The following is a 135,707-nucleotide window of genomic DNA, read 5'->3' as shown; positions in this document are numbered from 1 at the left end:
TTTTTTTTTTTTTTTTGGAAGAAACAGCTAGCTCCTCATAGACGCTTTACATTTTGCCAGAAGTAGCGCATGAATGCTGAGGGACTTAATGTTATTTCGTTCCTATTCATTGTCAGCTTTGCTATCTTACGATTCTTAAGTGTATTAAGAATCTTATTTATAGCTAGTTGAAGCAACACTAGACCAACTGGAATTAAAGAACACCAGATTAATTTTACAGTTGAGACAAAGGACCCCTGCAATCCTGGGCATTTCAGCCAGCCTTACTGATGCAGGGCGGGGCGAATCCCTCAGCTGGGGGCACTCCAGCCCTGGCCGAGAGAGAGCTCTTTGCTGAGCACAAGAAAGAATTCAAACTGCCCACCAAAGTTAGAGTCAAGAGGAAAGTTTATTAGAGAAGGGGAAAAGCAAAGACAAGAGAAAGCAAAGACGAAAAGCCAAGGCAAGACAAAAAGCCCAAAGTGTTGGGGAATCCAGCTGATATATCATTCTTAGTTCCTTTGATATGGGCAAACAGTGAGAAAGGATGAGAGTATGTAGCATGAAAAGGTAAGAATATGTAGTGTGAAAGGCCTGCTGGCAGTTCCCACCTTGATCTATAGCTTCCCCACGGTTTTAGCCATAGAGAATGAATGATTTTATTTTGTGTAATGTGCTCTGTTTTTCCTGTTTTCCCTTCAGGGTGTAGGGAAATGGTTCGTTAGCAATCCCAGCAGAAATCTTCCTTTGTTCTGCAGGTGTCCTTGTGATCTGGCTGCAGGGTTGATCGGCATATTGCAATCTCTGAATGTAGCTTGATTTAACTTTTTAATTCTCTTGCCTCCTCCCTACATTACTACTGAGAGCACGTAAGGGATGCACTTGTGCACAGGCCCGACTGTCCTTGCCCTCAGGAGGTATTTCATCCAGCCAACAACTCACTCGACCCCACCCATTTATACCAGATAGGGCAGAATTTTCATCAACCACACAACCTTGAGGAAATAAACTGCTACTTACACAGGTAAACAAAGGAAAATATTTTCAAAATTTCTCTCTTAGGATCCCATTTCCACTGTAAAAACTTCAGGAAAGTCTGCTCAATTAGTCTGTGGTGACTTCAACTGAAGAACCTGGAAGCTGGAAGGAAGCAAGATAATAGGTGGGATTTTCTTCCTCATTTGGGAATTCTAGTTCCAGCCCCAAACCTTAGTGAGTCAGACTCGGAGAAGCTGGCACTGTTAAAAATACTCAGAAGTCAGAAGAGACTGGCCTGCAGTGGGAATTTCTAATTTTGGAAACGCCCATAGGGCGCTGACTCAGGCATAGCCCATGGCTTTATTGATGTCAACTGGTACAAGTTGCTGTTTGCTGTTATCATCCATTTTATACCATGTGAGTTTGGGCTATTTCTTTAATCATGAAGAACTGATTTACTACAAGCCCAAATACTTCCTGAGTGCCTATTGTGTTCTAGGTATAATGCTAAATTCTAGGGGATTTAAAGATGAACAAGACAGATATGATCTCTGCTCTCACAAAACTTATGTCCTGTGGGGGAAATGGTCAATTAAACAGCATGCTCTCATTAAGAGCCCACAATATCAGGAGGGAGTCACAGAAGGCTCTCAGACCTGAAAATGAGAGGGACGAAGAAGAGAGAAAAATGTTCTGGATAGAACAATACGTGTAGAGGTTTGGGAGGAAAAAGGTTGGCAAGTTCTAAAAACGAAAAGTTCCCTATTTTTGGAATAATACAGAGATAGCAGGAGAGATGTCAGTGTAAGAAAGAGCCATGTCACGAAGGACCTCACAACCCAAGGTGAGGCACGGGACTTGGTCCTGAGAGCAGTGCAGAAGGGGTCGCGGAAGGGTGTTAAACGTGGGATTGAAAGGACCACATCTGGGTTTTAGAAATATTACTCCATGAAAAATGGACTGGATTCAGACTGCATTAGAAGAAGAAACACCAGTTGGGATCCTGTTGCACTGATCCAAGGAGGACACACTAGAAGCCTACACAATGGTGGAGACAGACCGGAGAGAGAGTGTAGAGATATTTAAGATACAGAAGAAACAAGACAAATAATTTAAAGCAGTATGGAGAGAGAGATGTTCATGGCTCCAGCATGGCAACTTGGCTACATTTGAAGGTTCGTTCCGTTTATTTAATGGATTTTATATTTATTTTTCACTTTAAATCTTTAATGTAGCTGGGGTATATGTACATATAAGAAAATGAGGGGAGGACCATTGTATAGATCCTTTCCTATATAAGGAGGGGTCTATATAATGGCTAGCCAGTTGCTTGCAGAATCTATTTTTTCTTTTACCCAAATACATACACGTGTTTAGTAGAAAGGCCACCTTCATCATATGCTATTTATCATATACTTGGGCTGATTTTTTATACTGTTTGGTTCTGTTGGCCTTTTGTTTACAGTGCCTATACGTTTTAATTTTCTGCAGCTTTTAAAAACACTTTAAAATCTGGCTCACATATTTTTATAGTATTCTCACAAATGAGCCATAAAATCATTTCATTGGAATTCTGATTGAGATTGCAGTGAATTTAAAGACACCTGACACCTCTACAATATCGAATCATCCTACTTAAGAATAAGATGTGTCTCTTCATTCAGAAATTCCTTCATGTCCTTCAGTAGAGGGCGTCTTCACAGAAATCTTGCACATTTCATGTTAAGGTTATTCCTAAATATTTTATCGAGTTTTGTTGTTGTTGCTGTGGATACTATTCTACTTCCCACATATTGTTTGCATGTACAAAAGCTGCTTTTTAAAAGTTTTGGCTTTATCGTCTTTTAATTTCCCCTTAATATGTACTGATTTTTTAAAAATTGGTTTTTATATTTTAGTATTTTTATTTTATTATTTTCTTCTCTCATCCTTGGTTTTTATTTTTAATCAAAGATGTTCATGTCAGAGTTCGACAGTGAAATCACTGTTCAAAATCGGTTATGAAAAACATCAGTGGTTCCTCTCCCCCACCCTTCCAATATGCTAATTTCCCATTCCTACGGGCAAACACTTGCAGTTTTAATAAGCATGGCTATCTACGTCTAAGTAATGCCAGTGCACTACTGCTCATCTCCCAGCTTTTATTTTTAAAAAATTTCAAAGCTTCAGGGAAGTTACGTGAAGAGTATGATGCACACCTGCATACCCTTATTTAGATTCACATTTGTTGCATGCGTTCTATTTAAGAGTTGCAGACATCATGCCATTTATCCACAATACAACGATCACGTCCGAGAAATCTGACCTTGGTAATGCTACTATTCATAAGTAGATATATTGTGTTACATTGCTTCTCATTGACTTTTTTGTTTTAGCCATTATTTACTGAGTCCTTAATTTAGAAGATTCAGCTGTCTTTCATCTTTCCCCCACCTCTCTTGCACACATCCTGTTTTTTCATGCTCCCAATATAATCACATTGGCATATAATTATGTAAGTAGCACTTAGAACTCTATGTCGTATGTCGTATGTACTGACGTATGACGTATGTACTGACGCATGTCGTATGTACTGACGATTTTGCTGTCTGACTCTTAAACCCTTCCCTCGGGTACATCAGTGTCCTTCCTGTCAGCAAATTTGAACAGATAGGTTGACTATCAATTTCATCTTCTTGAAGAATTTGCACCCACAGCCTCTGATCTGCTTCATTCTGGTTTGGTTGTGCTCTAAGTCAGCGGCAAACTGTCGTCTTAATGTAGGATCTCTTTTCGCCACTATTTGGAGAATCCCACCTTTCTTGCTTGCTTACCCTGCTTTAGTGGAGAACATTCTTCAGGAATTTCTTACAAAACATTCATGGGACATAAATCAGACCTTGTGTGTTTGAAAACGTCAATTTCGTCTCCTCACTCAATTGGTAGTTTGGCTGGATCTAGAATCCGGGGCTGGGAAACCATTTTTCCTTAGACTTTTGAAGGCATTACCCCCTTGTGTTCTACTTTTCAGTGCTGGGAAGTCCAGTGCTACTCTGATTCTTGTTCCTTCCTAAGAAATGTTCCCCCCTTCTCCTCCACAGCCTGGAAGCTTGTAGGAACTTCTTGTTTCCGTGTTGTAAAATTTCAGTGTTGTGCATTTGTAAGGATTTATTTTCATCCACTGGGCTGGGCATTTCAGTGGCATACTCTTCCTTTTTGGGAAGGTTTTTGAAATTTTCACTTTGTCCTCCACTTATTTAGTCAGCTTGGGCTGCTATAACAAAATTCCCTAAACTGGGTGGCTTAAACAACAGACATTAATTTTTCAAAGTTCTGGAAGCTGAAGTTGAAGATTGAGGCACCAGCAGATTCAGTCTCTGTCTAGGGCCCTGTTTCAGGTTTTTAAGTGCTGCTTTCTCACTGGACTCACACGTGGCAGAAGGAGCTTAAGAGAGCTCTCTGGGTCTCTGGGGCCACGTTTATATGAGCACTAGTCCCATTCATGAGGGCTCCACCCTCATGACTTAATCACCTCCAAAGGCCCCACTTCCTAATACTATCATCTGGGGGGGTTAGGATGTCAACATATGAATTGGGGGCGGGGGAGCACTCAAACACAAACATTCAGTCTGTGACGTCTTTTCAAAACTAGTATATTCCTGGATCTAGGCTTTCTGGATAACGGGCCTCCCGGACTGGGCCTCTCATTGACCTTTTATCTCTTGTTTTTCCATCTCTATCTTTTTACGCTGCTTCAGGAAATTTTTCTTTCATCTTTATCTCTCAATGTCTTCCATTGTTCTTCATTTTTTAAAAAAATTTATGACTTAGTTTTCATTCTCCGAAAAGATGTTTTTTAGAGTGCACCCTGTTGTTTTGTGGATGCAGTGTTTATCTCTGAGGGCGTCAGTGACAGCTTTCTTTTCCAATGTTTTCTTCTTCCTTCATCGTCTGTTTTCTCCAAATCGTCCCCTCCCTTCTTTCTATTTTGGCTTTTTTCAAGCCTCCCACTCTCCTGCCTGGGGATATACACTAGTTAGTTTTCAAGCTAACGTCTGACTTTAAGCTAAGCTGTTTCAGGAAAGTCTTGGTCACATGAAGGGTGTGGTATTTCATCCAGCTCTGGAGCAACTGATCACGTTTTCTGCTCTCAAGAGGCGCATGTACTCTTGCCAGCTCATATCTAAAGCCAGGAAATTTGCTCCATTTCCTCTCTTGGAATGCTAGGAAACCAGATAGATGTATACAAAGGGCTGTTTTGAACAGTCCTATAAATTATTAAACTGTGAGAATGGGGTTTGAGCTTAAGTTCTAGTTGAAGCAACTTGACTGAATTTATGTACAACTAAATATTTGTAGAATTACTTCCATATGGCCTTTCTTTTGAAGACAAATGACTCACTCCTTCTTTAATTCAAACCACATCTGCATAAACTTTTCCCTAAAATAAAGAGGTTGAGGGCATGGGCTTCCTCATTTCCTGTTCACAGACACTACTTGGCAGGGCCCAGGAAATGAGGCAAATGTTCCTTACAGACATTAGATTTTATGTACACTGTCATTAGAGAATAACTGAAAATTCTTTACACACAGTAACCACAGAACCTTGTGATATAAACCATATACCTTTTCAATGTTAAAAAATGTAACCATAAACATTAATTCGTGTTTATATATATAACTGAGACTTTCATGAACAGTTCTGGGGCTTTTCTCTTCTCTTACAAATTTATTTGCCTCAACTGGGGCTTTATAAAAATGATGAAAATGTACACATCTTTTTTTTAGTAAGCATGATGAAAAAACAAGCTTTTAAAACTGGCCACCCTACTTTCTGTATTCACCCTGCAGCCGACAGTAACCCAGCCCTGAATTCAGAAGTTAGTGGCTGGTCAATAATCCTGACGGGAAGTTCTTGGCTCTAAATGCTAAGTAACATATTAAACAACATATGTAGTAAAAACTGGCAATAGGAAAGCTTTGATGAATAGGTTCAGTTCCTGGATGTCTCTACTACAACGGAGGAGACGGTTTGTTTCACAACAAGCCCAATTATTTGTGGGAAACAATATCTTAATTCTTAGAAATGATCTAGCTCTGGGGTTTTAACTGGGGTTAGAGTGGGACTGAGTTCTCTAATATTTTTAACATATGAGCTTTTGTACCTTTTTATAGAGCGCTTACATTATCTCACCAGATTCTTAACAGTGAAATAGTTCCTGACCACCCTAACCCAGGCATTTTATGGAGGAAATCAATGCCAAGGTCAGAAATCTAAGTAGGGCAGATTCTGCCTGCCAAGACAGTGTGTCTTCCCGACTCCACCTCACTGTTTAGGAGGCTGGCACTGTATTAGGTGTTTACACCCATTATCTCTGATCTACAGACCACCATCATGAAAGAGGCATTAAACGTATTTAACGATAAGAGGTCACACATAGAGAGCCAGAACTGCAGCCTGGATGGCCCCAACTCCAGGGCCCACGCTGACTTTAAGACCAGCAGCTCCCTCTCTCTTGCTCCTGTTTAAACAAGACTGGGTGACACAAGACCATGAGTGAGACACAGAATTCGACTCAAAATCCACATAACCACTTGGGGTCGATATGAATGAGGATGGACTATTTAGCATCCATACCTAGGTCCTTGGACATTCAAGAACAGTTTGAGTATAACCTGGATACTCAAAATTTTACACATACTTTAGAAAGACCACCAAAATAAGGAACATACAGGAGCCGGAAGCCGGCCAGTTACTTATTTCTAACCCAGTGCCCATTCCAAGTTTTGGCACGTGCTATAGACCAGGCTTGGAGGTTTGCCTCCCTAGCTTCAGGACATACTACCAGTTGTTCCTGAAGGAGCTTGACCTGAATTTATACCAAACCCAATCAATAGTCAAATGGCTCTGGTTCCCATCAGCCCTTGTCCTGCTAATCTAAGAGCAAACTCTCCTCTCCCTTCTGCTACTGGTCCTCCAGGCAGCTCTAGCATATTAGTCGGCTCAGGCTGCCATTAACAAAATACCATAGACCAGGTGGCTTAAAACAATGGAAACTTATTTCTCACAGTTCTAGAAGCTGGGATGTCGGAGATCAAGGTTCTGGCAAGAGAGGTTTCATTCTGAGGCCGCTCTTCTTGGCTTGTAGGCAGCTGCCATCTTGTATGCACACAGAAGAGAGAGCCAGCTTTACCATCTCTTCTTATGAAGGCACTGATCCCATCATGAAGGCCCCACCCTGATGACCTCATCTAGCCCGAAGGCCAAAGGCCCCATCTCTAAGTACATTGGGTGTTAGGGCTTCGATATATGAACTAAAGGGAGGGGTGGAGAGAAGCACAAATATTCAGTCCATAATGACAAGCTTTTCTGAAGTCCTGCCCTCCTCCCTTTCCTCATAAAAGCAGCATGAGTGCACCTGATGGTGAAATTATCCATACTACAAAAGTTGTCATTTAAACTTACAACTGATTCAACAGTTAATTCATTAGATAGAAAACATATTCATTTAATTCCTTGTAAGCACTAATTTCTATTTTATTTCGAGAAGACTAAACTTCAGATTTTTTTTCTCCCTGAGGCAGCAAATCTAATCCACAGGTACTTTTTGTATGGACCTCTTGGTTTAAAAAATTTTGAATGGCTTGCCTGTATTTAAAATCTGACTTCACAGACAAATCCAGATTTCCTATTCTCTTGAACATGGGAGCATTTGGTATCCCTTAGGAGGCCCCAGTGGAGCCAAGTAGGACCTGGCCCTAACAGGCACGGGTGACCTCTGTCTCCATGCATCTACCTGCCAGACATCTGCAGGCCAAGGTTTTAGCCGTGGTCTCTTCATTTGTGAATGGAAGCTGATTGCTGTTGTCCTCAGCCCTGGTAGAAACTGGCTTCGCAAGGAATTCTGTATTCTCTAGCTTTTTCTAATCAACTAACTTCAAACTTTGAAATTCTACAAAACGTGAAATTTTACAAGACTGGTTTGACTGTGTCAACAGTCTGTTTTAGTTTTGGGTCATAACTGTTCATTCAACTGTTGTCAGGCATCCTTCTCAATTTGGAAGCTGATCTGAGTCATCCTCTGGGTTTTGCCTCTTCCAATTCATCTGCTGGTCAACAGGTGGCAGCTCAAGGGAAAAGATGTTTTATTGTGTAGAAAACAGATGGTCTTGCTGCCTAAAGGTTATGACATCTGATTTTGGAGCCAAGATACTTACTTTTTAGTTAGGCATTATACCACATGATTATTTTCAAAAGTCATTAAAAAATTACAAACCACTTTATGTAGGCCTATTCTGATCCCAAGAATAAAGATGAGAAAAATTGCTGTTGGTCATTGCTGATTGTGGCAGTTTACCATTATTATCACTATGGTTATCCTCAGAGTGCCCAAAGTCCTTTCACGGCCATATTTAATTCTCACAGTAGCCCTATGAAACACGAGTTAAAAATTATCAACCTTATTTTATAGATAAGGCAATAAGCCCCCAAGAATCTTGGCATTCCTTGCTCATATCCCCTCTGACCACCAAAAGAAAAGTGCTTATCTCCTACGGGAGGCCGAGCATTCCTAAAAACTCAGGCAGGTGATTAAATCCTAGTCAACATACTGCCAGACCGAATTTTATCTGAAATATTTTTTCAAACTGCTCTTCCCAAAATCCTAAGAAAAGCTTATATAGAGAATTTTCATCACATAATGGACAATTTAAGCATTGAGAGAAAAATCACAGAATTTCTGAACTAAAAGGGATTCTTGTACTATTTAGTGACAATCCGCAGGCTTACAGATGACCCAGCAGTGGTCTCTTGGCCGTTTCCAGTGTTTGTCCTCTGTGCTGCTCCTTAAATGAGCTGTGTGTTAACACTGTCTTTGATTTTTGCCACTTCTGATCACTCTCCTTCACAGCATACCAAACTGATCACACACAGATCTCATTTCAGAATCACAATTAGGCCTGGATACTGATGTCTCCACTGGCACTCAGGACATTGCTAAACTGGCCCCTCACTGGGTCTCAGGCTGTGTTGTCTCTCCCTGGACTCTTACGCACCAATTATACCAGACAATCCCACCCCTCTAGGGGTCCTGTATTTACTTTCCCGTCACCATTCTCGGGTTGTCTCTCAGTTCTATATGAGGCAAATCGCCCCATACATAAATCTCAGATAAAGTCTCCCCGCCTCCACCCCCTACAAAGTAACTCATCTTTCAAATATCTCTTTGAGACCCTGCTTTCGATCCTTTTAGGTATATATCCAGAAGTGTATCATATGCTAATTCTATTTTTCATTTTCATGAAGAACCACCGTCCTGTTTTCCACAGCAGCTATACCATTTTATATTGCCACCAATAGTTCACAAAGGTTCTAATTTCTCCACAACGTCATCAACATTAATTTTGTTTTGTTTTGTTTTGTTTTTGATAGTAGCCATCCTAATGGGTGTCAGGTGGAATCTCAATGTAGTTTTGATTTGCATTTCCCTAATAATTAGTGGTTGAGCATCTTTTCATGTGCTTATTGATAATCTGTTTACCTTCTTTGGAGAAATGTCTATTCAAGTCCTTGGCCCATTTTTAAATCACGTTGTTCATAGCAGCATTATTTATAGTAGTTAAAATGTGGAAACCACCTAAAGGTCTACTGATGGATAAATGGATAAAGAAAATGTGGTATATTTATACAATAGAATATTATTTAGCCTTAAAAAGGCAGGAAATTCTGATATATGCTATATGAATGAAACTTGAAAACATGCTAAGTGAAAATAAGCCAGTCACATGATGATAATAAATACTGCATGTTTCTACTTATATGAGATACTAGGAGTGGTCAAAATCATAGAGCCAGAAAGTAGAACGGTGGCTGCCAGGAGCTGAGGAAAGGAAGATAAGGGGGTTATTGTTTAATGGGTATAGAGTTTCAGTTTTTACAAGATGAAAACAGTTCTGGAGATGGATGTTGGTAACGGTCGCACAACATTATGAATGTACTTAATCACCAAACTGTACACTTAAAATGGTTTAGATGGTAAATTTTATGTTATGTATATTTTACCAACGTTAAACAATTTTTTTTTTTAAAGAAACAAATAAGATTCAGGAACTAGATTGAAGAAGCTTCCATTGGCCAAATATAGAACATTTTTAACTTCAATAAAGATACTGTTGACCCTTGAACAACACAGGGGTTAGGGGAACTAACTCCTCACACAGTAAATTATCTGAGTACACTGTTTGACTCTCCAAAAACTTTACTAATAGCCTACTGTTGAACAGAAGCCTTACCGATAACATAGTTAACACGTTATACTGTATTTGTGCAATAAAGCTAGAGAAAAGAAAATGTTAGGAAAATTATAATTAAAAAATACAGTTACAGTATGGTGCTGTATCAATACCATAAGTTTACAGTCTATTTACAAAATGAATCATTGCTTTATGGTAGCATAGCCTATACATGAAGCATAAAATTTTTATGACACAGTATTACAGTCATATCCATAACAGTATTGGGAACATTGTTACATTTTTTTTTAAAAAAACACCTGTGATGATAGGCTGATATGCAGTTTCTCCCATTAGAGAGAGGCATACTATATGGTAATATATAATTCTTTGAAAGCAAAGTTATAAAACAATAAGAAAACACATTATTAATTTTATATGAAGTATCACTCACCTTATGCCTGTGTAAGGATAGGCTGTCCACTTCCATACAGGTCTTGCACACATTACTTAGGCAATGATAAGGATGACACGAAAACGTCTCATACATTTCTTGCCATAGTTATTAGATATTCACATGAAGACACTCACATACATAAAGTTTAAACAGTAACTTTATTAACTGTATGGCATTATGATTATTTACTATTCATTAAGTGGAAGTGGATTATCATCAAGGTCTTCATCCTCATAGTCTTCATGTTCAGTAGGTTGAGGAGGAGGAGGAGGGGAGGTTGGTCTTGCTGTCTCATGGGTGGCGGAGGTGGAAGAGAAAGTGGTAGAGACAGAGTCTTGGTATAACATTACGGAAATACATGATCATTTCTAACATTTTTGCATTTTCATGTCTCTAAAAATGTTTCTATACTGTATCAATCCTTCTTCCACCGTTTGCTTTAGTTTTCAGTGCCTGTATCATAGAAGGGTTCATTTGGTAAAAGAAGTCAAAAGCAGTCTTGAATAATCGGAACCCTACTGCCGGACTGTCAAATGTCAATTTTTCTTCTGGCACTGCTTCTTCAATGTCTTCTTCCTCATTGCCAGGCACTGGTTCAGAAGCACTCATCGCCATCAAGTTGTCTTCTGGTAATTCCTCTACTGTGGTGTGTATTAGCTCTTGAATTTCTCTAAGATCCACATCTTGAAACCTTTCCCCCACCTCGCTTTTTGCCATATCCAGTCTCTTTCATGATTTCCTTGACTGGCTCTGTTGTAAATCCCATGAAGTCATGCACAATATCTGGACAGTTTCCTCCAGCAAGAATTTATTGTTTTGGGCTTGATGGCTTTCAATGGTGGTGTTACAGATGGCTTTTTCTGTAACAATGATGGCATCTTCAATGCTGTGATCCTTCTAGACTTTCATGATATCCTCCCTATTGGGCTTCTCTTCCACAACATGACAGACCTTTTCATAGAGTACCCTGTTTAATGAGCCTTAAATGTCCTTATAACTCCCTGTCCAGGGGGTGAATTAGAAACAGTGTGTTTGGTGGTTCACAGACCACTCCAGCATCTTCGGTGTTTAATTCATGGGGTTCTGGGCGGCCAGCGGCATTGTCCAATATCAAGAATCCTCAGTGATTTTCCTAATAGTAGCTGGGACCTTGTCTGCTGCCTCTTGGTTGACAGAGCTGCTTCTGCGGTTGACATTTTTTAAGCATAAACGCTTTCTAAAATTATCAAACCATCCTTTGCTGACATTAAATTCTCCAGCTTTAGATCTTTCACCTTCTTTTTAAGTTGTCATATAATGACTTGAATTTTTCTCTAATCATATTAGGGTCTATAGGTAATCCTTTCTGATAGCAAAACTGCACTTACATAAAAGCTGCATTTTCAATACAAGATAAAAAGGTATTTTACAGATAGATTTTGTGCCTGCTGGAATAGTTGCAGTGGACAGCTTTACAAATTTCTTTTTTTTTTTTTTATAATGGTCCTTACACTGGATTCATTTACTTTGAAATGAGGCAACCAAAGCTGCACACCTCAATCTATTGCTTGAGCACGTATCAAGCAATTCAACTTTTCTTGTAATGGCATGACCTTTTTCTGCTTCTTTAGGAGAATTCCAGCATCACAAATGGCACTTCGTATGTGTGCCACGGTGTTACTCAAAATTTAGGGTATTGCACTGAATGTGATGAAAAATACGCAAGAATCGCAAGAGATCAGTTTTTACTGTGCTGTAGAATTTACTGGAGACACAACTGCCCACGCGGAGAAGATCAGCGTCACATGGCATTTTAAGTGGATACTTGCCACATGAATTCACCGCAGTAATAGGTGGCTAAGAAATTATAGTAGTACAGTATGTACTACAGTTAACTTTATGGAGTTATGATTTAATACTGCATCTTTACATGTTTACATTTCTCTAGACTGCAAGTGGCACCATGTATGTTTATGTAAGTTTTGATAAATTTTAGCTTTTTATAATAGATTTGTGTCTATTTTATGGTAGTAAATAATAAATAGCTTCATATATTTTATGTATTCATGACATACCTTTCTTAATTTTTTCAATATTTATAGGCCATGTGGTTTGTCTCCAAATTTTTTCAAATTGTCAATATTCAAAAAATTCTCCAATTTATTTTTTTAAAAAAATCATATATTGGTGGACCTACACAGTTCAAATTCATATTGTTCAAGGATCAACTGTAATTGCTAACGACTGAAACACATCAAATATGTTTAAATTTATGATACTAAAAAAACTACAGTAATGGTGCTAATAAAACAATAAAGCAAACTGGTCACCTTCAGAGGATGACAAAAAGCAAATTCACAATCTTGTAAACTCGTAAGAGAATGAATTAAGCCTTTATATTGTCTTTCCCATATGAAAAATGCCACTAGGAAACAAAGGGAATCATTTATCTATTTGTTACCCTGTGGCACATTTAGAAGTATTCCAGTTAATAAGGGAAAGGGCATAAGAACAGCAGCATTTTGTGACTTCCAATGTATGAATGGAGCTAGACACACTGAGCCTCTACTGTTATTAATATCACAGGACAACAGATGTGATGCATCTCCCAAAAGAAAACAGAAGAACCTAGCATCCCTCTAGTCTTGCCAAAAGGTTGGAATCTGAGTCTGACCAAGCCTCTGGACCGAGAGGACAGAAAAACAAGCTGCACTGTGATCAGCAACTTTCAGATTATGGGAACACCACCAAGTCGAATGGCTTTGGGATCTTCAAAAGACAAGTTGTAAGGGGAAAAAAAGGAATGGAGGAGAAGCTAAAAGATTAAAGGGCTCAAAGACATATTTAAAAAAGAAGAAAAGCAAGACCAAACTCTAGTGTCTAGGGATGTACATTAGGGTGATAAATTCTGAAGGAACACAAGGAAGTGCCAGACAAGTGGTCCCTTTTGGAGGGAGAGGATGTGATTTTGATGGGGGTACACGGAGAGGCTTCTGGAGAGGGTGGCAAAGTTCTTGACCTAGGTAGTAGTTTTAAGAGTGATTCGCCGTACACTCACTCATTAAACTAACTCATTCAATGACATTTTCTGTATCTGTTTTTGCTTACAGTAAAAAATATTTAAAAACAAAAAACTCAGTTTTCCCAATTACATATTCCTGCTTGAGATCACTGTTATCTTAGGATAGTGGCTCAGAACACAGAGTTTGGTGTCAAGTAAAAGTAGTTTTGATTTCTTACTGTTACTAATTATATGACTTTTAGTAAGTTGCTGTGCCTCTGTGAGCCTAGTGTCGTTTATCTGGAAGCTAGAATTATATTATTAGCAAGTCCATAGGTTTGCTCTGAGGATTAAATGAGGTTATGCATGTATGACACTTTATATGATGCTTGGCACACAGTAAATGTCCAATAAAGATTAGCTATTGGTATTCATACATTAATGATTGTAGATTAATTTAAATGGGCCTTTAAATATGACAAATATTCACAATACTTATGTTCTCTTAGTATTTAAAGAAAATATATTGTGACATTAATTTATGCTTTCTCAAACGCCAACTCCCAAGTTAGCTGTTATAATCTCTTCTAGTGAACATATTTTTATGACAAAGTATTGTCTAAAAACTAAAATCTTAGTTATGTATTAAAATACTTACATGGGTATATTACTCCATCATCTTGATAAATCTGATGGAAAATTCTGAATTAGCAATTTATGATAGGAATAAGTCTCCATTCTAGCTCTTCCTACACATCAACTTGGTTCTTGCTTTCAAAAGCAACTTGGGATGTTTGGGTATTTCTTCATTCTTTAAGTTTTAATATGGTTCTTATATGTTTTCTTGTAGTTTGTGATCACACTAGAAGACCTATGTGCTGAGATTTTTGTCATTTGAAATATCCTCTTTTTAAATCTCTCTCCCCTTAAAAATACTGTAATAAATGTCACATACATTATTAACAGCCTGACCCATTCCTGAATGTGGTATGGAAAATAAATGAGATGCTATCTGTTTCTGGAAATTTAGAAGTGGCCAAAATATTCACGAAGGGAGTTAGGAACAACTAGATAAGTCAGTGTGGCTGACTGTATGAAGAGCTGTGAACATGAGGTAAAACCTATGTTTACTACCACTAATAAATCTGTCTTAGAAATAAGATATGAGTCTTCAAAGAGAAAAAAATTAAACTAAAACAAATGTATCTCATTAACAAAGCAGTCAATTCCCTTTATTTTTAAAATTTTATGTACACGTATGAATGATCTGTATAATGTACATTCAATATAGAAAGCTTTATATATTTGATAATGTATAGAACATTTCACAATTACACTAATCTCTTAACATAACATCTTGACATCCATTTTTAAATTTTTTTGCACAAGCTCCTTTCCCATTCAATTTGGTAAAGCCAGTTACACATACTGATTTGTACTGTGAGCTCTCAGAAGGTTAATGATTGAGGAGAAGGATACCAGTGAACAAATGCAGGAAAAGACAAAACCTAATGGTGTTGGATGGTGGGAAGAAGACAGCCAGGGGCCCGATGCGGTAGAGGGAAATACCCTTTTCCAGGGACAAATGACTTAGCCCAGTTTCTGTAGACTGTAGTTCAACCTCACAGTCACGCTAATTCGAAAAAACATTATAAAAACTAGGAAGGAAGTTTTATCTTTTTGATTCACAGTCTTGTAAACAGATATAAAGGAACAAAATGTGCTTACATACATCAAGAAAAAAAATTCTTGTGTACCCACTTAGGTTGATCCACAGAGTGCTTTCTTGTAACGTGATATAATTAGAGTCGGTGACTTTTTTCCTAAACAAAAATATATTTATAGAAAAAGGAATAACACTGTCATGAAATCAGGAGAAAGGCAGTAAGAGTTTGCTTCAACGTATCAGCTGGAGGAATGTGGACTGGGCACTGACTGGCCTTTCAGCATTTATTGTCTCTCACAAATGTTTCAAGTCTGATAGCCAACGTCGCCTGCCTCATGGTCTACAGGAGGCGGCAGATTAGACATGACAGACGAGGATGTCCCTGTGGTAAGGTAGCCAGCAACTCCAGGTCCTGCAAGAGAGAAAGGAAAACATGCACCTTCTAGAAAGCAGAGTCATGTGAAAACACTGACCTTTATAAAAATGTCAGAGCCTTATTAAGTACCCCGTCATAAGAAACTGACAATCTATTAAATTATCTAAATTGTACAAGCAAATCTTAACAAACACCTACAGAGCACCATTTTCATGGTTTGCCTTTACCATATGACAAAGTTAAAAATGATTTCAATATTTATGCTGGACAGTAACACTACTGTGGATATATGGAAAAAATTTCCCTTCTCACATCTGGAAGTTCAATCTTTCAAAAAATCCTGGGCATGAAAGGATAGTTATGTCAAATTAAAAAAAAAAAAAAATGGGAACAGAAGAAAGACACTCTATACTCGGTCAGCCCATCCAAAAGTCATACCTGCTGAAATTCCCAACGAAAACACTTCTATCCATCAAATTAACCTATTTTCATTTGGTGCAAAAAAAAAAATGCTATTTTAACAAGTAATACCAAATGAACAAGAGTTGCTACACCAAGGTCTCAGAAAAAAAGTAAGGCTCTGGACATGTCATAGGTCAAAACAAGAATGCTACAGGACAGGTCTCTATATTTTAGTTTTATATGTCTTTTTCGATTCTGAAAGTCTCTATTGCATGAAAATGCTTATATGCCAGCATTTGTCAAGATGTGTCCTATGAGCATATAATGGCTTTAGCCACTCTAGTTTATCTTAAATATTACAGAGACATTTAATTACATCTCAGAATCACTGCACAAACTATACAGAGTACTTGCAGGAGACACTACATCATAATACTGCATAGTGATCAATACTTTTAACTGAAGTCGTAGGAAACAAGGCAAACAGCTAAGGAACATTGAAGGGTTAGGACTAAAAAGGCAGTGGAAGCAGCATGCATTTAGCAAAATGGTTCTCTACCTGCTTCAGAGAGCTACACAGAAGTTAGCAAGCTGCCTGGCAGAGCGGATCTAAAGCCCGCTCCTGAGGTGAAGGGGGCTGCTGCCAGTTAGAAGGGAAGGAGAGACACCTGAGGGGAAAAAAGAAATATAAGCAGCAAGGGAAGTTGTGAGGAAGTGCAATCAGCAGAGCAGGAACTAATGTAGGACAAATGGGGCACAATTCAGATCATCTTGTTTTTCACCTTACAAAGCATTTGTATCGAGGATATGAAATGGCTTATATTGCTGAGCACTGTGCATCTAGCGTGTAGTTATATGGCAGGAGATAGACAACTCAGCCTGCATGAGCTGTAACACGCCACACAAGAGTGCACCCAGGCACTCTGAAACATTGAACTCATATAACTTAGAAAAAGATTTTCCCTTTTTAAAGCCTGCACCTATCAACCCCTGCCTTCCACCAATCAGGACACAGGCCTTCCATAGACTGCTCAGGGAAAAAGACCATGGGTCAACATAGCCCCTCTGACAAGGTGGTTCAGAGCTATAGCACCACACTCTTACATCATCTCCCAACAACCTGTCACTCTTTGAACCTTAGGCAGCAGCAAGATTACTAGAAAACTATCAAGCAGAAAATCTCATCAGATGTAACCCTTAGGAATGAACTCCCACACACTCCAGATCGGTATAGTTCCTGAGCACTTCTGATTGTGGGCTCAACCTGGTTCACATCAAACATGTAGGCTATGAGACCAAATCATGAATGCCACAAACAGAAAATCTACTAAGGCTGCAATTCTCAAACTATGTGCGGAGGCAGCTCACAGGCACACTGTGGTTATTTTTAATTTGAGAAACACAGAGACATCTGCTGGACACCATACAAACAACTTTCAAGTTGTTTGGACATAACTACTTAAAAAACTTAACTAGTAGGTATTTTTTTTTTTGTCTAGAGGTACACGAAAAAAAATGACTAAGCTATTAAGGGCACTATGACATGAAAATGTTTGAGAACTTCTAGGCTAAAATCTAGACTGTGAAATAATGGGCCTCAAAGGATTATCTAGAATATCCTAGCTCTTTAGGAAAGAAAAGTCAATTCCTTGATATTTCTGTGAATGAAGTCTGAGGTGTTCTCTCCCACATACCTCTGGTCTCTCCTTGAGGGCATGTCTGGTTTCTAGAGGCCAAAAGGTACAGTCTGGTCATCAGGATGGGAGGGAATAGCTGTGTTCTCCAGAGAAAGGTGGGAAGAAAGAGTAGGGGTCACCAGAAATGAGGCATGTGGCAGCAATGGGCAAGGCAGGCTTAGAAGGAATGAGAAAAGATGGAAAATTAACAAAGAATACAAAATGAAATTGGCTGCCATGATGGAGTAGTGAAAGGAACATGGGCTTTGGTGAAAATGAGCAAGAAATTCTCAGCGGTAGGGGAAGCGGGGGTGGTGAAAAAAACGGGAAGCTCTGCCTTGGGAGCCAATGTCCTATAATAAACTGACACTGACCTCAGGGAACCTCTCCTAACATCATTCACATTGACTGGTCTTATAAATAGGAGTAAAAAGAAAAGCAAAAGGTAATAAAACCCAACTTTGCAAAGGACTAACGGACTGGTTTGAGGAGAGGCTCAAGAACTGAACCCTCTGTCCCTGTAATGCTTAGGAAACCAGGTTAGCTATTCCATATGCCTCTAATTAAATATCTATAACGTTTTTCATCTCGAACTCTAGCTCCTGAAAGCATCTTCACTTTAGCCTGTTCTCTTCCTTTTCCTGTTTCTTCTTTCTTTGATTTTCTAGGTGACATCATTTGAGAATTTTCATTGATGAAATTATTTTACATGTTCAAAGTTATCTGAACTTGTCAGCGCCAAGCACTTCTAGAACCTAACAGATGGCTAACCCAGGACCCCAGACAAACAACCACAGATTATCTGCATCACAGGTAAAATCACAATGAGGCACTCTTAGATGAGCACTCATCATAAAACTAAATAATATGCCAGGCTAGAAAGCCAGCCTCATCTGAGGCGGTCTCATCTCAATTTATCAACACTGAGTAATCCTATCTAGGACATTTTTCATTTTTACACCAAATTCTGAACATGACTGAGTGACGTTTGCTCAGCAGCCAGTGAGAAAATCATAAGTGTAGGTTTGGTCCTTCTCATCTTGTTTTGAAATAATTAACTTTCGTTATTATTCTCCATTTCCTAAACAAAATCCACTTAACTGTCAAACTCACCGAAAGGTATGAGTTAGAAGAAAGGCCTGGTGATGTGTGTTCTCACAGTACCTTATTTCATTTGCAAACTGATTACAGAGGGGCTGGGTACAATATGAATCTTCTCAAGATTGAAGGTAGGGAGGGGTAAATTTAAAATTCCAATTCTGCACAATATTGTTTACATTCCATGGAGTTCCACACAATGTGATTTTACCATTATTAGAAGTACTCGCCCCTTTTATCAAACACATGACACACAATAATATATGAAAGAAGCTCAAACACATATAACAAAAAAACATCTGGCAACCCAAGCAATTACACATCAATTCAACTGGCAGTACTCTTCAGTTATTTAGTCCTTTCAAACAGGATAGGCCAGAGCTGACGGGGAAATCTTCTCAAACAACTAACATCTCAACAAAAGAACATCTTAGATTGATGATGTGCAAGAACTGGACAAATTTGGGTTGGCACATCTCAGAGATGGTCCAGATCGTCCCATGCTGACATGCCCACTGGCTTCAGCCATGGCTTTCACAGAGGCCACAGTAACATCAGGCTCTTTCCAGGCTTAGATTTATACCATCTTACACTTGACTGGCTTTATATGAGACTTGCTGCCCTTTGGGCCAGACCAAAGACTTGGAATAATTTGTAAACACCAGCCTTATTTCTCTCCAACCCTCTTCCACCCCCTACAACTCATCACAGTTGCTTCTCACACCTCATCTCAAAACCCACCCCAGGGATCCAGTAAAAAGAAAGGCACAGACAGGAACCTTTATTCTCTGTACTTTTTCCATAGTTTTTAAGGAATACAGATGGAGGTGAGGACTAAAATGATTTGTAAAGGAAGTCTAGGTCTCTGAAGATAAATCCCTCTCTCTTTTGTATTCTACCCACAGACCTTTTGGCCCAGAACCCGTTAGTAAGTCAAGGACCACCTGCAATCTTTTATTCCATCAAGTCAAGTCAATGAATGCTAAATACAATGAAAAACAAAAAAAAATTTAGAAGAAGCCTTCCTGTAGGGAAACTTATAGTCTACGTCTTACTATTCTTCAGGACCAGATTTTAAATAAGTTTACTCTACACTAGAAAAAATAAGGCAGATTTTCCAATCATAACATCCTTGCATACAAAGTAATAAATGTAATGCCACGAAAATGTGGTATTACATAAACTTGTGGAAAAATAGTCTAAAGAGGCAAAGTTTTTAATGTGCCTGTAAGAACATAATCCTACTTAGAAGCTACAGCTTTACCCCAATTTGAAATTGAGATATAGAAGAGATTAAGACCATATTCTAGGTATTTCTCTCCATAGTAATCACATGGGACAGAAAACTTAGAGGGGAAGTCTGTGGTACTCTGCTCTTAATGTACACATGTGACCGACCAGCAGCCAAAGTACCACGTTTTTAAATTTTAGGACTCTGATTAGAAATTTTAGTGAATTAATATTACAGTGATCATAGTGAAGGAAAAGACAATAGTGTCACAACTGAGTTTAAAATGAAAACCAAGCAAAGTCCTCATTTTTAATATTTATGATTTTGTCTTCTAGATTTATAAACTTCTATACTAGCACTCAGGATTAATAAGACAATTACACTGGTATGAGAAACACTGGGTGATAATTTTTTTCTCTCAATTTACCTACATCACCTCTGGTCAGAGGAGGATGTGGGGCTGACATTTTTTAATATACAGTCGGCACCTGAAACAACGGCGGGGGAAAGGGGGAAGGCACTGACCTCTCACATAGTTGAAATTCTGCACACAACTAGTTGGCCCTCCTCATATGCAGATTCTCAACCTTAGAGTTGACCCTTGAACAACATGGGTTAGAACTGCGTGGGTCAACTGAAAAAATTCACATATAAGTGGCTCCACCCCGTACAGTTCAAGTCAGTGTTGTTCAAAGGTCAGGCAGACAGCAAGAACCACCTCATATTCCTAAGTTTCATTTCAACAGAAAACTTTTCTACCAGAGACTATTTCATTTTTAGCAAATAACAACAGAATGCTGAGTCAAATAAGCCAACATGAAAACAAGTTTTCTAAAACTGTTATGCAATTAGTGTGTCAAACAGACAAATGTCCTGAGCTTCAAAATTGTATTATTTTTTGATCCCTAAGCACATATTTCCTCCCCTGAGAGGACAATCCCTAAATATTTAGCAAAATTCCAGATTAATCACTGGGAACTTAGAAGAAAAATATTTCACATAGGAGAATACATATTTGGAACTTCAACCTATTATTCTGATGGAAATGGAATGATATTATCATGTTTCTGATGCTATTATTTCTGAGTAGGTAGTTCTCCACAATTTTTACATGTTCAAGATAAACATTTTAACACAGTCATGCTCCAAATACAATCTATGACACTGTTAATTAACTGGATCAATACTGAGCAGAGCCCACGTTTCATTCAGCACACATTCAACACAACAGCAGTTCACATGCTGTCCAGGGCTAAAACCAGGTCTACTCCACGTCCATGGCACCTCCAGCATGAGGTAGGTAGAAGCCGAGGAAAACCTAAATGCTTTTTTCAGTCTAGTCAGGACAAAAAGAGGTCCAAGTGGCTTCTGCCACATGTCTTAGAGTAACCAATTAGATGTGGTTTACCTGTGAGGTATCCTGCTGTTTGTGAGTCAGAAATAAACAAATCATGTTTCTGATCTTTGAAGGCACTCCAGACTGAAGAACGAGACAGGATTTCATTCACCTAGGGAAGTAAAGCAAACTCTTGAGCATAAATAAATTAAGGACTAGATGCTGGAAGATGGAACTAAAGCAAACTTCCAAGACAAAAGGAAGAAGGCCAGCTGAGGAAAGATCCAAAGATGGAGTAAGACCTAGCATTCATCACACACCCTATACCAGGTACACTTTATCAAACCAGACACACAAGAGTCCCTAAATTAGTCTTCCCGCTAAACTTGGACTCTGTCATTTGAACCTACAATTGACTGACTTGTATGTAATTCGGGCAGGAAGATCTTCTTGTGATAGTAACAACTGCCTAAGAGTGTGGGGTGGGCTTGTGAAGTATTCCCAAAGGAGGGGTATGGTGAGAAGATCCTGCAAATTCACGTTAAAACTTATAGCAATCTTTCAACTTGTGGGTTGTGACCTGTTAGAAGTTTATGTAATCAATTAAGAGGGTTGTGATCAACACGCCTGAGAAAATAAAACAGGTTAATATAGAAAGCTTTAGAGTATCATATGTAAAATGGATACTGTTCTGACATACACACACACACACACACACACACACACACACACACACACACACATACATACAAATGAGTATAAGATGTGTGTGTAAATATGTACTGGACTAAGATGAAAGACATATTTCTGTGTGACACAGACTTTAAAGTTTAGGAAATTCCAATTTAGAGAATATCTTGCATATCAATAGTCACATCAAATATTTGTTGAGCACCTCCAATGTGGCACACTAGGTGGACACAAAGATGAGAAAGACTGTCTTTCTCTCAGGTGCTTACAGTGTAGTAGGGGAGACAGCGTCAGAAAATTTAGTGGTAAGTATTTATGTAGGGATCTACCTGGGGTCATGTGAGTCCAAGAGACTCCTTGTTCAATCTTGGAAAGACGTGACAGTGTAAGTGATTGGTTGTGAAGGTAGTAGAGGAGTTCCTATTTTGCGAACTATCATACTTCTATCTTCCCCTTGGGTTACTTTGCTAATTTCACCAACAGGAATCCTGAGGCAAGTCAAATGGGAAGACAACTGTCTGTATGTGGTGCACAGGAGTGAGTGGCTTTACTTGGCATTCAGAACGCCTATAGGCAAAAAACTCCAAAATACTTTACATAAACCTATAGTTAATGACTGCACTACATATGCTGTTTCTTCTTTAAAATCACTTTAAATGATGACACTGATGCAACAGACAAACATAACGAAACATAAAAAATGTTTCTTGGAACACAAAAACGCAGTGAGTAGATTCACTAAAGGAAAGCTTTAAGTCAATTTAAACCTATAAAAAAACATTAGTAAGTAAAAGCAACCCAATATCCATTAACAGATGAATGGATAAATTGTGGCATACACATACAATGGAATATTATTCAGCCTTAGAAAAGAATGAAGCACTGATACATGCTACAACATGAATGAACCTTGAAAACATGCTAAGTGACAGGAGCCAAACACAAAGTCACATATTGCATGATTCTGGTTATATGGAATATCCGAAATGGAATTCACAACAAGCAGAGCGGCAGCTGCCGGAAGCTGGGGGAGGGAACTGGGCAGTAGCTGCTTAATGGGTATACAGTTTCCTTTGAGAACTAGATGAAGGTGATGGTTACACAACACTGTTATTGCACCACACACTAATTATTTGTTTACTTTAAAATGACTAATTTTGTTATGTAAATTTCATCTCAATTAAAAAAGAAAGTATTAGTAGATAGGGCTATCTAGCAACCTGAATGTGGAACTTCCCAGAAGCAACACAATTAATGAAACCAAAGAGGAAAATTAAATTATTAAACTGGCTTGAAATCAGTATATCATACAGCTGAAACACATTAACATGTAAGTCACACAGAAAAGGAAACCAGCACTTTATAAGTGTCACTAAAGAAAGGAGTTGAAACTAAAATGACGTTCTGTATCTTTTAAAATGGCAGTATGAGTGGGCTGGTTAATGAATGTGGTTACTGCTACCCAACAACTCCTAGAACTGAAAGTTAATTTTAACCAGCCCCGAATGCTCAATATTCTTCAATGCTGAAGAATTTTGGCATTTTTCTTCCTGAAATGTACAACACGTTATCACTATCCAGAAAAAGAATCTTTCTCGGTGACTATCTGAATATATGCTTTGTGTTTTTTCACTGGTTACGAGGCAGCTATGCTAGTCCATCCTTGATCTTGTGATCTGCTCCAGTTACAGCCAACAGAACCATACCTGTAAGTGGAAGCTAAGCAGAGGTGCATAGATTGCCCATGCCTAAGACCCTTTGCTTTGAGAATATCTTGTTGTAATCCACAGATCAAAGTCAGCTCTGTACAGACTCACCTGTTCTCCATGCTGCAGGCTTCGAGTCATTGCCTTGAGAGCTTTAACAATCTGGGCCTTAGTGGCGGCTGGGCTGTCCAAATTTTCAAGGCCAATGCCTTCAAGTAATTTTAAGAGGTACGGGACCAAATCTGCTTTCAGGGCCTAGAAGACAATATTAACTATATATATACACATGTTGAAAAAAGCATAAACCATCCACTGAAGAAATAATTTCACCCACAAGACCATGCCTGGAAGAGGACAGTGCTTTCTTTTAATGTCAGATGCAGATATTCTTTTCGTATCTAATGATAATGACATTCTCATTTAATAAGATTTTATTCCATGCCATCAATTGTTCTAAATGCTATACACTATTTTATTTGATCTTCTCAACACCTAATGATGTAGGCACAATTAGTATTACTGATGGAAAAATCAGTGCTTGGAGGATGAAACGTTGACAGTTACAGAGCTAGACAGTAACTTAATATAGTAAATGAGTCTAGATCTAGATCTACAAAGTGGAAAATCTGAGCTTTTAGCCACTATACTGGGCAACAGTCTAATGACGCTATACTAAAGGGCACCAACATTTGAAGTATCTCTATTTTTTCTTCACATTTTCTTAAAACATTTGCATTCACCATAACATTTCCTATCAGCCTAACAAAAGTTAAATACTACTCTGGTATCACACAATTTTCAGTGCCTACTCTGAAACTCAAAGAGAAGGGTAAGCAGTTAACATTCAGTGAGTGTACCTTTTTACAGATATGAGTCTCATAATCTGTGAGGTAGTTACAATTTTATTTTATGGATGAGTAATCTGAGCGCCGTATGGTTATCATGCCTGAGACAACGGAAGCCTTCAAGTGGTAGAACTAGCTCATGTTCTTTCCAATATAACAAACCCTCAACACCAATAGTAGCTTTGAAGGTCAGAGCATCCAATTATTTCCTTGAGATGTATCCAGTACATTTAACTTGCCTAAATGAGGGATGGGGTTGGGTAGAGAGAGGAGATTTGAGAGGAAAAGGGACTAGGAGAATAAGAGAGATAGATAATAAAGATGCAGGACCTTGGTTCAGGTAATGAGAAACCACTGAAGGATTTTTAAGACAAAGAGTGGCCCAATTATATTTAGTAGTTGTATTTCAGAAAGATCACTGTCATAATGGGTTTTAAATTTATTGTATGTTTCTTGTTCTTTCAGTGTTTGTCTATTCTATATTGGTACCCACAATTTTGTTTACCTAGTAAGCAAAATTAAAACTTAAATATCACAAAAGCACTTTGACATTGCTAAGATTTTTGGCAGCTACCCCACCTTTCTCTCTCTGTATATCTACACCTATGCCTATATGTGTGTTACCAAATATAAAATAACATATGCACAAACTCACAAGTTATCTCTCTGCCAAACCTAAGTCAGGAAAACCAAGTTGTGCTAAGTAAGTGGAAATCCATTTGTTGGTATATTTGCTTTCCTAAAATAGTGCTGACTCTAGAAAGTCACTTACTTGTGCTACTAATTCACTCTGCTCCTTCTGAAACATTCGATTAATTGCCTCGCAGGCTAGACCAACAGTATCTGGTCGCTTTTTCATTCCATTCATCAGTGGACCAATGGTCTCTAAAGACGCCATAGCTCGAACACACAGCTAGGTATCCCAAAAAGAAAGTTACATGTAGAGTAGCAATATTTTATATAGCATAGTAAATACCATAATAAAATATATAAAAACTTAAATTCGATTCAAATTTAATAATGACTGAATCAAATTCAGTCTTCTATTAATTATATCATTTAAACTGGTTTAAAATTGTTACAGTACCATGTGGTTCATATGCAGAAAGGCACACAGTAGGAAAGGGATTTATGCTGCAATGTACATTAGTCAAGAAGAGGGAGCACATATACAGAGCTATAATCAATTAAATGGATTCATCGATACCTCGTTTTCGGACAGGGCATGGATAACCCGAATGGCACTCTTAGGGATGGCATTATTCCTGTGATTCATCGCCTGGATAACTTTGGGAAGATGGCCCAAAGGTGGCACCTGATCAGCCAGCTGAGGCTGTGCACTGAAGAGACATACTGTGGCCATCGTCAAAGTTTCCAGAGTTTCTCCCTGGAAGGTGTAAAACAAACAAACTATAAATATGAACAAAGTCTTAAACGTCCTAGGCAATTATTTGGTGTTCAAAACTAGGTATTCACAAATATAAGTTGTGACACATAGAAACTGATTCACAAATCCTGCAAGAGCAAACTTCCCCATCTTGATAAAAGACATGCATTCAAAGGACTTTAAGAATGTGGTATCTTAATCTAAGCAGCCTTTCACTGGGCAAGGTCATATGTCATTTCTGTTTAGGTTTAAGAGACCATGTCTCAAAAGATATTACTAGAAATGTTTAGATAATGTTACAGAAATATCAGAATCAGAGAATATCAATGATTCAGGAGAATGCAGAACTACTGAAATGTTTTCCCAAGGTCTTTTAAAAATCCTACTATTTAACATTTCTGGCCACCATAAAGCACTTACCATTGGGCATAATAGATTGCAAAGACCTATAACTTACACCATTATATGCAGACATATATATTCATAACATAATGTACCTTAAATGAACAGAGAAATTGGGATGTGCCCCAAAAAAGTGATATAGAAGGGAAATGTAATGTTTTTCCCTTTCCAGGTTTCTACTTTGAAGATCTCATTATTTAAACAAACTATATGTAGTGAAAATCCTAGTGAAGAGAAAATGTGACTATGGAAAGAGAAATAAGTAAATATTTCCACACTAATATTTTTCAAAGTTTTGCTAAATAATAGTAATAAATAATTTCTAAGTACTTGACATGTGCCATATCAAAACTCAGGGGCAGGTTCTGTGATCATTGAAAAATGAGGCAACTGAGGCAGAGTCATGAGGTATTGCCAAGGTCACAGAACTAGTCAGTAGTGGAGCTGGTACTGGGATTCAGGACCATCTAACAAGACAGCTCGGGCTCTTAATAACCTCTCTATAGACAGCTTGTTTAATTCAACGATCATATATCTCAATTATTTTCAATCTAAAAGTTCAAATAACAAAACCTCATATACTATCAGGTTTCTAACTCACCAAACCAAGATGAAGGCTACTTTCTCACTCCAGCTTTCTTGGTGTGGTTACTACTCTCCCGTCAATTTCTATAACTAGGATCATCCCTGCCATATATGTAGAGCTGAGTGAAGAACAGGCCCTAGCAGAACATACTTCTATCTAGATTTCGACACTGAAAATTTAGGTTTCTCCTTAAAATTAAAATCATTGAAATGAAATGGCAGAAACCTTCTTTTTGAGCTTCTATAATTGTTAGAAATAGTATCTTCTCAACTGTGATTCAGAAATAACCATTTTACTAACGAGTTTGACTTCTGAACATGTCAAAAAAAAGATGAGTGGGCATATTTGAATTTAAATATGGGTGCTATATTGGAAGAGGTAGCCAATTCTAAATGTGTAGTCAATGAGGATGGCGTTTTAACAGAAATACTATCAGTGTATTTAGGAAACTATTTTCAAATAGTTTTCAAATTGTTTTGCTGAAACTCACATGAGGATTGTTCTTCTCCAGGAGCTCAGTTAATTTTTCTAGTAGTGCAATAAGAAATTCTCTAGGTTTTCTTAGAACCCAAGTTGGCTGTGCAATAAAGATTCGTAAGAAAACTCCTCCAACAGCAAGTTCACCCTCTGCTTCTCCAAACACCACAGTAAAATCTTCAGGCAACTTAAAAGAGACAGAACCATAATAGTCAAGTCACTTAAATCATCACTAGCTGTAAATTAAGCAAGAAATGCAAAGACATGTTTATGAAATTAACTAGTACTTAGTTATTAATATAATCAAACTGTAATTATTACAAGTTTTATTGTCTCAATAAAATTCAGAAAAGTTGCTTCGATTAGTTACTTTAAAAGTGAGTATTCCTACTTTTATGTTTAAAACCTATTTTCCACGGGAAGATCTTTAGCGTCTCAATGACAAAGTATCTATCATGTTGACATTAAAATGACTCAGCAGGAATTTTAAAAAATAACAACAAAAAAACTGAAATGTTAAAGTCTTTTCTCTGAATAAAAGTATATTTACCTTCCAGTTTACATCAGGGTTGTCACGCTGATTTTTAAAGTGCCTTGGGGGAAAAAGAGGGGATCACATCAAAGTTCAGTCACAAAATACACTTTCATTAACCTTTAAATAAGTCTTAGAGAGGTGAGACAAAGTAGGAAACATTTGCCCTTCCAGGTGATCTTACCTGAAGGCCACAAGTTATTACAGGTGTCTTTACTTACTCTAGCATCATTTCTCTAACTGTTATGGACACTTTATCTCTGGAACTATCATTCCAAATTAACTCAGGATTTTCATGAGTTCCTTCAAAAATATGTACAGCAGCTTCAGGGTTGTCTCTCATGGCATCCATGAAAACACTTGGCAGAAATTTCATTAATGTAAGTCGAACCTATATGAAGGGTTTGAAAAAGCAAAAAAATACCTATTGGAAACATCTCAATATTTGATTTGCCTTACATTTCAGTAATATAAAAAATTGCTATAATCTGTGTTATGGCTGATATGCACCATAACTATTACCCAAAAGTTCTGGAGTGGAAGAATAGATAAACCTTGGTTTATGCAATAAAAATGTTAATAAGGATCACTAAGACTACCTCCTACTTACTTATTCAGTTTCATTCCCATTTTCTCTGCCTCGAGTTTAAGAAACTTTAAGAAATTCAGTGGTGTGTAAACTTCCCAGAACACTCTGCTAGGTCATGCTTTGCACATGCTATTGTCTTTCCAGAGTGCCCTAGGCTGGCCTGTCCCTCTCAACTCTCCCCCAGACCCCTCACCCTTGCAAACAAATTTTTCTCATGCTACCTTTGTATCCTACAAGTATTTTTTAGTGCATTTATTTTGCTGGACTATGTTTTATATTATACTGTGCCTTTTTCCAAAAAGCATTTAAAAGGCAGCTTAAAAAAATACATCCAAAACTCAAATACACACAAACTAAAAATTAGTGTGACGCATAAGTACAAAGTGAAAATAAAGGTTGGGAAGATAGGGTTTTTTTCCTTTGTGTCTTCACAGCGTTCTTGCTCCTTCATGTTATTCAAGTCTGTGCTTAAATCTTGTCTTATAGAAACCTTCCCTGGCCCAGATGTCTTGTTCATTGCTTGTATTCTCAGCCCCTGGCATATAACAGAGCCCCCAAAATTTACTTGAATAAATGAGACTAATGTGAAGTCAGCACACAAAGCTCTGTATAATTACTAGTGATATACTACAAATTTAGCTGTGAACTTCCTAGCAGCCAATGAACTAAAGGAAGCAATGTCAGTTACATGATAGAAAGCATCTATAAAATAGGAAGTATGTCTCTTTTCTTGGTCATGACAGAATTCAAATAGTAAGTGATCACTTACTTTAATAAACATTAAGAAAAAATTTTTTTTACATAATGCAAATCCTTTGACCATAAGCCTTCAGAGTTATGTTCTGTTTACTCAGCTATACTAGAATAGGGGTTAGAAAACTAGGGGCCAAATCTGGCCTGCTGCCTACTTTTGTTTATAAAGTTTTATTAGAACACAGCCACATCCATTCATACAGTTATTATCTATAGCTGCCTTCCAGAGCTGAATACTTGTGACAGTGATCATAGGACCCACAGAAGACAAAATATTTACTATATGGCCCTTTATAGAAAAAGTTTACCAGTCTCACCCCTACCTCACACCATGTGAAAAAAATAATTCAAATGGATCTAAGACATAAATACAAGAGCTAAAATTCTTAGGAGAAAACATAGGTATAGATCTTTATAACCTTCGACTAGGCAATGTTTCTTAGATATGACATGAAAAGCACAAGCTACAAGAACAACAATAAAAAAAGACAGATTGTTACTTTGTCAAAATTTAAAACTCGTATGCTTCAAGAGACACCATCAAAAAAGTGGAAAGACATCCATAGAATGAGAGAAAATATTTGCAAATCACGTATCTGATAAGGGACTGGTTATCTAGACTATATAAACAACAATTACAACTCAATAGTAAAATGACAAATAATCCAATTAAAAAGTGGACAAAAAACTGTAGACATTTTTCTAAAACAGATGTACAAATAGCCAATAGCACATAAAACATACTCATCATTAGCCGCCAGGGAAATGTAAATCAAAATGATGATATACCACTTTCACACCCTAGGATGGCTGTAATCAAAAAAGATATATAACAAAAAGTGGAGAAATTAGAACACTCACACACTGCTGGTGGGAATGTAAAATGGTACAGCCACTTTGGAAAATAGTCTGACAATTCCTCGAAAGGTTTAAAACAGTATCACTATATGATTCAGAAATTCTACTCTCAGAAATATAAAAATACATATCCACACAAAAACTTGTACATGAATGTTCATAGAAACACAATGTAAAATAGCCAAATTTGAATAAATCCACATGTCTATCAACTTGATAAGTGGAAAAACAAAATGTAGTATATCTATATAATGGAATATTATTTGGCAACAAAAAGGAACGAAGTACAGATACTTGCTACAAAATGGTTAATCTTAAAAATATTATGTTAAGTGACAGAAAACAGTCACAAAAGACCACACACTGTATGATTCCCATTATATGAAATGCCCAGGATAGCCAGATGGAGACGGAAAGTAGGTTAGTGGTTACCAGGTGCTGGGGGAGGAGGAGTGGGGAGTGACTGCTAAAAGGAATGAATTTTTTTCCTGGGTTGATGAAAACATTCTTAAACTGACTGTGGGGACCATTTGAGATTTGCTCCCCATCAGTGTGGCTCAAATAAACTTTTATAAAAAATTAAAAAAACAAAACAAAACAAAAAACTGATTGTGGCTGTCCAATCTAAAAATATAATAAAATCACTGAAGTATACACATCACATGTGTGAACTGTGTGGTACATCAATTATATCTCAATAAAGTTAAAACAAAAACAAGTTTACCAAAAACAAAAAAAAGTTTACTGACCCCAAGTCTAGAATCATTCAATTAAGGAGTTAATACTTGTATTTGTCCTATACAGAAAATTTGGGTGTAAATATATTAACCTTCATAAAATTTGTCTCTCATGTACTTCAAAGGTCAAAAAATTACTGAAGAGCTCAGTCATTTCTAGTATATATTTATTTTAAACACCTAAAACATTATTTAAAACATGTATTAGATAGTATAATTATGTGCTACCCAACTCTAGCTTTAAGAAAACAATATTAAATATCAATATTCATACTTTTATGGGCCCTTTCTATAGGCATCCAAAGGTAATCTCCATCATCTCATCAACCCTGCTGACCAGAGACTGTTAATCTTATTCCCAAAGCACAACTTCAGGTCTTGTGATAGATTCTTAATACCTTGATCAAGAGATCAAGCAAAATAATAAATAAATAAAAAGCTGAATCCAGTTTATTTTACTGATATAAAATTGGACTCTCAAAGTAGGGGCTCAGAAGCCTTTATGTCATGGTACCCCAACATGTCTCTGCTGCTTGGTGGGTTGGCAGAGACATGCCTCAGTGAACACTCTTCCTTGTGAAACTGTGTTAAAAACAGAAGAGGACTTTGATTACAGCTGTGTCTGGATGGAATTTTATTTGGCAGTATTGATTCCACAGGTTCCTGCTCTACAATCTGGACCATAGTTCTAGAGATTACTTGGTCATCTCTAGATTCTGAATGAAAACTCTCCCTGCAGAGTAGGGAGGCAGAGGTGCCATTATACTCAAGTGCCTGTATGGTCTTACTTCCCAAGGGTGGTGTATCCTTACCAGTACAGATGTGGAGTTATAAGGACATAGACTGCCATCTCCTTCACTAGCTACTTCCACAGGCCAATCCTCACAGTGTGAAAAATCTAACCTAACCTATCCTCGGTCATAACCTAATATACTTTTGATTTTTCTTCAAGAGAGATGAACAATTTATCACCATTGTCCAAATATTCTCTTAAAACTTCTCAATTCTAGTGCAGGCTTCCCTGACGATAATTTTTTTCAAACTAGTAACAGATAGGAATAATTTCGGGTATGTCAATCTTCCAACTTTCACTTCACATCATTTCCTTATCCTTACCTTCTCGGACTTTGGTAAACTGCATGAAATCAAATCAAAGTAACAGCTTTAATAATTAATTTCTTTCTAAAAAACTATTTTGTGCTCACCTTTGGACCTATTAGTTTGTCTGCTGTCATTTTAGCAAAAAGTTCCGCTGTTTGGGCTCGAACTTGTGGATGTGTTGAATTGCAGAACATATCTAGTAAATAAATCAAAGCTCCTATGAAAGAAAAAAGAATTAGTGTTTACACTATACATAAAGAATATAACTTTTCTAATCAATGGACTTCATTTTCAACCTTATTTCAACTCAATGCAATTAATTTTTTTAAAACTGGAAGCCTTCCAAAGAATTTTTCTAGTTTACAGATTATACGAAGCAGCTCAAATAAACCTTATCATTATTGAGCATGACTAGATGAGAAAGTACTCCATACATTACCTTTTGCCATTGCTTCTTTGATTATTTTTGTACTTGATGTCAAAGCATAAAGAGTTTCCAGAACAAGCTGACGACCTGCAGAGGAAAAGACATTTCAAGGAGTGCACCATCGGTAAGCTTACATTTACTGGGCATCAACTCTGTGCCAGGCAATTAGGTATGCTAAACAGGGTATGATACTTAAATCTTCACAATAACCTGTGAGACAGACATTATTATTGCCTTGTTATAAATGAGGAAGTTGAGGCTCAGTTTAACCAGTCCATGGTTTCACATCCAATAAGTGATATAGCTGAGTTTTACATAGAGGTCCGTTTGACTCCAAAGTCCATATGCTATGCTGTCTTCCTACAACTTTGTTCACTGGATAAGCAAAATCTTCTCACCTCCCAACACCTGAGGACACCCTGATAAGGTATCTAAGATTTTTATCTGGTGCTATTATCTTAGAGAAATGAGCAGGAAGTAATAATTGCAAGACACAGTTCCAATCTAAGACATAACGGCATCCTTCTGGACACAGTCTGTGCCCCTCCCATTCCTTGTCATCGAGTATACTAGGCTATTGGACTTTATTCTTCTAGACTCAAATGGCAATGACAGACAGGTGACCAAAGAGGTAAAGAGTCAGCAAAGAGGGTAGAGGCTACCAAGTATTAGGCTGAGACTAAAACAATAACAAAGGCTTGTTAGCTGTAGTGGGCTAAATTAACATGCAGGAGAATAAACCTTCGAAAGACAATTCCTAAGGAGCAACAATACTCTTAGTGCAGGCTGTACTCAAGAAATCAGGTTGGTATTTTTTTTTTTAAACTGACCTCATCTTGGTGGCAATAGTCTCTATCAGCATCAAATCAGTAAAGGACAAATAATGCAGAATTGAACTACAAGCTGAATACAGGGAAATTTTCATCTTAAGCATTGTTTCCTATCGTCTAATTTTTTTTTTTTTTTTTTTTTACAAATCATAGAATATTAGTGAATCCTTGGTTCTTTTCCTTTGCTTTTGGACCTCTCTCACCTCCAACTTTCAACTTTTGATATGGAACATGAAAAATAATTTTAGTAATTTATGTAAAACATAATGAGGAAGACGAATCTAATAAAAAGAATACCACTTAAAATATTCCACAACTAAACATGGATAACATTATATCAGAGGTTTTGTTTCATCTATAACTGCTCCCCTCTATGAACTGGCTGTGCTGTGGTTTCCAAAATTCCATTTGTGAATATACATACTTGATGGCAATGAATGCAGAAGAGCCAATAAGTTGGACAAAACCAATGATTCAGCAATATTGTTGACACAGTCTTGGTTAGATGTCACTATATTCACAACCTGAAAGTTAATTAATAGGATATTAAAAGTTTTGGAAATAATTTCAAACCTAAATTAAATTGAGTCAAATTAGTCAGACCTAAATAAATTAGAGGCTTCACTAAAGTGAGAAAAATGCTTTGAAAACAGAATATTTAATTTTTAGAGAAGAGTTTCATTTTAAAAGGTTGGCTTTATTATTTGATCTTTTGAGAATAAAAAATGTTAACGGTTATATATATATTATGTACATTAGTTTCCTATTATTTAGAGCTAAGAATTAAATATAATGATCTAACAAATATTTTAGCACGAATTCACAATATTGAGTCTTATAAGAAACCTTCAATCCTACATGCTCCAGAACTATGGTATAGACAGTAGTGTTTTCCAGCTATAGATTTGGGGAGGGGGATAGTTAGGAAGATAATGATCCTCACTACTGGGACTTTTTGTTTTTAGAGGGAGAAAGCAAATGTCTTCAAGGCCCAGCGCAACAGACTGAGTCTATCTCTGCATTATAAAGAAATAGGCATTCTTTTTTTCAAAGAGGATGGCCTCTTAAGTCTAACTTTTATAGTATACATCTAAACATCGATGTCACTTTACTTGAACCACATTGTCAGAATCTCAATCTATTCTAGATTTAATAATATTTAAAAAGTTACAAGGTACTCAAAAGAATTAGAGAAGCATGCTTTTTGATTAAAAGAACACGCTTAAGTATTTTGACCAATTTAACTTTTATTATTAAAAACCTCTTTGAAACCAAAATGTAATCTAAGGATATGTTAGACAAATCATTCATAAACCATTCATTAACCTGCTACTGTAGGGTTGAATTTGGTGTTCTTTAAATTGTGTTACACTGAACAAGATCATCTAAAATTGGTCCTGGGAGCTCGCTCTGGGTTGCCTGGACAAGGATCCCCGTGACCAGGAACTTTCTGCTTCTCCCAGAGAAAAAGGCTCTACCGAAACAGCTTCCCATGAAACCTTCACTCTCCTGAAGGAGGGGCCTCCAATTTCTCTAGAATCTCTAAGGCCTAGAGGTTCTGGGAAGCTGGCTTCCCTAGATAGCTCCTGTAAACAGAATAATATTCCAGTTTTCTATCTGTAATCCTCACTGAAAAGGTTGCTTTTGTACTAGACAAAATGAAAAAAATCACATAAGAAGGGAGAGCAACAGAGGCAGAAGGGGTAAGGTCCTTCCTCTGGAACGCAAACTCTGTGTAGCCAGCAGAGTGCCCTGGTCTCAAAGGTCTCTCTGTAGGGACACTGAGATCGGGGAAACCGTAACTCTCTTTCTTACTGATCTGTGGTTTCCAAGCTTCCGTAGTAAAGCCCTTTGTTTACTTGTTTTTTTGTTTTCTTTTTATTCTTAGCCCATTTCTTAATCCATACCACACATTGACGATATACAATGCATCCCAAGTTCTAATGCATGACAGACAAAGATCACAGAGGAAATGATCTTGAACAACACTGTGTAACATTAGCTCTTGAAAATGAGCATAATTCATTCGAATTTAAAAAAACATATTCACCTGGGTTAATAGACAAAATGAAAAAAACCACATGTAAACTTCCAATCGGCTTCAGATGGTGATTAATCAAAGCTCAAACCATATATAGTAATAGTAGGAAAGGCTTTAATACATGCTTTAGTACAACGTTCTTTTACCTCCAAAGCCAATTGCTGCACCTGACCAGCTCCATGGACTCGCAGAAGAGAAAATATTAATTTAAAGTGCCCAATACATTCACTTTCAGAGCCTAGGAAATAAAAATAAATATATTTTATGTCCAAAAGATGTTTAAATTACAAACCTTCGGAAAACCAATACACACTGTTTACTGTCCATTGTTAAGTCTCTGATAACGTTTTCTCAACATTTGTGACATGAGGTGAGTGGCAGTAAATCTTAAAAGGCAAAAATAAGCCATTTCAGTTTCTTGCATTTATTTTGTTTTCATTTTCATCCCCTAGCCTCAGATTAAAAACAAGAAATTTATCAAATACACAATCCAAATACAATTCAAAAATAAAAGGGGTAAGGTGGTAATTTTACTCTTTATTTCTAGACCTTAGAGCTACCCCTCTCAGCCTAATTATATTTTGGGAGTATGTGACATCATTTGGCTTTTAATTAAGACTAACTTAGAACCCTGCCACTTGAGGACTACATTACGAACAAAGAACTGATATGCACATTAAAGGGTTTCTTGTCACAATATCTAAAATTAAATGGTATTTCATTCCTACCCACCTCATACCCCAGTCTTATATATTTACTACCATTTCATTTAATAAAACAAAAACATTTAACATTAAGGTTTTGTTCAGTATATTTTTCCTTTTGTTATATGGTAGTAAAACAGTGTAATTTATAAGCTTTGGGGGCCCAATAATTCACTATGATCTCTCATTTTAAAAAATCTGAAATTATTCTATAAATAGGTTGCTGTTAAGTTCATTTTCAAACCACTTCTTAACAGTTAAGAATTATTACAAATTTATCAATGACACATAAACCATCCTTCTAAATTACAAGTGAGTATGGGATTCTGACACATGAACTTTATAGATGCTACCAAAATAAAATTTCTATGCAAGCCCTTTCTCAGTTTTTATAAGTTCCAAATCAACAGCCTGCTTTGCTGCAATTTCTTTGTACCTAATACATGACCAATAATGTTCTACTTTGCTGACTCCAAACAATAAAAAGTGAAATTTTCTTCATATTTTATAATATGGCATTTAATAATGTATCAGTGTATACCTTGGGAATGACTATTTTTTCCTAACATTTAATTACTGTTGTTTTATTTGAATAATTTGTTGGCAATAAGCAAAAGGACAGAATTTTAATCGTACCAAAGTATATATGGAAAAAAGCAAAAAAGTACCTGAAACACGGTATTAAAAATAACAAATTGAATTGATATCGTTTTAGGTTTTATATTCTATATTTGTTATCAAAGCTAGAATTAAAAGTATTCAGATTTTCACTCATCTATCTCCCTAGTCAGGCAAGAGTGATGATGTTTTTGAAAATATCCTCTTAAAGATGTTTAAGAATGAAAATTCTCACCTTTTTATTATTTCAAATTTTATACACCAAAAACTTCAGGCAGTTTTTCAAAATTATGAGTGCCCATATGCACATGGCATTGTGTTAGGGACCAGAGGCAAAAATTAGATCACCTAATAAATAAATCTAATTTAAGCACTTATACTGAGTACATCAACTTATGTCATCAATTTAAAATTTTACACTATGAAGTTATTCTGCCTTTTCAACTCACTGAGACTCTTATAAACATGGTGCCTTGACCTCTCTTTCCAGCCTACTATTTATAGGTAAAAAATATTGTGGGGTCATTTCTTCTTAATGTTCTACCAAGTATAGCATTATAACCAAGTAGTTTTCCCTGGGTTTCTCTGATAAAACAGAACTGGAATTTTTAGGGCCCTTCCATTGTGAGTGTCTTATTGATCAAGGGTATAGTCACACACCTGGATTATATTTTATGACATTTCTCAGAGCCTCCAAAGCCATTTCCACTCTTGGCAAGCGGTCTCCGTGTTGCTCTGACTCTACTTTTGCAGCATGTGTAATAGCCATGAATGTGTGGAGGTACTGGGCCTGGGAGCCTATGTAATCCAAGAGACTTGCAGCAAACGCTTTTGGAACCTAAATTGAGTGGGAAAATATTTTAATACAAATAATCTGTAACAAAGACTCCACGGCAAAATAACAAAACAAAAAACTTCAAGCTATGAAAGTGATTAAATTATACACGCGCATGAATATATCTATGGATCAAAGGGCAGGGGACAAAACCCAGTTGCATTATAAAGAGTTTCTCAACATTTTTGGTCCCAATACATAAGTGATCTGAATACTCCCATCAGTACTTTAGTTTAACAGCTGAGATTAGAGTATCTCTTTCCTTTACCAATAAAAGTAATTGATAGTATGACATATAATGTCTATAATTTGGTTATATTTTTATATTTAAAGATTATATATATATTTAGAATATAAATTCAAAGGACAGTTTTCAAAGAAACTTCACAAATCACTGAACTAATTCTGCTAACAGCTATTTATATATATTATTCTGTGATAAATAATATACATTAAAGTTTAATAAATCCCTTGCTTTCCAAGAGCAAACTCTAAAACAAAGCTCCACTTCTTCTTTCCTTATAAATCAATCATGCCCTCCAAAAAAACCTACAACAAAAAAATTTGTACATGAGCCCCAAGCACTAAGAAGAAAAAGAAGCTCCTCATTTGCTCCTGGAAGTGACTAGAGATCACCACAAGAGATGAGCTGGTATGATCACAATCATCTAAAAATCTTTGTATCTCTACTGCATTTTCTTATTTTCATCTAATAATTGGCCAGAGAAGAACTTCTGACTGGTGATCTGATATTTGGCATGAGGGAGCTGAGCATATAAATGGCCTTTTACTTCCATTAGAGACTAGTAAATTGAAGGCACACATAAATGACACAGTGAAGCAGCATTATTCATAACATGAGGAAAAGCTGGGCAAGAAATAAATTCTTATTCATGAATCCAGAAAATTTAACTCTTCAACATTCAAAATAAAGAGGCTTATAAGTTATCAATGGTCACTCCATCAAAAACCCAGGCTAGTATAAAGCATTTGGTAAAGAAAGAACAGGTATTACTTTGATGTACACAGTGTGAATAAACCAATAGCTTTCAGTGACAAATGAGCAAAAGCACCAGACGAAACTAAAAGTAGAGCACTTACCTCTAGCTGGAAAGTAGGGACTTCGTTATACACTCTCACAAAAATCTCACCTACAATAAGTTCCTTGGCGTGATCACTATAGACAAATTCTGATCCATAAGTTTTATCGCAATCACCCTTTTTAAAAAAAAATAGACTGTTAGATATGAATCAGATTCATCAGGGTCTGGTTTATAAATCTATCCACATTCAGCCTAACAAAAGATAAATAATTTAAAAGAACCATTCATTTTCCAGAGAGGAAAAATGTGGTGGGATACACATAAAGCACTTGCTGCAACTGTTATGTTTACAGCTAGTAATATGGATTCTAGAATAGGCACAGAGTTGTTACTTTCTAGTCCGAAGATTAGTATTATAACTCATTTTAAAATTTCAAAAGCTCACAGAGGTCAGTCAATTAAGTGTCTTAGAGCTTGTGTTCATAAAGCAAGTGTGTGACATTTGGCTCTTTGCACTCCACTTAGCAGACATTTGGCCTAGTCAGATATAAAGTGATAGAGTTAAGAAATGAATACATTTGCACTGGTTTTAAAAAGTAATACATTAAATGAAAGGGCTGGAAAACAGGGTTTCTGAATTAAAAAAAAAAAAAAAAAAAAGACGTAATAATATTATATAGGTTGACAAATCAAGAAGAGTTTCCACTTAAGGAAAAGGAAAAAGAAAAGAAGAATGGGAGAAAAATAGTCCCAATGAAGATTTAGGTTGAAATCACACACAATTTAGGTTGGACTGAAATAATAAAAGTATATAATAAATTGAAAAGTGCTAAAGAAAGATGTTATGTCTCTTCTGATAAAATAAAAGATGTACAGAAATGCAAAACTTGTTCTCCCTAGTACTGTAATTCTCAAACCTTCTATCTAAAGAGTTCTGGATGACATTATATATAAAATGAGTCCAAAACCAATTTTGAATGATTCAGGACATAACAGTGATGATTATACTTTAATAACTTCCAAATCAAACTCATAAGCATAATTATCTTCTAAATCTCCAAGACCCAACCATTCCAGTGTATGTATTATCCGGGCCTTCTCCTTATCTCCCATAGTCTTTTTTTTCTTTTCTGTGGCTTACTAGCTTCTCCGTTGGAAGATGGCAAGATAGGAGAAATTATTCAATTTTGATACCAAAAGGCAATTTTATTTTACTGGGAACAGAGGCTGAAGAGAACATTTAAAACAGGGCTTCTGGGTTCAAAACTGGTTATAACAGAAAACAGCTATATGTAAAGTGGTAACAAAAACAACAAAAAATTCTAATGTATTATTAAATACAGTAACACTGTTCTTAAATGGGCCAAATATTAGGTAGTAAAAAGCTATTATACAGGCTTCTGTTTTGTCACTACTAAGTTACATTTCCAGAGATTCCATTAAAGTAAGTAACCCAAGAAATTTGTGAAACAATAACATACTTTTTTAATCATGTTTTCTTGTTGGGATTCAAGAAATTCAAGTAGTTCTGCCCTTGTACAATTGTTCCATATCAAATAGGGGTTCTCTGTGTTGCTGTTAAGCATCTTCAAAATCTAGGAGACAGAATATGATTTGTAACATTTAGGAAAAAAATAATATTGAAGTTATAATTTATTAAAATGGTCTATTACATTTTGTAATGAGTACCTTGAGTACAATGTAGCTCAATCATAAGGATCTGAAGAATTCTAAAAAGCTTATTAATAGTATCCATTATGCAGACGAGAAAAATCAAGGCTGAGAGAGAGAATTATTTGCCCCAAGTCTCACAACCCTTTAGTGAAACTGGGATTCAAAATCGAGTCCATCTGACCTCACATTCTTAACATTGGCTCTGTTTTGATGAAATTATACATTGTTTTGTGTTACAGCATTTAATAAACACTCGGTGAATGTAAGCTTAAAAAGTATTTCATACTGCCTTTATACACATAGATTTGAAAACAAAATCTAAGTCTTTATGAAGCATACTCTTAGGAAAGGAAATAAAATTTATGGGCAAAGTCAGTTTAGATTTTCTTGGCCAAGCCCTGACTCAAAGCTGCAGTAAACAGTTCTGCAGACACAGCTTCTGACTGCTGAGCTGCCCAGTGTGCTTTCCTTTTGTTTAGCTCTCCTCCATAAATGAACATAGACATTTGATTCTCTTTTATCTGTTTTAGTAAAATTTTCTTACCTTTTACATGTATAGAGCACTATGCCAGGAGGAAAGCAACATGGTTTTACCTCCATGCAAAGACATCCAATCTTTGTTTTCAAAACATTAACTACTAATAATTAAGTAAAATGACTAAAAAATTATATCTTTAGGAAAACTGTAAAACTTTGAGAACTGGCAGTTTAAAATAAGCATTTTATTAAATCCAGAAGGAGTACAAGATAAAATTTTGAAATGCTTTTTTCTTTGCAGTAATCAACAACTTCCTATTATTTCTGGAAAGAATGTTTTCAGTCAGAAAAACCCATCACATTTGTAAACACAAAGTCCAGAAAAAGAACAAAGAGTATGAGTGACATCTAAAGCTCTTTCCACTTACTCAGGGGCACTAAAAAGCAGTTTCTGCACTAAAACTCAGACCTAATCAGACTGGATTAAAAAACAAATAAGCTATCTATAAATTCTAAAAGTATTTTACGTTTAGAACTCTGAGGATTTTTTTCCACACAAAAGTATTAGATAATCATTAGAGAACACAAAATAATATAAAAATAGTCTATAATTCTGCAATTCATGGATAACTACAGTTAACATACTGGTACAGATCTATCTACCCTTTCATTTTTTTTAATACCAAAAATGGGAGTTAGCCTTTTCATTTGAAACATGTCTTTAAATGTACCTCTAGAATTTAAGGCTTCATAATATTCTATTTAATGGATTTCTACAGGTTAATTCTCTAATGCTACATTATTACATTGTTTGCTAGTGATCCTCACGACAGGGACCTTAGATGTTGGGAGAACTACCAAGGTCATGCATACTTACTTTTGTCATGAATGCATATGTATGTGTATATGTATTTACTTTTAGGATTTTAAACCTGAATCTCAATAAGTTATAGCTTATAAAAGTCAGCTAAAAATACACTCTAGGTCTCCTGACTCCCAGTCCTCTGCCCATTATGAAACACCATTCTAAGTTCACGCTCTTATCCTGACCCTTTGTGACTCAAGGTTGGCAAGAATTATGGTGGGCTCCAAAACTGAGAAACATGAAATTAACTTATCCTATAGAAAGACTAGACTTGTAGAGATGATATCATTAGCATCAATCCAAATTAACCGAATTTCTTGGTTGAGAGAACAAGCATATGAACATTTTCAATTTTTAGGTTTCCTACAGCAATCAGCATTATGCCCTTGTGTTATATATAAAGGATCTTGCAATAGTCATCACAACCCAGGCTATCTCTGAATCACATACCTCAGTAGCACTAACCACAGCAAGTTTTCTAGCAACATAAGGTGTCAGCATGCCTGCTAAACTTTTCCTTATGGTTGGATTTTCTGGGGTTGCCTGTTCTTCAGGCAGATATCCTCCAAGGCGACTGAGAGCACGGACACTCAGTTTGGCAAGGCTGTTGGCTACTTCCTGTTAAAAAATAATTAAGACATCAAAGTAGCTCTATTATCTTACATAGGTAACACAGTAACTTTATGGAATCAAACTGTATGGAACATATTTAAGGAGCTGAAAGCAAACAAAAGAAAAAAATACAAGTCCCCAAAACTGATGTCAAAGAGTTTATGCGTTAGAGCTTATTCTTTTATTTACACAAAACACCATCAGAATCTATGTTCTTATTTATAACAATACAGTATCTTGTAGATAACTGGTAGAAGCACATTTGGGAGTAGGGGACACATAGGTAGATTTGAATGCTAGGGGCACATACTAACAATGTAATAAATGATGGTGAATAGGAAAGGAGAGACAGAAAAAATATCTGTAAGAATCAGGTAAGTACTCGGTGTTTAGGGGAGCTAGCCCCAACAGTATTATTTTCTTTCCCTGTTACACAACCATAATTTTGCAATAATAAAGATGACTCTGAGTAATCAAGAAAAGATTGTTATGCCAAGGATATGCTACTGCAAATTCCCTTGCCTCCAGCATGAGGGGTTAAAATAAAAAAGCTTGAGCGTTTAAAGAGCAATAGATTTAATTACCTCAAAAACAGTTTATGCCTTCGGGGTTCTGGATAGCTAGAGCTCTGCTTCACATTAACCTATGGTTTGGGTTCAAATTCAATATTAAAGTAGTGTTAAAGTTACCTGCTGGTTTGTCTCTTCACTTTTCTGAATGCCACTCTCTTCTAGTGTGTAGTCGTAATTAAACAGATAACCGAGCAGATGCCACAAAATTCCAGCCTGAAATAGGTGTGTCTGTAGCCAGAAATCCACAGCAAAGGAACTCACACATTCTACCCCAAGAGCAGCCACACGTGGAATACTCTTGAGAGAATAAGAATAATGGAATTAATTGCAGGGATAAAAAGAAGTTGTTTATGTATGTCAAGCTAACTACCTTACTGTGCAAAATGTTTACCTCCTCTTATATTTTCATTTCCAATTTAAATCTGAATCCTATATCCTTTAAAGCCTAAAATTAAAATTAACTGTGACAAAACAAAGACTATCTCTGAGCTAGTGTTCAAAGACTTGGGAATACAGTTTTCTTTGTTTCACTTCTTGAATTTTAAATTTTTAATAATAGTGACAAGGCATTAATAGCAACTCACAGGCAAGTGAACTTAAGTTTATCAGTATCTCTAGTGAAGGAAAACAAATTTATTTCTTTATATCAGTTTGTATTCTTACTAACTACTTCTAAGGACAATAAGTAAATATAGTTGAGGAAAATTTGCATCAGATCCCTTATTTCTAGATACTTTAGTCCAGGATCAGCAACCCAATTCTGTTCTATTCTAACACAGCTCTCACTCTGCCCAGTTATCTAAGAAATCTCTGTCTTTCCCTCAGTAGTACTAGATTAGGAGGAAACAGTAAGCTCTCAGTTCCTTATAAAGCCTTTCCCACATGGCAGTGACTTGACTCAGTTTCAGGTTTCATTTGGTCCTTTACTTTTTCATTGGATTTACTTGTCTTCTTTCTTCCCCACCTTTCTTCTAATGTTCAGATGAGACCCCGTTTCCTCTAAATATGTCACCAGTCTCAATCTTTGTGGGCCAACTTAGGAACAAAACTCATTTACAGCAAGGCATTTGTGAAAAAATGCTTTTAACCCTTTTTCCATTAGAAAAAAAAAGTGCAGCTCACTACCAGCATTTATTTAACATCACTTGTAGGAATGCTACGTTTTCCAGGATTTGACATTTTCAGCGATTGAGAATTACTACATTTTGTAAATGGAAATGCCACCACAAAAACAGAATGCTATAAATAGAATGTCATTTGTTTCCAAAGACTATTGATATACTTGAGCAATGTGAAAATATTGGGGATAATGTTAGGACTGTAATTCTCTTGGGGTAAATGCTGTAGCCACAAGCGCCATGGGCAAGTATTCTTGGGGCAAACAGGAAATGGGTTAAAACCCCAAATAATTTACTTAAAGATAATTTTGGGAAAACAACTTGTTTATAAATAAGAGATTGGATATTTGATAATAAAATTCATTGTTGACTCTATTCAGAAAGTATTAAAGATGAACTCTACCTTGCCAAAATACAATACCCGACAGAGATCCTTGATGATGCCAGGCATTTCTGTGATCTTCTCCCGGCATTCTTCAAACTGAGCAGCCACACTATAGCATTTACTTATATGTCCACACACCTGCAGACAACACAACAGAGCAAAGAAAAAGTCACAGGTGCATTCCTTACTTAAGACGGCGGGAATCAAATCCACAGAGACTCATGAATAATGCTTAACAGTATATATGATGCTCTAAAATTAAACAGAATATTTCCATTAAATCACTAATATTTCTGGTTAAGATTTCCTATAGATGCAAAATTGGCACACCACGGCCACTATGGCACATAGGCCAAATTGACCATGGCCTGTCTTTGTATGGCCAGGAAGTTAAGAATGGTTTTTACACACACATACACACACACATGCGCTCACCTGAAAGCCTCAATATTTATTCTCTAGTCTTCTACAAAAAAAGTTTGCTTACCTCTGGATTAAAGTATTTTTGTCCAGCATATTAACGCTAAAAGATGTGAATTCTATTTATGTACTATACTTCAAAATAGAAGACGAAACTCAAAAAGCCTGTATTCAATTGTTGTATAGTCTAAATTTTGTTGGCATAAACAAAGGGCTACCTAATGAATTCATGATGGATTTTCTATCAAAGAATTCAACTATTATAACCATAACAGAAAATAAACCAATTAAAATATGAATGGGGGAGAGAGGCAGAGAAGGAAATCAGAGAAAGGGGTGGAAGATAAGTGAAACAAGAATGGCAAAATGGCAAATATTTAAAACCGGTTAATAGCCAACAGATCACAAGTGATTTAGTGCAGTGGTTCTTAAAGTATGATATACAGACCATCAGTATCACCTGGGAATGATAAAGAAGCATGTTCTCAGGTCCCCACCTCAGAGACAAGGAATCATAAACTCTGTGGGCAGGGGAAGCTCAGTAACCCATGTTTTAATGAGCCCTCAAGTGGTACCAAGAGATGTTAAAAGTCTGAACTACAGGTCTAGTGTAATCTTTATGGAACCATACGTTTTAGCCTCACCTGTACTGACATGTCACTTGGTTTACTAGAACGATTTAAGACAGCCACACAGCGACTAAATGCCTCTTGTAACACCTGCAGAGAACAAAGTCAGCCATTAAATCTCCATTCCGACTTAAAGTCTGAAGAGTCTTTTCTGGTAGAAATAAAATCTTAATACCTTTCGATATCTGGTAAATAAATGTCTGCTCAATTAACATTTGTTAAATAGATAAATAAACAAAGGGACTCTTAGAAGTTTCTTTTTAACCATTCCCAATAAGCTACTTTGTAAGCAATATTAAGTTAACCAATTTTGACTTCAATACTCTCCAATTCACATTATGAAATAAACCTCCATTTCTACCTTTAATTTTGGTACTGAGATAACAGGGAATAAAACCTTGTCATCTGTTGGAAACAATTAAACTATATCAACTGTATCTGTACTTGGTGAATTCAGAGGCATACACTATGCCTAAATTAGCTTGAAAATAAGTACAAAGGTCATTCTGTATTACCTCAATTCCATTCTCCCTTCTGAGCTCTTCAGCATTGAGGGCTGAGCAGTTGACAGTATGAAAAGCCAGCTCTACAGCAGCAGGCAACAGTGGTGATTCTTTTGAGAAGAGGAGGTCATCTGAAGTTTCCATTGTTATAGTCCTAATTAGCATAGGGTACCCTGCATATTTATAAGGCTGTAAATCTGAAATAACCAAAGGTTAGTGTTGAGAAAACAACAAATAAAAACACCGGTTATACTATAGTTTTAAGTTAATTTTGACAACATGTTCAATTATGTTGCCTTAAGAAATGATAAAATATTCAACATCTTAAACGTATCCTAATTCTAGTTTATTAAAAAAAATAAAACCCTCAAACCCCTTGGATCTTTTCTTTTCTAGTAAACTTGTTTGGTTTGGTTGATTTCTCTAAAATGTTCCCACTAATAAAAGAATATTTTGATAGATTAAACTTAGTGTGTAGTGGTTTTGATCCTTTGCAGAGTACCTACTTTCTATGTTGTCCGTATGATCTCTAACTTTTCCCCGAGCAAAGACAGTGGGACATAGCCCACACACCAGAGACTGTATACAATCATGGTATTCGTACCTCTTTGAAAAGGATAGTGAGAGATATATGACTTTAATGAATGTTTATATTCTTTCTGAATAACAAGTGTACTTTTCTTTCTATTTCACCAGTTACCATAAAATAAACATTTGAAAATTCTGAATATAATTTGTTACTAGAAATACAAAATATAATTTATTAATTGTATTTGGCTAGTTCCATGTTTTGATAAGTAAATTTAAAAGTGAAAGGTGAAATGTACAGATGCCCAATTGCTTTGTTCTTTTGTCCTGTTTTTTTTTTTTTTAACCACTATCCTAAAAGGTGGCAGGAATATGCAAATTAATTGGCTGTGATTTTATAAGAACTTCTTTAATCCCATTTGAAATCGGCATAAAACTTTTGCCTTTTGAGGATGACCAATAATCTGTCTTAAGTAAGCTCATTTAGGAAATGGCTTAAAAAGAAAAAAGCCCCTTAGAACTGGTCCTAGTAGTCCTAACACATACATACATATATATGGAAAGAAAGAAGAGTGAATTAATTTTAAGTCTTATCAGATCAGGCCCCTCAACTCCAGAACTCGCTGAGGATAAGCCCTACCCACCATTCCATGGGAGAAGTAGAAAACACAGCCTGAAAAAACACACTGACCTTGATAACAAACCAGTGGTGAGCCACAACCATACCTTGTGGCAAATATAGAGTTATCAGCCATTAAAAAATAACCAATGGTTTGAAAAAGATGTCTTGTTCTGATAAATGCCATATAACTAAATGCTTACAAAGGTATTCTGTTCAGTTCATATGCAAAAGTGAATCAATTAATCACTACCTTCTAATGACCCAACTGCTAGATCCCTTACTGCCCCTTCCAATTCATAATTCAACTGCAACTCCACCTGTCTTCAATTACCCAGCAGTCCTCCTGCTTATCTCAAATCCTCACTGTCCTTTCTTCCTTCTCTCCCAACATTATCCTACAGAGCAAATGGATCTCCCACTTTGTTCTGTAAACCAAGTTCAGTTCCCAAGCCAATGAACACCAGCCATATTGAAACTAACTCTCCATCATAAACTCTTAAAAGTTTTCAACATACTCCCAGCTTTTTGGCTGCTACTATTAGAGCTACCACAAATGGCCCTGCAAACATGCTGGAAATTCCCAATAACCCTGTACTCTGCGATCACAATTATTTCATCTATAACAGTGTTTTTCAAACCAAGGGTTTTGAAAGCTACCACAGGAAATGAGAGGTGTGAGGGAAGTATATGATCATTTGAGAAGTTTCTATTGCTTTTGAAAGACCAGAACATTCTTGGCATTTTCAACTTTTAGAGGCTTTTAGAGTCATGATAGGCACTGCCTTTCATGTGTGATTTAAGAACAGTGAATAATCCTTAAATTCCAGATCCATTTTAGATCCCGTTTAATATGTTTGCTGCTAAATGACTAAACGCAAAAACTAACCAAATACCTCCACGGAATGAAAATGTCCTTCAGGAAATAAAATCTTGTTGGAAATGCAAAATATTGAAAAATATAGCTAATAAGTGGAAAATATAAAACAAATAGCACTTTGGGTCTTCCTATGGAAAACCACTCTTTTACTGTATCTAAAATGCAATTTCGAGAGTTTTGCAATAATAATTATAAATCCATTAAAATATGCTGTAGAAACAAGTTACATGGTAGAATAAGCTGGAAGGTAAATTAAAATTTGAGAACACATGCCTTACCTTCTTTATGACGGTTGAAGAGGATACTCTGTGTTTTCAGAATTAAAATTATATTCTCTGGATCTGGTCCATCCACTATTTTTGCTGATTTGGTACATAAAAATTCATATGCTTTATTTACTTTTTCAAACATATCCTGTATGTAACCAAAGAATTAACTTTTAATTTGGAATATCACAAATCACAACTTAAACAGAACACAACTGGTTTGTATTTTATCAGTAACTTCTTCAGTTATTATTTTGTTTTTGTCTTTTTACATTAAGGAATTAATTCCAACTGTAATCTAGCTGGTATACTTTAAGGTAAAACTTCTTTTTCCCTCAAATAGCTATTCAATGATCTCAATACCATTTACTGAAAATTTCTTCTTCACTTCTTCAAAATTTTATATTAAATTCATTCACACGTGAGAGTTTGAGTTGTTATAAAAAGAATTATGATAAGAGCTGTTTACTGAGCACTATGGCAGACACTGTGCTAAGTGCTGTACATATATTATCTCATTTAATCCTCAAAACAGAATGTGAGGTGTGCACCATTATTATCCTCATTTGTTAGATGATATTAAATTGCTTGCCTAAGGCCACAAAGTGAAGTGGTGACAGAGTCAAGACACCCAGATCTGATTCCCAAATTCATGCTCACAAACTACTATATTATGTCCCTTGATCTATATATGTTGATTCTTGTGCCAGTATCGTACTATTTCACTATTGTAGCTTTATAGAGTATTATAACATCTGGTAGGGTAAGTCTAGAAATTTAATACTGCTTTCAAAATTTCCTTTCTTGAGTGTCTTCTCTCCCAGATGAAATTGAATTACTAAATGTCTCAAAAACATTCCAGGCTTCTGACTTAAAATGTCTTCAATACATAAAAGCAGAATTTTTTCAATGTTTTCTTCCCATTCAGGAAGATTATCTGTCTCTAAAAACAACAATGAACTTGAAATCAGTGGAATTTACTCCAAGTTTCTAGCAATAGAGTGTCAGGTCTAGTTTTAGAGGTTTTTATCTGATTTCATCTTTTATGAATCTCCACTGGTATTTTAGTAGGAAGCTGGAATAAGCAGCACAGGGAAGGCTGGTGGCAGATGACTTTAAATATGAAGCAAAGTTTCTACTTTTTCAAGTTAGAGTGATATGAAGTTGAATATCATTAGAAAAAAATAAATTATGCAAAGCAATCTGGATGGCAATGGCGTCACCTACAAATGAATTAAATTCAACCACATTCCTAACTTCCAATTATTCATGTGATTGCCCATTAGAGTTAATTCACAAAGAGACATGGGTAAGGAGAGAGAATAAAATCTCTAAGTAACTAGTCACAAGGGCAGTTTTTTTGGTACACTTTGGTAAATGATTCAAGCAGAAAACATGGACACACAGGCTAGAAGTTAAATATACACTGGGCATATATTATGAGGCAGAAACTGGCACAGAGGATGAGCTCTTGTTTTTCTGTCTAAAATAGTAACAGAGAAAAAGGAAGTCAACCCAAAAACCCAAATTCCAAAGGCAGTACATACCCTCCCTTCTGGATTCTTATCAGGGTGGTACTTTTGTGCAAGTCTGAAGTAAGCTTTTCTAATCTTGCTCTCATCATGACTGTTAAATAGAAAAATTGTTTTATGAATACAGTAAGGTTCAAGAAAAAAATCACAATCATCTAAAATGATATTTTAAGAACTTCACATTTATTGTACATGATATATATTAGGTTATCAAATTAAACGCAGATTTTTGATTATTCTTTGTATATTACCTTTACATATGAAAGATAAAACCTAAATTTCCCCTATGCAAGGTCATCATTCACTTTCAATTACAAAACCATATTTGGAGTTTGAAGAAGAAATTTTTTAAAACTAATTTTTCAAAATATCACTTTGAACTCCATAATTCTAAATTATTTTAACTATCATTCTTGCCAAAAATGTACAAATTCAGTCGATACTTAAGAAAATGTCTTTTAAATTATTTTTCTCTAACATCTATTCTACTATAAAAATTCACTGGTAAAGTAAATATGCATTCTTTCCTAAGCATTTGTCATGTAGTCTCTTAGACATAATGCTATCAAATCTCCTCCTCATGCATAACACAAACTGCAAGAGGAAGGGAGAAGACAATACTGAAAATAACTCACGGTCCCTGTCCTTGAGGAAGATTGAGCACTTCATAAGCATCATCTATTGACATCATGGGTGGCTTTTTTTCTACTTCCTTCTTCCAGGCATCGAGAGTATCTTTTAGAAGTTTAACCTTAAAGACAGAAGATTAAAATTTGTATCTATTAAATAAAACTATTTTAGAATATAATTTTAAAATGATATTTTTATGCTATATTCATTTAAATTGTCATCTCTAGGCTCTCCAAATAACAGCTTTCTGAAATCACCTTCTTAGCATTGTTGAATAGTTAGGTAGCAAGGTATCTGTTACAGGGCAATATTCCTCTTTTTTTTAAGTGATATTTGCTAAAGAAATGTTTAGAAAGTATGGTAAACTTTGAAATTAGTAGATAATACACTATAGGAAGAAAGAAAGCAATATATGGTAACATGCTTCTCAAGATGATCCAATCTAACTTTGGTATGCTGGCATTCAAACAAATGTTAAAGGATCATGTCCAAGGGCACTGTGAACAGGCAGACAGCAAATACTATTATACAAATAAACAAGTCACACTTACTGCCTCATATGTGTGCCAGGAATTATGCTATGTTTATGCGAATTCTCACTTAATCTTCCTAACTACCACATGAGATAGCAGCTATTAATAGTAGTAGTGGTACTATTATCATAACAGAGGCTTAGAGAAGCCAAGCAATGTACTGAAAGTTATATAATGGCCAAACTGAGACTCAATCCCTTGCTGCCTAACTCCAGCATCTGTGAGCTTAATCAGGCTTCCATCAAGCTATTACATAACTGTGCTATATACATGAAATTAAGTTTGTTATATTTTTGTCACAAAACATCAAGATTGTAAAGTTCCTAATACACCCCGTTCAAAATATTATCTTTCAGTTTGGGATGTACCCGAATATACTGAACTACATTCAGAGTTACACAGTGTTTAAGTAAAAGGAAATACTTAAAGAAGCTATCAGTCTTCTTCTCACAGAAGGAAGAAATACTCAGAAGTGATTAGAAGCTATTTTAAAAAGGTGCAAATTAATCTGATGACTTACTGGGTCTTTAATTGGCCAATCTGGAAACCGGAGTGTATCACAAAGTTGTTTGAGGTAATAAATATTACAAAACAGTTCATTTTCCAGTTGTGGATAGTTGATAACTGGGATGGGACAATATTGATAAAGTGCTCTTGTGTTACTCTGAAGACGAGGTGTGAAATCAGCGAGATGGGCAGCGATCTTCTCTATCATGAGGCGCCTGCAATTACAAAAATCTCCAAGCATTACAAAGGGCTTATTTGATTTTAAAGAAAAGGTTAAGCTAGGTAATCATGCAACAAAATTACATGGATCTTCTTTAGAGTGGCTCTATTACTGGTGTCAATTAAGAACTTGCAAGACTGTTACTTGGGGTATTCTAGAAAACTCAAATTAGCTCTCACCCCCAAAAAGCTCATTCCGTGGTATTTACTTTATTTAACTTACCACAATCTGGGGTCTGGCCCTCAGCTAAGCAGAAACTTGATCAGTACTCAGAGAGCTACATTATTAAGAGGGGAGACTCATAATAATCAATCTCGAGAAAAATATTACATGGAAAAACTGTGTTATAAATTTATATTCCTATACCCTTGTCCCCAATGAAAAATATCACTGTCATACAGAATATATTCAAATTGGTGCCTAGCACATGCCAAGCCTACAGGTCAGCCTACCAAAAAAGTCAAATGATAACCAGAAAGTGGCATTGTGAGTGTGAAGTCAGCCATAGGAGAGTGAAGAACTGACTCAGAAGATCAACTCCCATCCAGCTGAGAGAACTGAAGAGTTCTCTACAAAGAGGTAGCCTTGACACTGGAACTACGAAGTGCCAAGTCTTCCTGAACAGAGCTTGTCTGTATGTGGACATCTGTTTCTGGGCTTCTTTTTTCTTGATTTCCACAGGCTTTTCCTATGGCATTCCCCTCATAATAAGGACATTCTTTAGGAACTCTAACCTCTAGCTGAAGGTCAAAATGTGCTGGCTATGGAGCCCTCATTTTAAAATGATGTTGAGTACATCTGGTCTGATCTATTTTATGTGGGCATAGTTTTTAATTAGTGGAATACAGTTCTATTTCCAAATACCCAGGAGGTGCATCTTGATTTGATTCTTATATATTCCGCACATAGATATTACTTCATTGCCTAAAATTTTACCAGTTCTACAAATTGATTTAAGAAGCAGTAGTGATAAAAAATTCTCCCCTTACATAAAGCTCTATTAAGGACAGTAATTTATCAAATCATGGAATAGAAAAAAGCTTACGGCCTCATCACCTGATTTGGCACCAATGACTATTGTAGCTTCAGATTACGCAACTAGTGAAAGCAGTTTTTAAGAGTCAAAACCAGACTTGCCTTTTAGCAAAAGGCAAAGATTCTAAAATACAAACAATCGACTGGCTGTTTACCTCATTTCACTGCTCCAGATTGCTTCTGGAGTATCAAATTCTCCAAGGAAAATCTCAGAAAACTTTTCAGGCTCATAATTTTCTAAGTAACAAACCATTGCTTCAGGTAGGATGTGTCCGAGTATACTTCTTTGAAAAATATCTTGTCCTTTTGTCTTTAAAACAAAACAAAATGTAGTCAGAAATAATAAGGCTATCTTTCAATTTTCTAATAAATAAATTAGGGTTAGCACACATTTTAAGAAAAAAGAACTAGATCAAATTGCTTTTATGCTTCGGAAATTTAGATAGAAACATAGCAAAATGTAAGTGGAAGGTGTCTGGTATAAACTGCCTTGGCATGAGCTCAAAAGTGGAACTAACACCCTCCATGTCTGCAGCAGTCTTCAGCTCCTTACGTGTCAACTGCTGCCAACATTATTTAGGACATGTGGCAAAGATTTACATCGTTTATTCTGTGTTACAATTTTTGGCTGCAGTTCACACCTGTACCTGCTTCTGTTTTCAAAAACAAGTAAGCCCCCAAATTCAAGATCTCAAAAAGTTTGTCCTCATAAAGTGTGGCTAAGATTTAGATGGAGAATTGCTATTATAAGCAATTATAATTACTGTATTAAGAACTCCATATCCTCTGGCTGGTCAAATGGAATCAGGGTAATATACTTAATCATACTAAAATTCTAATTTCATTTCTTTACCTGATGGAAATAAAATCCTAAAGACTGTAAATACTTTTCTTATTTTCTTGTGGGCAAATTGAGGATTTTTTTTTCTCTAGGATATGACAAAGTGACAGGAGGCAAAAACTCAGACTTGGTTTCACCATTTAATGCAAAGGAAGATAAAATGATGAGTATTTTTAGGCTTTGTGCTAATAAAAACTATAAATTCACTATCTGTTAAACTTTTGGGTGAAGAATTGCTTGTTCTGTTCTTTAGAATACTATTATTTGGTAACTCTTGCATCCAGAGTTTTGTTATATGCAAACACTGTTTTCTGTAGTTATTAAAAATATTGTGAGGTGAAATAATGTATATAGTTTCTCATATTATAAATTTTTTTTAAAGATTACATATGCATAAATGCATAGAAGGAGAAAAAAAGAATGTTAAAATGCCTAATGCTACATTAAGCGGTAGCATTAGAGGCAAATTTTAAAAATTTTTTATATTCTCATTTTCTACTTGTATAAAGCTGTGAAAATTACACCATTATGGGCATCACTTTATTGTTATTAAACAGATTACTTTCTATGGCTTCACTGGCTCTTCTATAAAATATGCTGTTTGTTCAGTCTCTACTATTGAAGTGGTATAATATTCCTCAGTTAATCTCCTAAATAGTGTGTTTTTGGTTTATTCTTCTGCTGTCAATGAAATCTGAAAATTAATGCTCCATGAAAAGCCTAACAAAATTTGAAACACCCTTCAGTTATATGTTGACAATACCTCTGCAAATGTACAAAGTTTTAGGTTGTCAAAGCTACCTGGATAAAGCTTATCTTTTTCTGGATTCCTACTTTTCCTCCTCAGTAAAATGGCAATAAAACTTGAGAAAATTAAGTAGCTTCAAAAAAGAAACTTAGCACTTCTGCCACCTTAGCATTTGAACAAAAAGAAAGTCTTATTGAATATTAGCTGACTATATGAAACCGAGGTATATAATGAATTATTTATAAAAATTACTAATCCAAATTTTACACAAAGGGAAGTTCTATTCACAGTGGTGTCAGGTTATAATTCGCATCTTCAATTTCAATATTAAGTCTAATGGGAAACATTTGTTTTCATTTAAAAAATTTTAGCTTATACTTTCTATGTGCGAAGTACCACAAGGAAATGTAAAAAATGAATAAAACAATACCTGCCCTCTAGTGCTTATAATCTAGTAAATACACATAGCTCAGGAAACTTCGTTGCCAAGATAGTTTACCCAGTGTTATACTAGGTATTCAGAGGATTCATCTGGCTTACCTCCTCTGACTTGAAAGCCTGTTTGGTATGTGAGTACTTCAAAAACCTAGAGAAAAAAATAAATTACTTATCAGACACAAGAACTGGTTAAGATTTAGTAACCTTAGTTTTCTAAAGATGAGGTCTCTATGTATAAATAAAAGCCATGAAAGGCAACTTGTAAATCCATAACCCCAAAATGTCTAATTTCTAATTAAGACAAGAACTTAAATGAATTAGAAAAATTATTGTCATATTAAGGTTATGTAATAATGCGAAAAAATATTCAATTTTAAGGAAAAAGCAAAATGTAAAATTGCATGTACAAATGAATGATGGTTACATTAAATATCTATATGAAAATACTAGATGAAATTCTTATGTTAGATGTGATAAAGTGGTGTAATACTGAGTAACTTTTCCCCAATTCTTCTAATTTCCAAATTTTCAGACATATGGTTAAACTGCTTTTATAATGAAAAATTTAATCAAAGTAATAATGTATACATACACAAATTAAATCAATCTGTCCATGTACAATTCAAATAATAACTTTAAATAGATTATCAGAGTTCTTACCGAGCAACAGGAAGTACATTGGAACCTGTATACATCATGATAAAGAAAAATACTCCACTAAGATAAAGACGAGGTAACTGTGGGTTATCTTGCATGATATGGTACAACAAAATAGCAACCTTCTCAACAAGGATAGGGTCAAAAGTCAGCAGTAGCTAAAAAAAAAAAAAAAGAAATAAGATGTTTTTGTTATTGGGTTATAAAAAACTTATAATAATAGCATTCATTTTAGGTTTATGTATTTTGTGTGCTGAAGTTATAGTTTCTTATATGTAGTAAGTTACAAAACAAAAACCCAAGAGATTCAGTATCCTTCTTACTAGACTCTCAAAAGATTTGAAAAATTATTCATTTTACATTAAATGCATTATCTGAATAAGTTTTGATCAGAACTTGTTCAGAAAACACCCAGACCTGCCTAAAGATATTTTGTCATGATTTTAAAATTGTTTCTTGTGCAGAAATCTTCCTGAATGGACTCCTCTTTAATGAACAAATTAAAAAGTTCAGATGAGTGGACGTGAAGCATCCCCCAAATGCTACTTAAGAACTCAAGGAGGAGAGCAGAGAACACTACCAGTGAAATAGCACTAAGCAAAAGATCTACAAGTGCAGGGAGAAGGCAAGAGGGTGACTGAATACCAGTAGGAATTACCACTACCAGAAAGTACCAAAAGATGTGGTCTCTAGAAATCTGAGCTGGCAATACTGAAGGGATTATCTGGGACAACAGTAATGAAGCTGGGCTAATAAAAAAATCATACAGCATTGCTAGGAATAAACACGATAAATTTAGCAAGTTTTATCTTAATAAAAATAGCATTTCAATCTTCTACAAACAGTTACTCCAAAGAATTCCCAATTTTGGGTCCAAAGCTACTAGCAAAAAATAAATTACAATAACAAGAATTAAGTACTAGCTGAGATTAGGAAGTCAAAGTCCTAGATTCAGATATGAGACTAACCAGCTATATGTCTTTAAGTAAATATTTAAAATTTTTCTGTTTTGTTGCCTTATCTGTACAACTAGGTATTTAGACTGTTTAGTACTGACATAATTTGCAAAGGAAAAACTGATATACAGTAACATAGGATCTTCCCTAGTGTTAAAGGTTGGCCGTAATTCAAGACTTGAAACACTTCAACAAAAATATAGGAATTAGCAGACAAAAATCCAAAATATTTGTTGATACTGCGACTATACCAGAAGTCCTAGGATATTCACTGGTATCACACTGGTATCTTAGACTCTAAAGATTCTGAAGCTGATTGTTCTTAAAAGTCAAATGCAGTACAGAAATCTGTACCAACCATTATAATGTTCCTGAAAACCACTGCCTATCTGTTCTTAGCAAGATTAAGCTATCCCAGAATACAGAAAATTAAAATTTAGGAAAAAAAAGATAGCTTTTAAAAAATGTTTTTCAAACTCAGTGTTAAAAAAATGGGAGGCATATATTGTTAAAGCAATTAAATTTGTCAATAAAATTCTCTTAAATCATTTAAATTTTTGGATATTACTAAAATTTTTTGGTTAATTAAAATAGATCTTCCCCCCTAAAGCTTCATGTTATGCTAACCACATTTCTTAAAATTTGTTTTTCAGTCACCCTTTCTGGCCTGAAATTCAACAATTTTTGCATTTATATTTTTTCCTCTTAGGTTCATAGGGCTTGGAAAAATGTTTAGGAGAGGTAGATTTTCCAGACACGGTCCTTTACCTACAAGCCAAGAGGGTCCAGAATAGAAAACAAATTTGCACCATCTCACATATGCCTCTCACATAGTCCTCTAGGCTGGGCTGGTAGTGGGTTACAAGAAACAATAACTACAGTGTACTTTCATTTAAGCATCTAAACAGAAATGTCCACAACAGAAAAGTAACAAATTCGAAATGCAGCTACATTTAACCCATTTCCCGTTTGCCCTGAGAATACTCGTCTGCGGGGCTTGCAGCTGCAGTGTTTACCCCGAGATAACTCGCAGGTTACAGTCCCTAATCTTACCCTCAAAGCTTGCCACGAAATATCTCGCTTTTATTATTATTTTTGCATCACTCTAGTATATTGATAGTCTTTGGAAACAAATTATATCATTCTATTTATAGCATTCTGTTTTTAGTAGTGGTATTTTCAAAATATAGTAATTCTCAATTACTGCAAATGTCAAATCCTAGGAAACATAGCATTCCTACGCATGATGTTAACATCATTCTCGAATAGTTGTTAGCTTGAGACTCATTTGATGAATCTGATTTATGTATACATCGGCTACATTAGGAATAGAGACGAGTTCTATTTAGAAGTAACTCCAAAAAGTTTTTATATTTTATTTTCACACTGAAATTCAGTCAGATTTGCTTCAGCCTCAAAGAGTGTGTTTATATAAAATTAAATTAACACTGGCAGCGAGCTGCACTTTCTTTTCCTAAACAAGAAGTGAATTAAAAAGCAGAAGTTGGCAAAAAAAAAAAATAGTTGATAGGGCATTGCCACTGTATTCAGTCTTTTTTATTACCAATGACTTACACAGGCATTAATGTATCCGTGAATATAAAAATATACAAACTAACTCTCTTCTTTTTCAAATCGATGTACAACTGATAGGTACAAATGACACAAATTACTGGCGTATATTTTAAAAGTCACACCATGTGTGGTTAATATTTAAAAAATCAAGAACAGAATCACTAACTGACAAGAAAAGAACATTGGCCAACTGGGACTTAACTCATCTGGACTTTAGGCAGCTTAATTCGCAAAAAGCAGAAAAATGAGATAAAAAGAAAAGATACTTTAGTATATGTTAGATAATTCCAATTCTGTACTTTAGATCAGTTGCTATCCATGAAAACCTATAACTGAGAAGAGGCAAACTCTGAGGCAAGCTGACAAGACAGCTATATTGCATAAGATACAACTCACTATGTCCACATTTGTGGCCTGCTGGTGTGTTTCCCAGTATTCCTAGCAATCTCAACCGGCACCACAAACTAGAATGTGTCACCTTTCAGTTATCACAGTGGTGTGATTTTAAAAATGGATACTAAGTAAAACTTTTTGAAAATAATTCTGGAGTCCAGAGGGTTCCCATGTTTAGCTTCTTGGATACACAATCTTCCACAGTATATTTAGAATATCAACTCAATTAAGAGTAAGAGAAATAAATGAAATAAATGTAATTGGGGGTTCAAGCTTTTTGAAAATGTAATAGACTATAATAAAACATAAGCTGGGGCTCACAGTAAATTAAATAAGGAAAAATGATTTTCAAAATATTGTTCCTAATTTGATAACATAAAAGAACTCACCTGGATAATATGAGGAAGGCAAGAGCTGTCTGAAAGCAGTCTTTTCACTCTGGGTAAAGGCCGAATGATGGCATTATCTTGATCCCTAAAAAACATTTTCTAAGGTCAACTTTAAATGTATTTATTAAAATGTGTATGTTCAGAGCATATGTCTTTCTACTAGGCATGAAGCATGTTACCTTACTTTTTTGTTAATGAAGACTAAGCTCTCATACAGCTGGGAACATGATTAGGTATTTTGGTTTAAATCTATTTGGCTGCTTAATATGACTTCATTTCCTTCCATAAGATTTCCTTGAAAAACAGTACCCTAGAAGAGCCAAAGACTCTTATTTATTATTTAATTGATTAAACTTGGTGTTGTCCAACACTGTCAGTGGTTATTTCCCCCCAAAGGGCACATCAAGCTTTGTCAAATAATTTAAAACTTAAATTTAACTATTTTCAGTATTTTCTAAGTATAACCTTAATTTTAATGCTATATTGCTTCTAAATACTGATTACATGGTTTTAAGTGTGATCTGACTTTTAAGAGAACTGGAACCATGAAAGCCTTAACTGTTATAAAATTGACAGTTTCTCAGTAATTTCCATCATAAAATGTCTTTAGCACAGTAATAAAACAAAATGATGTTTAACAAATAGTTTGTAAAGAATGAAAAGTTCCATTCAAGGGACATAATTATGGTTAACACTGGATAACAAATTCTCACCTTCACTAGTCAATTGGGGCAAGATGTGGTCCTAGACTCATGTTCTTTTATGAGGAGTGGATAACCTGACAGGTCAGGAGCTGGTGCTCACCACTGGTTACAGACTGCAGTATGTTTTTATCAAAAGTTCACGTGATTCACATAAATGGCAACTGCTACTGTTGCTAGAATGCAGCTTATAGTAAGCCTCGAATTCGTAAGATTATTTGAAGTTTCCTAGAGGAAGCTGCTTTTTACCTACTTAATCCATATAATTTGTAAATTATTTCTTTATATGTTTCAAAAAGCTCCAAAGTTCAAAGCGGCATTCCCCCAAGCCACAAATGGAATTTCATTGTTGTTAATCACCAGACTAATCACTGAGAAAGCATCTATCAAATGGGGAGAGACAAGATGTTCAAGAGCCCCTGTTAACCATGGAAATGTTCAATTACATTTTACCTGCTTGGAAAATATCCACACATTGTGATCAACATGTTCAAAATAAGGGTAGCAAGGTCAGTTTCATTTAGTACAGCCTGTCCACTGGCTAACAGACACCACTTAAGCTGAGGTATTGCCTGAAGTGGTCGCCATCCATCCATGCCTTGAGCCCAGCATCTGGTTTTTGCATTTAACATTCCTTTGGTCCACAATTCTTGCATCTAAATGAAAGTAAGCCATAATTAAAAACAGACAAAGCAAGATGAAAAGTTTTGCTGATGTTTTTTATTTTATAGTATGCTACATACTTAACTATGGAATAAACACACAAGTTCACTATTAAAGAACAACAAACTTTTGTTGGCACGCCTTCAGGAACACAAATTTGGCTACTAATATAAGAAAATAACCATTTAGCTGGCCAACCCATAGAGTATTAAGAAACATTGGAAAAAATAAAGAGTAGGCAGAGTATAAAATGACCAAATTATACAAACAGAAGGCTTGGTCTTTTATAAAACTATCCTTGGCAAAATTCCAATTGAGACTGGGAGGGTGAGGATGGGAGAGCAGGGTCAAAACATCAGCAGATGTTTAGACAGAAATTGCCTTTGGTCTGTACAGGCAATTTTTAATGAATTTCTGACTGCATATTAAAACTTACCTGTTTATAACACGTAGAAGCATTATAGTTTGACATAATTTTTAAGGTAGCAATTGTTATAGAAAATTCATTGAAAACCTGAGTGCTACTTCCATAACAATTGCTTTTAAACAATAAGGTCTGAAGACATGATTGTGTGTGTTTTTCTAGAAATGCAAGCCATCTAATACTTCATGGAGAAATAGAATGGCAGAGACCTTGGAGCTGGTGACAGTAATTCAAATCATAGTTTTGAATGATTTGTGTGCAAAAGGGGGCATAAAAAAGGTTAAGACTTTCATGAAAAGTTTCTCTAAAACACATACCTCATGAAAACCATACGGGCCACTCCTTTCTTTGTCGGCATTGCCAAAGTACCATTCCTTTTCACTCTCTCTTTTCATATCTGGAGCAGCTTCGATCACATTGGTCTAAGTTTTAAAAAGATTTATTTTTCAAGGCAGAAAATTAAGGGGTAGATGTCTTTTATAAAAAGTTACACAATATTTCTTGGCTTTTATTCCTTTAGAAATTCACCTAAAATTTTAAGAGACCTTATTTTAAGAGTTAAGGGTTAGATATCTAACCTAATAGTCCAAAAAAGTGACTTCCTTATTAATATGCACTTGAAATAAATGGGTTCCTACATTCATTTGGCAATTTAAGATAAATTCGAAGACATATTTACATTCCTGATGATTATTAATAAATTCTGAGGGCACTAAGCTTTAAGCAAAGAATAATGCAAACAACTATAAAAATAAACAGATACCATTAACCTTAAACCATGATGCTCAAAACACTGAAGTTCTTTTAAAGGAAAAACTCATTCCAACTAAAAGTTTCAATAAGCACCTGAGAGCAAAGAGTTAAAATGCTAACAGGGAAAGTTTTTAGTGGTTTTAAGCACTTAATTTTAATCTACCACCCTCGCTACAGATACTTCTTATAATTTTATATGTTAGTGTTTATGAAAATCTAAAATAGAATTTTTATGTAGTTAGTAAATTTTATTAAAATATGGTTTTTAAATGCTCTCATAACTATTAGCTTTCAGTTACTCATATAGAGGGAGAGTAGAGTGGTTGAGAACATAGACTTCTGGATTCTAACTGGCTCTCTCTCTTATTAGGTGACCTTGGGCAATATACTCAGCCAAAATCTAACATGATACATCTCCTTACACCAGAAGATTAAACAAAAACAAAACATAATACCAAAAAAAAAAAAAGAAGAAAAGAAACCATTAATGAGCTAAACATGGATCTCTTATATAAATTAGGTATAAGAAGGCGGCCTTTCAGTAGAGACTGGCAGCTCTGTCCTCTTACTAACTAGTTTTTATAAGGTCTCCAGATTCAGCTGGATACTCTCAGTGGTTTCAATGCTAAAAGTTCAAGTTACATAACTGATGAATACCGTTTAATTCCTGAAGGTCGCATTGACTTTAGAATAGGCACATTAGAGTTGCAGTTACTTTAAAAGACAAGAAACATTGGAAAAATAAAACTGGATCATCACCATCCATTTTTGATTGTTCTTACAGTTTGTTTACCTTTTTTGTATGACTTAATCTCCTAGGCATTAGTACTATCATAATTATTGGAGAAATACATTCATGACCACATATATTGATATATTTCCAGATTTTTATGATTCTTTTGATCCTAAAATTAAAGTCCAAGAATGTTAAACTTGTAAAATCTAGATAAGCATACATACCTGCAATGGTACTGTAGCTCGGCTTACATGGAGATGCGCAAGGGTAAGCAAGTCCACGAGGATTCTAATTCCATTTGAATCCATGAGATCCTTAACATTTTTCTAGAAGACAAAAACATTTTTACATAATCTAACATCTTTTTCTCCAGTAGGTACTACTACCTTAAAGGCTCTTGAAGAAGAAAATATTTGGAGTCTCTGAAAAAATTAACACATAATTGGTATTACTTAGTATTTTCAGTATTTTGTGTTAAAGGAACATTAATTTAGATAAAAAAGGGCAAATGTGTATATATACACATATATATATGTATATATATTACAAATAGATCACATAAAGAATTTTTACATAAATATATTCTGAACAAAACAAATAAGCAGCAAACAAATTAAAGCCTGGAAGGAATAACATCTATGTAAATTGTCTGGTTCTACAATTATCCTGCATTTTCCAAGGTCTTTTTTGTAAATAAACAGATTATTCTATAATCAGAAATCAAATCTGATATATTAAAAACCTTTCAATGTTCCATTTTATGTCAAGCATTTATTTTAGTTAAAATCTAATCCTAAAGATTCCCTAAGGAAAAATCAGGTTACGACTTCACTCCTTATTTTTCTTCACTTAGAATTTTATTATCATTAATTTCATCAGTGTTTGTAATATTAGGGCAGAATGTAAATGGAACATTTGGCAAAACCTTTTCCCTCTAGGAGTTGAAAGCACACAGAACTTTCTAATCTAAAAAGAAAAGATAATAAAAGAAACACGTCTGGATAATTAACTCACACTTTAATAATTTATCTTTTGTTGCATATTCATGTGGCTTACATGGAAATAATAGCTTATTTATATAAAAATACTGTACCTTATTAAGGATTAACTTGTTAAGGAAGAGGATCAACCTATCTCGTTCAAGTTTATCTGTGCACTATTGAAATAAATGAGAGTTTTGTCATAAGTGAACAGAAACACAAAATATCATCACTGGACAAAATCAACCAACAAACAATAAAAAATTATGTCATCTTTTAAACATTAAGAAAATCAGAGAAGACTGTCAATTATTACAATTCTTCAATGTCTTACATTCTCTACAGTTTTTAATTTCTCTAATCTCCCTAGAAAAGCAGATATTTTTAAAAGTCAAATAGATTATTTCAATATATATCTTTAAGAATATATGTAAAAATTAAAACAAATGAATTAGCATGAATGATACTCTTGAATTAAGTAAAAATTCTAAAGGATTAATGACATTTTACATAAACTATATCATGATGAATACAAACAAGAAGAACAATGTCTGCCTAAAATATAAATGCTATGCCTCAATTACTCAGGTTTACTAGATTAAAAATGATATAGAATTTAATAATGCAATTTTGCGTAACAGCAAACAAAAAAGAATTTTCACCCGGTCATATTATTTTCTAGGTATGTTGTGAGACCTTATTTAGAATCAGTTTCCTAATCTACAAAGCATGACTGACAACTGAGGGAACTGTAAGAAGCACTGATGGCCATTTTCAAAATTGGTGAAATGGTTTTACGGCAGTTGACTGAAATTTAAATTGTTAAGTGTACGAGGAATGTAAACACAAATAGAATGAAGTGTATACACTGCAAAAGTAGGTAATACTCAAATTTGAGCTGCATGATGGATAAACTGATCGATTTGAACTTTCTCCACACCATGCTCAAAGTGTTAAATGACAAACATTATAAAATTAAAAAAATGTGCTAACTGTAAGTACCCTTTTTTTAGTCAGAGTAGTGCTAAAAAGTTTTACTAGCCTCATGCTGTAAACTTTAGTACGCTAGCATCATTTAAGATTTTTCCAAAATGGAAAACAAAAAGTAAACATAGCTCTAAAAGTCACTATTTCTTTTACACACCTGCCCTGCTCATCCATACTTAAAGACTGGCAAATAGGTTGCTAAAGTCGTTCAAAGCAGCAACTGAAAAAAAATAAACTGACATGGACAGAAACTAATCCATTAGTTGTTTTCCTATTCATCTAACTTATATTTAAATAAGTATAATGTAAATTAAAGAAAAACTCATGAAGGAAGTTATGGTAACAGAGTTATCAAATAGAATTTAAATGTAGTTTTGAAAATTTATCATGTACCTCAATGACACTATCAAAAAGTAGTTTCCTTAAATGATATTCTTACCCTCTCTAACATTCCAATGATGTATCTCGTATCTGTAAAAGGTCCTATTTCTTCATGACATCTGCCATAAACAATAGCAAGGGCTTGTAAACATAGACACTTCATGTTTACTTTTGGAGTGAGCAGGAAACGATGATAGAGTTCATTAAAAAATTCATACCTACATTAAAAAAAAATTCATGATAGAATTAGCCATGAAATTAACAGTGAAAACAAATATATAGTAGTCCCCCACTCTCATCCTTGGGGGCTATGTTCCAAGACCCCCACTGGATGCCTGAATCCAGACAGTAATGAACCCTATATATACTGGTTTTTTTTTTTCCTATATGTACATACCTCTGATAAAGTTTAATATATTAATTAGGCACAGTAAGAGATTAACAGTAACTAAAAATAGAATAATTATAACAATACACTGTAATAAAAAGTTATGTGAATATGGTCTCCCTCTAACTTAAGGTATCTGATAACCGATCTGTTAGCTGAGATGGCTACTAAGTGACTAATGGGTAGGTAGCATTTACAGTGTTGGAGATTATTCATGGGATAGAATAGGACAGCACAGATTTCATCACGCTACTCAAAATGGCACAGAATTTAGAACTTACGAATTGTTTATTTCTGGAATTTTCCTTTTAATTGTTTTGGACTGTCGTTGACTGTGGGTAACTGAAACTATAAAAAGTGAAACTGCGGGTAAAGAGGGACTACTATAACAAAATATGAAGAACAGCTTACGATCTCTTAATTGATCCACTTTCTTCATTCTCATCTTCCTCCAACAGTAATCTCAGGTAATAGTCTCCTATTTTGATCTCCTCAGCCAGGCACTCATATTTAACCTTTATTAATAAAAGCAAATTACATTATTTTGATATAGATATTTGGCAATTTCCACACAATCACTTCTTAAATTCTGTTCAGAGCTTTCTCTTTTCTTGATAAGGCAGCCTTTAAATTCAGAAAAAAATTCATCATTTCTTAAAATACCTGGTTATTATTGTGACTATTTCAGTTAAATGGTAAGAGTGAGAATTATGTACCAATTTTATGAATTTAAAACTTGCTGATAAAAACTTTCAGTACTATATGGTGTCCATAAAGGCTTAAGGGAAAGAAGAATCAAAGCCCTTTTAAGGGATAATCTGCTTCATTGCCTTCTTGGCTTGCCCTGACTAAGCAAGGAGTAAATGGTCCTGCACCACACACAGTTTGCTCAACTCACACAAGCTACTTTAGGTGTTCCCTCATCTCCTAACCCATCAACTACATTTTATGGTATACTTTTGTACAGCATTCATTCTCTGTATGTCAAATTACCCCAGGCTACAGACTGGAGGTGACGCATGAGAGAGTAGCCCATGATCAGGAGCTGGGGCAGCACCATGACGCTTGTACTCAGTTAGGCTGCTTATCTCAAGTAAAGATTTGCAGGATATTGTAAAAAAAAAAAATTTCCTGACTAGGTTATCAAAATTCTTTTTCCAAAGCCTAAAATAACTGACTTCTAAAAATATAAACTATATAAAATTAAATATATAATGTATATCCATACAACTTGCTTTCTATAAATTCTGAGCATTCATCAACTTCTATTTATTAAGCATATACTGTGTGTACCATGCACTACTCTAGTATTCAGGGATACAACAATAAACAAACATAAAGAGTTCTGTCCTTACAGGTGTAGCAGATAAAAATGTAAAACATATGATAGCTGAGTGACAGTAAGTGCTATGGAGTGAAATAAAGCAGAGGAAGGGGACAGAGAGAATGTGTGTGTGTGTGTATGAGTGCATATTTTTAAATATGGTGACTGGGGAAGTCCCACTTAGATGATGACATTCAGGAAAAGACATGAAGGAAATGAGGAAACAAGTTGTGAGGCTATCCACAGAAAATAAGACAGCACATAGAAAAAAACCCTGAGTCAAGAACATGAATTTGGTGTTCTCCAGGAAGCCAGTGTGGTTGGAGCAAGAGTGAAAGTGTGAGTAGAAGAGTAAGATCAAACAAACATAAGATTAGGGGTTACACAGATTCTGTCTTGTAAGTCATTTTAAGGACCCAGACTTCTACTAAGTGAGATGGGAAGCCATAGGAACACCAGAGGACTTTGAGTAGAGAAGTGACATTTTAACAAGATCATACTGTTGCTATATTGATAATGAATTAATTGTAGGGAAGTAAGGATGAAAGCAGAGAAACTATGATCCTACAGGAAGAAGAAGTGTAAATTTTAAAGGTACACTAAATATATTTGTTGACAAATTGGATTCGGAGTACAAGAGAAATGATTTCAAAGTTTGTGACCAGAAAATAACAAGGGGCCATTATCTAAGATCAGAAAGACTACAAGAGAAGTAGGTCTGGGAGAAAGACAAGAGCAAAAGTTTTAGAGCTAAGTTCTCGATGCTTATTAGGTAGCCAATTATAGGATAAAAGTATTAAATCTAGGAAGGAAAGTCTAAGCAGGACATAAGAAAAAAAAAGGAAGCCACCATCATATAGACATTTAAAGCCATGAGAATTGAGGCAATGATTATAAATGAAAATAGGTCCAAGAACTAATCCCTTAGGACCAACCAACACTTAGTAGTTGAGGGACTAATGAAAAATGAGTAAATAAGGAGCAGCCAGAGAAGGAGGAGAAAATCCAGGAGAACATAGACTCCCAAAACCAAAGTAAAGAAAGATTTTCAAGGAGGAAGAAGTAAGCAAAATCAAATTATTACATATTTTGGAAATGCAGCTGGGTTAAAGATCAAAGGCTACAGGGTCATAAGCATCTTCAAATTTACAGCTATAATAAGAATTTAAATTATACACAGGCACACAAAAGTATCTACTACCAACATGTTTCTTGTTCTTGTTTTGTCATTCTTCACATCAATATTTTAATAGAGTAGCAAAACATAGTCACATTAGGAATCAAATTATCATAAGAATTAAATAAGCTACAAGGAACAAGGAGAACAAGCTGTTTCCATGGAGAAATAACGGAAAAAAGGGAAGAAAACAATCAAAGAACAGATCTGGAATGCACAGAATCAAATTTATTAAAACTGCTGCATTATTCTCAGGTACAAATCCCAGTTACTTAACAAATTAATTTTTTATTTTTGTCTCATGCAAAGATTAAAGTTTTCCAAAGATACCTCCATAAAATTAAAAGCAAAAGGACATATGTTATATAAGTTAAACACTCCAAAAATAATACACGCTTATTTAAAAACCTAATCTACTACAAATATTAAAATTTACCTCAAATTCGTGGTGGTTCCAGGAGATCACATTAGCACTACCAAGTTCTCTATCAATATTAAACGCTCTCATTTCAGATTCAAGACTATCTCTCAATTCTTCTCGTGTTTTGAAATTCCAAATTAGGTTTGATCTGGCATGGTCCTGACCAAACCTAGACGTACATATGACAGGAAAATAGTAGGAAGCAATTAACATTTTTTAAAAATCTGTAAATATCCTTTACTACATCTTATAAAAATACAGTGGAATTAATAAACTTTAGCAAGTGTAAATAAAGAAAATAAAACATCTAACAAGTATAGTAAAATGTTAATGGTAGAATTTTGGTGATAGGTATATAAGTATTCACTGTAAAATATTTTTACCTTTACTGAATGTTTGAAAGTTTTCATAATAAAATATTGGGGAAGAAAATGAACCCAAGCAATAAAACAAATCTGTGTGAATTTCAAAATAATAAGATATTTCCATTTTAATATTTATTGATAATATAAATTCTAGCCAGAAAATAATAATAATCCAATATGAAATTTCAGGTTGAGGTAAGAATTTCTGGATTACTGGGTGTGAGGTGTGTGGGATGAACAACATTCTAGATTAGAACTTTACAAACTAAGAAATTGCCAAGCTCTGATTGCTATTTTCAAAATATCTTCCTTTTATCTCTGAAATAATTTAAGTATTGTAATAAATCTGAACACAAATCTGAACTGGGAATGGATAGGCTTCATTTTCAGTCTGCAATCCTCCTAGAAAGTGTGACGTCAGAGTTCCAAGGGAGTTCTAGAAAGGGACAACACAATTGAAGGATTCTTGAGGAAGAAAATTAAGGCATATTCTTAAGGCCATACTATGTGCATACTATAGACTTTAAAAGTACTGTGGGAAGTTTTCAAAGCCAAGGTATAATCAAGAAATCAGCTTCTAGACTGAGTACTGTGAATTATCTCAGAAAGTTTTACAAACTCCCCAAAATGTTTGTTTCGCAGTCTTTCTATGTGTATGTATTGGGGGGGAGGGGTTAATAAATGAGGAGAAGAAGGGGTTACCATATTAGAAAAGCTGGAAAAGTATGTGTGAGGTAGGCTAACATTTATATGCATTTTCCATGAGTCTCATGTTTTCATCATTCACCTCTTTTAAAACTCCATTTCCAAAAAGGCTTAAAGAAGTTATGATGCCGTTATTTCTAAACCATTATAAAGTGTTTTAAGGTAAACATTTATAAGCCTTAATAAAATTTTAAAAGTAACTTTGGCTCCTTACACTACCAACACTCTATAAAAGTCCTTAATTTTATTGAAGCATCACTATTCATACCAAATTTAGCAGTTATAGTTCTTGACCTTGATAGCATAAAAATATCTACAGCGTAAAGTATTAGGTCTAAGAAAACAAAACAAAAATCTGTTATGATTCCTCTAATGGCAATGCCAAATTTAATCTATGTTGGAAAAAAGGTTTAAAGTTTACCTATAATAGAAGAGATCCCAATTTGCTTCTATTTTTATTCTTTGTCTTCTCTTTCGGAGAACTACTGGTTTTTGATTTAAATTCTGGAAAAGGAAAAAAGTTCATAGTGCTCAGTCTAGGGCTACCAAATAGGCTCAGTCAGAAGATTCATCACTTTGTAAGTGATGAGAAACATTTCCTTCATCAAATTTCGGCAGAAACAAAATTAATCAATCAAAATCTATGAAATATGAATATATTAGATTATATCACGATGTGATGCTTTGTCAGCATATATATCTATAGTGTTGATGAAAAATTTTCCACGTAGCCTAAAGTTATTGTTTCAACACCAAACTTTGTTAAAGTTTATAGTGATGATTAATAAAATTTATAACAGTCAAAAACAGTGACTCGTTTTAAACACTGACATGCAGTTAATACAAAAGTCATGGGAAAATAATAAATGCAAAAGGTTACAGGTTATTAAACTGCTACCAAAGCCAAGAGGAGCAAGTATAAATTGAAATAGCTAATGGACAAGAAATAAGTATCTACATTCAGACACATGTGAAGTGAGATTTGAATTTATTAGACAAAGAATATCAAAGATGACTCCACATGCCAGGCAGTTTAATGAATTTCACACACGTAGCAGGAACTTAAACTCACCATATTGTTTCTGTCCTGAATATAATTGTAAAAAGGAAAAAATAAAAATTTAAAGAAAATAAAAATGAGAGTGAGTCTCTAACTGCTAAGCTATAACTATTATACAGATTATACTAGGATCTCGCCAATATAAATTACCTTCACTTTAAGATGGAAAACAGCCCACCTGCTTCTCTAAGTCTATGACTTAAATTTTAGAAAGTATAAACCCATTTGAGAATTCAAAGACAGCTATGGCCTCTATTCCAGAGAAAGACATCTAAATAAGGTTTACAACTGGAGGGGAAGATTTTAAAGATTTCTTGAAGTCTATACATGGACTGGAGGTTAAAATTTTTTGCCCCAAGTAAAACTTGTACGTATTTTAGACTCAAAAATTCTAATCTTCAGTGTGATAGAAACAAAAGTAGAAAGTAGTATAGATTAAAACATGAAAGTGTGTACCTTCATTAAAGAAGTGGCAAATTATATAAAATAAAGCAAGAAAACAGACTAGATGACAGAACAAAAGGTAAAATGGGTAGTACATTTTAAAAAGTAAATGCTATTTGAAATATAAAACCTACTGGTTAGGGCAATATTTCTTACAAATTTCAATTCTGTGCACTATCATGAAAACTAATGTAAGGGAATGTAAACAAAGTTTGTAAACAATTCAAAAATGTAGTATTAATAACAAACTTTTCCTTGAAATCTCTAATTAAGGAGTACTTTCTTCGATTTTCCCTGCCCTCAGGACAAAAAGCTGGGAGTCTAGAGCAATGAAAATGTAAATGCTATACAGACAAAGGGCAACCAGCTCACCATAAACTGAGCTGACTGATTTTGAGACTTAGGCTAGAAGCTCTAAATGGCTAAACAAATCCCTAAACTGAAAATAACATAAAGAAGTAAAAAGCCATTTTATATATTAGCCAAAGGTTATTATTAATCCAATGAAAAACATTAGCTACATATGGAATTGGCTTCATAAACATTCTGATTACATAAGAAATGCAGTTAATTTCAAAGACTAGTTGGTTAATCTTGACAATGGTTAATTTTTAGACTTTAGCTAAAGCACAAGATCATTCCATATTTTCGTGTTAATATTTCTACAAATAAAATAGTAATAAGATTATTCAGTTTCATTACAAGTAATTAATACTTAATACAGTATCCTGGAAGAAATAATTAATTTGCTACCAAAATAATTTCTTACCAGCATGTATCTATTTGGCAGCATTATTTGCTCAACACTTTAGATAACACTCCACTAAGTAAAACCAAAAGACCAATAAAACATTATTGACACTAAAAAATCATTCTTTTCCCTCTGAATTGTCTTTAAATAATAGATGTTAACTACATTTCTAGCTAAAATAATTTTGTGTTTAAAAGCTTAAGCTGGATAAATGTGATGTATGAAATCTAATGCCAAAAAGTTATTTTCAGTATAATTATATCTAACAGCTTGAAACAACTATTATTTTAAATAGATTTAACTACCTGAAGGCAGGAGCTTATAATTTTTAGTAACTGTGAAAATCATTCACATCATATTTGTAGATTAGGTTTTCAATTGGTCAAATGCCATAGCGATATTATGACCAGACATGTCCATAGTGCTTTTATTACTATCTTGCTTGTACAGCAAAGCAACCCTATAGGATAGAGAAGGGAGGTCTTGTTATTCTGATTTGAGGAAAAAGGAAAGATTTTGAAAACCCATTTTTCTATATGGGTTAATAAGTGATGAAACCAGGCTCAAATTTAGGTTAAGTAATTCAAAGTTCAGTATTCTTTTTACTTTCCTAGCCATTTGAAAGCCTATCTAATGATTCTTTATATTGTATATGTCACTCATACAAGTTAGCATTAACCCGTTAAGCTCAAGTTCTAAAGAACTTTATTTTGGTTTCAAATTTCAGATACACACAAGACTAATATTTGTTCTGTTGCATCTAATGTCTTATGTTAGGTATTTTGAAAATTCATGAGAAACTTGTTCTAGAAAGATACTTATATTACTTTCCTTGAATGAGGAAATAGCTACCATAAATAAAGAGAAGGTTAAAAGGAAATAAGTATGGTCAAAAAAAATTGTGAATTAACTTTTACCAGACATCTTAAATCATTCTTAACCACTGCACAATCATCTTAAATAGAAGAATGTACATTACTGAATTAGGTTCTGTAGCACATACTACATTCTGACAAATGAGACTAAAACTGTTTTATATTGAAAAATTTAAGTACACACAGTAAATTTACTTTAAAAACGTGAATCTTATTTCCAAAACACTTTTCTGGCTAGCTCTGAATTAAAAAGCTAAACAAGAAGGACACCTTTATTCTTATAGCTAAAAAACAAATTTCAGAGAAGGAAAACAGATACATATGAATGAAAAAGTATGGAAATTGGAAGTTACAATAGAAAATTAAGAGAATTTTATATTAAATTTCATATGAAATACCTAACTAAAACCTTTACTGTTGATTCATAAAACTATGAATAAAGAAAAATTTATGTAAAAATGTGAATCAATATTAGCCAACATTTCTTCAGGTGTTTAGTCAGAAATATCTGACTACCATCTCTTGAACAGCAACAGCTGAAGTAAACCTAAGATATACATAAGTGCTAGAAGTTTGAAAGCAGATTTTATTTTTACCTCTTTTTGTGCAATACCCATTCTATCTCTCCAATGCATTAACACAAGATCCACTTTTTCTTTGGCAAATTTTTCAACTTCTTTAGCAGCTTTTCCAGCTAGTCTTTGCCACTCCGGAACTTTATTAAATTTTCCATACTGATCCTGTAAAAAATGTTAAAAATCCATGATAGTCCTATTTGAAATTTATTTTAATCTAAGTAAAGCTGAGTCACACAATTTATTTTACATGATTAAATAAATACAAGATGTTAGGGCTCAATGAAAATACAAGGTGAAAATTTCTACAATAAATTATATTTTTTGTTTGGGAAATCTTAACCTGTCTGCTTAGTTTTCAAGATGATTCATTTTAGAGAGGTGGCCAGATGCAAGTGGGAAGTGGGAGCAGACAGAGAAATGGGGTGAGGACATCTCAAAAAATATTGATTTTCTCAAAGATAGCCCAACTTTAATAATTAAAATAGCTAATTATTACTATTTATAAAGTTAGATTGCGATAATAGGTACATAACTGTAAATATACAAGAAATTAAATTGTACACTTAAAACAGGTGAGTTTTTTGATATAAATTTTATCTCAATAAAGTTATTAATATTTTTTAAAAATACTATTCAATACAGTAAATTCTTGGTTCATTTCTGAAATTTTTAGTGTGTTTCAGAAGAAAGTACTCTTTCATCCTGAGAAGATACTTAGGACAATCATATTTACCATTGCTATTTTCACATTATCTCTAACATGCATCCGATCAGCATCCTTCTCAGGAACTGAATCTGCGCTATCCAAGTATGCCAGCAAGCCTGGTGGCTAAAAACAAAAACAAGGCATAAAATCCATTTTCAAAACTACACAAAAGAAAATTTAGTCTTCAAAACCCTAATAAATACTATAATTTAGTTATTTAGGGTAGAATTTATTATATGAATGCCCCTATGATAAATATCTTTTAAATGAAAAACAAATAAACTTAAAACTTTTAACAGTATAACTAATAAAATGTTATTGGGCAAGAAAATATAAATCTTTCCAGTTATTCAACTGACTTACCAAAATGCGTTTCAACAAGTTTGTTGCAGTTGCATTATCAGCTGTCCAGAGTCCCACTAAATGTCTACTTAGCTGTCTGAAAAAAGCAGACGTTGAGAAAGGTTTGCTGCTTTATCTCAGCTAGAACAGAAAGGAATTTTTAAAAACAAAATATCACATAAGAAATATGACTACAGTAAAAAAATCATTCTGTTAAATATTAAAAATTAATTTTAATTTGGAGATGTATGAAATAGTAATTCAAATATTGCTAGCATTTAGAATTTTCTCCAAATTAAAATGCTTCCCTGATACACTCACTAATTTTCTATAGACCTGAACATTAAGTAGGTTCTTACCCCATTTAGAGATAGGAAAAAAACTGAACTTGATATAATTTGTTTGTACAATAATAAAAAAAAAAAATTAGGCTTAATGATACAGCTAGTTTGTATAACAAGTCCTGACAATAGTGACTTTTAGTATTTTGGCTTTCTCTGGAATTCTGAACACGAACAAAAGTCAACAGTTCTAATATAATATAACCTGACAAGGTCAGAGATAGAAAATATTTTCAGTTTTGGAGTTTGGACAAAGACTTAAAGCACTTGAAGCAAATTAGTCTACTTGTCCCACTTTTGAGTTAGCTAAAAGCATATTTTGGTTTAAAGTGAAAATCTAGATCCATGTTGAACCTATGCCTTAGTAATTTATTAATCTTAATCCTCATGATAACATTTGTCCTAGGCTAGAAGCTCTTCATGAGCAAGGAATATATTTTATTCACCGCTGACCCTTCTGTGCTTTGGTAGGGATTCACTGCCATTTGCTCTAAGAATGGGCATGAAACCTGTGAGGGAAATAATCAAATAATCACCTACAGTCTTGTGTATTTAAACGTTATATTCCCAGAAGAAAACGCAAATTATACTTTGTTCTGTCACCATAAAAATGAACACTACTAAAACTGTTCATTCCTGTGCCTATTTGAAAGTTAACGTATTGAAGTAATTACACTTGTAATTTCCTTCACTGGCATTTGGTAGGTATCGTATCAATGATTCCTAAAAAGGCTTTAATTGGGGGATAAAAGAGATAACATTTTATAATAGCAATTTGTAAAAGATAGAGCAATGAAAATAAAAAGTAGTATTCCTATTATAATTTGACAGCTTTTAAATATTGTGATTGATTAGAGTAGGGAAAGTAACTGATTAACAATAAAGAGGAACACAAGCAAACATCTAACATGGGGGGCTTAATAGAATAAGACATCAAATAAGTCTACTGTAATGGAAGATGATGTCTAGCATTACTAATAAGGTAGTACACCAAAGAAATAACCTTCCTTTTGCATCTTTCTATCCTCTCAGGCAACATAAAAGACTACTTTTGTGGCCAACATTTACAAGTGAGGGATGCATATAGCTTCGTATAATAGTATAAACAGTAGAAAACTATTGGCAAGGCAGCATACTAAGACACTGAATAACTGGATGTAGGTGATAAAAGAAATTTATAGTATCATAAAGTGAACATAAGTCAGCAATGTATTATTATTTAAAAAGTCAAAAAGAACATAATTAAAAGTCATACCTTTTTTTTTTTTTTAAACTGAATCAAAACATGGATATCTGACAGGGTCACATACTGGGAATCATAAAGTTTAAAAGGGCTAGAATTCATATAGCCTGGAGTAAATGAATAGAAATATGTGTTTCCTTATATTTGAATCATTATTATAAAAAAGATGATTTGCCAAAGGGAGAACTGCTTATAAGAGATTTAGGACAGGCCTAGGTTAGACTGGTTAGTAAATTCTTAAAGTAGAGTATCTCACTGACTAAAGATATTTAAAAATTGATTATGCAAAGTTTTTACATGGGGTCATCTGCATGCAAGATAATCAGAGGGAAGTATAAGGAGAAAAAGCCTGGGCATATGGTTCCTAGTTCTACATGCTTCTGTGCACTCTTTTCCACGTTCTAGTTGCATGACTGTAGGTGCAGAGCCTGATAATAGGATAGTGGAGGAAAAAGCAAACAGTTTTATTTTATTCCTCTCAAGTTATCCAGGGGCAGGGACAATGATCATTTCTGCATAATTCTTGAATAAGGAAAAGGAGAACAAGGGGAATCAAAAACAATCAAACAAACAAACAAACAAACAAAAACAACGAAACATTTGTATAATCCAAACACTTATTCAGTTTGTTTTATGTAATTACTGAGTTCATTCTCTAAACAGCAAGTTAATTTACAGTAAATTAAATTTAACCTACCTATTTGTAAGCATCCTTTGATCTGAGCTTATGGTAAACATCGCAGTATGCAAATGTCGAGGTAAGGCACCTTCACTTAGGGCAAGCTCCTGCATTTTTGTAGCAATTTCCTTGTCACCTTCCTTTGGAAAAAGGGTAAAATGATCCCTAAAGCAGCAATCTAAAGCAAGCTATCCTAATTTTGTAAAATTGATTTTACATCTCTAGATAAAATAATCATTCAGTACACAATAAAACTTAAAAATGTACCTTCGATTACCCTTAAAACGACACAGGTGAGCAGTAGTATACATAATTTTAAAAGTATTATTTGCCTTTAGAATGAAGTTTAAATATTTCCAAATTTCCTATAAATTAAACTTTACTTATTAATTAAGCAAAGGTTCATTCCCTGAGTACATAATTAGCCAACAAAGGGGAGAGGTAACACAGGGAAATTGCCAATTACTACCAAAGGCATCTGCAAATCTGCCTTGCTTTTGTTATTAACAGTATATTAATTTTCATAGTAAATACAATTCTCTATTTTTTTTAAAGAATGATGTGATATAAGAGTAATTCTTTTAATTCTGATTTTACTTATATGGACTCAGTTTGGCAACAGGATAGAACAGATAGAACACCTAATCAAACTAATTATAGAACTATAAATTAAGCAAACAAATGTGATATTTAAGACAACTGTCGAAAATTAAAAATGGTTACAATGTTACTAAAAAAAGTATAAGTATATAGTACAACTGAATATGTACATATGTCATTTGGATAAATATGTAGTATATATATGAACATATATATATAGTATGTATACATACATATATCTTTTAGAACAGTAAACAGTATAAGAGGAAATTTTAAAAATGCCAATAATAGCAGTTAACTATAGATGGTAAAAATACAGATGATTTATTTTTATTTATTGTGTATTTTTTCTGAACATCCCAATGTTTCTTCAAAGATCATATAATGCTTTTACAATCAGAAAAAATATTTCAAGATACTTGTCAAGATTTCAGTGTAAATAAATAATATTATCATTACAAAGACATCAGCTTTTGTCACTAGCTATGAATCTGACATATGTGGTTTGTACTGAAGCCCAAAGTAGGCATTTTGGTTATACCTGGCACTCAATAAATACTTCTGAATTAATGGCAATACAGTGGTGGAGCAGTGTCAGGGATACACTTTTGTTTGGTCTCTTGATCCTTACTGTCCTTGGCTACTGCAAGCTCTGTAAATGAGAGATGTGGTACTTTGGAAGCTAAAATGAGTATAGAACTCATTAGCTAGAGGGAAAATTAGCCTTTAGTTGTATATACACAATAAAAATACAAATAAACTTTTGATGTTCTACCAGCTTAATTCCTTAATTCCTAAACAGCTACTTAAGAGTATGCTAGTTCTGTGCTTATTATTTAGCTACACGTTATATTTATGAGCTACAATTGCCAAGTCTTTTGATAAATGGGGCACTCTTACATTTTATCCAAATTACTACATGAAAACAAAAGAATACAAGAATTCAAAAGCCATTTAGACTTAAGTCAAATAACTTTGATGTTCTACCAGCAATAGTTATATATAATTTTTAACAGCTACTCAAGAGTATACTAATTCTGTGCTTACTATTTAGCTACATGTTATATTTATGAACTACAATTGCTGATTGTTTTTGATGAAAAAGGCGCTCTTACATTTTATCCAAATTACTACATGCAGCAAAAGAGTACAAGAATTTAAAAGTCATTTAGACTAATGTCACTGTAAACATCCAGTAAGCAAGTTGACATTCATAGCCACAAATCGCAACTTCTAAAAAACGAAGGTAAACCAACTATTTTGGAGAAACATCCTGATTCTGACGATATCATGTCCTGTTCTCTTAGAGATTAATTACAAATGCACTTTAGCATGAGGAACTAATATTTAGTTCTGTTCTTATTTGATACCACTTTGCTATAAACTGAAACACCATTGACAGATTTCTATGTAACTTCAGTACCTGAAGATTCCAATACCACCACCACCAACTCCCCCCCCAAAAAAAACAAGGAAAAATTCTAACTTTTAATTCTTTTTAAATAAAATAAATAATTTAGGAATAGCAAGATTTATTTGCTCTTATCTCACTTAAGAACTTAAAACTTAGTTTATTACTGCAAATTGTTTCTGCAATTCATTGTAAATGAATTTCTGAATAAAGATTTAAAATTACTTTCCTCACAAAGAAAAACTGCACATTTCCCATAAAAGATTTAAAGGTAATTTTGTCAGCTTCAATTAAAATAGCCAATCAACATTCAACTAAGTTTAAAATTTTAAAATTGTTCTCTTACCTCTATTATTGCCTTCATAACCAATCCAGCTCCCTTTATAATTGCCATGGAAGGATGCTTTAAAATGGGGTGGGGGGTGGGGCGAGGAACGTACCACAGAATAAAATAATTTTATTCCAACATATTTAGTTTTTGCTTTTAAAGAAGATACATAATTTAATAAAAGTATAAAACATAAAATTAATAAAGAATATATCTCAAAGTCAGATGAGTTTGGTTAAAAATTTTAGGTATTCTTACAATATATCGTCTTAGAGATACTAAAACAGAGTTTACAGTAATAGGAAATAGCTCACACTTATTTGAATAATATGTATTATACTTATTTGAATAAATATCAAGCAATGTTATTAAAAATAGGAACTGACATTTATAAGTTAATATAAAATATCACACACACGTATATAATAAATACTACAGTATCATACTGCTGGGGTGTTAGGTAGATATGAGCAACTAGGGAATGAAAGCCCCTCCCAAAGACCTCCCTAAGTACCTCTCTGGAACACTCATTTTATGGTTATAAATTACCCCTACATCCTGAGGTTCAAAGGAGTGAAGATCCATAAACTAGTGGCTGGTTCAATATAGCCACAAGCGTTTGTGCAGTCAGTCCTACACTAACCTTATGCCCTTAGCCTCATTACACCATCATTATAATATCATGCCTATGCTCAGAAGTTCATGAATCTAATTATAATAGACTGAATTCTGGGTAACCGCATGTGCAGTAGGCAGAATGCTATATAACAGCTAAATATCAATCAGAATGACCTCACATGCCAATCACCGAGCACCATCCTCGTAACATCCCATCACAGCCCTATCTAATATAATACAGACTTCCCCACTTCTGAGGCTTTACAGCCCTCTTCACTGTAACCTGCCCCTCCCTTGGAATATACTTTAATTATACCTTTTGTTTCCAGTCTTCTCTGACATAGCCCATTTCTCTCTTGAAATGTATTTTAATAAATCTTACTTTTTCTAAATCTTGCTGATCAGTAATTCTTTATTGTGTTGGCAAAAAGAACCGAGGTACCCTTCAGTGCTACTGAGGTGACGGTGGATTTTAAATCGCCCCAATGGTAACAATATGAAATAATATTTTAAATTGCTTATAAACAGTCCTGCTAAAGATCATCTTATTATTTGAGAATTTGTAAAGACAAGGGAACTTTGGGCCTACCGCAGAAAAAAAAATGAGTTTTTCATCACTTAAAGATGAAAAAGATGGGTGACAGCATCAAAAAGTGATTAAAAGCCATTGACAAAGCTCTACATGAAATATCAAAAGTCTGTGGAATTAATGTCCTAATGTGATCATGTATTTATCAACATTACTATAGGATCAAACAAGCAATATTTTAAAAACAAACTGAACCAAAAAGTGGTTCTCTTAGATTAGTTCTTATCTGATAAGAAAATATAAGCTCTTACCTGAAAGAGTTTAAAGAGGGTTCTTCCATTGGATGCTACCATTTCTAAGAGCATATCAAACTGCTGCCCTTCTGTTGTCTCACTATATGGAGCACAGAGGGCAAAAGTAAGGAAGTCCAAGAGTGAACTAATAACCAGGGCACCGGTCCCATGATCCTGAAACAAAGTAACATTACCTTGACTCAGGATAGAGAGCTTCATTCAAAATATAGCAATAATGTGTTTCCTTCTATTATTCTATGTTAGAAGTAAACATTTAATTTCTCAACAAGAGGTTCGAAGTTTGAAGTAGTACTTGTTTTCCTAATGTAGCAAACTCGTTGCTTATCATCTCAAAAGGAAAATAATTAAAATTAAAATTTCGAGAGAATAACAAAGAGTCCTCAAACATCTATAACTAAAGTTATTGTAAATTTGTATTAAAAGCAATCACTGACAATACTTGCAAAAATCTGGCAATTTGATCATGTTCCTTCTAATAAGATTTCATTGACTGCTTGTCTCCAATATTGTTAACCAGTGACTGAAGAACAAAGATTAGGCTTAATTTTTTTTTTAGAAAGGCTTATTTCATAATCATATTTTAATAGAAAGACAAAATATCAAAAATCTGAAATATCATTATAAAAATCTAAAGGCATTACAATCCATCCCTCCTAGATGAATGGATACAGTCCTAATATGGAAAATTTATTATTAGTGACCAAACTGAACTGTGACCAATACTGACCAAAGTTAGGGGCTATAATTAAAAAACTGTTCATGTTGCAGTTCTGGAATACTTTTCAATAAAGTATGGTATCTATAATTACAACAAATTTAATTACAACTTACCACATGGGAATTAAATTTCTCCAGTAAGTTTTCCAGAAACTTCTTTGAAGAGAGAAGAGAAGCTTTGTTTAGCTGTTCTTGTCTTAAGTCATAGTCATCATGCATGGGCTATTGATTAAAAACAGTGATAATTCATGAGCACTCTCATGTGCTGGCATCACACAAAAGTCATTTATAAAGCATATTCATTAAACACAGAAAGAATTGATAAGAGAAGGAGGCGAAAGTAATGATTTCCCTGGGAGTCTGATGAGACTTCATAATTTACCCACCAAGTTACTGTGGGTAGTACTGCATGGGGTACTTTCGCAAAAGTCAGAAAGCTTCTCACAAGACAAATGACACCCATTCCTGCTTCCTCAATTTTATAATTTAAATTTGAAATAAAACTTAGCATTGAAAAGCAAGTACTAAAATTCATAGCAAATATTTGTCTCAAGGTGATTATCTTTTGACTCTTGGAATAACTGAGAGTAAAAAAGGATTCCAGAATGATAGTTAGGAATAAAGATAAAATCCTAATTCTGCTATTGGCTACATCTGACCTTAAACAAGGAAAGTTACTTTAACTCTTAGTCTCCTTTTCCTCAGCCATACTGTGGGACTGAGAGTATGTACTTGTCTCATAACACTGTTGCAAAGCTTAAGTGAGATAATTCATGTAAAACACGTAGCCAAAACCTAATGGGTAATGAGGGCTCAATGTGTTTGTTTCATACTACAGGTATTTCATGTTCTAGTTGTCCCATTAATTCTTTCAATGGATTTACTTGTAGTAATAAAAACAATAAAATTCACTTTTGAGAATAAATGCAAGGTGATTACTTTCGTTTGTTCTATGCCGCAAAGTTGCCTAAAACACTTTACATACAAATAAAGTACCATCTACTCTATACACCATTGAGTAAATCAGAAATTTCAGTTATACTGAACAATTGCTTTCCCCCCGCCAAACAAGTTGTCACCAAGTCGGACCTCTACTTCTCAAACAGCTTTCAAATGTGCCTTCTTTAGCCCCTATCCTACCTTGGCATCCTTACATGGTCTACCTGCCTCTGACTTTACCTGTGATCTACTCTCCACATAGCACCCTTGAACTTTCTAAAATTTAAACCTGATAGATTACTGCTCCCCTGGTGAAAAATTTTTCAGTTTTCTTACTACAGGGTAAAAATCTAGCTTCTTTGTCTGATACGAAAGGCTTTTTTATGACTAACTGCATGTATCTCTCTAGCTATAACTCGTAATCCTGTGCACCCCCAATACATATCTTATGAAAGATTAGCCTAGAATCTTTTATCTTCTCTTGACCACAAAACCAAAATTAAGTGCTGCTTTTGAGGCATTCCATGGTCTCTGCAACTTTTTATTGCACACATAAGCTTACCTTAATAAACTATCAGTGATTTCAAGGAGGGAAGGAGCTTTGCCTTAACATTTTTGTATGTCTATTATGTAGCACAGTGTCTATAAGATGTGCTAAACAAATGTTTACTTGAATAAATAAATGGTTATAAGAGCAATTTAGGAAATACAGAAACACTGAATTTCATTGGTAAAATGGGTTTGTGGAAATTTAAATCATCAGCCGATTTAAGAAAAACACTACTTACACACATGAGAGCACAGAGCATATCAACAGCTGCATGGATTACTCCATTGTTGTTCCTCTTGAGTGCTTTTACTACCTTCACTCCCAGACGCTCCCGAAACCTTGTGGGGGAAAAAGTATATAATAGCAATATCAGAGCATTATTCTATTATTTCATTCTTAAAATATAATATAATAAGTCATCTTAAGTTTCCATTGCATTACTGAAGTGATTATATATTTTGAATCCCGCTTCTAGAACATACCAGTTTTCGTAACTTACTTTCTTTGAAGGGGAAGACTTTATGGTTAATTAAAACTAAAAGACATGTAATTTCCCATTAGAATTAACTAAAACAAGAGTCAGTAATATTACGGGCGAGTATGATACCAATATCCCCCTTCGGTTCCACTCATCTTTCTTTTTTTCCTCATGAATAAAAACTACCATATCACCATATAAAAGTTATCAAGCTCAGTCAGCTATAAAGAGGTAAATTGTTGATTATTTGTTTTGAATTGTTCAAATTCTCTAAAAGAAGGTATGTTTCAGGAGACAACTTACTTTGGAAGCTGAGTAAAGGCTAGAAAGCCAGCTTTGGAAGCCACAAGCCTCCTCACAGCCTGGAACTGACTCTCAAGTTCTGCATTTGAAGCAACAACATCTCCCTCTTGGGACAATAATGCCGTTATGGCATTATTGATCAGTTTTTCTTTGTTTTCTGAGAAGAGACCCTAGGTGAACACAGATTATTTCAAAAAAGTTTCCATACCGAAAGTTAATGACAATGAACAAATTAGGATACAATTTATCTTACATCCTGTGTCACTGCATGCAGAACTCCGCTATATGAAATATTAGCATTGAACCTGAATACAGCATCTGCAAAGTTGCCATCTGTAAGGAGATGAAAAGGTCCAAAAAGATTTAGAGACCTGCATTCTTAATTCTTAAATTATTATTCATTAGATAGATAGAAATGCAATTATATTTAAATCAATACTTACTTGGAGGTGTAGCCAGGAATCTAAGATGAAGGCTCTCTACTTCCTCATCTACAGGCATGCTGAGTAACCCCCATCGTTGACCTTTATGGGTTGATGTCATTTTTACACAAACGTCTCTGTTACCAGAGGCTCTTACTCCATCCAGCAAACTTGCTAATAAGGAATCTCTAAGTAAGGTTAAAAATAAAAAGGTTTTAAAATTGATAACTAAGGAGAATTTTGATTCAGAATGCAATACAGGCCCTTTAGCAGGTAACCTGTTCAGGTGGGCATTCCAGGTACAATGGGGAGTACAAAAGAACGGGCTTTAGGAGAAAGCCTAGTGTTTCAATACTAGCCTCTTCACCTTGCTGTCACCTATCTTGTATAAGTTGAGCACAGTAGCTTTACTGTTTTTCTGCTATTTCCTTAAGATTATTTTTAATAGTTTTACTGAGGCATAACTTAAAAATCACAAAATTCACCCAATTAAAATACACAGTTTGATAATTTTTAGTAAACTTATACAGTTGTACAATCATCACCACAATTCAGTCCTGGTAAAATTCTATCACCCCAAAAAGTTTCCTTGTGCCCATTTGCAAAAAAAACTCCCCAGGCAACAACTATCTGCTTTCTATCTATATAGTTTTTCACCAAGAGATAAAAAGAGAAACCACAGGCTGGGAGAAAATATTTACAAAAGACATCTGATAATGGACTATTATCCAAAATATATGAGAAACTCTTAAAATTCAACAGTAAGAAAAACAATCCAATTTAAAAAAATGATCCAAAGTTCTTAACAGAGACTTCGCCAAAGATATACAGATGACAAATAAGCATATGAAAAGATGCTCTCCATCACATGACATCTGGGAAATGCAACTTAAGTCAACAGGTGAGATACCACTACATACCTATTAGAATGGCCAAAATTTGGAACACTGACATCACCAAATGCTGACAAGGATGTGGAGCAACAGGAACTCTCATTCGTTGCTGGTGGGAATGCAAAATGGCACAGCCACTTTTGGAAGATGGTTTGTCAATTTCTTAAAAAACTCAACATCCTCTTACTGTATGATCCAGTGATCATATTCCTTTGCATTCACCCAAAGGAATTAAAAACTTACGCCCATGCAAATCCATGCAGTGATGTTTACGGGTGTTTTATTATTCAGAATTGTCAAAACTTGGAAGCAACCAAGATGTCATTCAGTAAGTGTGAACAGAAAAATAATTCAGACAATGGAATATTATTCACTGCTAAAAAGAAATGAGTTACTTGGCCATGAAATGACATGGAAGAAAGTTGAATGCATAAAACTAAGTGAAAGAAGCAAATATGAAAAGGCTACAAATTGTATGATTCCAACTATGACACTGGAAAATGCAAAATTACAGAGACAGTAAGGTTTGCCAAGGTATGGGGATGGGAAGAGAATGAATTTCAGGCAGTGAAACTAGTCTGTGTGATACTATAATGATGGATATATGTCATTATACATTTGTCCAACTTATAGGTTCATCAGTTGTAACAAATGTACTACTCTGGTGGGAGATGTTTATAATAGGGAAGGCAACGCACATGGAATTTGGGGGAGGTGAAGTAGCACTTATATGAGAAATCTGCGTACCTTCTCTTCAATATTGCTGTGAACCTAAAGGTGCTCTAAAAAATAAAGTCTATTTTAAAAAAAACTTCAGAAATTAAATCATAATATGTAGTCTTTTGTGTCTTGCTTATTTAACTTATTGTATGTTTTTAAGATTTGGCCCTTTTTATTGCTGAGTATTCCATTGTGTAGATGCACAGTATTTTTGCCTATCCATTCACTAGGTAATGTGTACGTGGACTGTTTCTAGTTTTGGCTATTATGAGTAATGTTATGAACATTTACATATGTGGGCATGTTTTCATTTCCCTTAGGTAGAAACTTATAAGTCAAACTGCTGAGTCATATGTTTGATCTTCTACAAAATTGCCAAACTGTTTCTCAAAGCAGTTTTGTTATTTTACATTCTCGACAGCAATGTATGAGAGTTCCAGTTTCTCCACATCCCTGCCAACAACTGGCACTGCTAGTTTTTTGATGTTACCCATTTTAGTGGCTATGTAGGAGTTTTAATTATCTTTTCCCTAGACTTACATCTTTTCAGGTGTTTATTTACCACTTATATATCTTCTCTAGCAAGGCATCTATTTAAATCTATTACCCATTTATTATTGTTTTGTTTGTTTGCTTGTTTGTTTAGTACATAGTTATAAGAGTTCTTTATATATTCTGGATGTGAGCCCTTTATCAGCTATATGTTTTCCAAATATTTTCTCCCTGTCTGTGGCTTGTTTATTTCTTTTAGTTAATGGGCAGTTTTAAGTTTTGAACAAAGTTTAATTAGTCAAATTTTTTCTTTTATAATTGTGCTTTTGGTATTATATCTAAGAAATCTTTTCCAAATTCAAAATCACAAAGAAATTACTGCACTTTCCGAATGTAAGCTTTACTTGTGATAACAGAACCTTCTTCCTAGTACTATCATTAAAATTCATCAATATAATGTACATAAAGCTACATAATAGACATGACAAACTGTAAGTATTGAGATCCTTCCTCTGACTGGAACATCTGCACTATTTTTCAGAAGTTCTCTTCCTTCAATTCAGGACAGGAAAAAATACAACCTTTTGCTTAAGATACCATTTTGTTGACTTTATATCAAAAGCTTTCTAAGGTAAGAAAGTTACTAGTCATACCACAGAAAGTGAAAAACACTTCAATAAGGTTATATTACAAACAATGGCAAAATGTACATAACTGTTTCAACTAAGTTTTAAAAACAGATTAAGTCTCTATCTATTTACTGAAAGAACTGCTTGGAATGTAAACACTGCTAATCCCATGACAATGGCTTAGTATATAAAGGGAGATACAGTCATTTACAGAACAGAACAGCACAGAACAGCACAGCACAAGGTAAGTATGTTTAGCTTACAGGAGGAGTTTATGAGCTATAGCATCTCACAGGTTTGTACTCAACAACCAAGCCACAGTAATATAAACATATGAATATTCTACTGGAAAATTAGTAATTAGCCTAATAAACTAACATAGAAAAGTAACTTCGAGTATAGTATTTAAAGCAACTTGCTACTTTAAATATCCAACAATTTAACAATGAAAAGTAGTAGTTGCTATTTTAAAATATGCTTTAAAAGCTTATGCTTCCGAAACACTTTATTTTCATCATTTCATTTAAAACCAAGTCACCATTTTTATATTCTCTTTAGGAATTTGACAACTGAATGAAAGTCATTTAAACATACAATAAAATAATGTCTTTACCTAAATTACATAATTTAAAGTTCTGGATTGTAAATTTGTTTTCCCTCTTTGATAGAGCACTGTGCTTTGCACATAATAGACTCTCAAAAGCTTAATGGATTTAAAAAATACCTCTCTGTTGAAGAATACTTCCGTATTTGCCCTTTTATAAATTCAATGGTAAAAAGTTGTGGATTTTCTGAGTCGCAAACCAATGCAAATACCTAATAAAGACAAAAAACAAGTTCATCAAAAGATGTTTAGTTTGATTGTATTTTGTTAGAAAAACCACACATCATCTTTTACGAAAGTTGATTATTTAAAAATGTAATGTTTACAATATCAAAATTTCATATAATTATTGAATAAAAAGTTCCATTCATTATATATGTGGAAAATAAATTTTGAAATATTCATTGTTCTAAGGTCAATAAATAATGTGAAGAATTAAAAATATATATTCTTCCTGTTTCTCATTCTTCAAGCATGAAAAAATATTATAATAGAAAGAAATTTATTCTACTTTATCAATGGGAAGAAATCTCATTTAAGCTAATACTGATGGGACTTACTTCTCCTAACGGCTTCAATGTTGCAATATTATAGGTTGCTGGATCCCGTTCTACTAAACATGTTTCTGTAAGCGCTAGTACTCTTTTTACAGGTTCCTTTAAACAAAATCAAGACATTAAAAAGTTATCAAAGAAAAATGTCATAATCAGATGAACAAACTTTTATCTTTAACACATGGGTCTTACCGAATGTCTAGGAGATATTTTTTGGACTATGAACTCTGCTAAAGATGTGATGGATTCATCAGTGCTGTATTTTCCAAAGCGGAGATTCAAATATTGCTCAAATTCTAAAGGTTCTTTTCTGATCCGCAGTGAAATACCTATGTAGTTGCCAGCATGATCTATTGCACTTTTTATAATTTCTTCTCTTTGCTCTGATGCAAACAAATGCTGCACAAATTTTGAAATTTAAAAAGTCAGGGTTGAAATATGTAAAATGTAGCCATATTGAATCAACTCATAGAAAAGAGACTGAAGTAGCAATTCTAGAGGAAAAAAAGGTAGTAGATATCATCATAGGTAAATAATCAATGTGTTGTGGTAGAAACACTATAACTAAATTAAAATCACACGGTCTGAGATACAGAGCCTTGCAAATAACTCACTGAATGGAAATTATAGCTACTCACAGTCTGGTTCTCATCACCATGTGGAAAATAGCACTCTGGAACTTTCAAAAGGCTCCCTAGGGACTCCAGCCAAGTCCAATGGGAATGGTGAGTAGTATGTGGGCAGGATTCCAGTTTCAACTAAGGTAGCTATGATTTAATCTGTTTTCACAGTGGGCCTTCTTAAAAGATTACCTTGAAGAATGTTTAAATGTATAAAGTCATTGGCCCATAGATATTGCAAACCAACCCTCAGGAGTGTATTTATAAAGGTTAAGAATAAGGTATTGCTACTTGCATTCAGTGCCTGGAGACCAGAAATACTAAATGTCCTGCAAAGGGCAGAAGAGTCCCACACAAGAAAGAACTGTCTTGTCCAGAATACCGAAATCTCACCTACTGAGAAGCACTAGATAGGATCATGTTTTAAAACCTGATTTTATTCCCAGCAGCTTATCACAGTCACTATGGATCAGAAGGTACCAGATACAGATTTCCTGAATGAATCTGTCACGTTACTATACTTGTAGTGAATTAATTCATTTTAGCTAGTGTCTTTTAAAAGGCAGGGAGTATGTTTAGAAAGCAGATGATTAAAATCAAAACTGCTTGATGCCATTAAGCAATAAAATATGTTGGCAATTGAGAAGTATCAGAATTCTCATCCTTAATATTTACCATATGTACTGTAAGGCTTGGTTGAATTACTGTGATACAGTTACTCTGTTAAGGTCTGCAGGGCCATAGTTTTCCACCAAGGGATTAATCATTACAAACTTCCACTGCCCAGGAAAGAGACAAGGCTTTGGACAACAACACTACCATAGCAAGCTTTTAGGCTGCTTTTGGGTGGGAGAGGGAACTAATTTTCTCTTTGGGTCTTCATCTTTTGGGTCTAGATTCAGAGGTAACATGTGTTCTCTTAGATGAGGGACACTAGGATGGCACCCATCACCTGGATAAACAGTGAAATTTAGGATGGAAAAAGGCTTATAAAGCTCTGAAGAACTAACATATTTTGTAAATCATATTGTTTGCCTCCCCTTTCATTCTCTTTACTTTCTTTTTGCTACTCTATAGGCTCTTATGTATTTAAAAGTTTCAGGCTCGCCCTGGCTCTGCTACCCAGAGTAGTATAACTTATGTACAGAACACTAAATCTTGGAGTACTCTACCCAGGCCGCTGAGGTAGCTATAGGAATTAAAATTCTCAAGAGACAGCTCAGCTGAGCCTCTCTATGTGGACTCTCTCTACTGCTCATCTTGGAGGTGCGGAGTTTCATTAAGGAAGGCAGGACATTTCTTATAAAAAGATGGTCATCATCTATATCTCAGCTTCTAGTACTGGTTAACAAACAGGGTCTCAGCATCTTAAACAGCTTCTGCTATACTCCACAATTTACGTATAATTCATAATTTCAAGACAAAAACATGCAATGAATTCCAAATTTGAAGTTTCAATACTCAGATTTCAGATTACAAACAGCTGAGGAAAGGATATAAAAATAAGAGACTTTAAATTACTTTCACAAAGAAAGCTTAGAAACTTTCAAGACATCAAAACTAATGAAAATAAAAATTCTATCATTTATTGAACACTAAGCCATACATTGTGCTAAACATTTTACATAAATTATCTCGCCTGATTCTCAAAAAAAAAAAAAAAAAAAAGACATGTATATCACTCTTCTCATTTTAGAGATCTTCAAATTGGGATTCAAGCTCTTTGATATCAAAACCTAAACTCTTAATATCACACTTCCTCCCAAAGGAATCACATGAAATTTCAAAATGAAGTGTCAAAACTCTGCTTTCCTTCAAATGGTCATGCCCCTTTTTAAATAACTCTTTAAAAACAGCACTTACCAATCTACTAAATCCTCCATAAAGTATACAAAACCCTCCTTGATAATCGGAGAGATCTACAAATCCTTCAATATTTCTATAGTCATAGGAACAGAGGACTCTATTGGTTGCAGGATTAATTTGGTCAAAGCCTCCAGGAGTTACTTCCAAGATAATAGGTTTTCTTGTATCACTCCAGTGATGCTTATAGCAGTTATATCTCTAGAGGAAAATAATATTAATTTTAGGTTCATATATATACACTTACCATAAAATAAAGTTACATTTAATGTGTCGGTTATTGACGAAACAACCAAAAATCTGAACAATACTATAAATATTTAGAGCTAATATCCAAAATGTTAAAGACATTAATTTTAGCTATTTGGAGGTTTGTGTTTATTTAATTAAGAATGTTCACTCCAACTGAAGACAATATGTCCTTTTTAAATTAAGTTTGGGGTTACAATACTTTGCAAAAACAATTTTAAGTCACTTTGATGCAAATCTATAGGAAGAAAAAAGAAATCCTAAACAGAAATGTTATTCTCAAAGAGTTTTATTGGGAAAAAGATTTCAACTTTTGTTGATGGATTCTTTTAATTTAGATCCAGGAAAGAGCTAAGACACATTTTGGGGAAGTTAGAGTATTCAGTTTAAACAATCTGAACTATCCAAGATATTAATATAGATTTTCTTTCTACATACACAAAAGCTGAAGCCTCAGTTTCACTTTAGGCTTTTCTAATCACACCAGTGGAAAGTTACCTTCAGAAGTTTGGTCTTATTAGCAAGTAAAATTCCATTTAGACCAAAACATTCTTTTGTAAGTTAAAGTACCTAGTATCAGAAATGACTAGAACTGTCAACATTCATTTACTACCCAGTTTTAAATTCTTAAAAAGAAAAAAGGGCTTAGTGGAGGCTGCTAAACAAAATTATATGATACAGAAAAAAGAATTTAAAAGACAAAATGAAGCAAAGAGAATATAAGGATAACAAAATGTCAGATGTGAAATGAATATCCCCTTGCCCATCCAAAAAGTCCACAATTCCCTACCCTTCAATATGAGGAAAATTAAATGGTTAAGGTAAAATTAAATGGGTTGCTCAAGAGTACAACTATTTCTTATTATGAAATAAGAGGGAAATTCTCTCATGGCTGTTCAGAATAGAGTGTTAGGCATTAAATAATAAACACCTCCACTAACACCCCAATACTAAACCCAGCTATGAGGTTCACAGGATCACATGACATCAAGGCCCCTCGGCATTATTGATCGATAGCATCATACACATTATAGTTCCATAAAAGGAATTCTGCAGAAAGACAATAGGGCCTGCATAACCCAAGAATGTATTTAGAGACTTGATTTCCAAACTGAAGGATGAAGCTGTGCCATACCTCTCCAGGAGTGGGGGTAAAAGGAAAGCCACAAAAATGATGGTGCTTTTCCAAACTATGCCTATTTACATGCCCAATCCACTATGCAGGATATTCTACATTCTTTCTAGCAGATAATCAACTGTCATAATGAGATATGCTCAATGGAAACAAATCATTATCCCTCATGACTGTGGAGGCCATGAAAGAGAAACCTGAGATTTAGAGTATATCTAGGGGCAATTTGGAAGGTCTGAAGACCAAATTCAGCTTATGCAAGAGTGTTGTTTAGCCAGCACAGCATCTGGGGGAGGAGGAGATACCACTTATTTCTGATATAAAATCAGGCAGACTGTCTTTCAGGCAATCTTCTAGAGATACTGTTTCCACCACAAAGTTTTGAAAAGTATTAAGTTGCTGAAGTTAACTGATATAGAAAGAAACTTATCAACAGAATCTATTAGTATGCTTTTGGAATCAGTTGTTTTCCAAACAGATGAGACATGCTGAAAACTCACCTGCAAAAATAAAATAAGCATACCAAATTATGATTTATAGAAATTTGTCTGTGGTTTATCAGCAACAAGAAACAAGCAGCTTGCCAACTGCCATTAAACTGTTTTAAATGGCTCCTGGGCAATCAGCCACTTGCTTGAGTTGAGATCATTAAGACTCTGGGATGCTGAAACATGCAGTAGAACATCCATAGAAAGGATGAGAGCTTTAAAAAGACAGGAAAATGGCACTGCCAGTGTATCAGAATTCGGTTCCTGCCTTTTGTCAGAAGCCAGAGTTCTGAACAATACTATGAGTTTAGGTATTATTCTGCCCCCTGTAACTTCCCAATTGTAAAAGCATACCATCTCATGGAAAAAAATTCAATATTTCAAGGGACTGAAAAAAAGAATAAATTCCCATTTCCCATCCTAGAAATCTCTGATTTAGTTTAAATGCTGCTGTAATATTACTAGGAAAAACCTGGGGAAAGTTAAGAAGATTTTAATAAGTAACCATGACTTCCCCAAAGATGTCAGCATACCATGTAAAACTTACCATTCAGATCCACTCTAAGAACATACAAGATATACTCAAACCTTACAACTGTAATACTTCTAAAAAAGGAAACTCCTACAACAAACGAATATTGCCATGTTCTAACAACTATTATCAGCAGTACAATGCTTACTGTTGCTGTGTTGAATACTGAATAAAGACTGCTTGAATGGCAATAGGGTTGTTTTCAATGCTATATAGTTCTCTGCCTGAAAATTTTCCCAATTATCGGCATTAGCAGCCGTAAATCTAATTCTTCATATTTGCATTTCCTGTGAAACTACATTCACTTCTTTATCACGTAGTTATCAGGATACATTAAAATTGTTTTCATTTTTACCCTTTAGCTTTGCCAGAAAAGGAACACAGAGATCGTGGAATGATTTTTACAATAAAGGACAATAGCTGAACAAATAAAAATAGATATTAATAAATGTTAGATACTTGCCCTTCCTGTGATTTTTCCTTCTGAAAAATCAGTTCTAAATCTCTGAAAGAGAAAGCAGAACGACAGTTAATGAACAGAGCAGAAGGGAAGAATCACAGATCAGTCCTTTCTATCCAGAATACGCAAAATTCCAACTTGTAAACTTGATATAAAAAAAAAAAATGTTATTAAAGGTATTGTTTAAGGATATTTAATAGAGAATGCGTGGAACGTTTTTGAAAAACAAGATAATTAAACAACCTGTTTTGTTCTGTATATACACTTAAAAAGACTAAAATCTATGAAACATACAGGGTTTTTGAGTCTTTCAGTTAGAGAAAAGTGAAAGTTTTACAGTGTCGAGTTAAAGGTCAATAAGAAAAAATAAGCATCATGGGAACAGAGGCTCAGAACATTAATATCTGTGCTTTAAAAAACTTTTTTTTTTTTTTAAATAAGAGAAATTTAGTTTATTAACATGAAACTGTTCTTACCAATGCTTCTGTAAGAAGTTCTGTTCTGTGCTCTGTAGAAAATTTTAAAGTTTCTGACTTTTTTCCACTGCCTTTACGAAATGTGAGGTTGAACTCCGTTCCTTGTCCTTTTCCAACAGGGCTGATACTGCAAATGTCTCCATAAGGCCACTAACAAAAGAAAGGAATTCTCTCAACTGGTGCTATAAATTTGACAATTATTTTCACTACTTCAGTTTCACAGTCACTGATTAAATGAGAAAAATTTTACAAAACATCAAGGTCTAGAGAAGTTATATCTTATAGTAATTCTATAACAAATTCTTTTAAAAGTTTTCAGTCATTAGAGACAATTAAAAAAAAAAAAACCCATCTGTATTCCAATTTTAATGATTAATGACATTAATCCAAAACAACTAAAAAACAGAAGTGAAACAAATTGGGGAATAAATTTTGACTACCTGTAAATCTGTTAAAAACAAAAAAGGGATCTGTAAAATATGCCTAATTTCAAATTAAAATAAACTAGAATACACACACACACACACACACTACACACACACGTTGCCCATCCATGTCAGGTTAGTCTTGACTTTATAATCAGTAATCTTCCATGATAAGTATTTTCTGACCACTGCACTTGTAATTGTACTTGTGGCATGTTTGCCTGTGTCATGGTAACATCATAACTTTTAAAATTATAAAGAACTAATTTACCAATTTTACATAAAAGAGATGACTATAATCTATAATAACATATCAAAAAGTTATACCATTTAGGGCCTAGAAATAAGTACATTGTCTTCCTATCCCCTTCTATTTACTTATTTTTGGTCCTGAGCACTGAGCATTATATAAGCATATCGATCTTTTTCGGACTTGACATTTCTATCCTAAAGTACTGATTTCAGACCAGGGGTTATGGTTCATGTCCTGGCTTTTAAAATTCAAATGGTGTTCAAACGAACACCTAACAGCTTCTAATATAATTACCTGATTTGTTACTTCTAAAGTATTGGGATTATATGTAGTAATCGCATGGGTTCCAACTGAAAAGACACGCTTATACCTACAAAGGAAAATGTTTGAATTTAGTCTTAAAGAAACATTTTATAAGAAAATATATATGATTTCAACACAAAAGGAGCATTTCAATAAATAAACAAAATGTGTTAACTGATTAATGGTGACAAAATACAGCTTCGTTTTATATTCTCACATTTTTTAAACACTCTAAAATATAATTGGTATTAAAACCCAGCCACCACTCATTTACTGTGAACTAGTAAGATCCTTAAATAGAAAAGTACAGTCAATGTAAGCAATCTTGAGGACCCCAAAAGATTCTAAATGGAAAAATTTTATCTCAAAAAAAAAAAAAAAAAGACACTGCACACTAATCAGTCTTTCAAAATATTCTTTTAAGAAAGCCATGACCTGACACTGGTCAGTCACTGCCATATTCTGGAATCTTAATCATTTCTATCTAAGCGAATACCTATTACATTTAAGTGTTGCAATTTTATAGAAGTAGGAAGCCTATACCACAGACAAGCAATTTTCACTTCTCGCTTCACTTCCTTCACTTAAAGTAACATATCAAGGAAAAAAAACATTTGGATATCGTAACCCTTTAGAAGAGAGAGGAAAACACAATGATAAAGTGAAACTGCATTAGAAAAACATTTAAAACTGAAGAATTTGTTCTTTGTAAATAAAATAGGTAAAACATTAGCCAGTCTAAGAAAACATAAAAACAAAATTAAAAATAATTTATAAACATACAGAAAAAATAAAAAATGAAGTGTGTAAATCAATGCTAATAAATTTGAAAACTAAGAATAAATCACTGCTATATAGAAGAACTTTAGAAAGCTGCAAAGAATTATAGCCTAAAAGCACCAAGTCTCAAACAAGGAGATAAAACCTCCTTGTTTTAGGAGCAGGTTAAGTCCCATGCTTCTTAAATTGTTCCAAAAAACAAAGGGCAGCTTTTTAGTTCTTTTAGTATACTAAAATCTACTAAGATGACATAAAAAAAAGAAGAAAAATTCACCAATTTTTAAAAAATTAATATTAGCTATAAGAATCAAGCAACATATTAAAATAATAATACATCATGCCCAAAGAAGGTTCATTTTAAGAAGAGTTTGATGTTAGAAAAATCTAGTAATATAATTGATCATATTTATTGAAACGTCTATTTGTATTTTAGTAAGAGATTTTTAAATGATCAAAGTGGATGTTAAATATAAACAAATGCCTTTTTTAATATCTATGAAGATCATGTTTTTCTTCTTTAAACTACTAATACAGTAAAAAGACATACATTACCTTAAACCAACAGCCATTATCAGACTCAAGGTTAACACACTAGAAATATTTCCATTAAGATCGAGAGAAATCTCTCATATTTTAATTTTTTAGTCTATTTTTTTCTAATCAGTACATTATATAATAAAAATGATAAGGTTATTTCCATTTGAGAAAAAATAATAGATTTTATTAATTTTTACCATATAATACAAGTATTTTTTTCCCTGCAGAATTTGTTTATTTTACTCTGGTAGCAAAAGTATAAAAATTAAATGCCTGAAATGTTCCAAATGTCAACTGATGTCACATTCCAAGTCTTAGGGGAGCTCAGTTAAGAAAATATATTTTGCAATTCTATATTAATCTCCTTCGTACAACTAAGCCCTTCTAACATCTTTCTCTTGTAACTTTATCATCTAGATTAGTGTTGTGCAAAAGAACTTTCCAAGATGATGGAAACATTCTACATCTACACTGTCCAATAAGGTAGCCGTAAGTTACATATAGCTATTGAGCACTTAAAATGTGTCTAATGCAACTGAATTTTAACTTTTTTATTTAAATTATTTCTTTTAAATACCCATATATTGGGAGAACACATTCTAGATCCTTCAACAAAAGAATCCTAGAATTACGTGTCCATTAGGCCCAAAGTACTGTCATGACTAGTAAACTCAGAGCTAGCTATCTTTCAGATATATACTAAACTCTAAAGCATTCCTTAAGAAGAAAGCATAAGAAAATTCTCAGAATTCCCTTCCATTCCCCTCTCTTTGCCTTCCCTTCTTCCATAAGAGCTCCCATGACTCTCTCCTCTAGAATGGCTATTGAACCTCCCTCTAAGGATAAGGCAAATACATTTAGGTCATTTAAAACACTTCTATAGCAGCCCCAAACCTTCAAAGAATACCTAAAAAGCCCCCTCGGATATTAGATTTAGAGATTAAAATCTGAATGATCTCATAAGTCACAACACTTGTAACTTAAGTTTTTTAAATCTTTTACTAAGCCACTAATGTCCTAAGTCATAAAGAATAGACAAAGATTCCATAAATTCAGGGAGGTACAGGTCTTCATTATCTCAGAAACCCATAGTAGTACCCAGAACTGCATACAGAGATGCTCAATAAATGTCTGTCAAATAGCTAAATAGATCAATCTATCCAACGAGTCAACATGCATTCAAATCTATGATCCTCTGGTTTGCTCTTTTTTTTTTTTTTTTTTTTTAAATCACCTGGTATTCCTAGGTGGTCTCCATCCAAATACTAACCAGGCCCGACCCTGCTTAGCTTCCAAGATCAGACAAGATTGGGCATGTTCAGGGTGGCATGGCCATAGACTTGTTCTTGCTTTTAAAATAAAACATAATAGCAACTAATTTCACACCAATTTTTTACTCATAACCCTTATAACATTAGGAAACAAAACGAATAGCAACTAATTTCACACCAATTTTTTACTCATAACCCTTATAACATTAGGAAAAGACTTAAGTCCATATTCTTATGAAAGTACATTTTATTCACTATCTGCAGAGAGAAACTGCCATTTATAAATTAATTTGCTGTTGTATAGGTTTAAGATGAATTTGTTGGCTAATTGTTAAAAATTATCATACTAAAAGTTCTTATTACAAAAATACAGCTATAGAAAATCAAATTACGAAAGGAATAAAGACTAAATAAAGTAAAACATGAGAAATTTATGACAGATAATGCCATATACATAATATGAAGAAATGTGAAAGCAAACATTTTCCCTCCCAACTGAGAAATTAATAATCATTATTGACTTTACTTACTGCACTTGTTTCCTTTTTATTCGAAACTAGTTACACACATCAATAAATGCCTATAGAGAGAGCTGGTATTTGTTCCACTCCTTATGTTTTCATAATTCACAGATTTATTCTAATGTGATAGCTTATTAAGAAATATGATTTATATCACCCATTAACTATATGTTACTTAGAATTAGGTAACTAATGCTATTTAAGTAAATAAAAAACTGAGGCAACTACTTTATCTGTGGGGCCTTTTGCTCCCATATCAATTGGTGATAAGATATAAACAAGTTAAAAAACACTGTGCTAATAATAGAGCTGATGAAGAGAAGAAAGATCATCTGAAAGCAAAGATCACTGAAGCAAAAGCTGGAGATATAATCGAATTTTGGATTTGACAAGTGATGTTCAGATTTTTTAGCAGACAAACTTATATTAACTTGAACTAAAACAAACATGCTCCTATGTTACTTTAATTCCTGCAAATAAAAATGTTATATCATTGAACTTTCTAGTCCTTATTAATATTGCTTTCCTCTTTGACACAACTTTTTATAACATGATTTTTTTTACATGGCAACTTAAAAAAAAACAACTAACATGTTGGCTCAGATACTGTATTAAGTATTACCATGGACAAGTCCAGTATTTGAAGAGCACATAACACTGTGCTGGGTTCAATGATATAGTAGTAAATAAGAGAGTCCCTGAGAGACCTACTTTTCTCTCAACATTTTACTTATTTAATTAACTAATTCAGATATATGAAATAAACTTCAAAATAGTAAGAGCTAAGATACTCGTCAGTCATTGTTTGAAAGTAATTTCAGACTTGAATACTCTTAACTAGCTTATATCAATTAGGCATGTACAATAGTGTTCAATAGAGATACTACAAAAATATTGGCTACCATCATGGTTATACTTTTATGCAAAGAAATTTGTATTACTCAGTTCTCTCAAAGTAGACAAAATTCAACATTACTTTCTTTTTATAAAATACAGAAAAAAACTTATTTTTCCTATAAAATAATGGTTCTCAAATTTTTTAAGCTCATAAAACCTTTATTACTTTTAAAACTAAGATCTTCAATCCTTTCAGTGGCTAGCCTATGCAATGGGCTTTAAATAATCCAGACAGATCTAATCAGAGATGGAAGACAATTTTTATGTTACCTAGTCTAGTTCCATAGCATGTAGCTTGAACCCTTATGGTATCCTGAGCAAAGTTACCTAGTTTTAATGGCTGACTACTCGCACAAGGGAACTAATTAACCTTCCCCAAAAGTTAACTCTATTCATTTCCCAGTAAAGCAGATATTGACCTCTGTTCTTTAGAACTAAGCCAATATATATGTTCCCCATAAATTTTACCCACTGGTCCAAGTTCTGTCTTTCAGCTTCACACAGAACATATCTAATTTTTCTGTCAATTTCAATTTGAATTCTCTTCCCTAGGTTGAATACCCTAGTTCCTTCGACCATTTAAAATATGTTTTGGCCACCAATTTCCATAAGCCTTTAGGATTCTCGCAGAATCTAGGGTTTTTCTTTTATTAAAAGCTTGAGAATCCAATTACTTGACCATCAGGTGAAATTAAAGATAACTAAAACTAAAGTACAAGATTTCTCAAAGACTTAGGACATCAAAGGTAAGCACTGCTAAAGGAAGTACTACAGCTTAAAAGTTAAACCCACCAGCTCTGTAATCACACTGCCTGGGTTTGAATACTGCCTAGACAACTCGCTTTCTATGTATCCTCTGATATCCTGATTAATCTCTCTCAACTTCAGTTTCCCCATATGAAGATATTGATAACATGTATACCTACCTCATAATGTGAGGACTAAAAGAAATAATTCATGTAAAGTGCTTGTCACTTATTGTTTACAATTGATAAATGTATTAGCTATTCTTATTGCTATTATACTGCTGATTCCATAATAGAGGAGGGGCTCAAAACTCCAAGAGTTTCTGAACTAATTGTAATTAGCATCATTATGTTTCCAGCAGTTATGACTGCTGCATTCACATTTAAAACACAGAACAAAATAGGCAAACTGATCATTCATCTGGCTGTATTACCAGGACACTCTGATCATGGTCAAACTCCACTTGAAAGATCAGCTTCACCTAAGAGGTCTCAACACATCAGAAGTTGTACTACTCAGAAAAGAGAAAGAAAGAATGTATAGGACATACTCTCTGTGCAAACATCTGTCACAATAACTCAGAAATGTCCCAGAGGAAATAAAGGGCATCTCATGAAATGTAGGACAGTAAGTTCTCACTAAACATCACTGATAGGTTCTTGGAACTGTGGTAAAATGACATATAATGAAACCAATTTTACCATAGGCTAATTGACATAAACACAAGTTCCTAAAGCATCTCATTAATGTTGTAAAGAAACGACACTGAATGAATGTTATTGAGGACCTACTGTATTAAAAGGATTTAAATTCCATGATGCAAGGTCCATATTTTTTCTAGTTCAAATGAAGCTAGTTTTTTAAAAATTATTTTTTAGAGCAGTTTTAAATTCACTATTAAACAGAAGATACAGAGATTCTCCATATACTCCCTGTCACCACCCATGTACAGTCTCCCCCATTATTAACTTCCCCTACCAGAGTAGAATATTTGTTACAATTGATGGAACCTACACTGACATTCTATTATCAATCAAAGTCCACAATTTACATTAAGGTTCACTCTTGGCATTGTAGTTTCTATGGGTTTGGACAATATATAATGGCATGTATCCACTATTACAGTACCATACGCAGTAGTCCCCTAAAAATCCTCTGTGCTCTGCCTATTTATCCCTCCCTCTCCCCTAAACCTTGGCAACTGCTAATCTTTTTACTGTCTCCAAAGTTTTGCCTTTTCCATGTTATATAGTTGAAATCATACAGCGCCTAGCCTTTTCAGATTAGCTTCTTTCACTTAGTAATATGCATTTAAGTTTCCTCCATGTCTTTTCATGCCTTGATGGTTCATTTCTTTTAGACACTGAATAATGTCCGGATGTACCACAGTTTATCCATTTACCTGGGGGACATCTTGGTTACTTCCAAGTTTTTGTAATTATGAATAAAGATTCTATAAATATCTATGTGCAGGTTTTTATGTGGACATAAATTTTCAATTCTTTTGGGTAAATACTAAGGAGTGTAACTACTGTATCATATGGTAAGAGGATGTTGAGCTTTGTAAGAAACCACCAAACTGTCTTCCAAAGTGGCTATACTATTCTGCATCCCCACCAGTGACAAATGGGAGTTCCTGTTGCTCCGTATCCTTGCCAGTATTTGGTGTTGTCAGTGTTCTGGATTTTGGCCATTCTAATAAATGTGTAGTGGTATCTCTACATTTACATTTCCCTGATAACATATGATGTGAAGCATCTTTTCATATGCTTATTTGCCATCTGTATATCTTCTCTGGTGAGGTATCTGTAAGGTCTTTGACTAATTTTTTAATCAGGTTGTTTGTTTTCTTATTGTTGAGTTTTAAGGATTCTTTGTATATTTTGGATTAACAGACCTTTATCGAATATGTCTTTTGCAAATATTTTCTCCCACCTTGTCTCTACATTTTGACAGTATATTCTGCAAAGCAGAAGTTTTAAATTTTAATGAAGTCCAACTTATCAATTCATTTTTTCATGGATCATGCCTTTGGTGTCATATCTAAAGTCACCACCAAACCCATCATCATCTAGGTTTTTCTCCCATGTTATCTTCTAGGAGTTTTACAGTTTTGAATTTCATTTTGGTCTGTGATCCATTTTGAGTTAATCTGTGAAGAGTTAAAGTCCATGCCTAGATTCATTTTTTTGCATGTATTTTTTGCATGATATCCCAGTATTCCAGTATCATATGCTGGAAAGACTACCTTTGCTACTTTTTAATACAACATTGTGTGCAAAATATAAAATTCCTATAAAACAGATGTAACCTACATGCACTTCTGGATAAAAGATGTTCATATTTCAGACTGCCTGATAATAATTGCAAAGTGTTACACAAAGAAAACACAAAGAGAATTCAGGATGGACTCATCTAAGGTTAGAGTCTGGCAGGGTCAAGAGCCTATATTAATAAAGCAAGGGAAAAAAACCTCAGGATGCCTAGGGCTATCAGTTAGTGAGGTGTGTAAATGCCAGGCAGCTAAAGAGAAGGGCATCTCTTTTGTAGGATTCTATTCCTACTTAGAAGAAAGGTTTCAGAAATTCACCAGTTTCACTTTTCCTCAACTCGTAACTCAATTTCCTCTATCTAGGCATTAGGTGGGCTGTCTATGAATGTAGTGGGCATTTGCCATTGAATTTCATAGAATGATCACCACATATCCCAATGTATTGAAGTTAAAATCCTGTTCAGATACTAAAATGTTACTTTTAAATTCAGACCATTTGCTATTTGCTACAATTAATATATGCAAATGATCCACAGGTAGATTCTGAACATTACTCTGACGTTTCCATAGTGAATCTGCACTGCTGCTGTAACTGAAACATATGCATCATCCTTCCTAACAGAAATAGCTTGTTTAGGCAAAAAAAGAAAATGCTCTTTTATGAAAGAAAAGTGCTTTTTACCCCCTGAAATCTACTCTCCTTTCCTGTTCCTTCCAGAAGAAACATAATTATGTGCTTTTTAAGTGGAAAATGACAGGCACAGAGGAAAGGCTACTTTGCCAGCCTAGGAGTCTAGGCTGATGATGAACAGACCTGAATTAATAAATGCACAAGTAGTGGCTACAAAGTGAGACATATGAAAACTATTACAAAGGTTAAATGAAATGGATCACATGAATATCCTCAAGGTTATGAACGAAAAAGGGGGCTATGCTGGCAAGCCTGACAAGCTCATCAACGAAAGTAATGTTTGATTATAAGATTCCTGAGTGGGTTATGATGGGAAATCATGCCCAAAGGCCTATACGATAGATTAATCTTTACCTTGAGCAAGCTCTATCCATTGCTGTCACGCATCTAGAGCAACATACTTAAAACGTCAACATGATCTCTGCTCTAGACCTCTAAAGATAAACACCCCTGGTACCAGGCAAGACTACTCCAACATTCCTCATTATTTTTTACTCGCACACCTCTGTTAACTATGTATGTTAAACATTACCTATCCTGCACCCACCAACACACACACACAAAAAGGTATCTCTCCATTTTACTTTTTATCCAATCCCTGTTTTACTTCGCTGATTTCCCTGTTTTACTTCGCTCCCCACCCTGCTTCTCCTTAATCTACCACCAATGAATTTCATGTAATCCTCTTTACGCCTTCTCCTTTTATTCTAAATATAAAATAAAATGCAAAACTGGTATGCCCTGGAGCATTTTCTCACTCCTTTAAGATTCTGCAACAAGGACTAGCCCCTAAATCTTGGCTTACATAAACTCTTTAAACCTTTCTTTGGGTTTGGAATTTCTTTTGTTGACAAGAGAAATATCTGTAGAGGTTATCTTTAATTTAGGCACATTAAAAGAAAAATATTTATTCATTTTTACTGCCACTATCAATATATATTCCTGAAATGTTGGGGCTGGATTAGCGGTATATACATAGGCATGAATGAAGTCTCTTAAAACTGAGGCCCTATATCCCCAAAATCACATGCAAAATTTGTTGTATACAGACGTGTTTCTAGAGAGAGGGTTCAATTAGAAACTCTGAAACAACAAAAAATGTTTAATTTTGGCCATTTTTTACATTAAGACTGATGAGAAATACTTTAAACTTATAATTTGCCACATAAAATGGGTAAGTATAATAAAAGTTTTGGTGCCACAAAACATATATGACCTAATAAAATAACTATCACTATCTGGAAAATGTAGGCACTTTCAATAAGTTAAAAGCTTCAATGTGTGTATTTGTAAAAACAATGAAACACTGCTAAAAGAAATTTTAAAAGATCTAAATAAATGGAAAGACATCCCATGTTTGTGAATAAGAATTAATATTGTAAAGTTAGTAATACTCCTCTAATTGACTACAGATTCAATGCAATCCCTATCAAACCTCAATTGTCTTTTTTTATAAAATTGACTAGCTGACAATAAAATTCATGTGGAAATGCAAGAGATCCAGAACAGCCAAAAAATAATCTTAAAAATGAACAAAGTTGGGATTTCAAACTTCCTGGTTTCAAATTCAGTTCAAAGCTACAGTAATCAAAACAGTATGGTATTGATTAAGGATAGCCATGGGACAACTGAATATCCATATGCAAAAGAATACAGCTAGATCCCTACCTACTTTATTCTATATACAAAAATTAACTCAAAATCAAAGCTATAAAATTTTTAGAAGAAAACACAGGCTTAAATCTTTGAGACCTTAGATTAGCTAACAGATTCTTAGATGTGATGCCAAAAACACAAATGGCAAAAGAAAAAAATAGATAAATTGGATTTCATCAAAATTTAAAACTGTGCTTCACAGGATACCATCAAGAAAGTGAAAAAGAGAAGCCACAGAACAGAAGAAAATATCTACAAATCATATATCTGATAAGGAACTTATATTCAGAATATATAAAGAACTCGTATCTCAACAATAAAAGACAAATAAACCAATTAAAAAATGGGTAAATGATTTGAACAGAAATTTCATTAAAGATATATAAATGGTCAATAAGCTTATAAAAAAATATTCAACATCTTAGTCATAAAGGAAGTGCAAATCAAAACCACAATGAGATACCACTTCATACCCACTAGGATTGTTAAAATAAAAAAAGAAAAATGGACATAACAAGTGTTGGTAAGGATGTGGTGAAACTGGAATCCTCATACATTAATGGTAGGGCTATAAAATGCTGCAGCCACTTTTGAAAACAGTTTGACTCTCCTGCAAAAAGTAAAACATAGATTTACCATATAACTTTACATAACTCCATATAGCATCAATTCCACTCTTAGGTATACCTACGAGAATTGGAAATGTAGATTCACCCATAAACTTGTACATGAACATTTATAGCAGCATTTTCCTAACAGTAAAAAAGTGAAAAAGTACAAATGTCCACCAACTGAAGAATGAATAAACAAAATGTGGTATATCTATACGACATAATATTTGGCAATAAAAAGAAATGAAGTACTGACATATGCTACAACATGGATGAACCTTGAAAACATCATGCTAAGTGAAAGAAGACAGTCACAAAATACTACACATTGCATAATTCCACTTATATGAGATGTCCTAAATAAGGAAATCCGGAGACAGAAAGTAGATTAGTAACTGCCAGATTCTGGGAAGTGGGGAGGAGGGAAGCAATTGCTAATATTTTTTGAGATTTTTTTGGAGGCTATTTAAGTGTTCTGAAAACAGTTAGTGGTGATGGTTCACAACTCTACAATATACTAAAAATCACTAAACTGTACACTTTAAAGGATGAATTTTATGCATGTAAATTATATCTTAATAAAGCTGTTATAAAAATAAAACAAAAAAGTTTCAAGGTATGAACGAATGATGGGGGTGAGGAATTTGCCAAGCTCAGAAGCAGTTCTCCAATTACAAAAAAGGAGAAAAAAAGAGGACTTAAGTCTTAGTCACTACTTTTTAAGAACATTAAAAAAATTTTCCAGATGATCACAATTACTAACAAGCTCACAAAGCAAAAAGTATTACAGTAAGTTTGTTCTTTAGAATTAATGCATCAGTATGCTATAATTGTATTAAAAACGGTTACTTTATGATGATCAGAGCAGTCTACCACTTGAGGAAAAAAATAAGGATCATTTAAATATACAATTTTTTTAAAGGCTGCTTCAAAGAACTACAGTCTCATATTACCTTGGATGTGCCAAATTTCTAACTTTACTCAATAAAATTAACTGAATAAAAAATTTCAAGACAAGTATTCTACAAGTAACAATTATGCTAATTTAGAAGCTCATACAAAAGAAAACAAAATTAAATACTCAAATCTTTCAAAATTACAGTCCGTTTGCCAAAGTGAACCAGAAACACTACAAAATTCAAATGTTGCACCATACTAAAAAGTTGCCACACTATTACCAAAAAAATTAAAAGTTAAGAATAAAAACTAGTTATTGGCTTTGTACATATGTCATGTTTTATCTACCTGAGGCCTGATCTGGAATAATGTGGTCACCTATTTGTCAAAGTGTGGCACACTCATTTTACTTATTACCATTCAAAAGGAACAGAGACTAAAATTTTTTTCTAATGGTCAACAGGTGCCATTCTTTGAATACTCAATGTATTTAAGGCATGATTTAAAAACCATCGCACACTCCATATCACATCATTTAATCCTACGGCAATCTGAGGGGCAAGAATTACCATCCATTTTACAAAAAGGAAATAAACATCTATACCTTAATCTGACCAAGCAAGTTACTAAAAAAATGTCACTGCCCTCTCCCAAGAAAAAGAAAAGGTCAAATCCAATTTTAAAATTTCATTACAGGCCTAAAGAAAAATTATAAAATGTACTACGGGTATATTTTCTGACAATCAAATGGATATGAAAATGTGTTGATCACACAAGGCTAGTCTCTGGGAGAGTAAGTTGTGGAAGTCAACACTCTGCTACTACTGCCTAACGTCATCATGAATCGACAGCATCTAAGAGGGTGGATAACTGATTTACTTCCTTTTAGTTGTTACTTATAATTCTTACCAAACTCCTTCCAAGACAGACACAGAAAGCCAGAAATGTCAAAATAAAAAAATAATTTATTCTAAATGCATTTGCATTTAAAATATGCACATATGCTTTTCAGAAGAGAAGGGCTGAATGGCATCATTGAATTGTGTGACACTACTCAAGATATTGAAAGAGTTAATGTTTAAAATAATAGCTTACAGAAGCATAGGAAAATAAAATCAACGGAAATACTTACTTTCCCCTCCATGAATGTTTTGTTGTGTAGAAACATGCCAAATCCTTATTTTCCCTAATTATGTTCATTTTGTGCTGAAATCTAGAAGATAAAAATATAGGTAAATTTAGTATAGTGTTATTATCCTTAAGAGTTTTTCCTGAATCTCCCATACTGTACTTTCATAGCCTGCCATATGGTACTGATTTTAAGGCACAATTTCTTCTATAAGATCATAAGGTTTTAAAGGATAGAATGGTCTGTTCACCTCTTTGTCACAGCCTTTAGCATGCGCTATCCTATAGTGCACGTCTGCTTTCCTCTTATCCTGGGTTTCTTGAGGGTAAGAACTGCCCTCTATCAACATTCCGAGTGTAGAGAATCTAATTAATGAATCTTTAAATTTCATATTGCCAAACAATGTCTTGGCACATGATAGGCACCTGAAAATGTTTGCCAAGTGTCAAACGAATTTGAAAAAGGTTTTTCTTGAGTTACTAAGTGCCAGCCATTTTGCTATCACTGTCACTTTAAAGAGAACCTATTGCAAATAAGATTTAACTTAAAAATATCTTCATTATAAAAGTAATGCATGTCCATAGTAAGAAATCTAAAATATTCGTAAGTAAATAATCTTTTATCCTAACATCCAAAGATAATCATTCTAACCTCCTTTATTCTAATTAGAAAAACTAGGTATTTTTTAAAAGATTGTCATTTGTACTGCTTAACCCATTTTCCTTTTTATTATTAATCTTTTCCCATGGAATTAAATATTCTTGGAGAAAATTATTTTTAAGGCTACATGGTATTCTACTGTATGAACATACCAGAATAAGTGCAGAAATTGAGAGTATGTGTTTAGAAGCTTTTATAGCAGTTTGGTTAGTGAACTCCTCTGGGTAAACTGGACATAGTATAGTTCAGGACTGTTGAACTTGTGATGAATCACATGTGGTATGAGTTTTCTACAGGCCTCAGGCAGAGGGACCATGTTGTGCACAATATTTTAAGATTAGTTTGTAGACTGCAATATTGAAATGTAGAAAATCCAGAATCCATTTATTTCATTTAAAAATTAAAGTTTAGCTAAGTTTACAAGATAAATTGTTTGAAAAGGCTACTAATGAAAGACTGATAAATTCTGAAATACGACATTATTTGTTTTATACTGAATAAAAGTTTGAAATGAATATGGTCATTTATTTCTTCTTCTGTGACTTGGTTATTTCTCCCTACTCTCAATAATTAGAAATGCACTCTAAAAATACTCTAAGATACATACCGGAGTGTCAATAATGCAAACTGAATAGGTGGAATTGTGATTCCCTTAACCTTTGTTTTTCAAATTTTTATACCTGAATCTAATCTTTTTTAATCAGCAAGTATTCTTTTCATAATTAGAATAAAAACATTTTATTTCAAGAACATTTTTATCAGTTTTTTGAGAGAATTCACGCACTATAAAATTCACCTTTTAAAGTGCACAATTCAAGGTGTTTTAGTATGTTCAGAGTTCTACAACTAACACCACTATTTTAAAAATATTTTTATGACATCAAATGGAAACCCTGCTAGCAGTCATTCCCCATCCTCCTTCACTGTCCAGCACCTGGCCACCACTAATCTACTTTGTGTCACTATGGACTTGCCTATTTTGGACATCTTATATAAATGAAATCATACACTATGTGGTCTTTGCGACTGGCTTCTTTCACTTAGCGTGACGTTTTCAGTTTGCCTGCGTGTGGCATGGATTAGTTTCCTTCTGTTGTATACATAATACTGCATCTTGTCTATCCCATCACCTGCTGATGGACATGTGTGCCACTTCTGTTTTTTGGCGATTATCAATCATGTCATTATGAACATTTGTTTTGTGTGAACATGTTTTCATTTCTTTGCATATATACCTAAGTGGCAAAAACATTTTTAAAGACACTTCTGTTTTGAAATGGTTTTCTACATTCCTACTTGGTTTTGTATTAGCAGAATTAATGAGGACCTCTGTACTCTATGTAGAATGCTCTTCTCTAGATTATCTATATGGCTCACACCTTCACCTCCTTCAAATCTGTGTTTGAATGTCACCTTTACGATCAGGCCTATCCTATCTGCTTTAAATTATGACCACCCTCTTTTATTCTACACTCTCTTCCCGATAACTCCTGCTCATTTTTCTTCCATGGCACCTTTCACAGTTTAATGTGCAATTTGTTATATTTATTATTCATGTAATCCTACTTGAATATCCAGAGAGAGGTATTTTTGTCTGTTAAGCTCATTAATATATATTTATCTCCCCAGAGCCTACAAGAGTGTCTGACATGAAACTGGTATTCAATAAGTATTTGAATGAATGAATAAAATGCAGCAATCCCATAGGAAATTCTGATGTCCACTTCAATCTTGATGTTCTAAGAGGTACTCTCAAATAAAGTTTTGTCACACTGTCTGGAAAAGCATCAATTCATGCTCTGAGGAATAATAAAAGAACCACAAGTGACAAAAAGTGAGAAAATGTCCCAAAAGTGAAAAATATATGTTTACAGATGATATTTTCCCTTATATAACTGAAGATTGGAACACTGGAAGAAAAAAGAAGACAGAAAAAGTGAATGGCTGATATTGAGGAGAGGAGTTTGGATTCCTAGTCCATAATTTAAGATATCTTAAGATTGACTAACCTTGTACCAAGGGCCTATCTTGGGAAAACTGACAGGGAAAAAAAATGTGAGTAAAGTCTGGCTGATTTTATTAAGGACCTTGGAAATTAAAATGAAAGTTTGAAAAATAATAAAGACTTTTAAATGACAGTCACAAAGAACTTAGGGTATGACCCAGAAGGAATGAAGAGATGCCTAATAAATCTGGAGGAGAGAAGCAAAATAATTTCACAACGATAAAGCAAATTTAAGAATAAAAAACAAACAAACAAACAAAAAAAACTAAAGAATGACTTTATTAGGTATCACAGATTTGGGGGAATATGTAACCCAAATAGGTCTTTTAGCAGAAGAGTTAAAACAAATTTCACATCAAGAAGGCTTATCTACAACTTTTTGAAGACATAGCAACTTGGGGGTGATGAAAACCCCAAATTCCAAAGAGTTTTTAGAAGAAATAAAAGGAGAGAGAAGATATAACACATTAATATAAAATTAAACTACTAGAAGACATACAAATTTGCCAAAATGTATATGAAAATATATTCAATGTTACTATCAGGGAAATGCAACTCAAACCACAAGATAATGCTTCACATCTATTAGGATGTCTATTAACAACAACAATAACAAAGACAAGTTTTGGTGAGGATGTAGAGAAACTGGAACTCTTGTACACTGTTAGTAGGAATGCAAAATGGTGCAGCGGCTATGGAAAACAGTCTAGAAGTTCCTCAAAAAATTGAAAATAGAACTATCATATGATCCAGCAATCAAACTTCTGGGTATTTACCCAAAAGAACTGAAATTAGGATCTCAAAGAGAAAGCACTCTGGTATTCACTACAGCATTATTCATAATAGCCAAGGTGTGAAAACCACCAAAATGTCCATCAAGAAATGAATGGATTAAAAAAAAAAAAAGTGGTATATACATACACTGGAATACTACTTGGCCTTAAAAAAAGAAATCCTGCAATATATAAGGACATGGGTGAACCTTGCAGGCATTATACTGAGTGAAACAAACCACTCACAGAAGGAAAAACACTGCATGATTCCACTTATATGAATAATCTAAAACAGTCAAACTCACAGAAGCAGAGAATACAATGTCATTGGCCAAGGACTGGGATGAGGTGGAAATGGGGAGAAGGCAAGATGAGTAAGTTCTAGAGATCTGCTGTACAGCATTATGCCTATGGACAACAATATTGTATTATACATTTAAAAATCTATTAAGAGGGTAGGTTTCATGTTAAGTGTTCTTACCACAATAAAAATTTTAAATTTTTAAAAAACTATTGACTACTTGGCCAATTAGAAGAAACAGTACATTCTTGATGTAGATTACAATGCTGAGAGAAAAATACAATGTAGGATTAAAAAAGTACTTTGATTCTTTGGATGTCAGTAGAAGTTCCCATGGCCAAAATCAGCACATCTATTACTTGTCTCCACTATTTTAGGAAATAACAAATGATACTGCTATTCTATATCCAATCCTGAATAATCACCACCAAAAAAAGGCTAGTAAATGGCAGTGCACTTTACGGCAGAAAATCACTCCTCTCTCTGAAAAGCTTGCTTTCACACACTATTATATTTAGGCAGGGGTACATTTGAGAGGTAAGAGAAGGAGGAGATACTCACTTAAGTAGCCAAGTCAACCCCAGAATTAACGGGATGATTTAATGCTATTATTGGTGTCTGCACAGGCTCAAAATGGAAATCAGGATAATGCTTTTCCATTTTGAACCCTTAGTAAAGATTAACCTGAAATTGAGTTTAGGTGACCCTAACCAAAAAATTTATGACATGTCCTGAAATTATGCAACGACTAGCTTTTATGAGTACTCATCGCATTAACGATTATACTAGGGCATTTACTACTCACTTATCTATATTTTTTTGTCCCCATAACAACACCATGGTACAGGTACGATTCTCCCCATTTCACTGACAAGAAAACTGAGTTAGGAAAATTAAATCACACAAGCTGGTAAGTAGTTGGGCCGGGATTTGGACTCGACTTGCTTAACTTGTACTTAACCTAAACTCTAATACCTTCCCTCAAATTTAGGAAACCAAAATAAATTCATTCTGACTATGTAATTAATTATAGATTTATCATTTGACAGCACATTCTTAAATTAATTTATAACTAATTCCAATTATTTATCTTCACCTGGAAATATGACCAGGCACTTATTGGAAACAACTTTGAAACCCACAATTTCAAGCAGTGAAACAAATTACTATACTCAAACACAGGAGAAAAGAAATCAAAGAAAAATGAAGACTCCAATGCTGAAAAAGTCTACCATCTAAAAAAATAAACTTTTAAAATATTTCCGTCTATAGATAAGCTTTAAATTTTTTAAACAAGGTGTTCAAAACATATGAGCATAGAAATTTGCTACCAATAAGTGATTTTAGGATAATCTATAAGGAGAGTTCGACACCAGAAACATACTATTTTAACTAGCATTGAGCTTTTAAAATAACCAGATTAATGAGATCTGAGGCTGGGAACTACTTCCCAAAAGCATAATATTAACCTCTCCAAATTTTCAAGCAAACCTATTTTATATTCTCAGTAAAACCTCAACCACTTTGTGATAAAGTTATTTCATCTAATGAAGGCAACTGGTCTGGAAACTGCATTAACTTTTTCCAGACCATGAGGATACTTCGAGATACACAGATAATTCACTAGTGGATAATGGCAATGCACAAATAGCAAGAAAAATAGGACAAGAACATTTGTACTGATTAAGTGCTATTCAAAGTGACCGTTAGAAAAATTCCTAGAGAACCACTGGAAAATGGATGAAGGCAAGTCTAGGGTCCCTCCTAGTGTAGTGGTCAAATGGTAATTCAATGTGAGAAGACCGACATGGAATACCTCCCCGTAGCATAGATACCAAAGCTGCTATTCCACAAAATAAATGTTAACTGACTAGCACAAGAAGCTACATTAATACATACACTGAAGTAGTTTTACTATTCAATCTAACACCAAGGTAACAGTGGTGAATTTTAAAAGCATTACTCAATGACCAAAGACTAGTAATAACTGCCATTTACTGGCTGCATGAATTTGAACAAGTCTCTTCTTAGAATCACAGTTCATCTGTAAAATAGCGATGACAGTACCTATCCTCAAAGAGCTCTGAGGACTAAATGAGATAACTCAAATAAAAGACTTAGTGTGATGCTTGGCTCAGAATATGCACTCAAAACTATTAATTGCAATCATAATAATCATTACAGTACTTTAAATATACCATCCCAGAGAAGCAATGATTGTTTTGAGTATTTCTATTACCTTCCATTTTCAAGATTTCTTCCAGGCCTCTGTACATCTTAAGGCATTTGGGGGGTAGTTACCATTATTAAGTCTTTTATCTATTAATGTCAGTCCTTCTACTATTCAATGTATATCACCAATGTATGTCACCTGGAATGTCTACCATTAAAAACTCTGTTTTATTAATTTAATCGGTATTCATAGTTTTTACCTACTCATTCAAAAATAACTATAACAACATATATTTCTTAAACTGGGTGGAAAATATGAGGGTGTCATTACTTTATTATTTTATTCTTTATAATTTATCTTTCCTAAAACATTTTTAAAAGAAAAAATATATAAGATAGGCCAAGATAACTACAACTGAAAAAATTTTTAATTATCTTCTCAACTATTACCTAATACTTAAGCTTCTTTATTTCAATGCTATTCCTATAAAATACTGTTCTTTTGCATGTCAATCTTATTTACTACATTTTAGATATCCTCCACTTAGGCACCTTCATTTCTGCAATAGTGTCTCACTTCAAATTTTCAAAGACCGACTCTTCTTTTTGATGAGAAAAACTCAAGTTTATATGCCCGCTGTAACTACATCACATTGAAATCACTTTTTGCAAGTTGGCTCAGCTGTTTTCATTCTATATCTTAACATTACAACACCAACAGAACTTTTTTGCAACTTCTCAGTTTGTTCTTTTAAAAACTGTACTAGGGTTAAAAAGTCAAATTCAGGGCAACACAGGCATTTCAACTACATTCACCTTTTTCAATAAATTCCCTTGCTTCATGCTTTCGAAAAAACATTTAATGTTCTCACATTAACTAATTTATGACTGGCAGTAAAACTGACAATCCATTTAAAATCATTTATGGATAAAATGAGAATGATCTTTTAAAAGACATTATTTTGACACAAAATTGCGTATTTTAAGAGTCCACTGAGCAGAAGCCTGCATCAAATTGACACATAGAACAAAAAGCAAGATGAAGGGACTCAACTTCAGGGCACCCAAGCAGATTATAGCCAGGCTAAAAGCAAAAGAATTTGCACACTGAGCAAAATTAAGTGTATGTGCATGGCTTGTGTTAAGTAAATACTCTAACAGAGCATTCTTTTACCCAGGAATGAATGAGTGAGTGTACTCAGAAAAGTAATACACTAGTGAATGAAGGAACTGGCTTTAATCAAAGCTATTGGCATGACCAACTGGAACTGATTATTACACAAATATGAAAACTCCCTGAGAGCAGATATGATACTAATTTTTCCATTTTGAGTCTGTAAAGTGAAAGAATAAACTTTCATCATTAATTCTGCTCTTAAGTGAATTAAAAACATGAGTTTGTCTTGAAATGGATCAAAAACTAAGACAGATAGATGGATAGATATGTGATAAAGCAAGTACAGTAAAATGTTAATGTGAAAATCTTGGAGGTGAGTATATGAGTGTTTAATGTAAAGTTCCTTCAACTGGCTTAGGTGAAAACTTTTATGTTGGGGGAAAATTACCTTTTCCTTTATTTTCTGACCTAACTCTCCTACAACAGAAATACTGTTTTTCTGCTACATTATGAAACTACATCTGAAAATATAATAGATATTCACATGATAGGAACTAATTTATGAACTTAATGCTTCCTCATACAGGAATATCCCACTGAAAATGCAGAGGGAAGGAGAACCATTGTTAAGACAAAGGCTAATCCTGAGTAATAACTGAGGAGAGAATCCCTTAATACTGTCTTCTTAAAGACCTAGTTTCGTTTATAACTGGATTCAAAATCTGAGTGAATTATATCACTAAGTTAGCTCAGTTTAAAATAAAAGGTAAAAAATATAAATGGTTAACAGACATTAATTTTTACCCATATTAAAAAGCTACAACTAGACTGTCTTAGATAAAATGTGCTGTGTATAGAGGACAACTATTATAAACTTTAACCTTTTTTTAAATTTTTAACTTTTAAAACTTCATGTTTTAATATATAACAAGTAGACAAAAGCATTTCCTTCTAAATAAACAGCAAATCAGTATGTGTAATGTGTACTATAACTTACCATATAAGGATTTTTAAACAGCTATAAAATAGATCACAAAGTAGTTTTAGTACAGCCCGTCTTATCTTTCTTGCTGAAGAACTCAGAAACTCCAGAGGATAAATGTTAGAGAGAAAGCCAGTGGTAATATCAAATTTCAGGGAACAATCATATCTCCTAATAATTGCCCAAGAGTAATAATAGTGAAACCTTCACATTGTCTGTCACATAAAAATACTTTTTAAAATACTTCCACCATCATAGGGTAGGGCAAAATTATCTAAGACACCCCCACACCCCATTCTCTTTAAAAAACCTATTTCTTGCAAATTAGACTAATTTCCCATTAGAAAGTGGATATATACTCATGAAATTAGAATTCAAAAGCAACCACTACATCTGAAGAAACAATTTTTAATAGTATCTTAACAGGAAGAGACCCAAGCATCTATGCCATAGCAGTTAATTTTATTGGCTTTTGAGTCTATTCAGTGTGAATCAAATATGGAAAAAGATACCTGCCTCTTTATATTTTAATCATATGCATGCTGATTTCATGTGATGGAATAATTCTTATTTCTCACAAAATAGACTTGTATCTGTTGTAACAACAACAACAAAAACATTTTTTCTTCCCTTTCCAGAACTTAAAAATGCCTTGAACTATTCACATGAAAAAAAACTAAGAAATGTGTTCACTTAAGCAAGTCTGTGAAATGGATGCTATAGATCATTCACATTTTTAGTTTTACATATTCTTGAAACTTTTTAGACCTAATTTTTGTTTCATTTTATCTTTTAGGTTAATTTGGCTTATGCGAGAACAAACGTACTGATAGTTCAATAAATTCTTCAGCTCACAGACACTTAATAATCTTGCTCTATTATGATAAATAGACCCTAATGAGTAAAAGAGATTTTCAATTGCCATATTTTAAATTGTAGCTGTTTTTCCTATCACTACAGTAAATGCATGATAGGGGACAAAATTTCCTAAGCATAAAATAAATATAACTCAAAAGTTTTACAGTAAGCATGCTAATATCCAAACAATATTCTCTGTATATGTAGAAAAAGAAGGAGTTTGAGTTGCTACAATTTCTCTTTCATCCAATACAAAATAGCAACAAAATGTAGATTTCTAGTTTGACTCTTTTGGAAATTTCCCTTATTCCCAACTCTGCTACAGTGCTTCACAGCTTACAGAACACTCCCAAACCTATCAGGTAACGAAATAAAGGAAAATTCCACTTTAAAAATTAAACCCATCAGCTCTAAGGTTTGGGAGGAAAATGGCTTATTTATTCTAACATTTGATAAACATCCAAAAAATATTCTGTATCTTGACTAGAAGTTTGAGGGAGAACTCAATAGCACTAAATGACTAAGGAATACGAGTCTGAAATCTGTGTGTAAGAATTTAAATTTAATATAATTAGTGGAGAACTTATTATATATCAGAAAAAGTCTCCTACATTCATAACCTCATCAATCCTTCAATTATGTTCTGACAACAATACTTGACAAAATCAGAACATCGAAATAATTATTTTAGATTGCTTTAGGGGTTTTGTTTTTAATCTGCCCATCAAAAGACCAAATTCTTACTGATCAGTTGCACAGAGATATTGCCAATCAGTGTGTGCTAAATATGTGAACAGTGGTTAACCAGTGTGGTCTACTTCTAAGGGCAACTTAGAGTGATAAAACTACAAAATTCCACTGATTTTAGACTTTGTTGTTTTAGAGATCACTCTTCTTAAGTAGTCCATAAAAGTACAAGTAAAACTCAAATATATAGACTGTTGAACAAAGAGCATCTTAAAAGAATGTTTATCTTTATTGACTGAATCACTTAAAAGGACAGAGGGGAGGGAGTTTGTGGGGCTGGGAAAATGGGGTGAAGGATTAAAGAAGTTCGAATTAGTAGTTGACAGATGATCACCGAGATGGAGAACATGGCATAGGGAATGCAGTTAGCATTAATATGATGGCTAGGTGGAGGACTAGGGGAAAGAGGGAACAATTGGGCGGATTGTTTTATGCACTATATAGATATCTAACCAATGTACTGTATACTTGAAACTAATTTAAATTTTAAAAAAGTACCTTTACACAGGTTACTGTTCTTAAGTGAGCAAAGATGATCACAATCATGCCTTAAGTTATAAAGATATCCCCTAAATCTGTGATTCTCAAAGGAGCTCCTATGATTAAGAATCACGATTAAGAACCATAATTGGCATGTGCTGAGCATGTGAATGTTGCTGATGCAAAAAAATGTTTTGAAAACCACTGATTAAAATTCTGAATTAAAGTAATGGTTGGGGCGGGGGACTTCTGGTCAAGATGACAAAACTGGTAAACACTGTACTTGCCTCCTCTCACACCCACATCAAAATTACAACTACAGAACAACCATTGTTGAGAATCATCTGAAGTCCAGCTGAAGAAAAGTCCTATAACTAAGGATATACAAAAGAAGCCATGTTGAGGCTGGAAGGAGGGCAGACATACAGAATTGGCTGGTCCCACACTCACATGTGGCAGTTAAAAATTGGGAGGGATATCTTGGCTTAGGAGGTCCCCCTGAGGAATGAGGGGTCCCAGCTCCACACCACGCTCCCCAATCCAGAGCTTCAGTATTAGAAAGAGAAGTCTTCACAACTTCTGGCTGTGAAAACCAGCAGAGACTGTGGCTATGTGAGATGGAAGGTGGCTGAAGTCACAGACATTTCTCTGAAGGGGCCCATGCACAGACTTACTTGCTAACAGACTCACTTGCTCTGAACTTCAGCGCTGGGGTGGCTTCTAGAAAAGTGCCAGCGACATGCTAGGAAGATCTGAATTTTCTGGCTTCAAGGTGAGGGCTGGAGGGGCAGCTTTCTACCAAACAGAAGTGCTTGTAAAATCTATTGCTCTTTTGTTGAGCAATAGATAAGGTGCAGACACAGGCAGGCACCTTATCTGAGTTTCCATCAACCTAGCTAACACTGGTCACCCCGGCCTGGTGATTCCCTGACATCCCATCTCACCCAACTTTTGGACCCACCCAAGACACTTCCAGCAGCTTTTCCACACAAATGGCCTGTCCTGGCTCATGCAGAGGACTTTCCTAAATAGTGCCTCAAAGGTTCATAAACCCCAAACAAGCAGCATCTGGCCTGTGTGCCCCTTACCTCTTGCTGAGCAGCCCCAAGCCCAGCATTAGTGGCAGCCAGCCTCAGTTCACAGCTTAGCCTCTCCCTGGCACCTCCAAGCCCAGCACAAGTGGAAACCATCTGCAGATCACTGCTCATACCAAGTGGCCCCAGGCAGGGCACAGGCAATGGCTAACTCTGGCATGCAACAGAGCCCCTCCCAAGAAGTCCTAGAATCAACACACCTGGTGGCCAGCTTCAGACCACACCAGAGCAACACCCAACTGCACAAATGATACACCCAAAGAGAAGACTCCACAGGCACCAGAGCCCTGCTAAAGCAAATCTTGCTCCCTATACAACAATTCCTCCACTGTAGTCATAGCCAGCCCTCACAACCAATCAGCCTAAGTAAGGGTCAATACTTCCCAGTGACATGCAAACTGCGAGCAAGGCTCAACTACAACAAGAGGGCACAAACAACCTACCAGATGCACCAAGGGACACACCTGGAGGACCCAGTTCAGATGACCAGGGGGACTGTGCTGCTTGGCCCCAGAGGACACCTACTACATGAGGCCACTCAACTAAGACTGGGAGATACAGCAGCTCTACCTAATACACAGAAGCACAAGGAGGCAGCCAAAATGAGGAGACGACGAAACATGTCACAAATGAAAGAACAGAACAAAGCTCCAGAAAAAGAACTAAACAAAATGGAGACAAGCAATCTACCAGATGCAGAGCTCAAAACACTAGTTATAAGGATTCTCGATGATCTCAGTGAGAACTTCAACAAAGAGATAGGAAACATAAAAATGGAGACAGAAAACATAAAAGAACCAGTCAGAAATGAAGAATACAATAACTGATATGAAGAAAACATTAGAGAGAACAACAGATTAGATGAAGAGATTTGGAAGATAAGGTAGCAGAAAACACCCAATCAGAACAGCAAAAAGAAAAAATAATCCAAAAAAATGAGGACAGTTTAAGGCAGGAGACCCCAACTTTTCTGGCACCAGGGACGGGTGCTCCTATGAGAATCTAATGCCTGATGATCTGAGGTGGAGCTAAGGTGGTGATGCTAGCACTGGAGAGCGGCTGCAAATACAGATTAAGTCTCTTGCTGTGCAGCCCAGTTCTTAACAAGCCATGGACCAGTCCGCAGCCCTGGGGTTGGGGACCCTGGTTTAAAGGGACAACATTGAGCATACCAACATTTGCATCATAGGGGTATCAGAAAGGGAAGAGAGAAAGTAAAGGATTGAAAACCTATTTGAAGAAATAATGACAAAAAACTTCCGTAATCTGGTGAAGGAAACAGACACACAAGTCCAGGAAGTGCAGAGTCCCAAACAAGATGAATCCACTGAGGCCTACACTGAGACACATCGCAATTAAAATAGCAAAGGTTAAAGACAAAAATCTTAAAAGCAAGAGAAAAGCAGTTAGTTACCTACAAGGGAGCTCCCATAAGACTGTCAATCTAAAGAACAAAATAAATGAGCAAATAAAACAAACTCATAAATAGTGAACATTTTGATAGTTGCCAGATGAGAGGGAAGTTGGGGAGGATGAGTGAAAAAAAGGAAATACAAATTGGTAGTTACACAATAGTCATGGAGATGTAAAGTACAGCACAGCGAACATAGTCAATAATATTGTAATAACTATGTATGGTGTCAGATGGGCACTAGATTTATCAGGGTAATCACTTCATAAGTTATATAAATGTCTAGTCACTAAGGTGTACACCCAAAACTAATATAATACTGTAGATTGACTAATTAAAAAATAAAAAATTATTAAAAAAGATAATGGGGCAGGATGCTGCCCCATAAGAGACACTATTATTAGAAACACGACTAAGATTTAGTGGACAAGATACCCTTCAGTGTACAAGAGGATCTCATAGATCGAAGAAATGTCCTCAATTAACTTTTAAATATCCAAGTGTTCACATAGGTAAACACCTATTTATAATTAATCCTAGAACTTAATTCTATATTAAATCACCAAGTACATTTTTGTTTAATATGCACATAATTTTCCAAGACTACACCTATCAGGTAAATTGAGAGATTATACTTTGAGTTCTCTCAGCTTTTGAGAGTCTATATTTTATCTTCATTTTCAAAAGATATTTTTGCTGTTTTTTTCGGTACTTTAAAGTTGTCACTTGTCTTCTTGCTTGCATGGTTTCTCTGCTGTAACTCTTATCTTTGTTCCTCTGTATATATAATGTTTCTCTTTTCTTTAGCTACCTTCAAGTCCTTTGTTTATATCAACTTGAATATGTCTGGGTGTGTTCTGTTTACACTGCGGGGGCAGGTATTTATCCTGCTTGGTGTTCTCTAAGCTTCTTGGATCTGTGGTTTGATGTCTGACATTAATTTTGGAAAATTCTGTATTATTTCCTTAAATATTTCAATATTCTGCTCTGTTCTCTCCTGGGATTCCAATTATATATGTATTAAAATATTATCCCTAAGCTCGGATGTTCTTTTTCAAAACTTTTTGTGTTTCAGTTGGATAATTTCTACTGACATCTAAAAGTTCACTGATTCTTTCCTTGGCTGTGGCAAATCTACTGACAAGCCCAAAGACATTCTGCATCTCTTCACTGTGTAATGAAATTTCTTGCCTTTCCTTCTTGTTTCTTAGTTTCTATCTCTCAGTTGAAATTACCCATCTAATTTTACATGTTGTCCACTTTTCTGTTCATACCTTTAACATATTAAATTCCCTACTGAATAATAGCATCTATGTTAATCAAAATAGTAGTTCTGATTGCTCTTTCTCTTGGGAATCGTTTTTTGCATTTGCATGCCTTGTAATTTTTTGTTGAAAGCCAAACATGTTGTATAGGACACTAGAGCTTAAGGTAAATAATTTTTGTGACTAGAAATGGGCATGCCTTTTCTTTGCTAGGTCTTTAGTGCAGGACGTTAATCTGTTTCGGAGTTGGGCTGGGTTTATAATTTGCTGTTGCTATGGTTATCCTCACAGTGTTACCACAGCCTTCAAATTTCTGCACAATAGCTCATGCATATGGTTGGGGGGTGGTTTACTAAAGCAATGTCTTTTTTATTCTTTGTGCTGTGCCTCTTTGCATAATCTTGTTCTGCTCTTCCTAGTACTCTGCAGCGAATTCTTATTCAAAGCTTCTTAACTTGGTGGCAGGGGCCTATGGGTACAGTCTCTGTATTTCTGATTAATATCCAGTCTTAGGCATACTCTATGTCCCTGGATCTCAAGGGTGCCATCTTGTTTCCTCTGGCTTTAGTTTGGGCCCCAGTGCTCCCTCCCCCAGAGAACATTCTTTCCCTCTCCTCTAGTCTTCCTCCAGCTCAAGAAATGCTCATCAACAGTGCCAACAGAGATGCCCCTTCCCTCAAGAGATTAGGGCTTTTGTTCCACTGAAAAAGCAGAGGGAAAGAATCAAACCATTTTTTTGCCCCTCCTGATAGCTCTGCTGCTACTCCTCATCTCTAAGTCAGCACCATAATACACACTACTCACGGCTCTTTCCAACATCTTCTAGAAGTACCTAGTGAGGTTTATGGATAAAGAGATTGGAAGAAGGTACATGCAACCTTCATCAATTTGTTAGCTATTCTAGCTGAACTCTTACCAGTGTCCAGTGTGTTTAACAAAGGTGAATGTGAATTCATATCTATTCTTTCTCTTTTTAAATTCTGGCCAGTGGTTTGCTCTATAGCCTCAGCTCTTTCATAAATTAAAAAAAAAAAAAGTCATGAATTTTAAGTTAGTTCTTTTTTGCCGTAACAGTGGGTGCCAAAGCTAGTGGTTATATTATTTATAAATTATTTCAGGATACTAGGTGTTACAAATTACTTGGGAAAAGGCTGTATTTATTTGGTTTGATAAAATTGAGAAGCACTGACTTAAAGAATCTTTCAAACAACTCCCCTTTAACTACTTTTAAATATTACAGTCACATTTAGGCCTAAAATTATTAGTAGCAATCAATTTTTGCTATAGTTTGTCTGCACAGCCTTTCTAATGGCAGGCACACTGCAGCGATATTGCAGGTTCAGTTCCCAACCACTGCAATTAAGCAAGTATTGCAATAAAGTGAGTACTAATTTTTTTGCTGGTGGAGATTGACTTCAATTTGTAAAAACACAACATCTGTGAAGTGCAATAAAGTGAAGCACAGTAAAACAATGTATGCCTGTATTTTACTAATTTTAAGTACCTCAACCAGAGAAGCAGGTGAAAGGTATGTTCAATAGAAACCTCACATTCACCTGTGTAAATAGAAGTGGTTGAGGAATGGAAACAAATTAATTAAAACTTTTTATTTCAACCTCAATTTCTATCTACTGAAAGGCAGAGTGTACTATCAACCTTTTCACAAATAAAGCCAGTATTGGTACAGTCCACCTAGCTGACCTTTATTTGTGGATAATGTTAAATTCTTACAAATAACTCATGCTTTCCATGAATCCATAACTTTTTCACCAATAACATTCATATTTTTTGGACTATTTACTTATTACTGCCCCTTTACAAAAAGAGGAAAATCCATTGCCTCCTAGTGTAATACAGATGATAGTACGTTCCATGAAGTAGACTATAGCCTTAGAGTTCTTGACATTTCTATCTCTTAATAACCCTCTGACTCTTTTCCTCCCTTAACATGTTCTAACTTCCTATTTTCAATCTAGGAGTATAATATTTTCTAAACAAGATCTCATGTTCCACTGTGATATTAATAGCAAAAAAAAAAAAAGTGAGACATAGCTGCTTAAACATTTTATAGTACACTTAAAAAGTTAACAAGGTTTTATATGTTAAATTAAGTCAAACAATAAAGCACTCTCTAGAAACCAAAGAATAGTGAAATCAAGTCTTTTTGTGCACTAATTTTTGACAAGTAGTTTTCTAAATTTCCTCTTTAAGCAAGTCCTTTTTCATATTCCCATAGACTAAGAGTACTAGTACTACTCAACAAAACCTGAACACTGTGAGCAATTTCCTCAAAGTCTGCAGACAGTACTTTCAAACACATAAATCTATTAGAGCCATAAAATAAGAAAATACAGCAAGAAAGGCAATCACTGGGGCAGGTCCTGAAGAAATATTTGGAAACCTTACTTTTTCCCTAAAACACTACTCTCCAAGTAGCTCAAAATTACCCTACAGCATCAGGTAGAGGTCCTTTTTTAAGGAGGATTAGGGTGAGTCAAGGGGAAAAAACAGAGAGAGGAAATCATTATTTTGGGAGACCACTGCCACATGGGGCGGGGAGATTTTTTACTTTTTTCTCCAAGAAACTGATAAAGGAAATAATCTCAAGAGTGGTTAACTGAACACCCTACAATAAGGAGACAATATAAGGGAAGGCACTCTCCTTAAGTGCATTAAATCAAATCTGCGTTTAACAGCCACTTCACTGGGCGTCCAAGTCCTACTTTACCCACTCCAAAGGCCGCATTCAGAGGCAAAAATCACACAGTAGCAGAGGAAAGGCCACCGTGAATAAGCTACTGTGCAGGAAGGAAAAGCTTTGAGGAAAACTTGATTTTGGAAAAGGGAGAAACTGAAAAAGAAATGACGTGGATGCTCTCCATTTCCTAACAAAACGAAACAAGGCTAAACAAAGAAAGTCAAAGTCTGGGGCTTGGGGGAGGGCTGACCCAAGGAAACGAGAGTTGTTAGCATCTAGCAGGAAGAGTACTCAGGCTACAAGGCTGGAAGGGAATCCCGAGGGCGGAGCCCAGAGGGGAGTAAGGGGTGTGTGGGGTAAGGATGTGCGGGGTAAGGATGTGCTGAGGGGAGTGACAGGCCTTAGGTGGGTAGAAAACCAAAAAAAACGAAGCAGAGGTGGGGCTGACCATGGCAGCGCCCTCCTGAGCGAATGTCACTGGATTAAATCTTAGAATAGGAGGAACCAGGAGCGGCAGCCTGGGGGGAGGGTAATCTGCTTTCCTTAACAGATGGACGCTGCAGTGGCCAAGACACCATTCCTTCTTTTCCCTGCCCTTAGCTCCCCGAGTCCCCACGGCGTGCGTAGCGGGTAACGCAAAGCCCGAGTCTGGTACCCGGAGTGGTTTACCTTGCGGGAGGCTGGAGAAGCTCCAATCCGAGCTCCTCCCGCCGCCGGCTCTGCGTCCAAAGTGGGATGAAGCGACCTCCGACCTTCTCTTCCTCACCACTTCCCCTTTCTCCCGCCGGCGCCCTGTAGCTCAGCTGCCGCGGGTTCCTGATGCCGCGGCGGCGCTGCCTCCCCGCCCCCTCCGCCTCCGCCTCCTCCCTCTGCCTCTCAGAGGTTCACTCTGGAGGCCGCCATCTTCGCTCAGGCTTAGAGCGACCACGCTCTAACACGCCTGCGTCGCCCCCACCCAGGCCGTCACGAGACCCTGTCAGCTGATTTCAACTTTTCCGTCTTCTGCCCGCCCCATCGCGTAAAGCATTGCCCCGCTCCCTGCCCTATGCTCCCTCTTTCCCCAAAATTCCGTATTCCGCCGGCCAGCCCCACGACGCCCCCAGCAATTACACATGCGCAGAGTAGCGAGGCCGACTGTGGGATTTGGAGTCCACGCAGCGCGTGAGGAGGACCCACCCTTCGGCGCGTGCTGAGGACACGCCCCTGAGCGCGCGCGCGCTAAGGGCCAAACTCCCCAGGCGTGTTCCCCGAGGGCCACGCCCCTCGGCAAGTGGCTCTGAGTCCTGAGAGCTGTGCTTTGCGGCCCAGGGTTTTGCGCTCTTAATCCTCTGACGTCCTGTTTTAAAGCATTTCTACCGCCTATCCCTCGACTTCAAGTGCCACTAGGTAGTATCCGCTAGGTAGTGTGAAGGCTCAGCCCACTGTCCGGTTTGGCTGGACTGCGAGCCAGCAGGTTCACTTGCTATTGACACTCCCACAAAGACAGTTGAAAAAGATTTAAAGTTTGGTTGCTCTGGGCAGTCTCAGAGACCAAAGCTTGGTTGATGTTTTTGAGGGGGCAGTGCCTGAACGAAAATACTGATAGCTCCCATTTGTTGTCTGCTAATCACGTATCAAGGGGTTTGCTTAATCCTCAACTCTGTGAAGAATTATCCTCGTTTTGCAGATAAACTGAGGCCCCTCCTCACAGTAGTGGACTTCGTGTTTGAACGCAAGCAATCTGACTCCTCGATACCAATGTCTCTCAACATATATGGGAGCTGGGGGAGGGGAGTCAGGTTAGAGAAAAGAGAGGATACTATGTGTTAGCTGTTGGTAAAGGTTTAATTAAGGAAGTTTATTCTCCCCTCCCAGACCTGAACTCTAAAGACCACAGTTCAAAAGTAATTAATTCTGTTGCAAACTTCAAAAGATGATAGTATAGGGTGGCTTGCATGGATACATTATTTTATGAGGGTTAAAGGTCTTTGATACGGGGTTTACTACTCTGCAGAGCAATCTCGAAATTGTGATTTCTTTGGAATCCCTTTCAGTGGTTGACAGGTTTTTTTTTCAGAGATTGTGATTGCAGGATGAAAAGTGTAGACAGTACTTACAGACTTTGCTTCTTGACTTTATTTACTGGCCTACATTGAGTTAGAAAAAGACTGTATTTACAGTAGACGTTCCTGTACTGCAGCAGTTAGATAAGGTGCATCTAAGGGGTGGTACTAGGAATAGCTGGGTGTGGGAAGAAGAAATTCGACATGGAGTAGAAAGGGAAAAGAAAAAAGAAACAGGAGGGCTGCTGTTAAGAGGACTTTTTGGCTCATCCCATGGAAACAGAAACCCGTGTTTATGAGGCATCTTACAGGTTGCAAAGCCTTTCAATAATCTAAGGAGTAACTGTGGGTATTCTATTTTATAGAGGAAGCAAACCCAGAGAGTCCAAGAGACTTGCTCAAGGTGACCCTAAGTCCTAAAGGTTGAGCAGAGATTTAATCACAGGACTTGTAACATCAAGGCCAGTGAACTATATAACCTTCTTACTGCCTGTTCAAAATTTGGGACGGATAAAATTGATACTGGGAGTTGGGAGGAGCCTTATGCATCATGAATTGCCCCTCCCTGCCCATTGCCTATAGTGGAAAATTCCCTGCCTCTCAAGACACTTTTTTTTTTTAATTGCAGTTTTAGAAAGCCCACTCTCTCTGTATTCAGTCAACATGCTCTCTCTTTCATGAGTAGTTTTGTTGGTTGGTTTGTTTTCATGCTTTTTCTTCCTATATGTAACATCCCTTTAAGTATTTGCCTATATGGGTAATTACTCTATCTCACTCCCTCTTCTCTGCTTATCCCTCTAACCCCAGCCACAGCTTCTCCAAAAGTCATATTCCTGGTGCTTTCAACTGTTGCTTGCAGGATGTGGTTTCAAGCCTTTTCACAATTCTCCTGGTTTCCTTTCATTGTATTTGCACAAGTTTGTAATATCCTTCTTAAAATTAAACATGAGAGTCAGGAAAGATAAGAGGACTTGTCTCTTCTTTCTTTCTTCTGCTAAATCAGTTTTTACCCTACTCTTTTTTTAAAGGGTGACAAACTCAAGGCAGGACCCTCAAACTTCTCTTTCTGGATTTAACTTTTTATTCAAAATCCGATTTTCCATTAGCTTTTCTGACACTTTCATAGTGCACACATATTAAATTTATGATGAGAAAAGGAGAACAACAGAAGATGCCCTTCCAAATCATGTGATATATACTTATAATATTGTACAACCTTTTAGGTATCAGTAGTGTTTATCAGTGGTGTAAGGATAAAAGGAAGGAGAGATTTAAGATTTTAGGGTATTCACAAGACAGTTAATCACCTGCTTATCCAACTCCCCATTGCTGTTATATTGACCAACCTCATTATATCAATGTTGAGATCCTAAATAAATCCCTAACAATTCTGCATAATTCAGCAAGATTTGAACTGTTTCCAATACAGTAGCCACTAACCCATGTGGCTACTGAATACTTAAAACACACAGCAGGTTTAATATGAAAAAGGTAAAATATTGCATTAATAATTTTTCTGTTGATTACATGTTGAAATAATACTTTGGGTATATATACGGTTAAAGAAGATATATTTTAAAAACAAATTTCTCTTGTTTATTTTTTAAAATGTAGCTGCTAGAAAATGAAATTTTATGTGGCTCCTGTTATGTTTTCTTGGACGGTGATGCTAGAGACAGTCTTGTGCAGGCAGATAGTGTCAGAAAATACTTTTCAGTTGTGTTGGCAAGCTTGAGGCTCCCACAGAATCATTGACTGGACTTCATTGTAATTTTTCATGTGGTTGTTTTTTATTTGTCTCCAGTAGTTTTTCTCAAAGTTTACCTTAACATATATATTTAGTTTTTTGTGTTCCTCTATACCTTACTAATATATTGACTTAAAATTATTGACAAAATCTGGCAAAAATGACATGAGGATTCATTGACATATATACATATGTATCTACCCATATACAGTTGCCACAATTTTTTTTTTTTTTAATCATGGCCTGGCTCCCCCTGCCCATTTAATCCTATCCCAGAAACCTCTAATTTTATTGTCAATAGATTTCATTATTATTTGCAATGAAAATGTCTTTTTTAAAGTATAACACTGTTCATATATAAAGAATTTGGACTTACAATATTTTTTATTAACAAAAACATGCTTTCATTATAAGAAATTATCTAGTTTTGACCATATTTTCAGAGTTGGGTCACGAGGAAAAATGAAATACCTATTCTGTGGTTTAACAGTTTGAAACCATTATTAAAATACTAACTGATTAAGGAAAAGGCCTTTCTGTGTGTTTTTTTTTTCTTACTAAAATTAAGTTCTGCATTGCCCTTTTTGCAATATACACATTGCTGAGGATTTTCCAATTCAAGTGTTCTTACTAGATAATCCAAACACTCCCAGTATTACCAGACTTGAGAAAAATTTAGTCTTACTTTTTTTTCCATAAAGAGTTTTGAAGTGAGCAAGATTTCCAATCTGCTATGAAATTATTACATTTAGACATTTTAGTCATCAGCACTTGAAGGAAATATAATGTGGTAAAAGGATCATAGGCAAGTAAGTCTCTTAATCTCCTTGAGCCAAAGTTCTCTCATCTATAAACTAAGGCTATTGATACTTACCTTGAGAGGCAGTAGTGAGAATTAAATAACTTAAGAGGAGCACCTGCCTACTGAGTACTCAATAACTTTTGTTTCCTCAGTATGGTTCCAGCTGGTATATAATACTTGTGTTTGAGTTTCCTTGGACTAACCATGACAAGGCAAACAGACTTTTAGACTGTTATTAGCAAAAGGGAAGAAGTTCAAGTGTTCATTCTTGACAACCATATCTGAATACTCATAAAAATTGTAAAATAGTTCAAGCCGGAAGGCGTCATTATTTTTTATTTCTATATTTATATATGCTAAACAGGCCATTTGATTATTTACACATATTAAAATGAATAGTTTTTATTCTTGAATTTCGATCTCTGTCAGCAAATAAATTAGTTCTAAAACATGAATAAGTGCAGGTTTTGCAAAATGTCCCTGATGAATAATACAGTGAGAAATTCAAATAGACTATGGGTCCATGGTGCCTTAGTTCTAAAATGAGCAAAATGTGGTAAATCATTATTTAGCACCTTCCTCAAAAAAGTTATTAATTTGTTAGTAAGGTTTTCTATGCTATCTCAGATGGCGAAGGAAAGGTATTCTAGTTAATCCAAAATTCTGGTTAACTTTAGACCAATTTCAAAGAAATATCGTATGTAATATATCATCCTATCTCATTATTTTGCATACTGTTACTTTGTGTATGGACTTTAACACATCATCTCATTTAATTTTCCTCACGATCCTGTAAAGGAAGACACTATTATTATTCCGTTTAATAGGTTTGAGAAACTCAAGACTTTAGATAAGGTATTTAGCTTCCCCAATGTCTTATCACTGGAAAGCCAGAGTCATTCAAATCAGGTCTCTTGGATTTCAAAGTCTCTGCTCTAAACTACTTATACTTCATTTAACCCACAAGCTCTAATAGCCCTGATTTCCTCTTTCTTTGACCATTCAGGAGTCACTTATGGTTACGATTCTACTAAAATTTTATGTTAGAGATTTTTAAATAAAGGAAAGACAGTGAAATCCACACTTTGTTTTTAGAGAATTTTGCAAAATAACATGGAAGGCCTACAACTTGTGTTGTATTCTTATTGACATCAACTTAATAATACTGCATTATCTTTTTATTTAAACTTGACCAATATATAAATTATCTCCTGAAAAATACCATGTGTCTATAATTTTGAATAACAGAAAATAAGATTCACCCTCATCTGCAGTCTCCCCTCTGTTCCAGCCCATTTGTGGCCCAAATTGTGAGTAACAGAAATGCAGAGTAAATATTCTGTTTCTAGTGAAATCAAATAAATGACAAAGGGGAAGTGAAATTGCAAAATATTACAAAATCAACTGGAATTAAACTATATAGGGTCAAAGTGGGTAGAGTAAAGGGCATTTTCATTTTTTTTTTTTAAGTAAAATGACTGTATCTTAATGTTTGAGTTAATTTATTACATTATCAGTTGACTTGCACCCATAGCCCAAGTCTACACAGTATCAGGAGATTAAGAAATCAGGTCTTGGAAACTGTTGACTCTTTCCTTTGTTTCCCTCAGTTTCACACCTTAACTCCCTCACCCGTTCTTCCATTTGATAGAATATGTGTTGGCAAAAGGGAAAAAGCTAGTTCAACATTGGGAGCAATCTCCCAATATTTTAAGTAAGAAGATGGATATATTACCATAGCCAAAATTTATCACACGAACACCCTGATTATTATTGTTTGTAAGAGTCTGCATTGATTTGAGTGGCACTTCCATAATACAATTTCAGATTATTAGAGTATTTTATGTTCGAAAAAAGCAACCAACCATTCTCTGCTGCTGTCTTTTTTTGATTATGTTCTTGGACATTTCTTCCATGGCAAGTTTCCTGGAAGTTGGCAAATCCAGTGCCACAAACCAGACAGGAGGGGATGGGCGGTGACTTGAATGTCTCAAAAGGAAGCTTGACTCTTTCTAGCTCAAAATGCCATCATCATCCTTACAAGTTATCACTGTTAACTCATAGACTTGGGATCTCACTCAAGACTCTACCAATTGGACTGTGAGAGATGAACTTCAATTCTGCCAGTGGAGGGGCCAGAGTAAACCATTTAGCACCCTCAGACCCTAACAAGCCTCTGGATTGGGGGCTGCTTATCTGCTTTTGCATCAAAACCTTGGTTGTGCTGATCAGGTAGAGTAACCACAGTTTAAAGAATCAATAAATTAAAATTCCCAGGGAAGTTATATAGATTGCAAAAGGTTTTGCTGAGAATCGTTGAATGCATTCTGTTGAATGAGGATGAAGATTTTACAAAATATTAATTTTTTATGATAGCATATGAAATAACCACAAAACATATGTAGTAGAAAGTTCATAATTCCAGTTCTGCCTCCCTGAGGAACTGATTTGATACCAGCCCAAATAGCCTTCACAGAACTAATTTCATTTCTGTCCCATTCTACTTTCTATTATCCCTCTTTCTTCTTTGTGACTTGTACAAGACATGAACAGAAACTGTCTAGGATCATCAAAGCAAGCTTTTGCAGAAGTTGGACTGTTGACTCAGCATTTGGCAGAAGCATAAAAGGTCTTTCAGTGAAAGCCTTGATTTCATTTTTGTTAGACAAGCAAACAATAGCAGCACGCTGGCTTTGCTGATAAAAAGAACAAAGAAAAAAAACCCAATACCTTTTGCTGACATTTCTATTTCTACTGCAAAAAAAAGGGAGGGGAGGTGTCTTCTCCCCTTTCCACCTTTCTCTGACATCAGGAAGTTTTAAGTAGCCACACCAAGAACATGGTCCATCTCTCTGAGCAAAGGCTTAAAAGCAGAATCCATAAAAATCAATAAATAGAATAGTCTTTCTTCCAGCTCTTCACCTCTAATTCCATTTTGCTCCAGACTCTCTTCTCTTCCTACTGTGTTCCACATTGTTATTGGCTCAATACAGCTATTCTCTTTATAAGCCAGACTATTTAGAGAGGAAAGATGTTCACTGCTTTGTAACCTTCCTGCTGCCATAAGCAGTGTTCTGGCTTACAGTTCATAGCTGACCATGCTGAGAAAGGCCTTCTATGAGCAAGCCACAATGCCCTCTCACAATATAGTCTACCATTTTCTTGCTTATGTTTCGCTAAAGTATCATTGCTGCATATTTCACAAGCCCAAGTTCCTATATCAGAGGGAGTTTGCATTCAAAATCAAAGGACAGAAGTCTCCCTCTGCTTTTCTGCCATCTCTGGTAAAACCTCCAATAGTCTAGGCAAGAGGTTTGCTCTAAACAATAAGGAGGTTGTCAATTTGTTCTCTTTGGGTAAAACGTTTTGATAATCTCCCATAAAAGACATATGGACATTATCGTATTTTTTTTAATATTTTTTTTATTTTTAATTACAGTTAACATATAATATTATATTAATTTCAGGTGTACAACATAGTGACTAGACATTTATATAACTCATAAAGTGATCACCCTAGTAAATCTAGTACCCATTAAACACCATACATAGTTATTACAATATTATTGACTATATTACCTAATATTATCATATTTTATAATTTTCAGAATTGTGCTTGTTCTGAGCCAGCTCTGTCCTTATTAAAAGTAGAGGGCTATAAAACAGTTTGGCTCAGATAGATTTTTGTCCTTTTTATCGCTTGTCAGTGGGAGCTATCATTATTCCTTTGCCATCTTTTTGTTTTTCAGTTACTCTTTAACATACCTGTTGTCCTCATGCCTTAGGAATTTCTGCTGCAATTTTCCTTCAATTAAAGTTTCTTTAGACCTGCCTTTCAAATTTCTTTTTAATTACAGTTGACATTTAATATTATATTAGTTTCAGGTGTATGGCATAGCGGTTAGGCATTTATATAACTTACAAAGTGATCCCCCTGACATTAGTACCCTTCTGACCCCATACTTAGTTACTATGATATTATCTACTATATTCCCTATGCTGTACTTTACATCTCCATGGCTATTTTGTAACTACCAATTTGTACTTCTTAATTCTTCACCTTTTTCACCCAGCCCATAGCTGGGTTCCTACCTGGGAACCATCAGTTTGTTCTTAGTATCTGTGAATCTGTTTCTGTTTTGTTTGTTTATTTTGTTTTTTTAGATTCTACATATAAATGAAATCATGTGGTATTTGTCTTTCTCTGTCTGACTTATTTCACTTAGCATAATACCCCATAGGTCCACCCATGCTGTCACAAATGGTAAGATTTCATTCTTTTTATGGCTGAGTAATATTCCATTGTATATATGGAATATTTATCCAGTTGTCTATTGGTGGGCACTTAGGTTGCTTCCATATCTTATCTATTATAAATAATGTGGCAATGAACATAGGGATGCATATATCTTTTCGAATTAGTGTTTTGGATTTTTTTGGATAAATACCCAGAAGTGGTATTGCTGGGTCATGTGGTAGTTCTATTTTTAATTTTTTGAGGAAGACTTATCTTATTTAAAAAGGGAATAGTTTTCTTAAAATGCATGAGATCCAAATAGAAAAGGGATATTCTTTTTTTGTAGAAATTACTAGATAGGTAAATGGTAACATCTCCTGTATTGAGATTGTAAAATTTGTCTATCTTAAGTATTTTAGAATCATAGAATCATAGAATGCATGTCATTTTTCTTTAAAATGTTAACACATTTAACATATATTCATCTATCAGTGCTCATTAAAGCTCTCTGAGGTAGGGTGGAAGCATGCATATCAAGTGCTGTTTTCAGAGTGAACAAGAAATTCATCCTGGCAGGGGCTCTGCTGAAATCAGACAAGAACTTTGATGATAAAAATGGTACTGGCTGTCCCTCATCCTTGACAAGTAAAGAACACAGTCACGGTCTACACTTAAGAGAGGGAGAGAGAGTTAGACTAGTAACTCGTTCTCTCTGTGCCTCAGTTTCCTCTTCTTAAAATGAACAAAAGTAATACCTACTTTATAGAGTTCTTGTAAAAATTTCTATGCACATCTAAAGTGCATGGAAAAGTTCCTGGAAAATAGCAAGAGCTCAGTAAAAACTGCTGCAACTACTAGTACTACCATTGGACTGATAATTTGTTTTATTGAAGTATCGGTGAAGCTAAATTCAGGTCCCCCAAAAATACACTTAAAAACTGATAGCATTTGAATTTTTCTTTGATAATATATATATTTTTTTAATCCCAGGTATTCTAAAATGTTACAAAAATGAGAACTAGAAAGTATCAACTGTTCCATTATTCTAAATATCTTATATGTGTACATAAATATATATCTTTGTGAATAATATACCTATATGCATATATACATGTTTGTATATATAGTTGATTTTTACACAGAGGTAGCAAGCCACACCCACAATTCAGTATCTTACATTTTTTTATCTTTGAAATGGGTCTATAAAATTTGCCTCATTCTTATGGCAAGAATGAATGCTGAAAGGTTGAACATTATTTCATTATACAGATAAAAGAGAATTCAACTTCTCTCTTATTGATGGACATTTTGGTCTTTCCAATCCTTTGCTTTTACAAAGTTGAAATGAACATCCTTGAATACATCATTTCAAATAATGTGCAAGAATATCTCTTGACTTTTTTTATTATTCAATTTGCTACAGTGTTCTTTCTCATTCTGCAGTAAATGGTAGAATTTCTTTTTGTTTAGAATATTTCTACAGTTATTTTATTTTGCAATATGTATATGCAATGTTTAATAATTATAATATATTATTATATGCTATATATTCCAAGCATGTAACAAAAATAAAGTACATGAACGCATAGGTAATGTCTGTAAAGATTTCTTGTGAACAATTACCCCCAATTCTTGTGCTGACTCTTATGTTTCAGTCGTGTGATCTTAGTGTCTTATCCCTTTGATAGTATAACCTCCAGTTATGTTTATCCTTGATCTTTAGGCTATCTTGGGTTGGACCAATTGGCTATATCCCTTGATCATCTCTCATACCTGTATTTTATAGCTTTTATCTCCAGAAATGAAGATGGTGTTGTTTTTTTTTAACTCTCTCCAAAAGGAAGAAAGTACTTCAAAACATTTTCAAAAACAAAGAATTTCCAAAAGCAGTAAAGGAATCCTGAGAAATTCAATATAAGTAATCAGTGCTGAAAATACAAATTTAAACTCACTTTGGAAAAAAGGTTATAGTCAATAGCATGATATAGAATGAGAAGTATCAAGTTCAACGGTGGACATTAAGTTCATGATAGGCATTTCTTAGATTCAGTTTTGTACACATACAGCAAACAATCTTAAATAATATCATCAGCTGATGCTTATTGAGTATTTGCTTTTTCCAGGCATTGCTCCTACTCCAGGCTCAGGCAATCTCTGATTTGCTTTCTGTATCTATGGATTTGCCTTTTCTAGAATTTGATATAAATGAAATCATACAACATGCAGTCTTTTGTGTCTGGCTTCTTTTCACTTAGCGTTATGTTTTAAAGGTTCATCCATGCTGTTACATGTATCAGTACTTCATGGCTTTTTATTTCCTAGTAGTATTGCATTGTATGGATGCAACACAATTTGTCCTTTTACTAGTTTATGGAAATTTTGATTGTTTCCAGTTTTTGGTGATTATGAATGATGCTACTATGAAAATTGATGTACATATTTTTTGGTTGGACATGATTTTCATTTTTCTTGGGTAGATACCTAGGTATGGAATTGCTCAGTTGTATGGTAATATGTCCAAGATTATTTTTTAAATCAACTTTATTATTTGCAAATTATTTACATATAATTTTTGTATTATTTACATTATTTACACATAATAGATAAATTATACCCATAGATTATTATATATTACCTCTTCATACTTTCTCTGTTATTCTGGATCTTTTAAAGTTATAGAACCAGGCTTAGAGACAATACTCTAAAAATGAAAGTGACTTATGATTCTGCATATCATCATCTTGTCCTTAACAAATCACCTATCTTCATGCACATTTAATTCACTTCACATAAGTTATGAAAGCACTTTTAATTAAGTATCCTCCACTGAAGTAGCCATTACATCTGTTTTTACACACCACTTGGAACCCATCACATGATTATGAACTTTAACATTGCTTCTCAGAAATTGTCTGAAAACAAGTCAGGAATTACATTATGTATTTCTTATTGTTAATAACAGATATTAGTCACTATTTATTGAGTATTTATCATGTGCCAGGTACTTTGTTAGGTGCTTTGCATGCATCATTTCATTTAATCTTTGACAAATTCTATGAAATAGATAATGATATCATCCCCATTTTACAGATGAAGAAACTGAGATTAGAAAGATTGTTCAAGTTCGAAGTAAAACATCAAAAAATATTTTTTCAGAATACCATTATTTTCTAGTTGTTGTATATCTTTGATAAAATTGGAGAAAGTGGGTAATGAGGGAGAAATCAAGAGAGTCCAAATGGTCGTCAGCCAGTGGTATCTTTTCATTTGGGGTAAGTGCTGGGGTCTAGAATTGACTTTGCTATCACCACGAGGAAGAAAATACTTACAAATAGTAGGGAGAAGGAAAACTGACTTATACATTCATTTACCCAAATCCATTGGCTCTCACAGTTTGCATCAGAAATTTGAGTCATGTCTGGTCAGGATCAGGAACCTCTTTAGCCAGAGTAGATTAGAGGGAGGAAATGTCCACAGATACAATCTGTTTCCTTCTTCAATGTACTTAGCAATATTTTCAAAGTATGAAACCAGTTAATACTTGTAAAGCACTTAGGATAGTGTATGAAAGTGTTTTTCTATTATTATTTTTCTAGGATTACAGCAATATTCTGCTTAATGATGTAGGAACCTACAAATTCTAATAGAGGAGCAAACACATATCTCCCATCAAACAAGTATTAGATTCACTTTTGCATTCATTCATCAAATATTATTGAAAATCTATTAAGTTTAAGGCATGATTTTGTGTTCCGCCAATTTTTAGATACCAACTCATAATCTTAAAAGACACATTTAAGAGTACATCATATTAGTCAGCAGACCAGATGATGGTGCCTGGATCAGCATGGGATAAATGGAAATGAGAAATAATAACAACAAGCTTCCATTAAAGAGTATCTGTTTAATCAAAAACAGAATAGAAAATACATATGACATTCTTCTTCAGTGAGCATTCCTAACCTTGTCTTAACTTATTTCCTGATTGTAATACTATTTTTCAGTTGACAATGGTGGACTGATTAGTTTATCTTCCACTTTAGTTTTGTTAGGCATGTCGCTTAAAAGGAGGGTGTACAACCTAATAAAGGATGTAATTATATCCTTTGTAAATCTGATTTTACTCTTCTTGTTTTATTTCCACTTAACTACTTTGCCTGGGAATCTTGGTGAATAGGTGGAAACTTTGCCTTTCTGGATCAAAAGCTACCTCGAGTATGGGATTGTGGGGTTTTTGTTTTGTTTTGTTTTTGCCATTTCTGCCTCTACCACTCTGAACCAGGTACCATTATCTAGTCTCCTGACTGATAGAATTCATTGTTTCTTAAATATGGCTTTTAGGATTATGAGTTAGTACTTAGAACTGTGCAGCATAATGTGTTAAGCTTATTATATTTTTCAACAAATATTTGATGAATGAATGCACAAATAAATAATGCGATACTTGCTTGATATGGGGTATATATTTACTCTCCTATTAGAATTATGTACATTTTTCCATCCTTTTAATAAATGAACATTGTACTTGAATTGAGTTTCTTATAGATGGCATAAATTGGGACATGTTTTTTAAATCCATTCTGACAATTCCTGTTTTTACGTAAGTATGTTCAGATCATATGCATTAATGTTATTATTGGTATGTTTGGATTTAGATTGATAGTATTCCAAATTCTGGTGTTCTTCCCCAGTCTGCCTGTTGCTATTTACCTTCCAGCGTCTTTGCATAGTTTTTTTCATGCATTCTGTCCAGGTTTTGTAATTATATTCAGTAGGAGAGAAGGTATGAAGTATCCTTACTCCTTCTTACCTGTAACTTGAATGCTGGG

The 135,707-nt window shown here is 34.7% G+C and overlaps 1 protein-coding gene and 1 pseudogene across 4 annotated transcripts; both read right to left on the bottom strand.

Annotated features, from left to right (window-relative positions):
* Positions 1–14,818: 14,818 nt before the first annotated feature.
* DNAJC13 (DnaJ heat shock protein family (Hsp40) member C13) lies at positions 14,819–122,983 on the bottom strand. 4 transcript variants are annotated; one of them, XM_039837141.1, is made up of 58 exons: positions 122,720–122,962; positions 105,738–105,852; positions 105,491–105,571; positions 93,470–93,545; positions 92,498–92,647; positions 92,025–92,066; positions 89,161–89,361; positions 86,870–87,076; positions 86,684–86,779; positions 86,244–86,335; positions 82,807–82,973; positions 82,617–82,696; positions 82,364–82,533; positions 81,821–81,920; positions 80,208–80,315; positions 79,374–79,529; positions 77,934–77,990; positions 75,595–75,716; positions 73,335–73,410; positions 72,999–73,094; positions 72,284–72,427; positions 69,630–69,644; positions 68,979–69,061; positions 67,503–67,656; positions 64,977–65,080; positions 64,236–64,395; positions 62,923–62,985; positions 62,054–62,155; positions 60,658–60,762; positions 59,707–59,909; positions 58,553–58,637; positions 55,243–55,397; positions 54,685–54,730; positions 52,711–52,865; positions 51,314–51,515; positions 50,266–50,381; positions 49,646–49,724; positions 48,111–48,246; positions 45,818–46,002; positions 45,318–45,392; positions 44,272–44,391; positions 42,868–43,047; positions 42,017–42,184; positions 40,032–40,145; positions 38,609–38,725; positions 37,333–37,510; positions 35,497–35,588; positions 33,734–33,833; positions 32,492–32,566; positions 32,157–32,269; positions 28,236–28,405; positions 28,033–28,075; positions 27,496–27,669; positions 25,838–26,017; positions 25,403–25,543; positions 23,897–24,040; positions 21,462–21,561; positions 14,819–15,682 (listed from the first exon to the last, which is right to left on the bottom strand). In XM_039837141.1, exons 2-58 carry the CDS (start codon positions 105,758–105,760, stop codon positions 15,576–15,578), a joined length of 6,783 nt encoding a protein of 2,260 aa, XP_039693075.1. In that variant the 5' UTR covers positions 105,761–105,852; positions 122,720–122,962; the 3' UTR covers positions 14,819–15,575. The 4 variants fall into 4 exon arrangements, with proteins under 4 accessions (XP_039693075.1, XP_039693077.1, XP_039693076.1 ...); XM_039837143.1 differs by lacking the exon at positions 105,738–105,852 and having other exon boundaries at positions 122,720–122,983; XM_039837142.1 differs by lacking the exon at positions 69,630–69,644.
* On the bottom strand, positions 96,018–96,135 carry LOC120582636 (uncharacterized; annotated as a pseudogene).
* Positions 122,984–135,707: the final 12,724 nt, after the last annotated feature.

Source organism: Pteropus medius, unplaced genomic scaffold (assembly GCF_902729225.1).
Source record: "Pteropus medius unplaced genomic scaffold, Ma_sr-lr_union100, whole genome shotgun sequence".
Classification (NCBI taxonomy): domain Eukaryota; kingdom Metazoa; phylum Chordata; class Mammalia; order Chiroptera; family Pteropodidae; genus Pteropus; species Pteropus medius.
Note: the sequence above shows the minus strand (reverse complement) of the source record. Positions and strands in the feature narration are given on the sequence as shown.

What these genes read in the sequence shown, in the direction of transcription:
- DNAJC13 (XM_039837141.1), bottom strand. Translation starts at nt 105,760, where the DNA reads ATGCTAAAGGCTGTGACAAAGAG. An exon ending in TGCATGCAGTGACACAGGAT is followed by an intron (nt 82,534 to 82,616) that starts GTAAGATAAATT and finishes GTGTTCACCTAG; the next exon opens with GGTCTCTTCTCAGAAAACAA. An exon ending in ACTTGTTGAAACGCATTTTG is followed by an intron (nt 73,095 to 73,334) that starts GTAAGTCAGTTG and finishes TTTTGTTTTTAG; the next exon opens with CCACCAGGCTTGCTGGCATA.